Here is a 144,179-nt window from a genome sequence, read left to right on the forward strand (position 1 = left end):
TCTCCTAGTGGTAAAAACTGGCCGTAGGCAGCCACAGAAGCAATTTTTGCAAACCTCTGGCTAATTGAGCAAATATACTATTGACTGAGGACTGACAACTGGGGGGCCTAGCTACAGCTGGTGAAATGGTCAAACCTTTTTAGTTTCTCAAATATCTATTTTCCTGCCAGCAGGTTCCTCACCATTCAATCAAGGGCAATATGTCCTCAATCAACAATTTTCATTTTTTTGTGCAACACTGTCCTTTAAAGCTTTCTGCAGCTGCTTGGCAACTGAACTGCTGCCAATAGCCTCAGAGAGCCCTACCCCCTACTGAACATATCAGTAGACTCCCTGAGTTCATTCACTCATGAAAACGTGACATGATCAGAGATGTTCAGATAGGGCTATCAGAGGAAAGGTCTGCAAGATTCATTTGTGTCGGTGAGTGGGGCTTTTTTGGAAGTGAGGGAGGAGGGGATACAGCTAAGAAATAAGACTCATGACCATTGAATGGAGAAGTTTTTGTGTGCTGACATTGTCACAAGTTTAGATGTGGAGGTAAGGTGGCCCAAGAAGGCTTTGGGGAAATGGAATTTCTGATGAACCCTAAATAATGTGTAATTTAAATACAAAACAATGCAATCTCTCGTTGCACAGGATTTTCTTAGAGACTGTAGGAAAGGAAGGGGGCAAGAGCATGATCCAAATCCAACTGAAAGACTTTCAGTGGGCTTTATGTCTATCCCCAAATGAGTACCCCATAGTGAAAGTGGTTTTAAATATATAGCTGGGATTGTTTTGTCTGCCAAGCTAGAAGGTTGAATTTGGTTCCAGGTGATCCTAGCAATCAACTAACTAAAAGTTAACTTAAGATGTCATATAGCTAAGATCTGCTGCTACTCAGCCTGTGGCCAGCCCCCAGTAGATCTATTTCAGCATCCAGTCCCCAGCTGCAAATATTCACTCTCTTTCTATCTAGACACAGGCATCTAGAACCTATGGGTCTGAAATGCCCCCCAGTCTTTCATGAGAGATAAGCCTCAAGAAACATCAATTTAATCAGTGCAATGGACTCTAGGTGGCTTTGGAAACAAAAGATACCATCTGCACTTCACTGAGCCGAACTAGGGACTCCTGATTCATAGACTTATTGGTGCACTGAGCTGATGTGCTAGAAGGAGAGCCACTATTACTATTATTTATTGTTCGGATTGCAGATACATCCACAGTATCCTAGAAGACAACAGTGGCTGTAATGAGGAGCTTACGTTGTAGGGCAAGAGGAGTATGTATCTTCCTGTCCTCACCTACAATGGACGTGTACACACGGCTCGACCTGTGTGTTCAATTAAATGTAAAAGTTAATGGTTCCAGATTCTCTGCCTTAAAAGGTTCAGCTAACAGACACCAATAACAGATCATCTGTGCTTCCATGTTTATAATCCATTACAGACAATAATGGGTTTATCACAAAGAAAGGAGAGGGGAAAACCCTCAGTTAGGATGCACCTGAAACAAAAGTTAGGATTCACAGCAAATGGACTTAGAATTGTGTCTAGTGGGTTAGAATGGCACAAACAATTGCGATGGACAAACTTTAAAGGCCTACACCTGAATGTCTGGCTCCTTGGGATAAACGAAACGTTCTGAACCTTCTTTTAAAAAAAACACCAACACAATTTGGGACAAATTGATCTGACTGGCAATCTCTGCTCGAGGCGGGTATGGGACTGGAGTGTTCTCCAGCTGGCAGAACTATGTGGGAAAAGCTTGCATAGCACTTGGCCCTACTATATCTGGGTCTAGCTAGTGCCATTAGCCACTCATTTTCATGAGCACTAAAGTCACCCATAACATTATGAATTAAAAACCCAAAACAATGTAATAGCTCCAAATATCAGCAATTTATATCTGACCAGCAAGAGGAAAAAGATAATATATGCAAAACTTTAAAATGCTTAAACTCCACACTTTGGGTCCACTCCATGCAGAGCAGAGAATTCACATGCATAGCAGCATTTCACTATTCAGAGAAGTATCATGCAATATATATGTACAGAGCCTCAAATGTTATAGAGGCTAAAAAAGGGAAAAATAAAAGCTGAAGGTTTGCTCTGTAGTGGAGGTGCAATGCTGAAAGCTCACAGCATTTGGAACATGTTGAAGTCAGTGTGCGTCTCAATAGTCTTTATAATGAAGAAGAGATTTTTTTCCTTTCTTTTGCTTGCTTCAGTTATAGTACTAATTATTTAGTGGTCTTTCAAGCCTTTTGTAATCTCTACTCGAGAAAGCACTGAAAGATATTAATTCTTAGCCATGTGTCTCATAAATGAAGGCCATTCTGCTATATTTAATGACAAGGCTGAGGCAGCAAGATGTCATTTGCTTTTTTCTCGGTTTTTAAATTGCTTTCTAAATGAACTACAGCTGTGAGGGCCAGGTGCTGTGATCCCTTTAGAAAGATCAGGAAATGATGAAATCCAAAATTTCGAAGTGTGATGGATGTCAGCTCCCGATTTGGTGTGTGTGTGAGGTCACCCTCATGCACCTGGTGCTATCTCCACTGCAAAATCACTTTACTGTGGAAAAAAAAATAGATGCACATGTTGAGTGTGAATGTAACAATATGAGGGTTTATAATTCTCCCTTTGTTTTCTCCTCATCTAGATGAAAATGATAAATATACAGTGTGTGTGCTTCTTGGTGTAGGTGCTGCAGAGTATGAAAAGCAAGTTCTTGGTTAAAATATTAAAGTTGGCTGAGCAGCAAATTGAGCAGCCACCATACAGGAAATTCAACATTAGAAAAATAACAGCTCATTGACTAACTTTACTTAATTAGAAATTGTAGCTGCAAGGTCAAGAACTCTATTAGCTAAAATTTATTATACAAAACAGAGAGAGAAAGGTGCCTGAGCTGTACTACAGCAAGCAGTACCTTTGCCACCATTATTCCAGGCTATTTATCTGACCCTGTGGTAACTGGATGATATTTAGCAGACCTTTTAAAACTACATTACTGAATTATTATTGCCCTCACAAAATGTATGGCCGAATCCCAGAAATCAGCACAGCCTGAGTAAATGGGATGTATTCTCTGGGAAATTCATACAAAAGGCACAAGGGCTGATTGCCGGAATCCTCAGCTCTAACATTCAGTAGCCGACATGTAGTCAGGTTGCAGCTGCTCCTGCAGAAGATGAGGGGAACTGCAGAAATAGCTAACAACTCACCCCAATTTAAACTCTCCTTTGTGTATCCATATTATGTGTTGGCCCAATAGCCATCCTGACACTAACCGCAACATAGTGACATACTCTGATGGGCCACCAGGGAACTCCATTCCATGACATAAAAGGGGTGTGAAGACCACCTGCATAGATTTTCCATTCTGTAATCCCTATCCTCAAAAGCAGAAAAGGGCAACAAAAATGATTGGGGTATAGAAAGCTACCATATGAGGAAAAGATTAATAAGATTGGGACTTTTCAGTTTGGAAAAGAGACAACTAATGGAAGATATGATAGAGATCTATAAAATCATGACTTGTGTGGAGAAAGTAAGGAAGGAAGTGTTATTTACTCCTCATAACACAAGAATGAAGGGTCACCAAATGAAATTAATAGGCAGCAGATTTAAAACAAAACAAAAGGAAGCATTTTGTCACACAGTCAACCTGTGGAACTATTTGCCAGAGGTTGTTGTGAAGGACAATACTGTAACAGGGTTTTAAAAAGAACTAGATAAGTTCATTGAGGATAGGTCCATCAATGGCTATTAGCCAGGATGGGCAGGGATGGTGTCCTTAGCCTCTGTTTGCCAGAAGCTGGGAATGGGCAACAGGGGATGGATCACTTGATGATTGTCTGTTTTGTTCATTCCCTCTGAAGTGCTTGGCATTGGCCACTGTCGGAAGACAGGATACTGGGCTAGATGGACCATTGGTCTGACTCATTATGGCCAGAAATGTAGCCACTCTGAATTTGATCTCTATCCAGAGCTAATGTTTTGTTTACACAACCAGATATGACAGTGTGTGTTGCGTAGGGAGAGCATTAGGATTGTTAGTACCAGTGCACCTGACCTGCAAAAGCTGTACCTAAACTTTTCCAAAATTAGGGGTATTTGAACCTTGTGGTCTTGTTCAGGGTTAGACACTCAAAAAATGTGGTGCTTAGATTCAGTCCAGATAGGCAGGCAGGAGTTTACGTGCTACAAGGAGCTCAGCTCCAACATATGAAGTTCTGAAAACTGGGAAGGGAAACCTCATGAGAACAGGATTCCTCATCTCCACTTACAGTCACAGCAGAATATACTGTACCAGAAGAACAGCCTATTGCAGATATTTTGGCATGGATTCTGGGAAGAAATGGGAAGTAAAAATAATATTTAAAAAAAAAAAGAACATTAAAACCCCCTAAAGAGGATTTGGCTTGAACTTACTTCTAGAACTGGGCAATAGTTTGAGTAAGTCTCTTCTGATCTTGTTCACTTAGCCATTTAACTGCTGTAAATGTGGTCCCTACCCATGAATGATGCACCAACAGGAGGCTCTTGAACTACTGTGCTGACCAACAGCTGCCCCTAGGAAGAAAGGGACAATTAATTGTAGGTGTAAATGCTAACATTTAGACATATAAGAACCACATAGTCTTTAAGGACAGAAGGGACCATTGTGATTATCTAGCCTTCTGCACATTGCAGGCCACAGAACCTCACCCATCCATTCATGCAATAGGCCCATAACCTCTGGCTGAGTTACTGAAGTCCTCAAATCTAGATTTAAAGACTTCAAGGTACAGACACTCCATCATTTACTCAAGTTCAAATCAGCAAGTTACCTGTGCTCCATGCTGTAAAGGAAGGCAACACGCCCCACCCCCTCCACCCACACCCTGGATCTCTGCCAAACTGACCTGGGGAGAAATTCTTTCCCGATCCCAAATATGGCAACCAGTTAGACCCTGAGCATGTGGGCAAGACCCACCAGGCAGACACCTGGGAAAGAATTCTCTGGAGGAACTCAGAGCCTACCCTCTTTGGTGTCACATTTCCAGTAGTTCAAAATTTAACTTTATATATAAATCTCCAATTGGTTAACTCAGAGACTGCCTGATTGAGACTGCCAGTTGAGACCCCCGCAGTCTTAAAGCTTCCTGGTTCGACTGGGTGTGTGTGTGAAGTTTTCATTGAAGGGTCCTTTCTCAACTGAATACTTGCTTCTGCCATTGTTCTACCAGAACCTGTGTGCATTAACCCCAGGTCTTGCTGCAAAGGCTATTTTTTCCAAAGCTTTTTTCTGTGAATTTGAGATTAATTTGTTTTGTTGAATAGTGGAAGAGTCCCAGAGTTGGTGGAGTTGGGACGATTTCTGTTCCATTCCGCTGTGGTTCTTATACAAAATCCATCACTGTTTCTCTTCTGTGGGTTTCTTTTTTGTTTTGTTTTTATTTCTATTTTAGTCAAAATTTGTATCTTTATTAAATAATTCTTCTTCAGGCACTCAGACCTGTAGAGAGGTGTTCTTTTAAATAAAATCAATAAATACTTGATTTTGATACAGCAGTACCATTATCTAGCCTCAGAATCCTTTACAGCAATACACGCTAATGAGGATCACTTAACGTCCCTGTCCTCCAAATTGTGGCCAGTAGCTATCTCTGAGGTGAAACATGGCAACCACATGACAACAGAAGCAAATTTCACAGCAATGTCTATTGAAAGTCACTGAGGACTTCGAGTAGGCAAAATGTGAGCCAAAGAGTATATTTCCAGGATAGAGAGGAAATTGACTCTGCTCTTGTCTGACAGCACCTTCAATGACACAGAGCACCTCATTACCTGGTGGGACATTAGTTCAATTCTGACTCATAGGCAGGAGTTCTATTTGCTGAATCACTGTTCCCAGCACAATGACAGGAAGGTCTCCCATCCAAGTACTGGCCAGACCTATCAGACTAGGCATTGCAAAACATCTCTTTTACATAATCTAGGATCAATACAGGGTATGCCCAATTACCTCCCCATCCTATGCTGACAGCAGAGATAGTTGTGTACAAGTTCAGGTGTCAGCCCTATGCCACTATGGAATCACCTATATGCTGGGGTGATCTTCCCTAGGCCATTTAGATACCAGAGGTTCTGGTCTTCTAACTTAGGTCCAAATGCTCACCAAACGATGCAACAGAATGATTCCATTAAAATGTTATAATACAGGCAAAACCAAACCATCTTATAACACATTTGGGGCACAACTTGGCCCCAATACAATCATGATTATTACAGAGCTGACAGGACCTATATTTGTTATCCGTTGTGTTCCAACCTTCCCAAAATCTCCATGAGAAAAGCACATACACGGTACACAAATGGGCACTGAACTAACACCCTAGATCTAAACACTCCTGAATTGTAGGGCTGTTCAAAATCCAAACCATAATTTCCAAATGCCACTTTTAGAAATGAAGTGGCCCCTTGTCTGTACCTAGGGCTAAATTGAAACCCTAGCTCTGAACTTCAGGTGTTTGAAATCCAAATCAAAAGTTTGTATCTTGAGCCTACTTCGGATTTTCAGTGGGCTCCACTCACAGTTGTGGGAAATGCCTAACGAGCAAATAACATTTTATTAAACCTGCAGATACCATGTATGATGATAAACGTATGGAAAAACTAGCCTTCAGCCTGATTGGAGGAAAATGCAGTTGTAAACCCCTGGGACGTAACTGATTGTTCCAACACAGCTGCACCAAAGCTGCTTCATCCCTCCTCATGTTGCTGCTCTTTAATGGCATTTTTGTAGTTTAAATGACACATGATTTATAATGGTAGTAATTCCTTACAAATTACCTGTTTTTAATAGTTCCAGGTATTTATTGTGTGTCGTGTTTTTGTAATATTACATTCAGGCATAGTTCAGCATAACTAAGTTGAGGTGGGAAAGGGTGCAATCTCTTGTAGACAGGTTTGAATCTATGGTACCAGGGATCAGCTATTTGTTAATTTTATGCAGGCTGTCTAGTTTCTGCATCTCACAGTTTGGGCACAACAGGAGGGGTGGCACTGTTAACTGTTACTCTTTTCACTTACTTTTTTCCCCCAGCTGAACGTAAACATATCATTACACAGTTACACAACACTATATTTAGAGTTCATTTTTAACTATCTATTAGCTAGAAGACTACAGCTTTGCTGAAATACCTGAAACGAACCTGGAAGAACTGTACTGCCCACTAAATTTCAGATGGGAGTAGGTTGTGTCAACCCTATAATGTTTCTATCCATGGAATTTTATTTCTGAATCTTACTGCACTCATTTGATAAAACTGAAGCTGAACTAAAGGAAAATCCTTCATGTGTCATTTCCATGTTGACAATATTGGGAAATTTTTTCCACAGTACTTGACTGTAAGTTGTGCAGTAAGTGGGAACCCATTAGAGTCTGAAGTTCACTACCAGAAACGTCAAGGAGCAGTATCAGAAAAAATAATCTAGCTGTATAACACTTTATTATATCCTTCCGTAGTTTATGTAGTTTTGAAACTTTTCTGTGTGTACTGCATTTTTACACATATAATAACTGTCTCTACGAACAGACAGCAGTCTTTTGTTCTTAGAATTGCTGCAGTATGTTCAAAGGAGATCAATACAATTGTGCTGTCACCTGAAGACTTTATGTTCTTAATCACAGTCCAATTGGCAGAATTATGATCATGCAATGAAATAGATCTCCATATAGCTAAAAGAACCATATTACAGCAATCACCTTTAAGAAGTCAGCATCTACCAACATATCTGAGAATATCACAAATTTCCCCTGTCCTTTGAATAAAAGGTACTATTGTGTCTGCAATAACTGTATGATAATAGTTGGCAAATGTTGACTATTCAGTAGCTTCTGCTGTATTGCACTTTGCTGTTTATCATCAAGGAAATTTACATTTACAAAGTACATTATATGTTATTGTTGATTCCTTCTTAAGGTGCAAAGATATTCTACATAACACTTGACTCTAGTCAGCAAGTATATTAGTATAGGCACTAAATTAATCGCTCATGTAATTCCACTGAACCAAAAGAAATTATACTCTGGATGAATTAACTCTATATCTCTGAGATGCTTCTGTACAAGTATCAGACTTGAATTAGGTGAGAGGCAAACACCTGAGTATTTATGTCTTTCATTTGTTTAGGTGTATACATTTTGAATCTTCTGCTTATGAAAGTCAGAGGCTAATGGTGCTGGTAAGAACCAAATTGGGTTTAATGGGGCAGCTTCTGTACTAGTTTCTTCATACACCTCTGTTCTGCCAATATACGTCAGTTCTGACCTCTCATGTCCTCACAAAGGATGTCCAGTTGTCTAGTCTTGACTCCACTCAAGGAAGTGCTATATACACAGCAGTGGGTACATTGTCTATCACTGGTACTTACTTATATGCCTTACTATCACAGTGCCTCACCAGCTTTAATGTAGGGAATTGTTATTATCCTCATTTTACAGATAGGAAACTGAGGTCAAGAGGCCCAAATTTTTAAAGGTATTTATACATTGCTCCACTCAGCCTTGCAAGGCTTATGGTCCAGATTTTCAAAAGTATGTATGTGCTTACAGATGCAGATAGGTGCCTAGATGCTTTTGAAAATCCCAGAAGGTGCTTATCTGCTATTGAAACCAGTGGGTGTGAGGTGCCTATGTGCTTTTGAAAACCCTGCTAGACACCTAGCTGCATCTTTAGGTGCCTAAAAATCTTTGAAAATCTGGCCATAATGGCTAAGATGGCTAAGTCTCATTTTCCCAGCAGACAAACTCCCAAGCAACTAAGTCAATTTTGAAAATGGAACTCAGGCTCCTAAATCATTTTGGTGACTGAAAATTGTGCCCATAGTGATCTGCCCAAGGTCTCACAGGAAGCCTGTGGCACAGCAAGGAATTGCCTCCCAAATCTCAGCCGGGCAGCCTAATGTCTGGCCAACCTTCTTATTACCTCCAGCCCACCTTGAATCAAGTGCTAGTGGAAATCCACCGAGGAAGCTTGTTCGCATGAATTTCCAGTCAGATTTTGCACAGTTAGGGAGTTAGAATAGCTATCTTAATTTATCGGTGTAGAACCAAATCACAGAACCATGGGTCTCTACCTCTGCTCAAAATCCTTCTACTTCCACACTCAGTTGATGTCTGTCAGACTTTCTACAGTCCCACTGTGAAAGCTGTCTCCATAGCTTGTTGTTTCCCCACCAGAGATGGATATCCTTTCCCTTTGAATGTAGACTGCTACATCAGTGTTCCATGTGGATTACTGTAGTTTACATGAGCTGCATATTTCAGCTGTCATGCTGAACTTTTGAAAGTGCATTATAATAAACTGCTCAGTCAGAGCCATGCACTTTAAAAGTATGCCTGGGTGCATTCAAACTTCAGGTGAATTAGAATATCAGAGCTAGGGCACTTCCTTTAAGATCGGCCAATGTGAGGAAAGAACTGGGCTGGGGACAGTTCATTGGAGAGTAGGTGTATCATATATGTAAATATCAGGCCTGAAGCACACTGTGGTGTAGTAGGGGATGGCAGGCTGGGAAGAATGGAATGTGTCTGGGTCACTTCATCATGGAGCAGAGGAAACTAAAGCTAGAAGGGTAGGTCCTGGGTGTTGTATGAGGCCCTGGCCATACACAAGAAGCATCTGCAGTAGAGTGTCTCTGATTATATATGATAATGGACATAGTATTATATGAGTATATATTCTCAGTCTCTGAGTAAGGGTAGCAAGCTGCAGAGATGTAGAGGCATATGAATTAAGGTCTGAGTTCTGGTTTGGATTTTGTAAGTTTGGATTTCCTTCAGTGTCTCATTTCTATGGAACCTGACTCAAAACCTGGCTTTCTTTAGATTCACAGCTCTGGTTCTGACTGTCCTGAAGGCAGTGTGGGCTTTGGATTCCTGCAGAGCTTTAGCTTCTATAGGGACTCCTCTGTTTTTCATTGACATTCCTACAAGTACTGTCTCCAGAAACCTTCAAGAGTCCCCCATCAGCTGAAGCAGTTGTAAAGGCAATCAGAGTTACATGCCCACCAGAAAGTAGCAACATCAACCAACATGCAGAATTCAGTATTAAATGAGTTGTGAAAGATCCCTGCTGTAGACAACATATTGCAGGAGATGTGGCAACAGTACGACAATACATAATTCATCATTCAGCAGTGTAGCCATGTTGCTCTCCGAGAATAGTGCCAGTATGTGAAAAGACAAAAAACAAAACAAAAAGCTAGATTAAAAGCATAAGAGATTATAGATATACATAGTCTTGTCATGCTGTGTAAACTGTTGAAACTTGCACATTGGCGATGGCCTGTCTGATAATGGTATTCAGAAATAATATTAGGGGTGGTATGCAAATTCTACGGCCAATTTAGTCACTCAAGCAAGGCTAGAAATCTCCTGGTTAAGGCTGCAATGGGAGATAACTTGCCACAAGATGAGCTGATTGGAACTCTGCTAAGTATATGCTTCAGTGAGTTCTGGAGCAGGCAAAAGCTGTGCATGCATTCATAGGGAATACAAGCTGGGCAAGGCACTTGCCGAACACTGGAGATTTTTGGAATTTAAGAGCGGATTGGTCTCTTCTCCCACTTTTTCAAAAGTAGCTCCAGCAATCTGTGTTAAATGCCTAAAAGCCATGCACTGTGTTGTGGCACAGAGATGAGCAGAACACCACTGCTGCAAGACTGGCAGATGGCATCGTCCTCTGGCTGACTGCAGAGTTCAAAAAGAGTGAAATCTTCACCAATGGAAAAAATAAAACCAGTCTGCGCTAGAAGCCTTAAAAAATGGGGGGTGGGGGTGGGGATAGTTCCACAGGGTTTAATTAAAGGAAAGCGTTCCCACTAGCAGTGTGATATGTAATAAGCACTCAGGAACAGACTGGCTCAGCCCACTTTTTAGCTGAATAAGCAGGCAGCTCAATCTGAGTTTGCTCAGGCTTCCGTACAGCCTCCTCTGTTAACCATCTGAAGAGACCACAAAGAACCCATCTCAGGAGCTCAAGCCTATGCAGTACTCGGATAGCACCTTGGAGCAGATGTTATTCAGGGGTGGGCCTGAGCTTTAAAGTTCCAACCTGGATCGGATCAGCCACGCTGTTTAAGAGGTGTGTAGATCTGGGGTTTAATTATAGGCCATCTCTGCACCCCAGCCGGAAAGGGCTCACAGAGGTATGAGACCTGCATCTCTGAAATTGCATAACTCTGCCATAACTCTCTCGGATTGGGTCCTCTGTTCTTTGCTATAACTTGTGCACCAAGGAAGGGCCAAACCTAAGTTGTGCAAACAAAGCCCCAGAGATAGTTAAAGTGCAGAGAGATGGCTGGGTTGGGACACGAGCTGGAGAAATAGCTTACAAAAGCATTCACAGATGCTTCTTCCAATTTTAAAAAGAATTTGCTTCACGTATGTTCAGGTTCATTTTCTGTGAATACACTAGAAAACAAGTTTATTGTCCCTATTCTGGCGGAGTGAGTTTCACCCCAGTGCAGAGGACAACATGCAGCCTATGCGACAATTAAGTCCCCCTAAAGCCTTATTAGTGGGACCCTGGCATTCTGCATACCTTGTATATACAGTACATAATGAACACAGTAATGCAGTATATAATGACTTGAAATGTTTGTTCATATATATACATAATAGAAACAATCTTTTAATAATTTCTGGTCCCCCCTCCACCCCTCCCGCCCTTTTCTTCTGTATCTTTTTGTGAAGTGGTAAGTATTTGTTCATTTTTGAATGACTTTTTGTTCAGGAAATTAAGGGAAAATTCAGATTAATACACATTTAAAATCCAGAAGACCAACTTCACTTATCATTAAGTAGCAAGTGGCTCATCTGCCCCAAAATACCTCAGCTAGTTAGCTTGCATACTTGGTCGATCCATTCAGTTTACTACCTTGTATCTATCTGCCAAACCTAGCTGGGTTTCAGATGGCGCCTTTGCTCTCTCATTTAAAGATGAACTTTGATCTAAGCCCCACGCCATCCCCTTAACAGTTTTGAAAAAAAGAAGTGTTACAATGTATATTAAATCATGCTATATTAGTCTGAATTAGACATGAAGTGAAATGCCATCTCAAGAAATGTGCCAGAGAGTGTTTCCTTCATGTAACGACCCCCACAATGGGTTGGAATAGAACATTTCATCCACAGTCACAAACTCCCCACAGTGGAATCCTAGGAGAACAGAATGGTGCTTTTCACATTCAAGTTATTGCTAGCTGCCTTGGAAGTAAGAGTAGCACCATACTTTAGCAACTGTTGTAGAGCTGTACAAGGCCTGCTGGATGGGGATCGTGTGGCTGACATGAACTACATTCAGCAGGTTGCATTCACAAGGGCAAGGGCGGTGGATGAAACTTCCCACGGGGGAGGCTAGCTCCTTGTCCTGCCTCTTCCACCCACAGCCCCGCCCACACTCCACCCGTGTTCCATCCCAGGCCCCAGCCCACCCGCCGCTGACTCACCGCTCACCTCTTCATCCCCCGCTACGAAGTTCTCCCCTCGACTCACCTCCTCCCTGCCTGCCTGCCACTTGCCCACCTGTTGCTCGCCTCCTCACCGCCCCTGCCAGACCCCCTCTCTGCTTGCCACGAGACACCCCGCCCACACCTGCCCTGTAGTTGGCTCACAGCTCACTTCTTCACCCCACTCTCCCATGAGAGCCTCTCCCCTTTTCTCCTTAAAGCACTGATAACATTCCCCAAGGGAACTGAAGAGGCAACACCTATAGATCAATTGCCAGATGGATTCTCCTCTGTGTGGCAGGGAGTTCAATGTACACTGAATAGAGAGAGATGAAAAGCCAGGCAACCTGCGCCAAACTGAAGCCTAATCTCTCCTTTTGAAAAAGTGTTTGTCATTGACAGCCTGCATTAAGGCAGTAGTTTAATAACCTTCTTACACAGAATTCCCTGCCAGACTCGTTTACTTAAACCGGGTTTGAATAAAATGACTAGATCAAGAAATAAACTCACTGGCTATGTCAGCCCCTCCTTGAGCGTGGTTAGTCAAAAATACTTCAGAAAATAACTGACCGGTTGTTTGGAAACTTTTTAACTCCAATAACACATTTTTCTAATATATAAAACCCAGCTGATTGTGGCCAAAGGCTTCCTGGGCATTGGCAAATTCCTGTTAAATGGCTTCATTACCACTGTAATGGCCCTTTAACAGTTTCAGTGAGCTGCTACTAGGTCTCTGGAAGGCTTTTTCACTTCTGTAAAGTGGAGATTCCCCTCACCTCGCCTCACCTCCTCATTCCCCTGCCTGCCGCTGGCATCCTCTCTCATAGACACACAGCCCACACCCCGCGGGGATGGGGGGTGAGGAGGAGGGATGTGGCCGGCTGCTGAGGGAATTTCCGAAGTGGGGAAGGTGGTGAGGTAGGGGAGAGGAGGAAGACTCACCAGGCAGCAGCAGCTGGCCATGGGAGCCTCCAGAAAAGGTCAGAGGCGGGACGGGGCACACGGCCCAGGTGGCAGACGGCAGGGACAGCTGTGTTAGGTCAGGCACAGCCTCCCCTTGCCAATTATACCCGCTGCCCATGCACAAGGGTCACAGAGAGATCCAAGTGAGTGTAGAACCAAAACCTCCAGGAAGTCCCTTGTTACAGCACCTCCAAACCCTAAGGGTGGGATGGTCTTCTGCCTCCTTTTCTGAGGCCCAGATACAGGAAAGAATTCCTATTCAGGTAGAGCGCTTAAGCATGTATTTAAGTCTAATTGAAATCAACAGGACCTTTGTAAATGAGGAAAATTAAGTCTTTTCCTGAATTGAAGCCTGAATGTTCAAGGGGGTGCAAAGTGTCTTCTCCTCCCATAGCTGATCTTTGGCATGCCACTCCTTGTTTCCCCAGTTCTTCTAGGAGAGGGGCGGATTCTCTTCCTTTCCCTCCACCCAAAACCATACATAAAGGGCAACAGCAGGTGGGAGTCAGTCTCGTTTTACTACTAGTGGTGTTTGTACTCAGCAGCAAGCGTAGTATCCCATAAGTCTAGGATTTCAGGAGCTCACATACCCCTTATGGACCTGTAGCAGCCACCAGATAGGGATTTCGGAGTGCCTCTCCTACCACATGTTTGCAGTAATACTTGCTAATGAATCTCTGGGGTTTCTCTGGCTAAGCAGCTCTATGGATGATGATTATCATCATTATTTATTATTTGTATTCTAGTAGCATCTAGAGTTCTCAACTGAGGTTGAGCTCCCATTGTGCAAAAACAGAGCGAGAGCCAGTCCCTGTCCTGAAATACTTAGTATCTGGTTGGAAGGGGAAACAGAGGCCCAAAGACATGAAGTGATTTGCTCAAGCGCACATACCAGGTCAATCTCCTGAGTCCAGTCCTGTGACCTCTCCCCTGGACTACACTTGTCTCAGTTATATGGTGTAACCTATGCCTACTCAGTCTGAGAGCTGCTGACAGCAGGACTAGGTTGATCCTTCTGCTGCATCTGGTGCACAGGGCCTCCAGCCTCCATTAGAAATTGGATTTACTGAGAAGAGTGTAGGCTTAGAGAGGGAAAGACCCTACCTGACACCTCTTTGAAGATATCCAGGGGATGAAGCAGTTACCTGGCAACACCCTGAAGACCCAGGCTAAAGGGCAGGAGACTTGTTTTATTATTGCCTGAAAATCTACCAGGGACAAATAGAAAGAAGCATGGTTTATTGTGTCTCCTGAAGGAGGTGCTCCTCTGACAGTGCACCGTCTTCCCAATATTTCATCCTACTGTTCAGAGATCGGTAAGTGAAACCCACAGATCCAGACACAGAGCTCCAGCCATCAGCGTGATCTTAGCATAGGAAACAAGAAGGGCCTGATTTCACAACAGTAGCGTTTATACAGACTTTACACAGGTGTAAAGGACTGAACAAGATGCAACCCAGAGGAGAATCAGGTCTGTTACCATTTCCAAGGGGAAAATGTTATCATCATTAAAACCTCCACATTCTCCAATGGGGACTCCCTCTTTTGAGAAGCATCTCCTACTGGGAACATGGTGACAATCAGAATGTGTGGATGGGAACGTAATGCTGTTTCTTTTCTAAGATGTAGATTTTTCACCCATGTTCCCTTTGCTGCCAGTGAATAGCCACTTAGCAGGTGATGGCCCATTTGACCTTGACCTCCTTCAGTGAGGAACTGGTTTGGCTGCTCCCCAAGCTTAATATATGTCTTAGAAACACCACACAATGGAATCTTATAACTTTACACACAATGTCGCCGCACATATATTATCAGGACCTGTGAATTATACATTTTCAAATGATACCTCACAAGGCATACTTTGTACAAAGATTATTATAACAGTGAGCACATGGTGAATATGGGCGTACAGCCCGTCACAGTGTGGCCAGGTGGTGAACCACGAAGTGCAGGCCATGCAAAAGAATCTCAGCAATGTGCTCTCATCTTCAGTGAGCTGTCTCTTTTGTAGCCAGATGTCCCATTGACAGCGCAGAGGAGGAGCTGGCTCAGCTGCAGGTGGGTAAGGTGGAGACTTGTGACAGCCTTAGGACTGTCAGTAGAAGGCGGAGCAGGTCCCGCACAGTCTTAAATCAGTCAGTGATCCTCCCAAAACTCAAGAGACTCCACAGCCCTGGGCTGCATGCATTTCAAGGGCTGTAGGGGGACCATGAACAAGCCATGACTTTTACACGCTGTCCCAGGAACCAGCGTTCAGCCCTGGTGCTCTTTTTGCATTTTGACGGCTAGCTCTGCAATTAATAATGCCAGGAACATGGATGAAAAGTGGGAAAAGCACTGACATTGGGCTTCTTAGAGTCCAAAGACTGGTTCTGTCAATGGATCCATGAGCAGTGCCAACAGCAAACAGTATTTGACTTCTGTGACATAGCTACTTTTCCAACTGTCCTGGGACTTATCAGTTCTACACACATCCCTCTCTGTGCACCTGCACAGGATATGGGCACAAATCAAGGACAGGAATTCTTTCTGTTCCCTAAATATGCAGGTGTGTGCAATGACAAATGTCAGCTCTAAATTTACAGAAGTATTCATGATGCACACACACTCAGACAATCTGCCCTCTGCCAGCTGTCTGAAATGGTTTCCTTGCTGACAGAGGCATGGTAAGTACATTTTGTGGGCAGATCTGATGGAGGATTACTCTATAGCCCTCTCAAAAATGTATAAAATATTTGTTGTGTTGTATCCTACAAAACATAGCCATGAACCAGCTTTAATTGGGTGGGGGGGAGGGAATCTACTGAACCTAAATATGACTGAGGGAAAAGAGACACTTATTTTACTTATGCAGACATCAGATGGACAATGAAAAGAAAAGCAATGATTAGTGGCTCAGAATTGTGCAGGCAAGTTCTCATCAGTATTTACAGCACAGCGTAAACATGAGCTTTTCTCATCACCAAAGTAAAGTGAGCAACATGGAGAGACTACATCAGGTTTAAAAACAAATAGAAGCCCATAAAACAGCCCAAAATATAAGCCAACAAAGGAGAGCCACGACGAATTAGCAATCATCAGACACAATCAAACAGAAACCAGGACGCTCCCATATTATCCTCATCTGATTCCATGCGATTGCTTCTAAATGTACTTTTAGGGTTCGGGGTTTTGTTATGGCTCTAATCCCACAAAACAGAAACATCATCCTCCGTGATCTCTGACTAAGCACACACCAAAGAACTCTGAACTAAAGTTGTAAAAATAGATTTATTATATATTATATTTTATTATATTTATTATTATATTATATATTATTATAGTATATTATTTTATATATATTATTATTATATTATTATATTATAAATCAATACGTATTTAGATATAATTTTGAACACTGACTGAACATTTGTTTGTCATTGCATTTGTATTTTTGTTAATAAATGTGTCAAGATGTAAGTATAGGAATGGGAGTGGCCCCTTTATAAATAGGGTGCGGCACTTGATGGACAATGCTTTAGAAGTGGGCTGTGAGCAGAACGTATTGTGTTGGAGGGATCTGTCGGTGTGCAGCTCCAGAGCAGGAAAGACCCAACCTGTGTGAAGCTCCCTAAAATGATCACGACACTAACAATATTAAAGCGATCTTTCAGGATGACAAAGCATCATCATTGAGGATCTAAACACAGCAAAATGGTGATGTGCTGCCGATGTTTTAACATGTGGTTTCCCCACAAACCATTTTTCATTCAGGTGGTGATAACTGCACATGTGCCAGAGATGGGTTTGCTCTCAGAGTGGGGAGGGAAGATTTTTGGAATTTATGCCTTTATTTTCAATTTATTTTGGAATTTATGCCTTTATTATGACAAAAACACTTTATTAGAACCATAGGCAAGCTAAGAGGCAACACAGCTTGGCAGAATTTACTTTCTAAGTTCACATTTCAGGAAAAGATTTTACTTTGATCCTGAGAAATATCCAGTGATATTTATGTTTAGCCCGGTGTTCGACTGTATGATTTGAATTGGAGGATGAGGGTGAAGACCCTGGATACCGCAAAATGAAGATGTGACTGCAGCACAAGTAGGCATACCTGTGCTAGCTTTAATCTAGCTGGCCTGGGTAATAATGGTAGTGAGGACATAACAGCATTGGCTTTGGCACGAGCCAGGTGCCCCAGTACAAGCCCAGTTGGGATTCTGTGTAAATACTCGGGTTGCTGGCTTGCATTGGGGTTCCTGCCACTGTGTCTTCACTGCTACTGTTGCCTGTAGTAGCTAGATCAAAGCTAGCATAGATATGCCTACCCAAGCTGTGATCACACCTTCATTTGTGGTGTGGACGTACCCCAAGTCAGATCCTCCTCCAGAAATATTTTTGAAAATAGTTACCTTTGGTGCAGGCTGGTTCATTCTAAAGTCAAAAAAAAGTTCTTAAGAACCATTTGGAGCCCTAGAGTGGTAACTCATCTCTAGAAGCATTTATTTAGATGCATCTAGATGGGGTGATTGCTATCTGAGACAGGAAATCATCCCCATTTTGCTTTCCTTTTGGCAGAGGTATTTAACAAGGGGCTCCCAGCAGCCCCTGAAAGCCCTCCAGCATTTAATTCCAGGCAAAGTAATATGTTCTGCAGCATTCCATCCCATTTATAGCTTTCTACAGACATATCGGCATCATGCTGTAGCTCAAATTATGTAGCTGAAAAAGATAATTGGTAAATCAAATAGCAGCGTAAATCACTGCAGCTCTATCCTGATCTCTCATTCCAGCAGGTATGTTATCTTGAAATATTTTATTCTCCTTTTTACTCCTTAGATTCATACAACCCAGCTCCAACCTCGCTACATCACTAGCTTCTCCTCAGCTCAGGAGTTGCCTCCCTGCCTGTAGCTTTAATTCCCCTGTGTATTATTCCCCCTGCTACATGACTGAAAATTTGCCTTATTTTGATCCCTTTTCCAATGTGGTCCTCTGAGTGGTTTTCTCCCCCATGAGTTCTCTTTTAAGGGACCATGCTCACCTCAGACTTTTGGAGATCATTACATGCAGGGCTGTTAGCCCCTCAGCGTATGGAATTCCTTTTCAGGATCTCATGTGAGGATACATTCTGGACTGAATGGATCTCTGGCTGTGAATGATCAAAGCTGTTAGTTGCTGTTTATTTCTTCACCCCTTCATTTGGCTCCTGGGAGGATGTTTCAGCAGATTTTCTAGAGACAGAAAAAAACAAAATCCTATTAAACTAATGACCCTCGGTTGTATTGTCTACAAATGAATGCAGGCACAGACAATTGCCCAGTTTTCGACGATGGTTCTTTGCTCAACAATCTTCTATATGTTTCCTAATACAAAATATGTGTGCATAACATAATGAAGGATTGTGATTACCTTCTTTACTGATAATTATTGTGCTAAAGCTATGACACTCCACTAACTGCTTTCTGATTATTAAGGGTATAATCAAAGTCCATGTCCTGATTTTCTGGTATAGGACTTTGGTTGCCCTCCATCTATTCTTCTCATTCAATATTTCTCAGGAATTTCCTGTGAAGGACATAAAATCTTTTTGTTTTGTTTTTTTTTTTGTTTTACAAAACCAAAATTTGGAGCCAATTTTGACCTGATAACATATCATTAGTAAATCAAGTTTTCTATACAGAATCCACCTCTTCCATTAGGCAAAACATTATTGCAGTTCTGGTCAGATCTTGCTTGATCTGCATGTGCTATGCTCATCATATTAGCCACATGAAATCATTGTATATTTGGTACTGTACGATTATTAATCATCCTGATCCCCAAACTAAGGCTTATTAGGTTGTATTTGCAGGAGTTTCAGTAGGAATAATTCCTGAAGGGATGTCTTAACTGTTCACTGAGCTCTGGCATACTTCATTGAACATCCTTTAATTTTTCTTTATGTCTTTGTAGTCCTGCATTTATCATTATTTAATTTTTACATCCAGAGGCCTCAGTTATGTATTTTCCATATTGCCTCAGACAGACTGGGTTGGTCTCCAAATGACAAATATGCATTTTTCTTTTTATAGAAGGAGGTACATGAGTACAGTTTTTTAGCCCTCAGAGTTTGGCTTCAGTCCTATGACAGCCATTTCTCCATGGCTGAATGGACAGATGCCCCCTCTTTTAACATCAGTGTTGGCCATCTGCTGAGGCTAGCAAATGTCTGGGCCCTTCCAGTTTGCCTTCTCATTGGAGGAGAAGTCAGTGATGCAAAGTCTGGGGATAGTGTAAGTGTAAGATGTTTTATTTACACAAGTACACCAGCCCTGAAATGAGATGATCAAACAACATGCCGACAATCCTTTCTTCCAAGAATCTCAGCCCAGTTCCAATGCCCGATTCCCAGGGAGAAACTCTTGCCTCAAGAATGCACTCTAATCAGAGACCAAGTAAGAGAACAAACCCTCCTGCTGTTCTCACAGCACCATCTCTCCTGAAAGTTGCCTCTGCACAAGACTTTGCCTAATCCAAAGCTAAGAACACCAGGACATCTCTTCCTGAGAGTCAAAACATGCTGGCATGCTAAGAAAAACAATTTGGAAGACTATGTGTTACAGCACCACCTGGTGGTGCCTATTATAGTTTTGAAAGTATATTATTTAGTATATTTCAGCATTGCCTCTAACTGCAAACAATTAGATCCTCCATCTTTTGTCTTTTATGTAGCAATTATAATCACTCAGTGAATACTCCAAATAAACACTGGTATGTTTTCAAGCTCCACATTTACTGTTCTTTTGGCTTTTCAATAGCTGATTGTCTCGGTACAAAGAATTCACCTACAGTTCATAATGCACCAAGATTCATACAATATTTAAATATGTTACCTGAAGAATGTGGCCTCAGTTCTCCAAACCAATGGAGGAGTACTCAGTGAAAGTCTAGGGAAGTGAGAGCTAGGTGAAGAGGAGGCAAAGGTAACATTAAAATAATCAGATGTTCTCATTGACACTCTTGTAAATTTCCATCCAAGATGTGGCACAAAAAACAATCCAGATGGTTCTGATGAGCAACTTTCTCATGACCTTGGTCAGGCAGCAAAAATCTGTGTTCATGCTTCTAGATTCATAGATTACAAGACTAGAAGGGATGATTGTGACCATCTAGTCTGACCTCCTGTATAACATAGGTAACAGAACTTCCCCAAAATAATTTCTAGAGCACATCTTTTAGGAAAACATCCAATCTTGATTTAAAAATGGTCAGCGATGGAGAATCCACCACGACCTGTAGTGATTTGTTCCAATGGTTAGTTACACTCAGTATCAAAAATGTATGCCTCATTTCCAGTCTGAATTTGTCTAACTTCCACTTCCAGCTGGTGGAATGTGTCATGCCTTTCTCTGCTAGATTGAAGAGCCTATCATTAAATATTTGTTCCCCATGGAGATAGTTATAGACTATAATCAAGTCATCCCTTAATCTTGTCTTTGTTAAACTAAATAAATGGAGCTCTTTGTCTCTATGAGTATACGGTGTATCTTCTAACTCTTTAATCATTCTCATGATTCTTCTCTGAACCCTCTCCAATTTATGAACATCCTTTGTGAATTGAGGACACCAAAACTGTACATGGTATTCCAGCAGCAGTTACACCAGTGCCAAATACAGAGGTAAAATAAACTTTCTAATCCTACTCAATATTCCCATTTATGCCTCCCAGCATTGCGTTAATTCTTTTGGCCACAGCATCACGTTGGGAGCTTATTATCCATGATTATCCACCATGACTCCCAAATCTTTTTCAGAGTCACACCTTCCCAGGATAGAGTCCTGCATTTTGTAAGTACTACATTCTTTGCCTCTAGGTGTATCCATTTATATTTATTCATATTAAAATGCATATTGTTTGCTTTAGCCCAGTTTACCAAGAAACCCAGATGACTCTGAATCAGTGACCTGTCCTCTTCTTTATTTACCCTCCCTCAATTTTTGCATCATATGCAAATTTTATTGATGATTTTATGTTTTCATCCAGATAACTGATAAAAAAGTTAAAAAGAATAGTGCCAAGAACCTGTCTCTGTAGGCCCTCATTGGCAACATACCCTCTTGACGACAATTCCCCATTTATAGTTACATTTTGAGACCTATAAATTAGCCAATATTTAATGTGTGCCATGCTAATTTTATACTGCATGGTTTTTTTAAATCAAAATGTCATGTGGTACTAAATCAAATGCGTTACAGAAGTCTGCATATATTATGTCAATACTATTACCTTTATCAACCAAACTTGTACTCTCATCAAAAAAGATATCTAGTTAGTTTGATAGAATCTATTTTCCTAAACCCATATTGATTTGCATTAATTACATTATCCTCCTTTAATTCTTTATTAATTAAGACCTGTATCAGTCGCTCCATTATCTTGCCTGGAATTAATGTCAGGCTGACAGGCCTATAATTACCTAGATGTGACAGGTGTCACAGGTGTGGAGGTGCCCTGTTGGAGGCATCATGGTCCTGCCTCACCCCATCCCAGAAAACAGCAATAGAGAGGTTCTCCAAGCTGCCTAGAATAATTGTGTGGAACACAGCCAATGAGAGGGGCTGCAGGGAGCAGCCAATTGTAGCCAAGTAGGCTCATATAAAAGGAGCTGCGGGGTCAGAGTGAGTTCAGTCTGCTTGCAGGGACTGGGGAAGCAAGAGGTGTTCCTATCTGGCTGCAGGAGCTGAAAGGCTAGACAAAGTATCTGCTAGCAAGGCTGGCTGCAGGAGCTGCAAGGGACTTATCAGGTAGTTGCTGGGAATGACTCAGCAGGGAGTTGTGGTCAGTGAGTCCAAGATGGGAGGGTCAGTAGGAAGGCTGGGGTCACTGGGGACTCAAATAGAGGCAAGTAGTTCCTAGGGAAGAAGCCCTCAGGGCACTGCTCAGTTCCAGAGAAGGAGCCTTGCAACTTGGCCAGACCAAGCAAAGGTACATGCTAGGCCCTGTTGGACTGTTTAAAGACTGAGCCCAGGTAGGGCTGCAGGACATTTTAGATTGGTTGGTTGGCACATGTACAGAGTGTGACTTGGCCAGAGGGCTGAGTCACTGGAGACCAGCCTGACAAGCGCAGCAGTTGGCATGGGGCACCATGAGCAAAGGAAAATGAGAAAAACTGCAGGCGCTCATGAGAGGTGAGTGCACCCCATTACACCAGGGCAACCTGATTATCCTTTACAAAAAAATGGAATGGAAAGAGTATTATCTTTACCATCTGATAAGACTATGTCATCTGTTTTTTCTCCAAACAGAACAGAAATATTTATTGAACATTTTTGCCTTTTCTGTATTACTGTTAATAGTTCTATCATTTCCATCTGTTAATAGACCAATACCATAGCCAGGATTCTTTTTGTTTTCAAATATATTTTAAAAACCTCCTTATTTCCCTTAAATCTGCTGGCCATAGATTTCTCCTTGTGTCTCTTTCCTTCCTTTATCAGTTTCCACAATTCCTAACTTCTGGTTTACGTATCAGCTACCACTTTCTCCCCTTGGCTTATATATACATATTCTTAAATGATTCTCAATGATCATTCACAGTTTTCTAATTAAATTCTTCCTCTCAGATGAAGCCTTGGACAGCACTGATCACACTGCATTGATGAACACATTTTGTAGAAATGAATGGTTCATTTTATTCATATACTTAGCGTTTTGTGATGGGCATTAATTCCTTGTCACCGAAGTCTGTTATCTTCAGAAGTCACATCATCCCAGCCCTATTCCTCCTCTTTAAAATATCTACATGAAACTACTAAGAGAGATGAGATGTCACAGACTTAACTACCACAAAAGTACATCTCCCCCCAGGATAACCCAATGCCAAGAAGACACCAGCAGTTGGATGAAAGGTGGCTGGCCAGTAAACACACAAAAAGAAATGGGTTGGAGAGGAAAATCATTTTGAAGAACTTGCCAATAATCCTACCTTACAATCTCAGCATTCATGACCAACTTAAAGATTTCAGCTGCTCTTCAAGGGTAGCTGCAAGTATAGTTGAGCATATTGCCGTAATCCAGCCTGGATGAGACAAAGACATGGATAGCCATGGTGATGTGCACATCAATTAGTACTGTTGACTAACATAAAGCTTTCTTCAGAGGGATGAGAAAGTGGCATCCACTACTTTCCCAGCCTTTGCTGACCAGGGAGTGAAACTAGCATTGAGAAGCAAACTAGAGTCCCCTGCATGGCAGTGCAGAACACCAGCATTAAGCCAATTTCAAGTCCTTTTTTGAAGTCTGAGCTTCAGCTGTTTACCGTGAAATATAAGTTTTCACCGCTATGTTTCTGGGAATAGTGAAATCTGTACAAAGAAAGCACTTTTGTCAGCTATATTTAGCTTTCTTGTGAGACTTCATTATGCATTGCACTGTGTGATACATATCTCATGGAAACAGAGTAAAACACCATGCACGCTTTATGGAATCACATGCCTGGAAAATATGGAGTAAACAGCAAGTGTTGTGACCAGTGTTAAGTTTCACCAAAAGCTTGATTCAGCTGTGGGCAGGTGATCTAGCCAAAACTACTATTGTTTTGGTAAATACTCTAGTAAAACATGTAATAAAGTATAAAACCCAGGTCATTAGTCATTTATTGCAGACATTTTTCATATAGAAAAGTGAATGAAAGACTATGAGCATGGTTTAAGCATTATTGTTGATTCCTGCCAAATTAGGTTTTTAATCCAGGTATAAGGCTATTATTATTAAAGCAAAACATTCTTCCTCTCAGGTACAATACTGCTTTGTCTAACTTCAAATTATGCCTTGTACATACCAAATGACCAGTCAAATTTGTGCACCTCTGTTTTAACAGCCTCTCTTGGCACCATTCACTGTTTTTTGAGTAGTGAGTTAATATACTTTGATTGGAATGGAAGAAAAATATATACTCTATAGTATTGTGGTCTACTGCATGGTATTTTGAATACCATGAAAGTGTTGTGTAATGATAGCAGGCAGTGCTGTCATGAAATGCCACTCAGGTGTTGGGCCTTGAATGTATCGATTTCCTCTCTCAAAACAAAGGGGAAAATGTTTAACTGGAATATGTTAAAACACTCTCCCCCACTATTTACTTTTTGAGTTCACCATCAGCTATTTATAGGATGGATATCAGCAGTTGGCCTTATCATGCTTGCTATCATCACCTGAAGAAACTGCTGAGGAAAATTCTGCAGTTGGCCACCATTTTATATTTTAAACAGGATATTTATTTTATTTGATACAGCAGCATACTTTGTGAGAGACACAAATTGTCTAATAGAGATAGACAAACCAGTTCAGATAAATTAAGAAAGGTACCAAACTCAACTCAATCGCCAGCTCAAATCCAGTTCTGTCATCCATTGATCATATGCTTTGATACAATCCAACATGATCATCTTTGGAAGATACTGAAGACACAGATTCCAAAGCATCTCATTAAACTCATCACAAGTCTCTATCACCAACAATAGACAATGCTGCAAACAGCAGTAGGGGACAGTGAGTGGTTTTCCACTGAAAAGAGCGTGAGACAAGAGTGTATTTTTTCCTCTAGCCTCTAACATATACATAGAATTTATTACAAGACAAGCCTTGAAAGGTTTTGACAAAGTGGAAGGAGCTGGGATCTCCATTGGTCAACAGCTTTTAACTGACCTCAGATATGCTGATGACATAGTGCTTTTTGGTACAGCCACCAGTGCATTTTGGAGTATGTAAACACTGTTAGTGAGGAATACAGACTAGTCCTGAATGTGACAAAGGCAAAATGTATGTACACTGACAAAACTAACCAAAACAAGATGCAAGCAGACATCACAATTAATGGACAAGCTTTAGAGGCAGTAATGACTTTAATTCTCTGGGATCATGTATATCCTACAAGGAGGCTATTAAAAAAAAATCTGAAGACTAGGGATGACTTGCTAATATATGGTCTTCCTTAAGATACTGTAGAAATACCATGGCATCTCTAAATGTATGAAGTTGCAACTGGTAAAGCCAATTTTTTTTCTGTAATCGTTTAGGGATGTGTATCTTGGGAAGTGAATGCTGCTGACCAGAAGAAACATGAAGCTTTTGAAACGTGGTGCTGGTGAATATTCTTGGTATTTCCTGGACAGGAAAAAAAAAAACGAATGCCTATGTTAGAAATAAGAAGAAAAGGAGTACTTGTGGCACCTTAGAGACTAACAAGTTTATTTGAGCATAAGCTTCCATGAGCTACAGCTCATTTCAAATATTAGTGGAGAGAAGCAGATCCTGATGTCAGAATTCCACAAAGTTATGTACTTTGGTCACATTAGGTGTAGACATGGAAATAACATTGAGAAAGTTATTATGGAAGGAATGATGGAGGGTCATCATAGTAGTGGAAGATCAATGACAAGATGGACTTAGATTACAGGAGGTTCAGCTGCTGAGTTCTCAAAGTTAGCGATGGATTGTGAAGGCTTTTGAAAATTCTGTTATGCTGTCACTGACATTCAGACATGGATAAATGGTTTGACATTACCATACCCTTATCAGGTGACACACAGGAATTTTGGTAAGAGACTGAACGTCTTTCCATGATATGGACCAGGGTTACAAAAAGTTATACCTCTTTCACATGGCAGAGGTCAGTTTCAACTTAAAAAAATCAAATGCAGATAAAACATAATATCAACCAGAAAATAACATCTACAAACTCATGCAGCCAATTAATGACATACACCCACCACAGAAATAGCTAAGAAAGAAATCGGTACATGGGCCATCAATTAGTAACTACAACAGTGACTTTCTGATTCCACAGCTATTGTTCTCAAAACAGTTCATTCTGGAGTGGCCTGTTCAGCAACTCACATCAATCCACTGCACTACCTAAAATCTCAGATCTGGATGAGGCTGCGTATTTTGCATCATATTGCATGTGATTATGCTCCTAGAGAGATTTGAACTGCAATACTGCATCAGATGCGTGGTATATTTGGTTCAGTATCTTGTCTCTAGCAGTGACCAGAACCAGGTACTTCAGAGCTAGATGCAAGAAACCCCACAATAGGCAGATGTTGGGCAATTTCCCGCCCCCCCCCCCATTAGATTCGCTTATTCTAATTCCTAATAGTAGAGATTGGTTTAAACCCTGAAACATGAGGTTTTTTTAATCACATCCAGTACTTTTTTTTTTTTTTAACATTCACTATTTTAATACTCTGGATAGTCTTGATATTCATATAAATGTGCAGTTCCCACTGAATCTTGCTAAGTTCTTGGCTTTAATGACATCTTGTCTCAATGAGTTCTACAGTTTAATTACTCATTGTGTGAAAAAGTAGTTCCTTTTGTCAGTTTGCTACCTTTCAATGTCATGGAAAGTCCTTATTCCTGAGTTATGAGATGAGAACAGAAGCCCCATGTCTATTTTCCTTATCCCATTCATTATATTATATACTTTTATCATGAGCCTTCTTATTCATCTATTTTCTAACATGAGCAATCCCAGTTTTTTTAAGCTATCTTCATATGAGTTTTCCATGCATGCAATTCTTGTCACTCTTCTCTGAACCTCTCTGCAATATCTTTTTGTGAGAGAGAGTGACCACTAGTGCACGCAGTTTCCTAGATGAGGCCACTCCACTGATTTATGACTTTATATTTTCCCCATATTATTCTCCATCCCAATCCTTAGACTCCTCACATCATATCTGTTTTTTTGAGTGCAGCCACACATTAACTGAGTTCTTCTTTGAACTGTCCATAGTGATGCACAAGTTCCTTTCCTGAGCTGATATTGTTAATTTAGAACCCACTAAGGTGTATGAGTAGTCCAAATGTTTCCCTCCAATGTGCATTACATTACATTTATAAAAAACTGGACTTCATTGGCCATTGTTTTATCTATTCAGCTAGCTTGGTTGAGTCCCTCTGAATTTCCTCACAGTAATGTCTGGATTTGAGTAACCTAATTAATTTTGTATTATCTGCTAATTTTGCTATCAGCTCAACCTCATCTTTCCTCATAGTTAAGGCTAAGAGTTTGTCATGGATATTTTTAGTAAAAGTCAGGGATCAGTCACTGGCAATAATGAAAAATTCACGGAAGCCCGTGACCAGTCCCTAACATTTACTAAAAATATCCATGACAAAATGGGGAGCCTGGGCAGCTGCGGGTGGACTGAGAGCTCCAGGGGCCACCACCACCCATGGGGGCTCAGAGATCCAGGGTCCCCCTCTGCTGGTGGCTCAAAGCTGCAGGGTCATCGTTCTCCACACCCCACCTCCCATGGAGGTGGAGCGCTGTGGGGGTTCCCATGGCTGCCAGGAGCTGCGGGGGTCCCCACTACTGCCTATAGCAGCTGGGAGCCCTGGGGGTCCCTGCTAGTGCCTGCAACGGCCAGGAGCTCCAGGGATCCCCACTGACTTCCACGGTAGCCAGGAGCTGCGGGGTTCCCCCTGCCTCCTGCAGTGGCCAGAAGCTGTGGGGGGCTCCCGCTGCCCCCACAGCTCCCTGCCTTCACAGGCGGCAAGGGGCCCCGCTGCTCCCAGCCAACGCTGGCTGAAGTCACGGAGGTCTTTGGAACTCATGGATTCTGTGACCTCCATGACTAAATCGCAGCCTTGCTGATAGTTAATAAATGCATTCAGCAACACCAGACCTAAATACGGAACCTTGATGCATCCCATTGTTAACCTTTTCCATTTGTACTCTGTTTTCTTTTCTTAGCCAGTTTTTAATCCATGACAATACTTTGCCTCTCACCCATGTTGTCAAGGTTCCTTCCCCACTCTGAACTCTAGGGTAGAGATGTGGCGACCTGCATGAAAGACCCCCTAAGCTTATTCATACCAGCTTCGAATAAAAACTTACTCAAGGTACAAACTTTGCCTTGTCCTTGAACCCTATCCTGCCACCACCAAGCATGTTAAACAAAGAACAGGGAAAGAGCCCACTTGGCAACGTCTTCCCCCCCAAGCCCTCCACCCCCTTTCCTGGGGAAGGCTTGATAAAAATCCTCACCAATTTGCATAGGTGAACACAGACCCAAACCTTTGGATCTTAAGAACAATGAAAAAGCAATCAGGATCTTAAAAGAAGAATTTTAATTAAAGAAAAAGTAAAAATCACCTCTGTAAAATCAGGATGGTAAATACCTTTCAGGGTAATCAGATTCAAAACATAGAGAATCCCTCTAGGCAAAACCTTAAGTTACAAAAAGACACAAAAACAGGAATACATTCCATTCAGCATAGCTTATTTACCAGACATTTAAACAAAAGGAAATCTAATGCATTTCTAGCTAGATTACTTACTAATTCAACAGAAGTTCTGAAGAGCATTCCTGACCTGGTCCCGGCAAAAGCATCACACAGACAGACAGACCCTTTGTTCCCCCCACCTCCCGCTTTGAAAGTATCTTGTCTCCTCATTGGTCATTTTGGTCAGGTGCCAGAGAGGTTATTTTAGCTTCTTAATCCTTTACAGGTGAAAGGGTTTTGCCTCTGGCCAGGAGGGATTTTATAGTTCTGTATACAGAAAGGTGGTTACCCTTCCCTTTATATTTATGACATGTCTACTTAGTTTCTTTAAGTATTCTCTTGTGAGGGACCTTATCAAAGGCCTTTTGAAAATCTAAGTAAATTCTGTCCACCAGTTATTGTTTATCCACTACTTTATTGACATGTCCAAATAATTATATAAGATTAGTGAGACATGATTTCCTTTGCAGACATCAGGCTGGTGAGACCCTATCTTGTCATGATCTTCCTGGTGTTTTATTATTTTGCTTTTAATTATTGTTTCAAGCTTTTTACCAAGTACACTGAGAGGCAACATTTGCCAGATAAATTCTGTTATGGTTCCCAAACCACATCCAACCAGTTACAGAGTGGGAAAACACTTCACCTAAAGATTGTGGGCCAGATCCTCTCCAGTGATGTAGCCCACTTGTGATCTAACAGGGCAGAACGGTGGAGAGTTATTGGCTCTTCCCATCTGTAGATTCTGACTCTATGTTACTGTTACATCCATCACACACACACCCCTCCCCTGTAACCCAGTGCTTACCTTTAAACAAGTTTTGCTTAAGATTTTAGGAATTAAAAAGGTTCTTCTATTCAGTACTTTAAAAATCAGTTCCCTTCAATAATTTCAAAAGCTGGCCCCTTCTAGGTCTGTGCTTTCAGGAATGAACCCCCAGCAAGTGTAGGTATGAGGGCTCCCCAGCTCCTTTCACAAACATCTTTCATGAAGACAAAAAGTAAATTTATGTGATTTAAAGTGTATGGGTTTGTTTCTTCTGACTACATGTTTGTGTGGAGATTAGCCCCCTGAAGGAGCTTGGTTGGGAGTCTCTGGGGACTGCTACAATTATATCATTAATAATAGTGCAGCACTCAATGAATTAACCTTAATTTATGTCATAAAGCAAGGAGGTGCTTCTATACTCAGCAAAGGAGAAGAATTAGACATGGAATACTTTTTATTTTAAAACATAAAAATACAGTATTTTACGTAAAACAGAGTAAATAATATTTCTTCAAGTAATACTATTTTCACCTTCAAGATTCACACTTTTAATTTTCTAGTACTTTTCAAAACCATTATCTTTTAAAACAATTTCTCATATAACCCTGGCAACTGAAATACATTTATTCCTTTTAACACTTTGATTTGTTTGAGAATATTATTAAACTAAAAGCTTAAAAAGAACATGAAAACCCGTCAGGAACTGAAAAAGTAGCTGTTATCTAAAAAGGCATTCCACCCCCCCCTTCTTTAGTTTAAACTGCTCATACAAAACCTGTCTTAATTTTGAATTATTAACATGAGAGAGAAATATAATGAAATGTTTTGCTAATACTCCATTATCCTTATGACTTCAACTGCAGCTCAAAAATGCAATTAATTCTGCAACTTGCACGCTGTGGTGGGTGTCATTCAAGCTGCAGCAACTTATTGGGTAGTTAAAAGGATAAAATCAAGTAGTCATTCTACTAATCCCTTTACAAGAAAACTGCTTTCTGCATAAAAGTGGAACTTATGTGGTCATTAGCAGATGCTACATCAAGCAACCAAAAATATACACATTTAAATTCTTAAGCACAATCTATGAACACTACACAGATGGTTTCCAAGAAACTGTACCTAAATTGATTACGATAAAAATGATCTGCAGCAATTGTTTCTGTCAAAAGGGAGAGCAGAATTTGTCCCAATGTGTCTCTCTGCCCACTCATGCAGAGAACCCAGCTGCTGGGACAGATGTTGCTCTAAGCACTTTATTTTAGGGTCATTAAAATGGTTACAGGGGTGAGTCATTCATTGTTTTATAAATTGTGCTTACTAGCTGAGCTCAACAGACAACTTCTTTGTAGTTGATCAGAAAAAAAAGTTACATGTCAGATCCCATCTACCTACTGCTGGTTGTAAAAATTAGTAGCAAATAGTGGTGCACGTTCACAGGACGGGGTGAAAAAATCACTTCTCTCATTTCTTTTCAAAAAGCATCTTTACTTAGCCCTATTGATAATACTGGTGCCTGTACCTTAATGTACTTTGACTAGAAATACAAAACCTGCCTCAAAGGTTCTTGTCTTTGTTTTTTTATTTCATTAATCATTACAGAATTGGGCTTTTGAACATGACACGTTCCTGCACGATCTTCTCTACCAAGAATTACAAGCAGGAGTTGTCAGATAGGAAAGGTTTAAGATCAGTTGATTAGACCAGTGCAAAATGGGTTCAATCTACTTTCCCGCTGGTTTTGCAAATGCAGTTTTTTTGGCAGGTTAAGTGTACTCAGGCTTTATGCAGAAATATTTGGCTAAATCTTTTCTTTACTGGCAGGGTCTGTGGTTTTCCATGGCTCATCTAATTTAGGATTGACTTTGCTTTGTGTATGTGATGTATTGGTGTGGCAGCTAATATGTCGTTAAACAGAACTGTAAAAGGATGAAGAGCAGTGAAAAATATCAAGGTTAATAGATCCAGCTCCTTCTCAGACAATTTTGTTGACTTTTTGTAGCCCATGCTTCAAAAGTGCAAAGTATAGCACATTTCCATGTTATGTCCTTCTAATCCATAAAATCATGTCAACAATTTTATTTATCTGTAGTAAAAAAAAGTGGTAAGTAAACTTTGGCTACTAGATCCCGCTTGGGCAGAGCGACTGTCTAGATAATCTAATTGGTCTTCTAAACCTTTTTCTTAGATTGTCAAGTGAAATTTTCTCTTGTGCAACATCTAGCCCAAAAACTTGCTTAAATCCCAGTTACATCCACAAAATGTACAGGCCTTGTGTTCAGCCCTGTGAAGAGAGCTAATTTCACCCTGATGGTTTAACATGTTTGATTTCGCTATATCTGGACCAGCCAATCTTGGTTCCTCAAGAGTCAATACAATGGTGTTAAAACTAACCTGTTCTGACTATGCCAAAAATTACAGTTTACAAAAATAAAATAAAAAAACTTGCAAAATCAATGGAAAATTTCAAAAACTAAAAAATTGGTCCTTTTCAAAACCCAGGGGCATGGAACCACCTTCAGATTTACTGACTGGTCTGAAGGAGAACTAAGATGATCCTTGAAAAGTCTGACCATCCCTGAGAGATATGAGGATGAGAACCAGATAAACGGAGGGAAGAGCCAGAAAGGGTAATCACTAAAAATATAGTAACAAATTTCACTGCTTTCATAAGCAGGTAGAGTTTCAATTACTTTAGTATTTCAAAACAAACCTCAAAACACAAAAGGAAATTGAGCCAAAACAGTCATGTTTTACATGTATGCAATGTAGCTGTAGCTGTGTTGGTCCCAGGATATTAGAGAGACAAAGTAGGTCAGATAATATCTTTCATTGGACCAACTTCTGTTGGTGTGAGAGACAAACCTCTGTGTATTTCAAAGCTCTTCTTCAGGTCTGGAAAAGGTACTTCCAGCATCACAACTAAATGCAAAGTGAGGGAACAGATTGTTTAGCATAAGTAGTTAGCACATAAGGGATCATGCAAGGTTAACACTGCTGCAGTCATAGGACAAAAAGATGAGCTTAGTGGGTTATAGATTGTTGTAATAAACCATAAACCCAGTGTCTCTGTTCAGTCCAAGGTTTTTAGTGTTTAGCAGAGTAATTAATTTAAGCTCCCAGGCTTGTCTTTTGAAAGTGGTGTGCAGGTTTCCTTTGAGGAGGAGAACTGATAGGTCAGACATAGTATGATCACTTTATGAAAAGTGTCACCCACAGGGGATAGGGTGCTTTTGCCTTTTATCATTTGCCTGTGTGAGTTCATTCAAGAGCATAGCAAGGTTTTACATGGTTTTATATTGAATTCATACATTCTTTCAGGTTCCCATGACATTGGGCCAACTTTTGCTTTGCTGAGTCTTGAGCTTCAAACAAAACCCCAAGACAAGCAAGCTTTACAATATTCACAAATCTATGCAAGTTTTACACAGACAGATTAAACAACACGTGTATCTGGATTTTTTCATATAAAAGACATGTTTCTTATAATCTTACGAGGAAGAGATATTATTGTTATGTGGACAATTGTGTTAGGAACTATTGAAATTGGCAACTGTGCTGTACTACAGAACCTTTTTAAACAATGAGAGGTAGTATGGTCCAGTGGCTAGAATACTGGATTGATACTCAGAAGACATAGGGTCTAGTTCCAGCTCTGCCACTAATTTGCTGTCTTACTGTGTCTAGTCATTTTACCTCTGTTTTCCATCCTGTCTTTGTCTGTTTGTTCTATTTTGATTGTACACTCTTCAGAATAAAGACCACCTCTTACTGTTTCCGCACAGTAGTTTCTATAAAGGAGCCCCAACCTCAGTTGGGGCCTCTAGGAACTATTGTAACATGGAGTCCTGCTTTTTATTACAGAACACTATACTCAGTGTTCAGATGCGATTTTTAGTCTCTAATAGCAGCCTTGCTGTCACTTTTTCCACTTGTAAGACAAATGTATTTTTTAACATCTGTGGTTCCTGCATTGTTCACAGAAGAACACAAAGAGAAACATCCTGGTGATAAGCAAGCTAAAGAACTTAAAAGAATTTTTGGTACGGTACACACCAGGCATGAAAACATAAGGCTGTTCACAGCTATATGTCACTCTAAATTCCATTATGCTTACATTACATTCTGTTTGTTCCTCCTGCAAATGCACTGACAGATTTTTGTAGCCCCATGCATGGCTTTTTTTAGCATATGAAAGCTTTGTAGTTTATTTTAGCCTTGGAGATGCTTAAGAAAATCAAAATGTGCTTCCATGTACTGTGAAGGAGACTGAACAAACCAATTCCTCTGTTAGAGACAGTATAACAGAAATTGCTGAGGAAGTCACTTATATTGACACTGTTCGGATTGCAAAGATGATTGATGGCTTGATGTGTACACTAAAGAACCTGGAAGGGTACTTCATGAGGAAGTGGATATCAGCATATCTGTTTCAACTTCAGGATGACTGTTCTTTTTCTGTATTATTTTACTGTGGTAGCAACTAGAGGTCTCTCAGATGAGATGAGGGTCTCATGTACAGCAGCTAGCCCCTACTCAGGTTATGTCTACATTACAGACTGCTGCAGGCACAGCTCTACCAGTGAAGGATGTGACCCTAAACTGACAGAATGGAGCTGGGAGAAGCCCCAAGGGTAAATGCAGCTTATACTGGCAAAACTGCACTTTTACTGATATAGCTTGTTTAGTTTGGGAGTGGTGGAATAAGTAATACCATTAAAAGTATAGCTTTGCTGTATATCCCCCACCCCAGCACTGATTCTGGAGCAAGGAAAAGATAGCTCCTACTATTGGGGTGTAGGGGTTACCACAAAACATCAGCAAATCACCAAGCTATGGCTATTGTACTTTCAAGTTCTTGACTAAAGAGACTTGTGCGAGGGTAGGAATTTAAGGTTTGGGGGTATCTGATGGACATGGAGGAAGGAGTACTTTCTCTGGTCAAGCTGAAGCATATAGGCTTCTACTGCAATTGGCTCCTTATCATGTATACTTTACCACTGTATATGTTCTAACCAAAAAAACAGAGATGCTGGCCAGAGTTAGCTCGTGGAGCAGTAGACAAAAAGAATATTAATACATTTGGGCTGCCCGTTCATAGCAAACTGGAGGATCTGAAAGCACCTGTGACTGCGTAGGTGTGTTTTTCTACTCTTGTTGATTATCTTATCGAAAAGGTCTTTGATGGAAACCACATCCTCTCACTCAGAATCAGGAAGGGTTTATTAAAGTAGCTCAGAGCACACAATGAACCCCCCCAAATATCTCAAATAAGATTCTCTCTAGTCTTCTCTGTAACTGAGATGTAAACATGACCTTTGCAAACCAAAAGTACTTTCCAGATTGAAAGGGTGTTTCAGAGGCAAACTAAGAAGAACATACTGCACTGTGATTTTGCAGTGCCTTGCACATTGTGTGGTTATTTACACCTGTTATTATTAATCATATTTATTATGGCAGTGCCTAAGGGCCAGTTGAGAACACTGTACGAACACAGTAGTAGATGGTTCCTGCCCTGAGAAGCGTACAGTCTAAGTAGACAAGACTGACACAAGGAGGGGGAAAGAGTAGAACAAACAAGCAAAGTGAACAATGTGTTGGCAGCAGCTGCCATGTTAGTTCCACTGTTTTCTCAGGAAGAGGGTTCATTAGGAGGGGATTCGCTAACTGGAAAGACAAGGGAAGAGAAATGAGGGAGGCAGGGCAGGGAAGAGGGTAGGAAACACAGGTCTGGAGTGAAGCTGAGATGAAGAGACGGAGACAGAGGCAGGGGGAGGGAGAAGTTTGGAGCCAACAGCCAAATAGAGCAGAGAGAGTCTAGTCAAACATGAAGAAAGTACTCTGAATTTCAAAGGTCCCTGCTTTGGCTGCTTCTGCTCTGAGTGGCTGGAGTCTCTGGCTGGCTCCACTCCACAGTTCTCCCCCAAGGCTATATGACAAGGGCAGAGGGGAGGCACCACCTGGGTCCTAGTCCCTCAGTGTGTGTGTGTGTGTGGGGGGGGTCTCCCCTGCACACTCCTGGGTCCAGCTGGGCCCCATTTTACCCCTGCCCTCAGTGCAGCTGTCCCTCCCTGCTTCCGCTGCTTCTTTATCTACCAGCTGGAGTCTCTGGCTGCAAAGTAAATGCTACCATTCTGTGTTGGTAACATAACACCCACTTTTCACAGGTGTGAATGATCCACAACAGGCACAGCAGGAGACAATAACTTCAAAGAGCAATGCTAAGGACTGAAATTCTTGCTTGACCCAGAACAATCAAGGAAATTGAGAGTTAAGACTTCCACTCTGTCCTTCACCCATTTACTAAGTCTTAGTATTAAAGGAATCTGAAATAAGTACCATTATTTTATATATTTGCCACATCAGATTCAGAGTGAGTGAAGGATGGAGAAAATGAAATCAATGAAGTTTGGCTGACATAAAATCCATAACAAGGTGGAGAATCAAGACGTTTGGCTCTGTCTTTCCTTGCTTTTGTTTATTTCAATAGAACCTCAGTTAATTTTAGCCTGTTACAAAACCCAAGTTACCCACTCTATGTAATCAACCATGACAGCAACATATATAAACCATGCACTTTTCTTTGTATGTGGGACCTACAGTAACAGTAGCAATTGTTTTGTTTTTTTAATTATGTGGAAATTCATGGAAAGAAAGCAGAAGGATATTTACTAAAGGCCTAATCCACTTCCCACTAAAATGAATGGGTGTATTTCCATTGCCTCCACCGGGAGCTGGAGAAAACCATTATATTGCAACAAAATATTCAACTTTAAATGTTTGAAAAACCTAAAGTCTAAACTACTTAGTGGTGTCCATTGAAAGTTACTGAAACAGATGGAGGTCAGAGTGGCAAAGCATAATTCATTTCTGGAACTTAAGAACTAGTTGCTGATACACAGTGGAAAAAAAACACACAGTTCTCTAGTCTGACTTCAGTCACAGTTTCACTTAGCACATTCAATAATTCTACAAGTGTGAAAACATACTCCCATCTAGATCATGATGTCACACTGCCTGGAGTGGCTCACAACTGGGAGTGCCTACCTCAGGAGAGATGGCCAAAAACGGGTCAGACACCCCAAAGTGCTGGTATGTTCTATAATTAGATTTCACGAAGCCAGTGACAAATGTGAACTCCTGGATCACTCTAACAGTCTTACCATGGAGTCATAGACAGTCCCCTTAGGCTCTCCAGTCGATTTATTACCCAGGCAAGCTGGACTTATTGATACATTTTCATTTATTTACACACAAAATCACAAAATATTCGGGTTGCTTCCAGTCCCAAGAGACCAGTCACTTACCCCAGATCAATTGGTATCCTATATATTACAACAAAGTCAACGCCTGTAGCCAGTGCTTTAATAAATATGAAAAAAGAAATAGGAGAGTTATTTACAGATTAAAGCAAGCAAACATATACACAAAGGAGTTGCAATCTAAACCCTAAGAGTGACGAGTTGTAGTGACCTGTCAATTCAAAATGTCTTTCAAGGTGGATCCAGTTTAGTGTCTCTGGGCCGGTGACAGTTCAAACAGCAAAGATAGAAAAAAATTTCCTGTGTCTTTGTTTTATTTCCTTCATTCAGCCTCAAAGTACATAGGACCAACTTCCTTGCAGGTAGCATTTCCAAGGTGCAATAGAGCCATTCACCAGTCCTTTATATTGTAATGTTTCTTGGTGGCTCATCTAATTTTGATAGTTCTTCTGGATAGACGGGGTGGTTGGGTGGGGGGTGAAGCGGGAGGAGACACTCTTCCCATCTGAGTTCACAAGTTTAGAGCAAACAATTTCAAAGTTATAAAGCAAAACTTACATATTGCCTTATAGTGTGGAATATAGCCATTACAAATAAGATTAATGCATGCAGCAACTTACAAACACGCTATAGATCAGTGGTGGGCAACCTGCGGCCCATCAGGGTAATCCACTGGCGGGCCACGAGACAGTGTTTACATTGACCATCCGCAGGCACAGCTGCCCGCAGCTCTCAGTGGCCGCGGTTTGCCGTTCCCAGCCCATGGAAGCTGCGGGAAGCGGTGCGGGCCGCAGGTTGCCCACCACTGCTATAGATTCTAAACAGTAACTACATTTTTATAAGACTAATACCTATTTTGACCACCACTAACACATAAGTGAACTGCTCTCGTCTCCAGGTATGCATTTGTCAGTTCTTATTTAATGCCTGCAGCCTGGGCAAGAGCTGCCACCTGGCCTGCCAGCATCACACATGGGTAAAATGTTCAAAAGTGCTTAACTGATTTAGAAGCCTATATCTCCTTTTCTTAAAGGATTTAAATTTCTAAGTGTTCAAATCCCTTAAGAAAATGATTAATTAGGCATTGCAATGCTGAGCACAGCAACACCCTAATAGCTTTAAAAATCCAGGCTGCAGGCACTAACGTGCCTCGGTGTCACTGAAAATCTATAGGACTTAAATGCGTAAGCCACTTAAGTACTTTTAATAATCTTACCCTATATTTTAGCATTTAGAATGAGACAACCCAAATAAGTTGATCACTTTAACTAGTTTCAGGGGTTAAATGTTGCATAATTTTCTGAAGATGGCCAAATGTTTCAGAAATAGCTTTATATTTGAGAAGAGATGTTCTTAGTAAGTTACAAAATAATCAAGTAAAGCTTCAGGGACGTTTGTTGGAAGACAATTGGGAGTTGGTCCAGCAGGGGGAATGCCTGGTTATAATAATTAGACGACAGATTTTCACATTATCCAACGATAACAAGATGAGCTTGATCAAATTTAAGAACAAGATGGGGAAAGAAAGCCAGTAACCCAATGCATGTTAGGAGAAAATGAAGGCTGGGGAGAGCGTGTGTATTAGCTGTGGATATGTACTGTACATTAGAAACTCAGAGTACCAGTGACCAGCATCAGTTGCAACTAAAAAGTGTCAGGGAGAATAATTCAGCCGTCAGGGATAAAGTCATAACTCCATTGTTCTCAATTAAGTCTCTGTCACTGAGCTCATGGCTAATGGTGGCCCGTAATTTTATCTCTGAGCATCTATATGCACTAAGCTCTTCAGAGCTTTAAGGATGAGTGTACTCTTCACTGATAGTCTGGAGCAGTGCTTGAACTGGAAAAAAACACTGGACGAGATAGATGCTTCAGCTTTTTTCCATTCTTTGAACAGCACCAGGGTGTGGCATAAGCACTCATCATACTAACCCTGCCCCAACCAAGCTCTTCTAGAACCAGAAAAACTCAGCTCCTTGCTCCCAGCAAGAAGCCCATCTCCTCTCCCCACTCCTGCTCCCAGCTCTTAGATAGCACTTTTGGTCCATGGATCTCACAGAACTTTTAAATAAGAGTAGTTCAAGTATCATTATCCCTCTTATACACATGGGGCAACTAAAGCACAGACAGGCAATGACCCTTGCTTAAGGTCACCGATAAACTTAGAGCTCCTATCGTCTGGTCCTGTAACCTATCCGCTGGACGATGCTGCCTGCCTTTTCAGATGTACGGAAGAGATAAGTTGCTGATTGCAATGATGCACAATTTAATGGATTACATTGTTCTGCAACAAATTGGAAGGCAGTTAAATGGCATTATGTTCAGTAGTTTCTAATCCAATAGATCATATATGCAACCAGACTGGTACTAAATATGGATCATAAAACTGATCGTCAGTTGGTGTTAATTGATGTAGACAAAAGACCGACTCCAATTTGCACCTGCTGAAGATCTGATCCTTATTTTTTGTTTTATTCCAAAAGATCCATGAAAGCTGTTGTAGGCATATGTATGAACAGATTAATGGCATGGGCAAGTAGGTATTTGCATGTACAGTTTCCTAATGGAACAAGTTGGGCCTCAACTAATGGATCCAGATAAGTTATTGTATTCAGTAGGCATGTGATTATGTTAGAAGATTTCAATTTTGAAAAAAAAATCTCAGTATTTACCTATCCAAGTAGTAATTTCATCCCCTCCGCCCTGCCTTTTAGAACAGGGGCCAATCTTGGTCTCATTAAAATTAATGCCAACTCTCCAAATCATTTCAGTGGGACCATTACCAAGCCATGAGGCTAATTTTAAAGTTTTTGAAAAGTCTGTTATAGTTTTCTCTAATATTGAAGAGCCCACTCCTGCAACTTCTTCATAAGAGAAGATTACCAGCATGAGTCATTTTAGGGTACGTCTGCACAGTAGCTGGGAGGTTGCTTCCCAGCATGGATAGACAGACATGCGATAGCGCTGCTTAAGCTAGCATGGTAAAAATAGCAGTGTGGCCAGGGCCTGGGGTACAGACTCAGGTGTTTGTCTACACGTGCTGGGAAGCAGCCTGCCAGCTGCTGTGTAAACATATTGTAGCTGAATAAGGGGCTGGGTGAGCAGAAGCGGCTATGTTTCTGAAACTTTACTCAATAACTTTACTAGTATGATACTCTGGGCATGAGATGGCAGCTCAGTCCTAATGCCTATTATAGTTTGTTGGCCTTTCTTCTGAAACCTCCAAAAGTTCAAATTGTGATGTGTTGTTTTAAATCATAGGAACACCTGGGGAGTATGCCTATTGCCATTGAAGTCCATGGCAAAATTTTCATAGATTGCAGTGGTTGCAAGACTGGGTGACTGAGACCTCCAGTTTGTTACACATCATAATAGTTGTCAGATGGTAATCACTGTCAGATAATAACCTGAAGTAAATTTGAATTCTCCACAGTCGGTTTCCATTGCCCTGAGCCACCCTTCCTCCCTTCCTCTGTTGAGGATGCTGATAGCCGTACATTTAGAAAAATGCCTATTCTGCCTCCATGGTGATAAATACTTGAAGTTCCTTGCCTAAAATGTTATGTTTCTTGTCAGGTATTCTCTTTGTTTTGCCTATTCACATTTCAGCCACAGTAAAAATATGAAAAGGGTGATTAGCCAAGAACAGTGTACTTTTGGAGCTCTTTAGTACATGGTGAAATAGCCAATACAGCCATACAGAAAAGTCATGAAGATGGGTGATTCTGAGTTCACTCACACAGAATAAGCCAGGAGTAAATCTGCTGAAGTGATGGAGTTACACCAGTATAAAACGGGTCTGAGATCAGACCCAGACCCTATATATTATGCTGACCAACTTCCAACGATTTATTGTTAGTGGAAGGACTATTAAAACAATGTAATTCTTCAGAAAGTGAGTTATGGAACTGAGGCATTAGGTGTATACAGATGAATCACTTATTTTCAGTATAATGAGGAGGAAGATAAACCAGTATCACTTAGAAAACTGTCTATATGAATAAATAAAAGCTCAGGACACAAGTGGCATCAGTGGTCTATGGCATGTTCTTGACTATTGAACAGACAAACAGCCCAATCCAGCTGGAGTCACTGAAAAGACAAAAAGAACAGGAGTACTTGTGACACCTTAGAGACTAACAAATTTATCTGAGCATAAGCTTTCATGAGCTACAGCTCACTTCATCGGATGCAATGGAAGTTAGATCAGGCATTCCAACGTTGTAAAATACTCAGCATCTGACTTTTGTTAACATGGTCCAGGGCCATGTTTCAGCTTGTAAACATGACAACTGTCTCCTGCAATATATGCAATCATTGGTTTATGCAGAAACCAATATAAATAGTATTTATTTCTCTGATCATCTGACTGGCCTCACTGAATTCAATAGCCTTGAGGATTTATGGTTATATGCCTCATGTTGTGAGTTTTTTGAGTGACTTAGCTGGCAGAAACAAAAGCGGAGACTTGTAGTAACAAGTTTAAATGAAATATAATCACAATCAAGATGCCTTCACAGCAGGCCTCTCAATGGGGAAAAAATTTGAAAAGGGGACACACGAGCTCTGTGTGCAAAAATCACATTAATTCAATCCATGCACTGAAATTCAGATTACGTGGAATTTACAGATGAATTAAAACAAAAAATTAGCAGCACAGAAATCAAAATGTAAATAAAGTTTAGTAAAACCATCAGATTCAGGTTAGTAAAATGAATCTTACATGTATTGGATATTAAAGAGTTGGCAAGCTCAGCATTTCACATGTGGTTTTTTAGCAATTCTCCAAGGAATAGATAGCATTATCCCTTGCACTTAATCTGTTGTTCTATTTTAAGTAAAACATGCAATTTGCAACCTTGTTTTTTCTAATGTTCAACAACTTGTTTCCATGTATCAGTTAAAAATATAGCTGCATTGTTGACTAACTGGGAGATATAATATTCCCTGTTTACATTTCTTTCCAATAGGGTTCCATTAAAGCTTTGTGTGTGAGAAGGAAGTTTGCATAGGAGGAGGTACACATGACTGTCTGAAGTTTCTTGCCCTAATGCTTTCTTTCGGAGGTTTTGTTTAGAGTTTGAATTGATAGAATTTTGGGGAGGCCATGCCATTTGGCATTAGTCAGTTTGTCCTGTGGGGCATCAGAAGCCTCCCCTCTCAGCTGGATGACTGACATTTGGCGTTGAGGGAATGGACACCTGGTTTTCCATGGTGCTGGTATGCACGTCCAGCTGGAAAGAACTGTAGCAATGGATAGATGTCAAAAAGCAGCACAGATGAATTCCAAAGCAAGCTTATCATTTCACCAGTGGTCCACAAACACCATTCAGGTGGTCCACGGATAGTTCCCTCTAAGATGCGCACCTGGGAGGCCGCACACAAGAGAATGAAGGGCCACTAACCTAAGTAGTGGTGCTGCACAGGTGTGGCTCCACAAATTAGGTGCCTGGACCCTGGAGAAGATGCACATGTAAGGTGAGGTGGTGGCCTTGGGCAGAATAGAGGGTAGGTGGGGGGGCAGTGGGGTGAAAAGAGGGGGTGGGGGAAAGTTGGGACATACAGGACTGTGGTGGCCAGAGAAAGAAGTGACTTTCCCCTGCCCCAGGGCTGCGGCTGCTGGGGAGAGACCCCCACCCCCTCCTTCCCAGCCTCAGCTCTGTGGCTGCTGTGGTGGGGGAGAGAGGGAGAGACCCCCCTCCTTCCTAGCCCCAGCTTGGGGGCTGCTGTGGCGTGGGAGAGAGGGCACATCCATCGCATTAGAGAGGTAAGACGACTGATATTAAAATATAAGTTGTGTGCTTTTATTTGTAGAACAAAAAAAGTTAATTATTATAAAAGTTTTATTTTATATAGTGCTTTTATTCAAAGCGCTTTACAATAGTTAGCTAATGGTACAAACAACATTTGGAAAGATCATTAAGTGGTCCGCCAAGACCCTCAGCAATTTTCAAGTGGGCCACAAAAAAAAAAAAAGTTGAGAACCACTATTCTAGAAGACACACACAACAACTGTATGTGGTTTACAGTTCTTAAAAATCTCCATGAAAATGTATTTCATTAATACCACAACATGGGTCAAACTCAGCAAGCCCTATGCACCACTTAAGTCCCACTTAAGTGCTCAAAATAAGTGGGTCCATTATCCAGCCCATAATATGGGATTACAAAACATAAGTATGCCAGATAAATCTAACAGCCCTCTTTAATATAATTACCAATTGTATGTAGGCAAAGGGATAGATGCAGTGTATTTGGCTCTCAGTACGGCACTTGATCCAGTGCCACATAATAAACAAAGTAGTAACATAAATACCAACTAGATAAAAACGCTGAAGTATGGATTTGCAATTGATAAAAGAGAGCAATTATTAATAGTACTATTGAATGTACAGACTGGGGAGAAGTCTCCATCCGGATAAAAGGGTTAAACGCAATTTGTTTTTTAAATGATCCAGATGAAAGTGTAGTCTAAATTTTGCTATGATACCAAAACTGGAGGATAAGCAAAACGTACTAGAGAAAAGATTGAAAAGTCCAAGTAACCAGGAGACATGATAAAAGAGGGTTACATAAAACAAGATAAGTTTTGATAGAGATCTGCAGCAAGGGTATAATACCTTCTCCTAGCATGAAGAAACAGAGCAATGCAGGTACACACTGGAGGATAGATATCTGGAAATCAGTAAGTCTGAGAAAGTAGAAAGTAAACTAAGTAAAGTCTGATTTTTTTTCCCCAAAGGGCAGGAAGGATACACAGGATCTTTCATCCCAAATGTTTGATGCCTGACTCTTGATTGTAAAGTTTATGTGATATTGTAATTTTATACTGATATGGGACTTTTCTGAGTCTTCCACTATTTGAATATCTCCACTTCATATTCTAAGTATATCTTGTTAATATATGCACAAACACAACACCACATGGGATTTACAATGTGCATATACCACATTAATTCTTAGGAGTATATGAAGCCCTCTCACTCACACTGGTGTAAGTCCATTTACTTCAGTGGAGCTACTCTTGATTTATGTCATTATGGTAAGTCAGATCAGAATCAAAGTCTTAATGTCTAAACCCTCCTGCTCAGTATCTGACTCCAGTTCCTGAGAGTTGACTTCTGTTCCTGATATATCTGACACCTGTTGCTTCTTGATATAACTTGTTGCAGGGTAAAAAGGATTCCTTTTCTTATGCTGGAGTATATCAAGTGGGAAAATGGGGAGGACTGATACTGTACTATGATCTAGTGTTTCAATACTGTCTCATTTAGAAACATATGCAGAAATGATCATTAACCGATAAGAAACTGAATACACAATTATCAAGCGCATATGTCCATCTGTATGTTTTGAATGTGAATTTTGGCACACATTTAGCCCTGTAACTGTAAAATGGTGGATGGCCAAACATGTCTCTGGTTTTTTTATTGCAACAAAAGTTTACCAGAAGTAGTTCAGACTGAGCTTGTTTTGGAGACTTGAACAGGGCTTGATTTTCATATTATAGTGAATGATTTCATAGATGCCTATAGAACCAACACTACATCATGGTCTCTATCTTCTCACTATATCTATATATCTAAAATGAATCACTGCCCTCTCCTTAGTGGAGTATCAAAGTTGTTCAAGTGTGTGTGATGAAGTCACCCTCCAGTGGCTAAATACTTCTACACAAGCTACAGTAGTGACTAAATTGTGTGTAATTGTATCACTCTCTAGTGACTATGGCTTGTAGAAGACAAAAGCCTGAACACTGCTATCACCCTATATTAGTTATTATTAAAGATGGTCAAAAACTTGTAACAGTTTTCCATCTGAAAATGCTGTTTTGATAAAATCAAATTTTGTGACATTGTATCACCCATGACATTTTTGTTTTAAAAATTTGTAAAAACACCTATAAAATGTCAGAATGTCCTATTTTCACATTTTGAGAATGAAAAGTTTCAATCTTTCATTTCAAAATGAAGTGTCATTTTGAATTTTACTTTTTCAATTTAACCAAATTGGAAAAAAAATCAGAATTTCATTTTGTGAAAAAATATGGATTTTTGTCCCAATTTTCTATAATTTTTTTTCCAAAATCTCAATATTTTTCACTGTATGGAAAATCTATTTTCCAACCAGCTCTAATTATTAGTTATATGAACTAACAGTTACTAGAAGATTTCATTCATTTGGACTTTTGAAAACAAACTAGGAAATAAAGTGTTGACTGCTTGTTTTTAAAGTTTGTCAAACTGTTTTCAAGTGTATTACTCCATCTGAATTTTGTTTACATTCTAAATGGAGGTTCTGGTGTATCTTCAGTGCCACTTTTAAAAAAAATTGTATCAGTAGATCTGGAGGCGAAAAGATGATGCCTCAAATGATCATATAAGACTTATTTCAGTGTTTCCACACACAGCTAATACATGATTATCAGAATTATCTTTTGGATAGAAGGCATTAACTCAAATGATCGCCCTCCTTCCTCGGAACCCAAAGAGAGAAAATACTGGAGGACTGAATGACAGTCACTTTCCTACAGATTTTTCTCTATTCTTTCTTGCCACTTACAGAATTTTATATGTATTTTGCAGCCACATAGACAAATTATTATTATGTTATCCCCTGAGCTTGGAGGACCATTGGGCTAGGCATCATACTAGCACATAGCAAGGAACAGTCCTTTGCCTAAGGACAAGACGAAACAAGGATCTGAGAAAGGGAGTTGTGTGTGTGTGTGTGAGAGAGAGAGACAGAGAGAGAGAGAGAGACAGTGTGTGTGTGTGTGTGTATAAACTAATGAGGAACAGAAAGTTGAAGTGCATACTCCATAAGAATTTGACAAATATTGGGTCAAATTAATTGCAGGTGTAACTACATGGACTTCAAATGAGAAAGAATTCAAATGTATACTTGAGGTAGTTGAAGAAAATAATTTACCAATGAGAGATGAAATTTGATTCCCTATCTTATTTGTAAAGCAAGCTTTTTTTTATATACATATATCTGATTTACAGTCTTGCTTTCAAATTGGCATCTGGCTATCCCTAAGGTGAATTCAGCTTTCTAAATAAGCTTTTAAAAAATGCCTAAATTTGAGGTATAATGTGACATAACAATGTACTTTGATATTGCCAAAGTCTTGTTCAACAAATGTAGCGTTTTGAATGGTTACCCATTCCTCTTTAGAAGGCCTATGACAATTATCTAAAGATTATGCATGCTGATCTTCATAAATGATCTGGAGGATGGTGTGGATTGCACTCTCAGCAAATTTGCAGATGATACTAAACTGGGAGGAGTGGTAGATACGCTGGAGGGGAGGGATAGGATACAGAGGGACCTAGACAAATTGGAGGATTGGGCCAAAAGAAATCTGATGAGGTTCAATAAGGATAAGTGCAGGGTCCTGCACTTAGGATGGAAGAATCCAATGCACCGCTACAGACTAGGGACCGAATGGCTAGGCAGCAGTTCTGCGGAAAAGGACCTAGGGGTGACAGTGGACGAGAAGCTGGATATGAGTCAGCAGTGTGCCCTTGTTGCCAAGAAGGCCAATGGCATTTTGGGATGTATAAGTAGGGGCATAGCGAGCAGATCGAGGGACCTGATCGTTCCCCTCTATTCGACATTGGTGAGGCCTCATCTGGAGTACTGTGTCCAGTTCTGGGCCCCACACTACAAGAAGGATGTGGATAAATTGGAGAGAGTCCAGCGAAGGGCAACAAAAATGATTAGGGGTCTGGAACACATGAGTTATGAGGAGAGGCTGAGGGAGCTGGGATTGTTTAGCCTGCAGAAGAGAAGAATGAGGGGGGATTTGATAGCTGCTTTCAACTACCTGAAAGGGGGTTCCAAAGAGGATGGCTCTAGACTATTCTCAATGGTAGCAGATGACAGAACGAGGAGTAATGGTCTCAAGTTGCAGTGGGGGAGGTTTAGATTGGATATTAGGAAAAACTTTTTCACTAAGAGGGTGGTGAAACACTGGAATGCGTTACCTAGGGAGGTGGTAGAATCTCCTTCCTTAGAGGTTTTTAAGGTCAGGCTTGACAAAGCCCTGGCTGGGATGATTTAACTGGGAATTGGTCCTGCTTCGAGCAGGGGGTTGGACTAGATGACCTTCAGGGGTCCCTTCCAACCCTGATATTCTATGATTCTATGATTCTATGATTCTCTGTCTTCTATAATAGTTGGAGAGCTTTCAGGATGGGACAATTGAAAAGGAAGTATTTGCCTTCTTATAAACAGTTTTTGCCATTCCCCAACTGTCTTGTTATTTCTAATGATTACTCAGCACTACTTTCATTTGCCTATATATTCTTGTATTTGTATCAAACATGTGAATGGATGAGCCTTGTTGTATAAAAATAATGTTCAAGTTTGGAAGATGAAATGAAACCAAATGGTTCTTTTCCCACATTTTAATTACTTTGGGCCAACTCCTGCAGTCTCTCACACAGGGCTAGCTTGTATCATTTGGCCACAGCTCTCAATAGAGGTCAGTGCAGAGCTGCACCATCCTTCGGGGTACAAGGAGGATTGCACTTCAGGGAGACACAATTCTTCCCTAAATTCCCTAGTGTGCAGATGGGGGGAGTGCATCGGAAGCCCCATCCCTGAGAATGGAGCAAACTGCTTCCACCAGTATTCCCAGCCTACTCTGCATGCTGTGGTGGAGCTGTTGTCTCATCTCCTTCCTGACTTTTTTGGGTGATCAGCACCCCTAGGAGGGTTCAAGGAAGAAGCAGTCCCTGTACTCATCTTGAAGCAGCTGTAGCATGATCTTTAAAATGCCACGTATTTCTGATTAATTTTTTCCCTATTGTTGATGTCTGGTTGAATGACAAGTGTAAGAAGCTGAAAGAGAATAAAAAGGAAGGTGCAAATTTAAGAGCTGAGTACAATAGGATGACCAAAATGGAAAGTGTAGAGACACAGAAACAACTGGATAAATGAACAGTATAAAGAAGCAGAATATGCAAAGAGAAATGCAAACACAGTGGTTGTATCACAACATAAGAGAACTGAGTGGGACATATAAGCTGAAGATGTCAGCGGTGAAAAAGTGTGAGCAAATAATTGAGGATGAACAAGCAAAGTGTCAGCAATGGAAAGAATATTCTGAAGAGCTGTACAACATGCAGAACATGGTATATGCTTCCCAGTACAAATGAAGGAGAGCACAGAATAGAATTCTTAGAAGAAGAAATAAAGACCTTGAGAGAAAGTTTGAAAAAGGAAAAGGCAGCAGGAAGTGACAACATAACCACAGAGCTGTTGCAAGCAGGCAAAGAACACACAGCAAAGGCAATGCAAAAGCTATTCAACAAGATTTACAAGCAAAACCAAATGCCGAGCAAATGGGGGGAAGTGATAATAGTACCAACCTATAAAAAGGGAGATGAGTGAGTGCAAGAATTACAGCAGAATCAGCTTAGTGAGTGTTCTGGGAAAAGCATTCATCAAGACTTTGCAGAGCGCAATGAGGAATAGGCTGGATTTAGACCAGGATGAAGTGCAACGGATCAGCTAATGATGATAAGATAGCAGAGAAATAAATCAAACACAACCAACCCTGTTATAACAACTTCAAAGACTTTAAACAGACTTTTGACAGCATTTGGCAGAAAAGAGTTATGGCAAGTCTTGAGAATGTACGGCATCCCCGAGAAATTGATCAAGCTGATAGAAAACATCTACAGCAAGTCAATGAGTGCAGAGAGAACAGACAAGAATCTGATAGAATAGTTCAAGATGACTTCTGTAGTGAGAAAAGGATGTACGCTATCACCAGATTTGTTCAACTTGGTACTGGAAGCAGTAATGGCTTTAGCATTGAGAGATGAAATGGGAGGAGTCATGTTATGTGGGAGGACAGTGAATATAACCTTTGATTTGCAGAGGGTATTGACCTCAGTGCATTGGCCAAGGAAGATTTACAGAGAATAACTGACAAGGTGAATCAGGAATGCAGAAAATTAAGACTGAAAATCAGCATAGAAAAGACAAAAATTATGGCAATTGGAAGACAAGGAGGAAGAGGTAACAATCAAGGAAAGAGACGAACTAGAAAAGGGTGAAAAATGTATGAACTTTGGATAACTAGTATTAAAGAATGGGAATTGTGGAAATGAAGTAAAAAGAAGATTCACACCAGCCACCACTGATTCAGAAAACTCTTCAAGGTCAGGAAGGCTAAAGAGATTTTGATAAAATGTAAATTACGGTATGCAAGACAACTGCTGTATGTGTTGGAATGTTGGAATATGAGGAAAGCTGATGACCATAAGGTATTGACTGCAGAAACGAACTGACTGAGGGGAAAGTTTCAAAACTGCAGAAAATTTAAAGAAGTGATAAGAAAATGGCCAGGGCAAGAAATAACACTGCTACAAAAGATTCAAGAAAGATGCCTGCTATGGTTTGGACAAGTGTCAAGAATGGACCTTGAAAGGATACCATACATGGAGATACATTGCAGAGTGCAAGGAACTAGAAGTAGAAGAAGTATGAGGATGAATTGGATAGATACGGTGAAGAATGACACAGAACAAAAAGATTTAAAGATGAACAAAGCTGCAAAGCTGGTACAAGATAGAAAGTGGTGGAAAGACTTCATTTAGCCCCCTCATTGCTGCTGAGTCGACTGATGAAAAAGAAAGAAAGAAAGAAAGAGAATTTATCCAAACTACAGATGGGTCAGAACTGTGAACTATGGATCCCAAAACTGAGGTATCCAGAACTGAGGATTTGGTTTGGACTGGTTTATAATGCACAGTTAGCTGATTCTAGTTTGAAAATTGGGCTGCATGCCTAGAAAAAGATTTACAAATCTCATAAGATACATTGCATTTCAGGTGTAGCTGGATCAGATATATCATAAAAACACCTCTTCCCGTTGAACCTTGGTACTTCCACTTCTCATCCAGACTGCAATTAAGAACAAATATGATGACAATAATAAAATATTAATCTTTTGAGTGGATTAACAGAACTTTTATACCCACACTTCCCCACTCCAGATAAGTTGTGTTCAAGTCTGATCTGATCTTTGAAAAGAGTTTTAAGTGAGGTCTTTTTTTATCCAAACCACTCCTTCAGGTCTTTAGCCATTGGGCCAGACTCACCAGTCAAATCTGGAAGTTTTGTGCCACTTCAGCAAAGCAAATCAGCTACAAACCTGTCTCCTGCCAAACCAGGTTTATGGCTGCATAGCGAGAGTGGTTTAAAGCAGCTGGAATATACTGAAAAATGTGGCCTAACATCTATATATTGTTCTCATGTATTGATCATATTTTTCCTGCTTGGGCTTTAGAAAGAGAAGTCAGTATTTCAAGTAAAAAGACTTAAATCAGTTTCCTAAGAGTTTGGCCAAAGCACTTCTGAGGCCAATGCATAATTAAAAAAATAACAAACTGTGGAATGGTTCAGCAGGGCCCCTTTACAGTGTAAATATGATGTTGATTTGGGTACTGGCAACATTTAGAATTTTATATAACACATGATGTCAACTGATAGCCTATTAGCTAATTTGGTATATAGCTAAGTTGTGTTCCCATTTTTTCCCCCTCTAGATCTCTGTGGACTTTTGGTTCTCATTTTAAATTGTTTCTATACCTTTGCCATTTGCTGGATATTGCTCACCTTTGTCAATGGGACTTGATGGTGGATGGCTTTTTTAATGACTGTCTCTTTTATTCACCAACATTTCAACATTGCACATGTAATACATTTGCAGGCAGGGCTTCCTAACCCTCCGCACATCAATCGTGAAGTGGTGACGGTACTTCAAGGACAGAACTGCTGTGATGGGTAGTTTTTCCATATATCTCACCATCTTTAGTGGTAGGTCATTTCTCTAACTTTTTGGCCCTGTTCAAACAAATACATTTGTTTGGAGAAGTTTTTGATACACACAGACCTCTTTGATGGTGGAATCTTCTGTTCTCCTTAGAGGTCCTATTCATCTAACTAAAGCTGAAAAACAAGAGTTGTGTTTTTGCCATTTCAGCACAATTCAACTCACTATACAAGTCTAGGGCTTATATGTAATTTTCATATTTTGACCTAAATATAAAGTAAAAAAGACATATCCCTGTCTTGAGAAGCATGAGCATTAATGAGTGGGAAAAAGAGGAGACTAGACTGGCTGTTTAATGGCAATTTGGTATCTGAAACCTCCAGGTTCAAGTCTCAGGTTTGGTTTTTCACTCCTGAGATGCCAGCATAGTATTTGGAAGTGTTTTCTATCCTTTGATGGGGTTTTCACATGGTGCAGGCCAGAAACTGTTGCTTAATAGAAACATACCCCATTCCACAGAGTTTTCTAATATTTCATTCTACTTTTTTATTAGTATCTGAAGGAGAATTTGGAGTGAATTTTAAAAAAATTATTAGCGTCATTTTGTTGACCCTTCCTGCTTTGGGCTTTTCTACAGAAAGCTCTTCCTTCACAGATGCTAGCAGATTTAAAATAGGTCTCTGGGGCTGGGCTGAATGAGTTTTCAATCACATAATTTTGAGGATGGCATTTTAAAAAAAACATTATTCTTGTCACTTGTATGGGGTGTTTTATACTGTTCATGATATATGTGTTTTGTCATTTTTATTGTGGTAAGCCTGTTTCCCCAAAGTACCACATGGATCTAAACTCTCTATAGATTCAAGATGTGATCAAAAATTAGATCCAGAAAGCATAACTTGGTCATAATGGTCTTGGTCACAACTCTGCATCAGCAGGCCTTGTTCTCGGATATATTCTTGCTAATGATTCCTTGGTTTCTATAGGATTGGTTTTGATCACTAATTTCCATTTTGAGATGGTGGCTTGATGATTGATTGTATCCACACTTTCCACAGAAATGATCCAAAATTCTGTTTCTGATTAAAGTATGTAACTGTATCACAGCAATTTCTTCCGTATGCTGCTCTTATTTCATGTTATGGTTTAAATGAAAATTTATATGTTTAGAAGTTAGTATACTGGAAAAGTCATGTTGTTCTTGGATCTCCTGCTGGATCTGCAGGAGCTGGACTAAGGTTTCGGTGTACATTTGCTGGGTTTGGGAAACCTGATCCCTCACCTCTTCTCTGAAATAGCTCTTAGCGCACTTGGGATGAAATCCTGGACCCACAGAAATCTGGGAAAATCTCCTATTGACTTCAGTGGGATAGGATTTTACTCTTACTATATTTTTAGTGTTGTATTTATCTTGAGAATAATGTGTCTAATACTTTAGCATGTTGTTTAACTAATATGTTGCAGGAGAAGTTTGGATATAACAGCAGATTTCTAGTGGATTTAAATTCATAGCTCCGTTGACTTCAACTGGAAGATCTATCTGCCCCATAATGAATTATTTTTTTATTGTCTCAGTTTAAACAATAAGGTCAACATAACTGATTCAAAATGATATAACCAGTGGGGAACCAATACATTCAACATGAGGCTAACTGTTCTGAAACACTGCTAGTCAACCTACAAAACAAACACATCTGCCAGAATAGTATCTAGGACTTCTCAACTGAGGCACCTACATTGTAGCTCAGTGATACAGTAATTGTGTCATTTTCTTCCCAGTAGATACCAGAAGTATGAATAAACGAATACAGCTGAGAATAAGAATACAAGTCTGTCAGAAATATTATTATTATGTGTATGATCATAGTACTTAGGAGCCCTAATCATGGACACCATTGTGCTAGCCGCTGTACAAATACAGAACAAAAAGACAGTCCCTGCCCCAAAGATCTTACAATGTAAGTGTAAGACAACAGATTGAGGCAGGCAGGCAGACAAGAACAGTAAAAGAAAAAATGAGACCATATTGGTAATCTCAGCACACCAGCAGCCTAACTGTTGTCAAGTTTTTTGTAGGTATCACAACAAAGGAGAGTTATAAGGAGGGATCCGGAGGATCATGAGGTAGCTTTGCAGATGTTCATGGGAAGCTCCTCCTAAGTGTGAGAGGCAGCATGGCAGAAAGCACAAAAAGTGCATGTTTGAAATTTAACAAGTGGACAATAGTGAATGAGAGATGATAGGTATAGTGGAGATGGGCCATGAAGGGCCTAGAAAGAAAAGACAAGTAGATTATTTCTGAGGCAATAGAGAAGGGGGAGCCAGTGAAGGGATTCAAAGAGAGGGGTGGTTTGGTCAAAACAACAGGCTAAGAGAATGATTTTTGCAACAGCAATCTGAATGGACATGAGCAGGGCAAAACTGGATTTGTTAAGGCCAGAGAAAAGGATGTTGCAGTAATTGAGACAAAAGGGGACAAGAGCCTGGAGGAGAGTTTTAGCTGTGTGGATGGATAAAAAAGGCCACATTTTAGAGATGTTATGCAGAAAGAATCTGCAAGATTTAGTCATAGCTTGGATGTGAGGATCTAGCGAGAGGTCTAAGTTGAAGATAATGCCCAGGTTATGGGCCTGAGAGACAGTCAGGCTGGTGGTGTTGTCTACAGGGATCATGAAAGGAGGAAACAAAGCTGGAGGAGGGGGAAGATTAAGAAATCTATTTTAGCCAAATTGAGCTTGAGCTGATGGCTGGACATTCATGACATGTCAGAGAGATAGGCTAAGGTTTTAGTTTGGATGGAAAGAGAGAGGTTTGGGGTAGTGAGGTAGATCTTGAGAGTTGATGGTAGTTGAATTTGTGTTTGTGGATGAGATTTCCAAGTGATGAGGTAAAGAGGGAGAATCAGGGGGCCCAGGACAGAGCCCTGTGGAATCCCCACAGAAAGTATAAGTATACTCCAAAGGCCACGGCTGAAGGAGTGATTAGAGAGATAGGAGAACCAGGAGAGGACAGATTCATGGAATCTAAGACAGGACAATCTTGCAAGAATAAGAGCAGAGTTCACATTGCTGAAGGCCAATGGCAGGTCAAGGATGATAAGAATGTAGTACTGTTTCTGAGTTTTTGCTAAGAAGACATAATTAGAGAGTTTGTCTATAGCTGTTTCGGTGAAGTGAGAGGGGTAGAAGTTAGATTGGAGAGAGTCTAGGATGGAATTGAAGGAGAGAAATCACAGATGGTGACTGTAAACAACACATTCAGTGAGCTTAGAGATGGAAGGGAGACGTGGCAGTAATTTGAAAGGTAAGCGGGATCAAGGGTTTTTTTTAAGATGGGACAGTCTGACACATGCTTGTATTATGAGGGGAAGAGTCAGAGGAGAGTGCGAGGTTAAGGGGAAGAGTAAAGGGTAAGAGATGAGTGTGTGTGAGGTAGATTAGGAGATGGGATGTGGTTACAGGGGCAAGTGGAGGGTGTTACAGGAGGAAAGAAGATAAGAAACTTCAGCACCTCCTGACAGGAGAAGGAGAAGAAAATTTTAGGAGACGAGGGAAAGTGAGCAGAGGGAAAGGGAAGATGACATCTTATTTTGTCTATTTTCTTTTGGATGAAATTGGCAAGATCCTGTGCACAGATAGAAATTGAGGCGGGAGGTGGACGTGGGCTGAGGATTGATTTAAAAGGTGGCAAAATAACCTTAAAGAAGTTATGTGCACATTTCACTGATATGATATTCATTTAATTACAATTATTAATGCACCTACAGTGCATTATTTCATCTTGCTACACAGGTAATGAGAACTTTTTTCCTAAAAAGAAGAACAATCATCATTTCCTTTGGTACTCAATTTAATAACATTAATCATGGTGAACCCTTTTGGTATTAGTGTGAACATAATATAACCCTGAAGGAATTTCATTGTAATTAAGCTAATTTCATCCATATTTTTAACTTTCTATTCCCATTTCTTTTATACTTTTATTTCTGTTTTGCAAGTAAAATGCATTATGTTTTTTTTTTAACGAGATCAGTTGACTCCAATATATTTGGGACAAAACCTCATGTGAGGAGCCAGAGGGAGGAAGAATATTGTCTACTAAGTTACATTTACCATGAGGGACTTACTCAGCCTGACCACACTGACTATTTTTAGGTAGCACAGTGCTCTTCTCATCCTCAGAGAGACTTTGTTCTGATATCCAGATGACTCTAGCTACCAAAAAAATGACTCATCATTGTTTGGTCAGATTGTGAGATCATCGGCCCTGAGGAAATTGCACTGGAGCAGAATGCACTAAAGAGGGACCAACATCCACCAAAAAAAGTTGACCTGTTAGAGAATCCACATTGACCTTGGAGAACCATTTTGAGTGTGTGGACAACTGTATTCCAGGCACTGGGAAGAGACCTATTACTACTGAACCTGACTCTGAGGTAAGAAAGACTGGAGCAGTAATAAATTATAGTGTCATTACCTCACACTATGCCAGTGTGATTTTTAAGATAATTGAATGGAGTGCAAAATATAGGGTCAAATTATCAGCTGGTGTAAATTGATGTTGCTCCACTGGAGCCATAAAAGGTGAGTAAATTGAGTAGGACAGATGGTCTAAGTGGATAAGGCATTCAAGAGCTCTGAGTCCAATTTTCACCTCAGTCGCTGATTCCCTATGTGTGGGGCCCTACTAAATTCACGGCCATGAAAAACACATCCGGACTGTGAAATCTGGTCTCCCCCCATGAAGTCTAATCCTTTTTGTGTGCTTTTACTCTCTACCATACCGATTTCAGGGGGGAGACCAGCATTTTTCAAATTGGGGGTCCTGACGCAAAAGGAAGTTGCGGGGGGGGGGTCGCAAGGTTATTTTGGGGGGGGCACTGGATTGCCATCCTTACTTCTGTGCTGCCTTCAGAGTTGGGCAGCTGGAGAGGGGTGGCTGCTGTCTGAGGGCCCAGCTATGCAGGCAGCAGAGCAGAAGTAAAGGTGGCAATACCATACCATGCCGTCCTTACTTCTGCGCTGCTGCTGCTGGCGGCGGCTCTGCCTTCAGAGCTGGGCTCCTGGACAACAGCCACCGCTCTCCAGCTGCCCAGCTCTGAAGGCAGCTCCGTTGCCAGCAGCAGCGCAGAAATAAGGGTAGCAGTACCGCAACCCTCCCCCACAATAACCTTGCGATCCCTCCACAACCCCTTTTTGGGTCAGGACCCCTACAATTACCACACTCTGAAATTTCAAAATTTAAATAGCTGAAATTGTGAAAGTTAAGATTTTAAAAATCCTATGACTGTGAAATTCACCAAAACGGACCGTGAATTTGGTAGGTCCCTCTCTATATGATTTTTTAATTAAGGCAAATTACTTAATCTCTCTGTGCTTCAGCTCCCATCTGTCAATGGAGCTAGTGGAAGGAAAGAGGAGAGATAGTGACACAGGGAAGAAGTGTGGTGAAATCAAGTGAAGGAAATGGCAATGGACATGTCCACACTTTGAGCTATGGGTGTAATTCCTGCTATGTGTGTAGATACACACAATGTATGGGGAGTTGACAGCAGTCAGTGGTGATGGCAGGAACAGACAAGCAGCTAGTATAGACAAAACCATAGAGCCAACTGGGTGGACTAATTGATCAAGCTGTGTAGAACAATCAAAGAAACAAGAGCATTTAACCAATTTGTGCATGCCATTAGACATGGAGCAGGTTGTGCCTGGCAGCGAATTTACAGTGTACCTGTGCCTCTCTTGGCTCACAACTGGTTCACTCTCCAGCCTTTTTTCCCCGTCTTGCCCAGCATTTAACTCCTCCATTACAGGTAATCGAGATCTACAACTTGCAATCCTGTGAGAACATATTTCACCCATCAACTCCACAAATGCCTATACATGGGCAATCCCAGACACAGCTGTCCCTACCAATTAAACTAGCTTTTGGCCTTATGTGTCTAGAAATAAACTGATTTGTTGGGCAAGGGTCCTTATAAACAAGAAGAATCCTCACATTAATATAAAATTTCAATGGAGCGAACCTAAATGTCTCAAATGTGTTATAATAAAATATTGAGTTGCTTTTGAGTCAGTTAGCATTTTAGCTGCAGAATTATGGATAAATTGTAATTTGTAAAGTAAAGTTTTTGAACGGCCTGTGAACAGAGAAATGCAGTTATTCAGGAGAGAGACAAGAAAGCCCTGAATTAACAATTTGGTGCCCTTTTGGGACAGAGTTTTCTATGTGCCAGAGATGATAGAATGAAACTTTTTTGTAATCTAATTTCATGAAAAAATACTTGTGAATCAAAGCCTATCAAAAGACATCACAGCTTTGCTTCAGCAATGTCAGCTGAAATGGAAAAGTACCACTAATGGTAACAGAAATTTAAATGCTGAACCTTGACACCTAACTGAAGCTTCTAGAAACATCAACTAACAAGAAGTTCCTACTTTGAGACCTTTGCCATTCATCCATAATTATGAACTGAATTAAGAACATAATATTCCAGTATGCTGTGGTATGTAATACACCATTAAAACAAATCAATAGTAAATCTAAGAGTGGCCTCTTATTTTGGAGGCATTTCAGAAGTATTCTGAACTGCAACATCTTCTTAGTAGTTGTAAGTTTAGAGGTAGGAGTTATATAACTTGGTTGTAACCAGATTTTCATTAAATTTCAACCTGAAGAGAAAGAAAGAGTAGTAAAAATAACTCAGATCCCTTAGACATGAGATTAGACATGTTCTGGCTACATAAATAACATGGAAGGGGAAGACTAACTGGAAGAAAAATGGAAAATGTTTTTCCTGAAAAATTTTCATTGAAAACATTTTTCTGCATTTTTGTTGGAAAACTCATTGAAAACGTTTCCATCCAGCACTAATTATTAGGCTTAATGAAACATTTCCAACTCCTAAAGAAGATACAGCTTTTTAATTTATTTTACTTTACTTTAGTTTATTTTACAGTCACCTATGTAAGAGTGAACCAAAATAAATCCAGAAACTAGTAAGCCAAATCTGGTTTGGTAGTAATGCCTATGTGCTTAGGTAGGCAACAATGCCTTATAATTAATTTGTATTGTGGTAGCAACTTAGATCTCCAGTCATGTACTAGAACCCCATTGTGATAGGTTCTGTACAAATGCAGAATAAAGAAACTTACCCTACCCCAAAGAGCCTGCAGTCTAAGTAATAGTGAAGTATTGATATGAACCATTTAGCACTGAATCTGAAGTTGAAACTTTAATGTTGAAGCTCAATAAGTACAGAGAAATAATACAAAAGGGCATAAAAAAGTTAGACACTTGGACAGGAAACAACAAAATGAGATTTATCCTGGTAAAATTTAAGATAACATGCTTGTGATAAAATAATCCAATATATAAGCATTGTGAGGGAAGAGTCTCCCCCATTAGGGAAGAGGATAATGAGAAAGCAGTAAGTCCAGTAGAGACCTATTCATGATGGTGCACAGCAGAATTCCCATAGATTTGAGTTTGCCTGTGACGCAGTATGCCAGCCGTAAATCAATATGATTTTAGGCAGCATACCAAGAGCCATCTCTTCACAGGCCAAGGAAGAATTAATGTCTCTTTATGACTCCAGTGAAAATTGAGTAGAATACTGTGTTCCACCACTCTCAGGAACAGAAAGATGTTGTCAAAGTGGAGGGAATACAGAACATAGTAATAAAATTAAAGGCTAGAGGGAAAGATATATGAGGAAAAAATGAAAATAATTAATTATGCATAGCCTGGCCAAACAATGACCCGGGGGGGGGGAGCACGATAATCATCTTCATCTGTGTGAAATATGCAAAAACCAGAGGCAGAATAAGCCTTTATGGTGTTGTAATCAACAGTAATTGGAGTAAAACGAGCAAAGGAAAATATAGTCTGAGTATATGCATACAGTTCTGAATAGTGAATCCTGATGGAATGTGGAGTAGTCTCCTGAGGGAACTGGAGTAACCTCCAGGTGATTTAGAAAGAAAAAACCTTTCAAAAACAGCTGACATGGTGTATAAATAATGTATCCGACCTCATGATAGTTCCAGAAAATGAATAAGCTTTTTGTAGGAGGCAAAGCACTGAAGAATGTACCATGGGGAACAATTCTACTTTTGATGTACAGAGAGATGCATGGAATGAAAAAGGAGACTGTCTTTACCATTACTAATTTCTACGTTGCAGTATTATCAGCTGGAACGTAATATTTCAAATACAATAAGATTCATAGGTGAACCATTTAGCTGACTGAGAGGTTTAATTTATAAGTATTCTGGCTTCAGTGGGTGCAGGGTTTTTTCCATTCTTTTTTAGATAGAAAATCTGAAGGACACCAAAGCTTTTGTAATGTTAAAAATATTATACACACTCACACAACCTGCTATTGCTCAGGGAAGGGCTGGAGCAAAGGCCACATGAAGCTACTTTTACAATATCCCGATCTTGGGGCTGTGTTCTGTGCAGATCCAGGCCTCAGGGCTGCTCTACTTTGTACCAACTGCCAATGGCCTCTAAGGACTCTGCTCCCATAGAAAGGCTGGGAAGCTACTGGATCACCTCAGCTGTGGATTTCCAGAGTGCTCCTGTCTGGGGAAGTTCACAGCTGGCGTACCATAACAGGAGCTACCTCCTAAGCTACCCGTCTGCAACATCCCACGTATGGGACATGTATGAGGCAGGTGGCAGCATTGCCAGAGCAGCACTGCTATTCTTCAGCAGTCCCAACTTGGCAGACTGATAGCCAGACAGCAAAACTTCAGAGGAATCCTTAGGCTCCTTGGAAACACATTAAGGCTGAGCTGGCATAGCACAGGCCTTAAAAATTAGGGAGCTACAACCAGCTCCTTTTCATTCCTTGGCAGTGCCTGGTGGACAATGGGTGCCATTAAGAGTTATCCCCCTTCTATATCTCCAGCTGACTAGCTGTTTGATCTTGGACATGTCCCCTTCTCTAAAATGAGAGCTTAGTATTTCCTACCTCACAGGGATGATCCAAGGCCTAGTTAACTCAAGTCTGTGAGGCGCTGGTCGTGATAAAATGCTTACAAATAAAAGCAAAGTAAACTCTATGTATTTCATGTAACATTACAGGCATTGCACTGAAGTACATTCCCACACGTGGAGTATGTGTCTCAGCATATGTTGTACATTCTGAAGCAGTGAAGATGTGACATTCATTGCTCATGCTACGCATGATGTAATAGTACTTGCCCATCATAAAGTGAAAAGTCATAAACAAAATGTGTTCCATTCAGCAAAATATACACTTTTATCAGTTATTGAGCAGATTTTTCCAGTTAAACTCTGGTTCTATAATTTGCAACAGCAGGTACTTGACTATCTGCACATGTTTACTGGAAAGACTTGTGAAGTTATTACAAATGGTGGGAAATATTCTGCACATAACACGGCACTTCTCCATCAGGTAAATATGATCTAGAAAAAAGCAGCCTTTTGTCTAATAGCAACCAAAGAGCTGGTTAGGAAGAGGTATCTTGGGATTACATCATTAAATGGTAATCATGCTAGTGCAAAGCTGCAAGCATATAAAGTTAAATGTGGAGATTATTTTTTTCATTTGAAACAAAAATCACAGGATATTATAGATTTTTACGGAAGTGACTGCTCTCTCAGTCACTGAAAAAATAGAATGTCTTTGCACAGTTAAAACATTTAGTTAAGAAATATAAACTAGTAAATATATCTAACATTTTAGTTAACACAAGGCTGAAACAAAACACTAGAGTCTTCAAAAGGCTACAAAACACATTACATCACATACCCCTTAAAATGGATCATGTATTGCCTTTTTTTAGTGCAAACCAGTTTTTGATTAATTTACTAAGCAATAAATGAATACTTAAGACTTAAGCTTTGTGCTTTGAAACTCAGCTACTGAATGTCCTAACTAGCAAATTAACACCCATTATGTATTCTTAAAATGAAAACCCATAATTCCTTGTAGAGGCATCTTTGACCTGTCAAACTGAACATCCTTTCTGTGATGATGATTAGGTGGAAAATTCATTGTCCAGGTGCTGGGTTCTGCTAGCTAAAAAAAAATAAAGCAAATCACTAAGCTACTGCTGCTATTGTGATCTAATCATTGGTTTCCTATAGTAAATGACAAGCCTGCTTTCCTGTAAGTGGCATTCTTTCTTCCTTTGTGCCTCCACAAAGCTTTATTGTTCTCATGTGCTGACAATAGTAAGAACCTCATGCAACCCAGCTTGGACTGAATGATTCAGGATTCCATAAGCAATGGCATTTATATATCGTTTGCAATAAAATTAATAGAGCATATAGCAGCCTGAATCTCATGTCACTCCCATATTTATAGAAACATATTTTTGTTTATAACAAGTATATTGTTTCAGGTTTAGTGCAGTGGTTCTCAGACTGTGGGTCGGGATCCCAAAGTGGGTCACAGCCAGGTTTTAATGGAGTCTCCAGGGCTTAGACTTGCTGGGACCTAGGGTTGAAGCTCAAGCCCAAGTCCCACCGTCTGGGACCTAAACCGAAGCCCACGGGCTTCAGCCCTGGGTAGCAGGACTCAGATTAGAGGCCCCCTGCCTGGGGCTGAAGCCCTTGGACTTTAGCTTTGGCCCGCTACCCAAGGTGGTGGGCTCAGGCTTCGATCTCCCCTTCTTGTGGTCATGTAGTAATTTTTGTTGTCAGAAGGGGGGGGTCACAGAGCAATGAAGTTTGAGAACCCCTGGTTTAGTGGATGTAGAAAAATGGATTCAAATGCGAGAATCCAATATGGAATTAGATAATTTCAAATTATAGTAATGACTCCTTGCCCCCTAGGACTTTTTGGTTGTCACTGTGTGGCACATCATGGTCACTCAGAAATTCATGGTGGCAGCAGGACTAGAACTCTAAAAGATATGGTCTATGAATTATTTTCAAGAATTTCTATGTCTGTATTACACAGGAGGTCAGACGAGATGATCACAATGGTTCCTCCTGGCTTTGGAGCTATGAATTTATGAACTCAGATCCTTCTATCTCAAAAGCACAGATCCCTACCAAAAGGCAAATTTCAATTAGCTGTCAGCTGTAGAAGGTCTATGATTCACAGCTGAAGAGTTCTTATTCTATTCAGTTGAATGTGATAGTGCATATATATAATAGTGGTAGTGGTGCATATGCACAGTGTTAGTAGTGGTGTACGTAGACACAGAAAAACTAGACACAGTTAATTATATTAGTGTACTCTGTCACAGGGACCATCAGTCCTGAAACAGAGGTTCCACCGCCAGCACTAATTTGAACCCCTTTCACATCTGCAAATATTCTAGATATGGTGAAATATAAGCAAGTAAGATAGATAAGGAACCAGCCACAGCTAAAATGCAGTTTATCCAAATCTCTTAGGAAAGTATGACCTTTGAATTTCTAAGGATGAGTAAAAAAGAATAGTACAAGTATTCAGGGACAAAATCCCTCAGGCTAAGGCACAAAATGTGTTACACCTGGCAAGGGTCATAAAAGGTAATGAGAAGACGTTCTATAAATACATTAGGAGCAAGGGAAAGACAAAGGTAAGTGTAAGTCCTCTACTTTGAAGGGAAGGAGAACTGGAGGGATAGCTCAGTGGTTTGAGCTTTGGCCCCCTAAACCCAGGGTTGTGAGTTCAACCCTTAAGGGGGCCATTTAGGGATATGGGGCAAAAATTGGGGATTGGTCCTGCTTTGAGCAGGGGTTGGACTAGATGACCTTCTGAGGTCCCTTCTAACCCTGATATTCTATGATTCTAATAATGGACATCATGAAAGCTAAGGAGTTCAATACCTATTTTGCATCAGTCTTCATTAAAAAGGTAAATTCTGACCAAATACTTAACACAACTGATCTTACCAACAAGGGGAAAGGAACACAAATCAAAATAGGGAAAATGGGTTTAAAGAATATTTAGATAAGTAAGATGTATTCAAGTCAGTATGGCCTGATGAAATTCACCCTGGATATGTAATGAGCTAGCTGAAGTAATCTTGGAACTGTTAGCGAATATCTTTGAGAACTCATAGAGCATGAGTGAGGTCCCAGAAGACTGGAGAAGGGCAAGCATAGTACATATCTTTAAAAAGGGGAACAAAGAGAATCCAGGAAATTATAGACTAGTCAGCCTAAGTTGGATACCTGAAAGATACTGGAACAAATTATTAAACAATTGATTCGTAAGCACCTAGAGGATAATATGATTATAAGTAATAGCCAACATGGATTTGTCAAGAACAAATCATGCTAAACCAACCTGATTTTCTTCTTTGACAGGGTGCTGGACCTAGTGGATATGGGGAAGTAGTAGGCATGATAGATCTTGATTTTAGTAAGGCTTTTGAAACAGTCCCACACGACATGACTAGATGACCTCCTGAGGTCCCTTCCAACCCTGATATTCTATGATTCTGTGATTCTATGACATTCTCATAAGCAAACTAGGAAAAAGTGGTCTAGATGAAATTGCTATAAGACAGGTGTAAAACTGGTCAAAAAGACCATAATCAAAGCGTAGCTATAAATGGTCCACTGTCAAACTGAGGGGACATCTCTAGGGAAGTCCCACCAGGGTAAGTCCTGGATCCTGTACTATTTAATATTTTTCATTAATGATTTGGATAATGGAATGGAGAGTATGCTTATAAAATGTGCATATGACATCAAGCTGAGAGGGGTTGCAAGTACTCTGGAAGACAGGATTAGAATTCAAAATGACCTTGATGAATAGTAGAATTGTTCTGAAGTCAACAAGATGAAATTCAATAAAAGCAGGAAGGCATGGGAGGTAATTGTCCCACTCTACTTGAGATTGGGGACTCAGCTGGAGTATTATGTCCAGTTTGGGGATCTTTTAAGAAAGACATGGACAAATTGAAGAGAGTCCAGAGGTGAGCAACAAAAACAATAAAGAGTTTAGAAAACCTGACCTATGAGGAAAGGTTAAAAAGACTGGGCATGTTCAGACACTTACGTAAGTAACCTGGTTCTCAGAAATGCTGAGCAGCCACAAATCATACTGAATCCAACAGGGATTCACAATGAATTCACAACATGGATTTTAGGTACCTAACTTTAGGCACTGAATTCTGAACTTGTTGAGTTCAACCCCTACATCCCTTTCTTATCTCTGAAACTGGGAATAATAATTCTTATCTCTGGGGACTATATAAATAATTGAATACATGGTGACTCCTATGAGAAGAAAACTAACTTTCAGGAAACTTACTTCCCGATCATGTGCTAATGTGGTAAATAAATGGTGTTGAAAATACATTACTTAACATATAGCAAAATGTGACTGAGTGCAAGAAAGAATGTTGAAACCTCACTAAAAAGACCCCTTGACTGGACACTGAAAAACAGCCTGGCTCAAACCCACCCTTTCTAAATAATCTCAGGGTTCAACAGACACTTTTATGTTTTCATATTAAGGATTTAATATCATTGTATGCATAAAGATGTTTAGCGTTTAAAAAGAAGGAAACTTTCCAAGATTTCTGAGACGACGAACAAATAATATATCCAACTTCAGAATGATCCCATAAAATGAATAAGATTTGACATATAAGTGCTTATCATATCTTGAAAGTGTTTAGTGTTGGAGAACATTTTGGATGAGGCATTTTAATATATGGAACTCTAAGCCATTTTGTCATTCAAATAGATAGACACCAAATTCTCCCATCACCCAAGCCCATGCAACAACCTATGAAGTCAAAGGTGTAACCGAGTGGGGAATTTTGTTATGATCAATACTTCCAAAGTCAATGGGAATATTGGGTTCACAAGGAATTGCCCTACATTAGAAGCTGAGGCTAGATTACAAGTTTGCAAGGCTAATGAAAAATGTGCTTCCCAAATGAAAGTTTTACAAAATTGCAGTGCACCTAATAAAAAATCCAGAAGGCATGAAGATAGAATATTGTGTTAAACAGCAGAGACTTCATTTGTTTACAATAAATAATGGAGGCAATTGCAATCTAATGCAAACATGTCCAGTACAAGAGATACTGTGTCATCCTTACAATAAAACCAATAAGCAGCCATTTTGCAAAGATGTGTCTCACCCATATTACAATGGAGAAGAGTCAAGTGTTACAGGGACTTATTGAATCAGGAGGGATGTAACAAATGTGTCACATCTCCCTCTGGGAAGAAGGGGTGGAGTTTCCTAGGAAGCCCCAGGGGGAAGAAGGTTTCTTCATTTAAGCTATGTGATCATCTAACCTTAGCTATGAGTTGAACAGAACACGAGCCCGCACCCCAAACCCCTCCTGCATCCTGCACCCAGCCCCTTGCCCTGAGCCCCCTAACCCCCTGCCGGAGTCCCCTGCTGCATCCCTCCTGCAACCTAACCCCCTGCCTTGAGCCCCCTGCCGCACCCTTCCTGCATCCCAACCCCCTGCCCTGAGTCCCTTCCTGCACACCGCACCCCCTCCCACACTCCACACTCCCTCCCACACCCCAAACCTCTGCCCCAGCCCTACATTCATGGCCCTGCATGTAATTTCCTCACCCAGATGTGGCCCTCGGGCCAAAAAGTTTGCCTACCCCTGTTCTGAATCAACAGACTCTCATTTTGTGTTTTAAAGAAAGAGTTGTTATGTCCTTGTTGCTGAAAGGTAACATTCCAAATGTTAACCAAATGTAACCAATACAGTGTGGTCTTCCTGAGTCTGTACAGAGCCTGCCCCAGAAATGTGAACTTCCCAACCAACAACTGTTGTCACTGAGTGTTAAAACAAAAGCCTAACAAAACTTTAAATATTATCATTCACTATTTCCGTGCTTATCTCAGAAGAAGAATGAGAAAGAGGTTGGGAATGACTATGAGAGGTGGCTATTTGGGAGTTGATGCAGGGAAGTAAGTTCAGAGGGAAGAAATGAGAAGAGACCTAAAGACAAGGAAGAGAGAGAGAAACCAAAAAAAAAAAAAAAAAAAAAGGAGGAGGAGGAAGGAGGAAGAAAAACAAAGGGTAAATACTGGTCCTAAAGGGAAGCATATTTTCCTATTGAGTTGTACTGAACACAGCAATAAGGCACCAGACAAACAATAAATAATAATAACTAAAAGTTTAGCTACTACAGAAAGGCCAGATTCTATATCTGGTCTCTCTGCATTGATGTCATTGGTGGCACACTGTGTGGCATGGGGAATAGGTGACCCTACATTTTTACCATAGCCAGTGGCCTATAATTAAAGATAGAATTTCACCCTCTCCTGCCTTGTTTTAAGCAGTCTAAAGTCTCTGATCAAAACTATTTTTGTCAGTTCAGATACGTTGCAAGGCTTCAGCCATTTTCTCACCACAAAATTCATTCTAATCAGGGTATTGATCACCTCAGATGTTTATATATTGCCAAGCGCTGATAATAGGACCTCCCAACCACAGGACCATTATCACATTTGTATGTTATTTATGGTACAGCAATTTGTCTAGCTTTCACAATCAATTATACAACAGCTGGAGCAGTTACAGGGGTTACCTGCAAAGCCTCATGCGCAAAGTGAAGATTAGATAAACACTTCAGCATTGTTCAATTCCCAGTAGGCTTGTACTGTGGGCCAATTTGGGTCTCAACTGGCATCAGTCTGGCTCTTCCACCCACCTTGATGTGCCTTACCCTGCCTTCCTTTGCAGCCAGTTCTTCCAGTCTCCCTGTGACCCAGAGACTCCTTGATACCAAATGGCAGAGGGAACACAGGATGCATAGGATTTTACAGGGATTCGCTGAGTCAGATATCTGCATAATAGTTCACCAATGTATCACATGTGAGATCTCAACTGAAAGCCAGTTGCCTACTGGTCATCATAACCATTCCAAAATGAGTGGATGGATAATATTTATGGATTTATGTGTCTATACTGAAAATTATGCTCTTAAACTCTTGGAGTGAAGACAGATCACCAGGAGGTGACATACCTCACAGCTAATCCTTTCAGGCAAGAGGTAAGTGACACCTATCTCCCTGTCTGGCATTTGTTTATTGTATGGCTCACACTGTATGCCTTTTGCATACTGAGACAGCAGTCACAGACAAGGCTTTCTCATGCCAAGGGCAGGTGGCAGCGAGGTACCCCACAACCCTGGGCACCCCCAACAAGCCTCACATTCCCCCATTAGAAAGTAGCATGGATTGGGTAGTTTAGAGTACCTATATGCCCAGGGCAGAATGGATATGGAGGCAGAAAGTGGCAGGTTTCCTTATACTAAATAATTACTTTTTCATACTTCTTTGCTAGGTTTAGTTGACATGACTTAGCTACTTGACTATTTAAAGAATTTACTACATAGCAGCAGGTTTCAGAGTAGCAGCCGTGTTAGTCTGTATTCGCAAAAAGAAAAGGAGTACTTGTGGCACCTTAGAGACTAATGCTCAAATAAACTGGTTAGTCTCTAAGGTGCCACTAGTACTCCTTTTCTTTTTACATAGCAGCAGTATCCCGTGTCATCCTATTTAGAGAAAGCAGACAAGAAAACAACTCTATACATATTTTATTTTCTCTGTTTTTCACTCAATATCTAAAATTCAGGAATTAAAATCCTATTTTCACACTGTGACACATACTTAGACTCATGCTCCAAATGCTACTCCCACTGAAGTCAGTAGCGGGTATACCTGAAGGTAATTTCACACTTTCTGTGCCCTTTCTGTACTCTTGGGCATCTCTTGTAAGTGAAACTAAATCTCCTCTCACATACACGACTAGTGACCAGACTTACCCTCACAAAATTTTTCCTTGCTTCTGGCTAGAGGACTTGAGAAAATCTGAGAGAGTACTTTGTCCTAAATATATTAACCTTACCCATCATGAGGGGGTTTCTTAAACAGAATAAGCTTTTAATAGCAAATAGGTTACAAAAAGAAAACACACAACATGGAAGATATTAAACATTTAAGCACAGTATTCAGGATTCTGTCTTAGGGGTCTGGCAGAGCTCTTCCTCCTCCTCCATTAGATACAGAGAAATCCAGTTATTTAAATCACCCCTGATTCGTTCGGAGCAGATTGACAAACCTTTTTTTAATGTTAGTGAGCACCTACTCATGTGAGTACTAGATAAAAGTCACTGTGTAGAGTTTGTTTAGGTCTTGGCATTTGCAGAAGTGCACTGTGCATTTCTATTGCAATAGACATATTTTCTATTTCTTTTCCTTGCTTCTAAAGTTAGCATGCTATTTCTTACCTGGGTCCTTGTAGCTTTATATTTATGGTTTAATAGGTGGGAAATTTGAGAGATAAGTGTTCAGTTAACTCACAAAAGTGTGTTGGAGCTACATATTGAGGTGTTTGAGATGGCTGATAGCCATCTGTGAGATTAGTGATGCGAGCTAAAGGCTGTCTTAAGGATAAACATATGGAAAGGAGAAAGGAAAAGTGACTACAGATAAGGAGATCATCTAAATCCTGTTAAAGAAATCCACACAGCAGGATCCACTATAAATGGGAGAAAATGGCTTTTTTTCAGAGCTATTATTACTAGTGTAGGAGAAAGTCCCGAGTTGCAAAATCAAGGTCAAAGGTAAAGTAGGGATTCTGATGTCAAAGTGATTTGTAAGCATTCAGGAGACAAAATGAGTACAGCATTCATTGGAGAAAAAAGTAGGAAATTAAATATTTTGTTCCATTAGTCTATAACAAGAAATGCTGTTTACAAAACTGATTAGATTCTAATATAATAGTGTTTTCAAAAATCAATAGCGTAGATAGTGTATACCATTCAACTGATGCAATTATGTTTCTTTCCACTAGAGAATCCACAAGAAACTTGAATCATAAAAGCCTCAAAGTCTCTTTCTAGACATTCTAGTTTCCAAAGAGCTCTGACTATCTCTTGTGACTATCAAAGGATCATTTCCTCCCACGACTATGGGGTGGAACCATGCTATATGGAGTTCAGACTTTTAAGTTAAATCTTGATCTGCTTTCATCTTACATCTCTGCTAGAAACAACCTTCAGAAAAATCATCATTTGAAGTACCAGCCATTGTACATTGGAAATAAGTAGTGGGTATAACAGGAACTGAGTATAAAATTGATACACTGAATTCTGTTTATGTATGTAACTAGTACATTCAGAACTATATCCTACAAAATATATTTATGTCTGTTTCATTTAGGGTTTTCTATCACATTACCCAGTATATATGTGATTCCCAAGTAAACTAAATGTTAATGAGTTTTCTGCTTTTCTCTTATCCCCAGTTCTGGAAGCTCTGCTTGAAGAATTTTTTCTTTAAATAATCATGCTATTCTGATGGAAAGGTTTTGTCATAGAGGAGGGTTTTACTTTGTGCTGGCCTTTGGAAGCTGCATTACAGCTGATCAATGCAGCTCTAGAGAGGGGTTGTGGATGAAGACATAGTCACTAATGGGTCCTAACCATTGATGACTTTAAAATAACAATAGACATGGACTTGAAATCAGTGGTGGGACTGGAGTATAGGAATGATGTGCTCACAGTACCCCATAGGAAATCCATCAAGGAAGTGGGAAGATGCATTCAAACTGGAGCCACTGCACATCACATGTGTATACAGTTTCAGATACTGTAATCCAAACTAGGAGTAACAAATGTGTCACATCTCCCTCTGGGAAGAAGGTATGGAGTTTCCTAGGAAGCCCCAGGGGGAAGAAGGTTTCTTCATTTAAGCTACGTGATCATCTAACCTTAGCTATGAGTTGAACAGGACACGAAGACTTCACACTACTTAGGGGCAGGAGAGGAGGGGAAAGATGCTTTCAGGGTAAGAGAAGGACAGGGTCCCAGCTACTTTTGTCCCCTTTTGACCAGGCTCATGCTGGTCTTACCTAGGTTTAATTTGAGCTGTTTTCAGGCAGGACTGACTCTTGTAAGCCTAGTGACATAAGTGTGATGGTGCTGGTTGCATCTGTGGAAAGTGCGATATCACTTGGGTATCATTGGCATATTGATGGCTGCTGAGCTCACAGCATATCAACTTACCCCTCCATGTGGTCTCATGTAAATGCTGAGGAGCAAAGCCAAAATGGATTCTTCTGGAATCCAAGAGATTAGGGCTCCTGGAAATGTATACATTTTGAAATAATTGGCTCAACAATATTTTTTCCAAATTTTTATATATAGAATTTTACTCAGGTCCAAAAGAAGACACTGCCACAGTGAACAGAAGAAGGCCTGATGTTAAAACCCTGAACAGTACTCCAAAATGAGACAAAATTTCCTCTGGAGCCTTTTGTCATTTATTTTGCATGTTCTAAATTAACCAATTAAACATTTCAGAAATAAAAATTGTTTGTCCGGTAAGAGTAAAATATTTGAATAGCTGGGTTCCATAAATCCACCTATGTAATATAAGATACCAGTCCTGTTTTTACCTACCCTTTTAAAGGATTAACAGGGAACTGGCAAGATGAACAGTAATGTTGATATGAGCTTCCAGCTGGGGCTGATTACAGGCTACAGCCTAATGCAGTAATGTTTTGTGCTACTACAACAATTTAACTAGAGAGTGCTCACAATACATACCCCCCACCTTCTGCCTACTGAGCCCTGACAAAGAAACCATTTCATTTCGTTCTGATCTTGACCTTTGATCTGATAAATCTCAAAATGAATTCTCTAGCAGATACATGGGTCCTGTGCTGTTTCAATGTGGGTACATCTGTAAAATTCTTCTTCTGTATGTTGAATACTCACAGCCAAGTCTCTTACCTTGCCTCCCTCCTGAGCCTAATCCAGCAAACAAGATGAACTGCACTGAGCGGGCATGGGAACAGTTGTATCACATCAGATGCCATTTCCTGAACATAAAAAAAGAAGGGATAAAACAGACCGAGCTTTAAGAGCAACTATTGTGAAAAGTTATCTGGTTAACTATCTTCCCTACAGATTGTGCAATAAAATGTAATATGAAATGTCAGTAGCATATTCTGGGTTTTAGATAGTGAGCTGAAATGTATGGAAGTTGATTTTTTTTATCATGACAGAAAATCCTGGGAAAGGAAGTGTATTGTGAGATATGTCAACAGATACTACAGTCTGGGACAATGAGGATCAACTGTTCTTGTCTAGTTATTAATCTTCTTAGTGATAGTTTTACAGATTTTTGTTAGGTTGCTGACCCTGAAATGTTTCACTTCTGACCATTTCACATTTGGAAGCTTTGGATGCCAGCCAGCATGTCTCAGAAAGTTCAGGCCACTGTGTTTAGGTGCATGGAATGAATAGAGGAAACCAAAATATAAGCATCAATGGACACAATATCCTGTGTGGAAGTTGGAATTGTTGGGTAAGATGCAAACTTGGGGTCACATTTTGTCCAGCGACTATGCCAGAAGTCCAAGACAGAAGGCCCAGGGGTGAAAAGACAGCCCAAAGGGGGAAGCTGTGTTGGCAAAGAGCAAACAGAAATCTTCAACTCTATGGGGTGGGTAGGCAGGTGACCAGCAGAGCTCCAAAATTGTGCGGCACCTAGTGGGGAGTGGTTATCACCAAGTCAGACAGGTGAAGTGCTGATTCAGTGTCTCCCCTAGGTCATCCCATCTGGTGGGGCTCCAGCCACATAATAAAGCTGCCTCCTTTCCACCAAGGAAGAGACTGGTAGAATATCTCTCTATTCTCCTGACTTGGGGTAAGTAATTCTTGCTGGGACACATGGGGACCATGTAATCTACACCTTCCAGTGGCAAACTGGGTGAATTTGGTCCTTGCATAAAATTAGAAAATGGGAACCATAATATGTGACATATTTAAAATAATATCAAACACATGCAAAAAAGGTGGTAAATTCTCCATCACTTGCAGTCTCAATCAAAAAGAAAAGGAGTACTTGTGGCACCTTAGAGACTAACCAATTTATTTGAGCATAAGCTTTCGTGAGCCACAGCTCACTGCATCGGATGCATACTGTGGAAAGTGTATCTCAATCAAGATAATCTTTTAAAAAGATATACTGGATACAGGAATTGCTGGATAAAATTCTGTGGCCTAACGTTTTTTTGGAGGTCCAACTTGATCACCGTGGTTCCTTCTGGTCTTAAAAATATGAATCTATGAATAAACTGGTTGCGAGTGAGATGAAGCCCAAGGATTATTCACAGAAAGGATGGCAAGTGATTCTGACTTTCATCAAGTGTAGCCTTCTCATATGAAATGAGTGAGCCACAAGTTTCAGCCCTGGATTTTGAATCACAAAAAGTTCTGAGCTGTTCAGGTCTGTTTGGCACATTGCTGTGGCAAATCACATCCACATTTGGATTCTTGTATGTCTCTGCCTCTCCTCCCCCTCCCACCTCCAGCTTGTTTGGATCTAATATATATTATTTCACATGCCTCTGCATTTCCACTGATTGAAATGACAGTGTAAGTGCTGAAATCCAAGGAGAAGTACTGATCTTCCAGTATTTCTGGTAGGGCCAGTTCAGACAAGGAATGGTAGAAACAATGTGAAGTGTAATGTTTACTGCTCATGCCATGTTGGCTGGAGCATCAGCTACTTTACACCAAAGGAAAGCTTTGTGATCATAATTTGAGGCCCCAGGGAAATCAGGAGGTCTCTGCCATTAGCCCATCCTTAGCTGGGGAACCATCACAGATTCCTCCTCTTGTTAACATGAAACCTCCCTCCACCATACAACTAATTTCCTCCACATACCAGTCTGAACATTTCCCCTGGTATGAGAGAAAAGAGAGAGAAGACTGCACATGAAGTTGTGGGCCTTGGAGCTCAATGGTGCCATTAAATGACAGTTTAGAGGAAGCCAAGTTTTAACAAACTCTTTTGTGTTTGTATAGCACTGAGCGCAACAGGCCCTGTTTGGGATTTCTAGGCACTGCTTGAATACAAATAGCAGCAGCACTACAAGGCACACAAGACAGCTTTTTCTAACAAGGTTTTCAGGTCCATTTTGGAGACCTAAGGGGTTACATGTGGGTCAGAGAAGCATCTAAACATGTTGGTCTGTAGATGAACCTATGAACTTTTCTCAGATAAGCCCAGCACAAGAATTTTTATTTACTGGGAATACAGCTACAACTCGGGAAAGTTAGCTATGAACACTTCACAAGTCATTACAATCTTTATGTTCATTGCATGCGAACATTGGTATATTCTCAAGCAGTGCTGCTTGAGAACTTATTAGAGTTCATTTACTTTATATATTTGGATCTGTGATGATGACAATTCAGGTTTTAATGGTTCATATTTCATGGATAGGTCGATCAGTGGCTATTAGACAAGATGGTCAGGGATACAGCTGCATGATCTGAGTGTCTCTAGCCTCTGTTTGCCAGAAGTTGGGAGTGGATGACTGGGGATGGATCACTTGATGATTGTCTGTTCTTTTCACTCCCTCTGAAGCATCTGGCATTGGGCACTGACAAGATATTGGACTAGCTGGACCATTGGTCTGACCACATATGACTGTTCTTGTGATCATTTGTAAGGATGTTCATAGGAGCTGATTTGGGATAAAGAGAGAGGAGATGCAGAAAAGACAGGGAAGACAGCAGGTCATGAAATGTGTGTCACGTTCCATTGCGATGGGCAACTTTATAGATAAATAGTGAGGAGCACCCACTCCTCGCCAGCATGGACCCATTTAACAGGTTGCAAAGAAAAGGTCTCTTACCCATGCAATCTCTTTGAGAATCAGCTAAGCTGAGCTGTCCAAAGGATATTTTGGGCACCTCCAGTCTAAAATACCGCACAAATGTAGGCTTGAAAGGATTAGATGGGCTACTTGTGAACATTGCAGCAATGGGGCTGCCTGAGTTATGCTGCTGAATGTCTACGGGCATTTCAGTAAAACGTTCCTGCTCTGGAAGTTTAATGTAAACAATCAGTAAATGTTGCTTCCAGTTCTGTAGGGCTTTTCCTCCTCTGTCATTAAGGAATGCAGGTATCTTTAAATCTAGGATCCATCTGTGTAGACAAATATTGCTCTTTCTTGTGGAAAAACAGGAAGGAAAAGATTTAGAATGCCCTAAAACTCCCTAGACCTTCCAGCTCCTGCTTCACCTCCCTCCCGAAAGTGTTCCCACCTCCCTCTCAAGAGAATCAGCCACCTAATCAGGATCCCCTTTGTTTATAAAGACTATCTCATCCAATCATGGAACAGAATCGTTGACTGTGTGCCTTAGATGAAAAATCTCTGATCGTGAACCATAAACAATTTCAACAAACAGTTCAGGAACAATCTACAGGCTTCCTTTTATTTGCATACAACATTCATTAAACAATGTTGAACAGTGAACAAACGGGTAAAAATTGCTGCCTGTTCATGGATAATTAGGAAACAGACAAAAAAGCTAAATTAACAGAATTATTAACCTTTCCTTGCAAATTGTTAACACAGCTCAATTAGGAGAAAGAATGGCCTACTTGAATTGAAGGCCTAATAGTGAAAACTCCTGCTCTAGGTGCCCACTTCTAAAATGTCTGGCTATGTTTTTCATAAAAATGGAAGCCAAAAGTTAAGCTTCCAAATGCTTATGTGGTCTCATATTCAAGAATGCTGAACACCCAGTAATTTGCATTGACCTCAGTAACAGCTGCTGGTTGCTCAGCACTTTTGAAAACCAGACCACTGATTAAGGTGTCTACATATTAACATAAGCTCTGTTTTTGAAAGTGTTGACCTCTGCACATCCATGTTCCTATTTGTAAAAATGGGGAGTAATACTTACCTATATCACTAGCAAAAGCCTAGTGAATAAGGCACTAATGAGTTAGGTGGTCTAAGCTTTGTTCTCAGCTCTGCCATTCACCTGTTGGGTGATCTTAAACTAGTTGCTTCACCTCTCTTTCCACCTTTGCCTTGTTAATTTGGACTGAAAGCTTTGCAGGGTAGGGGCTGCCTCATGACTAAGGCTATGATTTAGTCACGAGTATTTTTAGTAAAGGTCTTGAACATGTCACAGGCAGTAAACAAAAATTCACTGCCCCATGACCTGTCCATGACTTATACTATAAATACCCCTCACTAAATCTTGAGAGAAGCGTGTGTGTGTGTGGGGAGGGGGGGAGGCAGGGACTGCTGTTGGGGGTTGAAGTTGCTCATGTTGTGGCGGTCCAGGGTCAGGGGCACAGCTGCCCAGGGGCTGCCAGCAGCAGCTGCTCCAGCCACCTGAGGGCTGCCAGCAGTAGCTGCTCTGGGCCCCTGGGGACAACTGTTCAGGTGGTCTTGGGGCCAGTTGCCTGGGGCCACTCCAGCAGCAGCAGGCGTAGCTCTCCCTGGGGCCACCTGAGCACCGGACCCAGAGCCAGCTAATTGGGTAGCCCTGGGGTCAGCCACACTGTCAGCTGCAGAATTCACGAAGGTCACGGAAAGTCACGGAATCCATGACTTCTGCGACTTGCATGACAGACATGGAGCACTACTCATGACATGTTTGTACAGCTCCCTAGCATACCGGGACTGAAATCACAGTTGGCGCTTCTACTTGCTATTGTAATACCAAGGTGAGCAACAGAATCATAGAAATGTGGGGCTGGAAGGGACCTCCAGAGGTCATCTAGTCCAATGGTTCTCAGCCTTTCCAGACTACTGTACCCCCTTCAGGAGTCTGAAGTCCAAGCCCTGCCGCCCATGGCATAAGCCCAAGCACCAGCACCACCTGGGGCTCAAGCATGTAACTTAGCTTTGCAGGGCAGTTGCCCTGCTTGCCACACCCTATGCTGGCCATGCACTTACGACACCCCTAAAACAATCCCGCAACCCCCTGGGGGTTGTGAGTTGATGTACCCCCGGAAGACCTCTGTGTACCTCCAGGAGTATACACACACTCCTGGTTGTGAACCACTGATCTAGTCCAGGCTCCTGCATTAAGGAAGAACCAAATATATCTAAACCATATGTCACAGGTGTTTCTCTAACTTGTTTTTAAAAACCTTCAATGATGGGGATTCCACAAACTCCCTTAGAAACCTATTCCAGTGCTTAAAAATCATATAGTTAGAAACTTTTTTCTATAATCTAACTTACATCTCGTTTGCTGCAGATTAAGTTGATTCATTTTTTAGTTATAATTTTTTATATTTATCAATAATTTTTTTCCCAAGAGAATATTATTTCCAACTGTGGTCAGCATTTATTAGGCCCATTACCATTAGCCTACGTGGAGGACTAGTATATTCGAAAAAGTGTCTTTTGGCAACTAAGCTGTAGTCTCAGGTCTATAGTTGCTTTTTTAACATTAGATACATTTGTATCCATTGGGTCAGAGAGAGTTGTGTATTCAAATCTCTATTCCAAACAACTTTCAAATGATCAATCTTTTGGACCAGAAAATCATAAAAGGATACTGCAGGCTGAGTAAATCTGGGAAATTTCCTCCAAAATAATAGAAGTTATGGAGCTCCCAATGTGTCCAGTCCAAAAACATTCATCAGTAAATGCTTTAAATGGAAATATTTCTATGTGCCAGAGCAGTACAAACCAAATTGTTGCTGAAGATCTATAAATGGCTTAAATTATCATTGTCAATTATCTGATTACTCCTACCTTCACTGTCCTCTTTATAACAGCCCTTAACATATCGGAAGATTGTTATCAGGTCCCCCCTCGGTCTTCTTTCTTTAAGACTAAACATGTCCCATTTTTAAAATCTTTTAAAATGTGCATTGTGAAGATTCATTTATTACTTTCTATAAAGCACCTATGACACTTGCATGAAAATTTCCATCTAGGTGAAAGCATTATTAAATATTAAGCAGCCATAAATGGTTTGCTTTCTTTTTTCCTGCTTTTTTAAAAATAGAAATCATTATGCAAGCTCCGCCAATAAGCACAGAGAAATCCAGACTGTTCTGTGTGGATATGCAGCATTTAGCTGTATTCAGAAAAGTAACTATGCAAAAGTGACAGCTGCTCATTCAACGGCAGAAGGATCTTTTGGTTAAGTTGTTGCTGTGGGACTCAGGAGACATGGGTTCAATCCCCAGCTTTGTCACAACCTGTGTAAATTTAGGTTTCAGAGTAACAGCCGTGTTAGTCTGTATTCGCAAAAAGAATTCCATTTATTCTTTTACGTAGAGACTGTCCAGTTTGACCAATGTAAATGGCAGCGGGGCATTGCTGGCACATGATGGCATATATCACATTGGTGGATGTGCAGGTGAACGAGCCTCTGATAGTGTGGCTGATGTGATTAGGCCCTGTGATGGTGTCCCCTGAATAGATATGTGGGCACAGTTGGCAACGGGCTTTGTTGCAAGGATAAGTTCCTGGGTTAGTGGTTCTGTTGTGTGGTATGTGGTTGTTGGTGAGTATTTGCTTCAGGTTGCGGGGCTGTCTGTAGGCAAGGACTGGCCTGTCTCCCAAGATTTGTGAGAGTGTTGGGTCATCCGATGGACACAAATCAGATGTCAAGAATTATAACATTCATAAACCAGTCGGAGAACACTTTAATCTCTCTGGTCACGCAATCACAGACATGAAGGTCGCTATCTTAAAACAAAAAAACTTCAAATCCAGACTCCAGCGAGAAACTGCTGAATTGGAATTCATTTGCAAATTGGATACTATTAATTTAGGCTTAAATAGAGATTGGGAGTGGCTAAGTCATTATGCAAGGTAGCCTATTTCCCCTTGTTTTTTCCTACCCCCCCCCCCCAGATGTTCTGGTTTAACTTGGATTTAAACTTGGAGAGTGGTCAGTTTGGATGAGCTATTACCAGCAGGAGAGTGAGTTTGTGTGTGTATGGGGGTGGGGGGTGTGTGTGAGAAAACCTGGATTTGTGCTGGAAATGGCCCACCTTGATTATCATGCACATTGTAGGGAGAGTGGTCACTTTGGATGAGCTATTACCAGCAGGATAGTGAGTTTGTGTGTGTGGTTTTTGGGAGGGGGGTGAGGGGGTGAGAGAACCTGGATTTGTGCAGGAAATGGCCCAACCTGATGATCACTTTAGATAAGCTATTACCAGCAGGACAGTGGGGTGGGAGGAGGTATTGGTTCATATTCTCTGTGTGTATATAAAGTCTGCTGCAGTTTCCACGGTATGCATCCGATGAAGTGAGCTGTAGCTCACGAAAGCTCATGCTCAAATAAATTGGTTAGTCTCTAAGGTGCCACAAGTACTCCTTTTCTTTTTGTGTAAATTTAGACATATCACTTTCTGTGTCTCCTTGTACTTTTTGTTTTATCAGTTTCACAGCTGTTAAGGCCAGAAGGGACCATTTTGACCACCTAGTCTGACCTCCGATAATACAGGTCATAGGACGTCACGGAATTAATTCCTTTACCACATCCACTCTTTCAGAAAAGCCTCCAATCTTGATTTCAAGATTTCCGGTGATGGAGAGTCCATCACCACCCTTGGAAGTTGTTCCAATGGTTAATTACCTTCACTGTTAAAAGTGTGCACATTTTTTTCTATCTTGAATTTGTCTAGCATCAACTTCCAGATTCTTGAAGGAAAGGACTATTTCCCACTATGTGGCTATATGGTGCCTAATATAATGGGGCCATAGAATTGGCTGAGACTTTAAGGAACTATTGGAATACTAAAATTGTAAAAATATTTTTTACTCAATGGATCTGTGGCCTTGTCTCTCCTTGATGTCAAATCTGTCTTGAGTCACTTTTCTGACAATCAGTGTTTTCTATTTACTTATTTCAGAGTCAATGCGGTTATGGAGAAGACAACTGGATTCTATTCTGTCTCATGAGTCATCCGTAAAAATGGCAGCTACGTGACTGTAAAATTTTTGTCATTAGTCAGAGTGTAAGAGACAAGAAACAATCACAATCTCACATTTCAGGTTGCACATGCCTTGCTTGAAGTTAGCAATTTCCTCTTTGGACCTGTAAACCAAGCAAACGTACAGAGAATACAAATAGAACTGACACCACAATATCTATTTTACAGAGTCAATTTTCTGTATAGAACATACAAACTAGACTAGTCAACTGTGCAGATGACCCAACTGGTTGAATATCCAAAGGCGCTTTATAATAGGAACCACAGTCTATTTAAATATTGATGTGAAATGAAGGACTACCTAAGGAGAAATGTTGAAAGACTGAGGCTCAGTGCCAGGGTAGTGTCAAAAGACTGCACAGCAGAAGTGCCACATGACTTGATCTCCCATTCCAGATATGTTTTGTTGGCATGCTGATGGCAGCACTGGGTGGTAAGATGAGACACTCCAAGGTTGAATTCTGTTGCTTTGGATAACTCTTGGTTTTTCTTTCTTGTTGTTGCCAAGAAAATATTTTCCAGATCCCTTACTCTGCTCAATAGTTGTTGGGTTTTTTTTTTTTTGCTTGTTTTGTTTGTTTTTTTGTTTAAAAATTCTAATCTCTAGTTCCATAGCTCAGGAATTAATATACTGGGCTGGTAAAATAGGGGGCTCTCTGGCCTGTGTTCTGCAGGAGCTCAGATTAGATTATCCAAGGGTCCATTCTGGCCTTAAAATATATGAATCTCTTAAAAAATGTTTACTAGAAGCTACTGTAAATGATTTTACATCTTCCTAGTGATACGGACACATGACATGATCTAGTGAAATGCTCATCACCTATGTGAAGTGCTGAGCAATTTCATCACCCCTAAAATCAGTGGAATTTGACAGCACACTGTATCTCAGTGGATTGGGCCCACATCTCATAAAAGTTATCCAGCTGGATACAGAGGGTGGTTAAACACCCTATTTACTATGCCTTTGATTTATAAACATCATGGTACACTTATGGTTTAGTCACAGTGCAGCCAATAGTCTGGCTTAGCCAGTATACTTCTTTTACTTGTGTACCTTCCCTGAAACTGTCCCTCACCTTCTATTCTCTGACAGCGATCAGGTAACTTGTCATTAGAAGCTAACTTTGGCTCTCTGAGAGCCTGATCTAATACCCATTGAAACCAAGGGGAGTCATCTCAGTGGGAGAGCATCTAAAAGTGCAGTGCAGGTTGTACTACACTGGCTCAATTCATATGGGAAAGTTATTCTGATTCTACAAGAATGTAATGACACAGTTGTGCAGTGCGGTACCTGAGGGCAATCCAAAATGCTATTGTGTGGAATGCATGGAACTATTTTGGGCAAAACCAGCTCAGAAAATCATGGCAGAAGCTGATTACATTTCATGTGGTATTGTAGTTTGGATAGGACCTTAGGGGGCCCATCAACAAAAAGTGGGGCTTTATTACAGAGTCCTCCATAAAAGGAGTTGTACTTTGAGAATGCCCAGAAGACAGAACTAGACATTTCTCTCTCAAAGCAACATGCAATGTATTTATTGCAATTTGTGTCCAACAAAATGTAGGGCAAAGCAATCACCAGAACACATACACTTTTCAGTGTTCCCTGCTGTTGGTTTCTACTGTTCATGGCATGAGCTATCAGAATGACTTTTGTCTGACCTTAACTCATGCTAACCATAAAAAAAGTAGAAAGACAGCAGAGATCCATAGTGCCTGAATTACTCTTTTGGTAAATGTATATTTGGGTTATTTTAGCTCTGTCAATTCACTGATCAGCAGAATAAATATAGAAATGAAAGGAAAAGAAAATCTTCTTTGTCCAGCACCACTAGTATTAAAGTGGCAGCTGTAGGGTAACTGCCCCTTCTCTCCCTTCCCTCCCCATCTAATGTATGTGCCACCTTTCTGTTGCTACTGCCTCACATGTTGAGAGGTCACCCTAGGCCTTTCCAGGTTGCAGCCTCAAGCAGGGCAGCCGTAACTTAGAACAGCTCCTTATGTTATCTAAATTACCCTGTGGGCTCTTTTGGCTCCCAACCAACTCAGAACCCCAGGGACACAAAGGAAGCTAGAAGTCACCTTTGCCCCTTGTGCTCCAAGAGCTACACAACCCCTCACCCCATAAGTTAGTCATTTTACAGATGCACCAGCTGATTAAAGGGGAGATTAAGGAATTTACAAAGGGTTACATGGCACGTTTAGTACAAGAAACAGGGTTAGAACTCATTAATTCCAGTTCCCAGCCTCTTTGTTCTAACCACTAACCATTCCTGCATATGTACAGTAGGTATCACCATGGACCTTTTTCATGAGAGCTAAGGTGCATTTCTTACCAATTTATGTTTGGTAGCATGTTTTATCTGACCCTGCAGGGCTCTGTGGCGCAGACTACACTAAGTACTTCCCAGAAATGAGATCATTTTTGACAAAGTCTTATAGAAAGATCTAATCTTTCTGTTTTATATATATATATATATTAAACCACTGAACTGAACTCAATAGAGAGTTATCTCCTGATTCTAGATTTCTGTCGAAAGATTATAATTTTTTATTAAATCTCCTAGATTGATAGAGTAATTTTTGTAGAAATGTATATGCTTCATCACTATTAAATTCTATAGATTTTTTTCCATAAGGAAGGCCTTTCAAGCTGCCTTCTTTGTTCATGTAATCCATATTTTCACAGCAACCACATCAGCATACGTGGAAATCCAATGAATATCTGACATTGTATGGAACATAGAAAACAGCTGTTCTAATACAGCTTTCCTAATGACAAACCTTTCCTCTGCAGCTAACATGCTTCATAATATCAAGGTCTGATGACCTTCTCCTCTTCCAGTTTCATCTGCAGTACTGAAAAGTGCTGAGCACCCTTAGGGCTCGACTGATTTCAGTAGGAGTTTGAAGTCAACGGGGAGTTGAGAGGATGCTCAGTACCTTGCAGGCTTGTGCCCGTGACACCAATGATTCACATTTATATTAGCATTTATTATATGTATTACACGGTAGTTCCTCATGGTCCCAGTCAGGGTCAGGGCTCCATTGCACTGTACAATTCAGTTCCTGCCCCCCTACAGTCTAAAGCCGTATCCTTCAATGACTTCTGCATATGTGGATCTCTGAACTGCAAGGAGCACCGTGGACTCCAGTGGAGTTCCACTCGGAGTCCCATGCGTAAAAATGCCATTGCAGAGTCAGGGCCTTCAAAAGCCACCACACTGACTTGTGAATCTTCTCCTTCATGCTAACAAAGGCTCCATCTATTTGTCAGAATTTCTCTGTGTGATGCCTCTTTTGGCAGCATGAAGAACTTTGTTTTGTGATCTTATGGTAACCAGTGTCCTTCAGCAGTGACATTTCCTAAGGAATTACTTATAATCATGAAGTTTCACAATAACAAATAAATTTCTATTATTGTATATTTAACAATAATCATATTAATTAGTAGATCAGAATAAGTAATATAGTAGCACATTGGAACTCCAATCAAAGATGAGAGTTCCACTGTGATAAGAGCTGTACATACAGATAAAGGTGATCCAGTCCCTACCTCAGATATCCTACAGCTAAGTGTCAGATTGTGACAAAATAGATGGACAAAACAGATGACAATACTTAAAAGTCTATTATTACATGCAAAAATGTTCTCATCATGGCAGAGTGCATAGATTATAATAAAACCACATTGCAAGCAAGAAGTACAAAAGCAAACATAATCAACCTTCCTGCTATACAAGCCATTTTAAGTAATGTGGTTGTGGCTGATAACCTATCGGGAAAAGAAACGCTTTTTCTTGTCAGCGCTGCAGCTTTTTACAACAGTTTCTCAACATAATACAGTGAAGCTCTTAATACAAAAACACTCGAAATAGTTTCAGATTCATGGCACAGCATCAAAATGCAGCTCTTTCCAGATATACTATTTCTCTGAAATGATCCCAGTCATTCAAAAATAGTTTCACTCAATTTAACTTCCTAGTGAACCTTCTAAATTACTGATATTAAGCACTTGGTTTCACAACAAACTTAATGAACAGTTCTCACAATCTCTAAGCAGGGCCACTGGAAATGCATGGGCCAGATGGAATCACAGATTACAACACTTTCCCATTGGCCTACAATTTTCTGGCACCTGGCGATTCATCGCCTGGATATGTATTATGGCTGATGCCACAACCCTTTTGCTTGAGAGCTGAATCTGAACTGAAAAAGCCAAATTTCAGAATATAAAGCTACCCAAAGGACGGATTCTAATTCCCCAGGCACAGTGGATCTGAGGAGGCCAGGATAGCCCAAAGCTTGGGGATTTAGGATCATTCCGTTGGGTAGCATTATCTTCTGAAGTTGGGTGTTTTGAAGAAGAAAGATGAAATCAGGACAGAATGTGAGAGGAGAGAGGAAAGGGAAATGAACCAGGCAGAGGGGGTCAGGAAGAAATTGAAAAAAAAGAAGTGTAAAAGAGGAATGAGTAACAGTAGCAGATTAAGTCCCTTTGCAATGTTCACAGTGAGGTTACAGAATCTGTAAGTTTCCATTATGCTAGAAATTTGTGTGATTAAATGGAGGGGTCCAGCTAAGCAACAGGATATTTCCTCTTCACTCTAAGCTGCAAGAGGTGACAGGAACAGTGTTTGAAACTGAACGGAGTCATTTGTGGAGACAATGGGGGAAATGCATTTTAACTTCATTTACATGATGTATCTAATTTTGAAATGGCCCACTAAAACCAGACATATCCAGAACATTTTCTAGCAATCAACAGCAAAATCTCTACATTGTCCTCTGTTTCTCAACTGCCCTAAGCAAAAGGATATTTCCACTTTAGCAGATTAAATTTTAGACCAAGTCATTTTGTATTTAAAAAATGAAGATTTTTCTTTGCAAAAGAGCTACAGAGAAGCCTAATATTTATAGATATTTATGTGATAAGTCACCTGTGTTACGAATTTTAATATCTAAGATCCCGACTCTGAAATGAGCTCTTTGTGCATGGACAGCTGCACCTTGTGGAGCAGTTTTAATTATTTCAATGGGATGCTGTGTGTACAGAGAACCACCTCTCAGAGGTCACTAGAGGATCAGGGACTAAGAATGAACACCACATTTTATGCAATGTAGTTGTAGCCATGCTGGTCCCAGGATATTAAAGAGACATGGTAGGTGAGGTAGTATCTTTTATTGGACAAACTGCTATTGGTGATAGAGACAAGCTTTCAAGCCACACAGAGAGCTCTTTTTCAGGTCTGGGAAGGTACTCTCAGTGTCACAGCTAAATGCAAGTTGGAACAGATTGTTTAGCATAAGTAAGTAGCACACATTCTAAGGGACCATTCAATTGTGATGACTACCTTAATGAGGACAACTTACAACTCGCTGACACCACCTACTACAAAGAACTCAAGGAAGCCCCTACACCACAATTTACCCAGGAACTTAAGGATATAATCAAATCCTTCCCCAAACAACTCCAAAAGAAACTCTACAAACTCATCTCCCACAAACCTAACCCAGGGATTTTCTATATACTTCCCAAGATACACAAATAAGGAAACCCAGGCAGACCCATCATATCTGGCAACAGCACTCTTACTGAAAGACCATCGGGACTCAGAGAAACCATCCTGAAACCACTCACCACACAAAGGGCCCGCTTCCTCCAGGACACAACTGACTTTCTCCACAAAATCCACAACATAAACAACCTTCCTCAGAACACTATCCTCGCCACCATGGTTGTCCCTTCCATATACACCAATATCCCGCACAATGACGGCATAGTTATCTGCCTCAAATATTTACAAGGCAATGGGCAACCCTCAGATATCCACCCCACACATATTGCCAAACTCATCCATTTCATCCTCATCCATAATAATTTTACATTGAACACCAAATACTTTGTCCAAACCACGGGAACAGCCATGTGTACTTGGATGGCTCCCCAATATGCCAACTTCTTTATGGGCCACCCTGAAGAAGAATTTCTGGAAAAATGCACCACAAAACTAATGACATACCTGAGGAGATACATCAATGATACTTTAATCCTCTAAACCAGAGGTCCCCAAACTGTGGCGCACATGGAGGAATGTCCAGGGGAGGCCCTGATTGACACTGGTGTAAATGAGATCAGAATCTGTTTTAAAGACTGACAGCAAGCTGACAACAAGCATGGAGTTCAGAAATAAAAAGAAAAGGAGTACTTGTGGCACCTTAGAGACTAACCAATTTATTTGAGCATAAGCTTTTGTGAGCTACAGCTAGCTCACGAAAGCTTATGCTCAAATAAATTGGTTAGTCTCTAAGGTGCCACAAGTACTCCTTTTCTTTTTGCGAATACAGACTAACACGGCTGTTACTCTGAAACCAGAAATAAAATAGTTGGTCCTTGTTTCTTTCCTTAATAGCTATGACACAGAGAAAAGAGCAGAAGTTCACAGAATCTGTCAGTAAGCCAATGTACAATTAGGGTGGGTATGTGCATAACCCGTAAACATTAGTAGCAGCCATTTTTATCAGGTGTAATGGCACACCCTTATTTTATATTTCTTGGAATCACAGACTTAGACAAATTATAGTTGTGGGTCAAATTCTGACACCCTGACTTGATGCTCAACAGTACCTTACTCCAGCTAAGTCAATCGCACAACTCATGGAGCAAAGTGCTACTCAACTGAATATAAACTGGGGCTTCCCATGGAGGAAGGAAGTATTCTGCATTAATTAGGGAACTGGAAACTGGTGCATTAAGAGCCACATACAACATAGCTATCCTTCTTTCAGAGATCAAGTGTCAGAGCATACAGTGAGTTGACTGTGACACTCGCTACTTCAACAAGCTGCAGAAAGACTCAAACCCATCTATTATTTTGAAATAGCAGATGCAACAAAAAACAACTAGAGAATACCCAGAGTACTTACTGCTTTCCATGTACTTTTTGGGTAAAGAACAGATTGCCTTTATTACTCCTGACCTTACATTTCTTTGTCAAACATATCAATCACTCCCCCTTAACCTTTAATAGGAAAGGCGAAAGTTGTTTATTGCAGCAATTCCTGTGCACCACAAGGACACCACCTCCATTCTAAACCAGTTACATTTGCATACATTTCACTGATTATCCAAAAAGATTGCTTCTTCCTTTAAAATATCTGTTCATTTTATTTTTTGTTCCCAAGGAGGTCATGCACTGCCAGAGAGGTTAAATTTAAAAGTCAGCAGTATTTGGCAGAGATTTATGTGGGAATGGATATGGGTCTGTGCAGCTCTCAGACTGATTAAATAAAGGATGTCATGGGAGTAGTATGATAGTATATGCATACTCCAGTAAATGAAAGTAATGCATTAGAATGCAGCTTTAGGGTTTAATTTAAAAACATAATTCAGACACAAGCAGAAGCCTTTAAAATATTGGCAGATGTCTTTATACTGCATTTCATATAGAGGACAAAGTGGATTAAAGATAAATGTAATCCAAATAGTGGCGCGGTTTCATTTATTTTCACTTGTGTTTTATGTCTTTTAAAGAAATTTAATTTGAAGAGGGTTGTTTTCCATTTTTCATATTTTTATGCAGACCTGCTTACAGAAGTGGGTGAAAACATCAGCACAAAGTGTTGTCCCTACTCTTAGGTTGCAACGGTAGGTAAGTCCCAGTCTTCTTTTCTCAGCCTAGATGCAACAAATATTGTTGTTAAAAAAGGGACATTTAAATAATTGTGAACTTTATTTTTTCCTCCTGATTTCCTTCCCTCTCAAGGTGATTAGGCTCAAGTAGTTATTTCTCACTTAGAATTCTTAACTTCTATTGCAGCCCATTGTTGAAGGGCAGAACGACTATTATTGCCTCTGCTCCACTTTTTATTTCCCCCCATGGTACTCTATCAAGTTGGTGCTTTTGTTGCATTGTTCTCTCCCACCTTCCCACACTGATTGAGAAGTTGCGGGGAGGGGGGGCGGGGGAGGAGGGAAACGGAGTTCATACATGGTTTTAGTGCATTAGCAAACTGAACAAAAGGTAGTGAAAAGTTAACCTTGCAGGAGGCTGTAGGTCCCGTGGCACAGTAATATCTTTGTAGGCCCTGATCCCACAATTGGATCCGTGTGGATGGACATCTACCACCATGCAAAGACCTACTGACTTCAGTGTCCGACCACACACCTCTGACTGGAAGACCTTATTTCTCAATAGGAGTCTCTCCTGACTAAAAGAAGAGGCTATTAAAAATAAAAGCTTGAAATTACTCAGTTAAAATAATGTACTGACTAAAAATACATCAAAACAATATTCACAGTGTTTCATTATTATAGTTGTGCTCTGATTTTTTATTCAACAGCTTCTGTATTAAGGTACTCATCCTACTCTCTTTGAAGTGATGACCAAGCTCTGATTCATGTCAATCAGAACAGGATAGGTCCCTATCAGAACCAGAATTTCACACCTATGAAATATACAATTGGCCGAATTTTAATGAGAGTATAGTACTAGGAGGGGGCTCCTGGGTCATTGAGTCTGTTCCCCAGCTATCAGAGGGAACCACATACTATTATCCTTTTGATACATTTATCAGGCTCCATCTTGAAACCATCCGGGTTGTTTTCCCCCACTGTTGCTACTGAAAGGCTGTTCCAGAACCTCATTTTTCTGATGGTTAGAAACCCTCTTCTAATTTCCTGACAAAATTTTCTCATGGTCAATTTATACTCATATTTTCAAGGTAATGAGCATTTGAAATGTTAATTTAAGTCAATGGCAGCTATAGGTGATTTTCCCTTTTAAAAATCAAGCCAATGGCTAACTCACCACTTAATCCCTTGGCACCAGCAGAATGATTCCCCACTGAGTGGAAAGTTTTCTAATCCTGCTTGATTTAAACAGTGGGGCAGATGATAAATTTCTCATGGTTTGCCCTGTTAAGTGTCAAGGCACAACCAATATCATCAAATTGGCATCCAAACGTCGATCAGAAAAATCCTGGATTGAACAGGAATGGGAATAGCTCCCCTGCAAAAAGTGACTCCTCCCAGAGAGGTTTTAAGAGAACCATAGTCCCAGCTCTATGAATTTTCCAACTGAACATCAAAGGTATGTCAAAGTGGCTACCTAGTTCACATTATGCAATACAACATGATCAACATCATTGCCTTGCAAGAAACCCATATCAAAAATGACACCCAACAATTACGCTGCTGGACTGCCAGCTACATCTTGTCCCATCTCTCCACCACCTGACTAAAACAGCATTCACTGCCATTCCCCTTTATTAGGCCACACTGACACCCTTGGAGACATGCCAATAAATCAGCACTTCTGATTAAGCACATCCTGTGTGAATGGAATATTTTCTTTTTCCAGCTAATGATGCTAATAAACCCAATGAGGCTAGAAGTAATAATAATACTTAGAAGGTGCAGTACATAAGGCATAATGCTATCAGAGGATCTCAGAACTTGTTATAAATATTAATTAGTCAAGGCTCAAAACTCTTCTGTGAGACAGGTTAGTATTATCATCCTGATTTTACAAACACAGAAGCAGAAACACAGGCCTAGGAGGCCAAACTAGCTTTAAAATCTATGTATCTGTGCTTTTAATGGCCTCCCCATCCATACAAGATTAAGGTGAGAAGAATGGATTCGATCAGGGGTATATATTGTGACAAAGTTCCTCCTCTACCTTGGCGGGTCTTGTGCTTATTGGCGGATTTGCTCACCTTGGAGCTTCACGGCAGCCCTCAGCTTGGCCGTTTTTCTGAACCCACAGTTCAGGTCGACTCCTCTTGTGTCTGACCAGGAGTTGGGAGGATTTGGGAGGAACCTGGGCCCGCCCTCTACTCTGGGTTCCAGCCCAGGGCCCTGTGGTATTCAGCTGTCTAGAGTGCCTCCTGGAACAGCTGTGCGACAGCTACAACTCCCTGAGCTACTTCCCCATGGCCTCCTCCCAACACCTTTTTTATCCTAACCATAGGACCTTCCTCCTGGTGTCTGATAATGCTTGTACTCCCCAGTCCTCCAACAGTGCGTGTTCTCACTCTCAGCTCCTAGTGCCTCTTGCTCCCAGCTCCTCACAGGCACACCACAAACTGAAGTGAGCTCCTTTTTAAAACCCAGGTGCCCTGATTAGCCTGCCTTAATTGATTCTAGCAGCTTCTTGATTGGCTAGAGGTGTTCTAATCAGCCTGTCTTAATTATCTCCAAAAGGTTCCTGATTGTTCTGGAACCTTCCCTGTTACCTTACCCAGGGAAAAGGGACCTACTTAGCCTGGGGCTTATGTGTCTGCCTTCTATTACTCTCCTACAGCCATCTGGCCCAACCCTGTCACAATATATATCCATATCTATATCTATCTATCTATCTATCCCCTAGCCTCCATTTCCAGCAGCCCACGGCATCCCCACCTGATCTGCTACCTCTCCTCTGCTTCCATGTTGGTCCCCAATCGAGAGGAGAGTAAGTGCCGTAGAGGTAGCTGACTCACCCCTTTTACATTACAGAAAGAATATCTATGTGGATTGGGTCCACCGTGTGTGAAGATATGAAACAGTCTCCCCCTAAGGACTTAGTAGAAGCACATGGCAACTGATTGAACTACGACCTGACGAAATTGTAGTGGGTATTCATATTTTAAGTATACTGTAGAATGCTTCAGACAAAATAGCTTCAATCTCTGCAAAGTTACCCCTAAAAGATTTCTCCACTATCCACCTAACATGTAGTCTTTGTGTACTTATGAAAAATGAAAAACAGATATTGAAAAGGATGTTGAAAAACTGGACATGGTACAGAGAAGAGCCACATATTTGAGGGCCAGAAAAAATGCCTTTCAGTAAAAGACATAAGAAGATCAACTTGTTTATTTTGTCATAAAGAAGATTGAGAGATGACTTGGTTATGGTATATAAGTATCATTATGGGTAGAACATTCCAGGTGTTAAAGGATGTTTTAATCTAACAAGAACCAATGGCTGCAGGTTAACGTCAGGTAAGTTCAAATTAGTAGTGTCAAGGTTCCTCCCCCACTCTGAACTCTAGGGTACAGATGTGGGGACCTGCATGAAAAACCTCCTAAACTTATCTTTACCAGCTTAGGTCAAAACTTCCCCAAGGTACAAAATATTACCCCTTGGACAGGCCGCTACCACCACCAAACTAATACTGGTTACTGGGGAAGAGCTGTTTGGACGCGTCCTTCCCCCCAAAATACTTCCCAAAACCCTGCACCCCACTTCCTGGACAAGGTTTGGTAAAAAGCCTCACCAATTTGCCTAGGTGACTACAGACCCAGACCCTTGGATCTTAAGAACAATGAACAATCCTCCCAACACTTGTACCCCCCCTTTCCTGGGAAATGTTGGATAAAAAGCCTCACCAATTTGCATAGGTGACCACAAACCCAAACCCTTGGATCTGAGAACAATGAAAAAGCATTCAGTGTTTTACAAGAAGACTTTTAATAAAAAATAGAAGTAAATAGAAATAAAGAAATCCCCCCTGTAAAATCAGGATGGTATATATCTTACAGGGTAATTAGATTCAAAAACATAGAGAACCCCTCTAGGCAAAACCTTAAGTTACAAAAAAGATACACAGACAGAAATAGTTATTCTATTCAGCACAATTCTTTTCTCAGCCATTTAAAGAAATCATAATCTAACACATACCTAGCTAGATTACTTACTAAAAGTTCTAAGACTCCATTCCTGTTCTGTCCCCGGCCAAGACGACTACAGACAGACACACAAACCCTTTGTTTCCCTCCCTCCTCCCAGCTTTTGAAAGTATCTTGTCTCCTCATTGGTCATTTTGGTCAGGTGCCAGCGAGGTTACCTTTAGCTTCTTAACCCTTTACAGGTGAGAGGAGCTTTCCCCTGGCCAGGAGGGATTTCAAAGGGGTTTACCCTTCCCTTTATATTTATGACACGCCCCCCAAATCTCAGCTAGGGTGAAACACTGGCTGGGATTTCTTCCTGGAGCTCTAGGAAAACAGAGTTAATAAGACACATGCATCTCTAAATATACTACCAAGTACATAAAGACTAACAATATTTTCCACATCTCAAGGACGATTTTAACCAGTTGATTCTGGGAAACTTTCACGGGAGAGTGCATCAGCCACTTTGTTAGAAGCTCCTGAGATGTGTTGGATGTCGAAATCAAAATCTTGGAGAGCTAAACTCCACCGAAGAAGTTTTCTGTTAGTTTCTTTGACGGTGTGAAGCCACTTTAGTGCAGCATGGTCGGTTTGCAGGTGGAAACGCCGTCCCCAAACATATGGGCGTAGCTTTTCCAGAGCGTAGACAATGGCATAACATTCTTTTTCAGTGACTGACCAGTTGCTTTCCCTCTCAGACAGTTTTTTGCTGAGAAACACTACAGGGTGGAATTCTTGATCAGGTCCTTTCTGCATTAAAACTGCTCCCACACCACGCTCGGAGGCATCTGTGGTTACTAGGAACGGTTTGTCAAAGTCTGGGGCCCTTAGTACAGGGTCAGACATGAGTGTCGCTTTAAGCTTGTTAAAGGCCTTCTGACACTTTCCGGTCCACTGAACAGCATTTGGCTGTTTCTTTTTGGTTAGGTCTGTCAGTGGGGCAGCGATTTGGCTGTAGTGCGGTACAAATCGTCTGTAATAACCGGCCAAGCCTAAGAAGGATTGAACCTGTTTCTTTGACTTTGGGACAGGCCACTTTTGGATAGCATCCACTTTGGCCTGTAGGGGGCTGATAGTTCCTTGACCCACCTGGTGTCCAAGGTAAGTCACTCTGTTTAGGCCTATTTGACACTTCTTAGCCTTAACAGTTAGTCCTGCCTCCCTTATGCGCTCAAGGACTTTTTGTAGATGTTCCAGGTGGTCTGCCCAGGAATCCGAAAATATGGCCACATCGTCAAGGTAGGCGACTGCATATTCTCCTAATCCCGCTAGGAGACCATCTACAAGTCTTTGGAAAGTGGCGGGTGCATTTCGCAGCCCGAAAGGGAGTACATTAAATTCATACAGCCCGAGATGTGTGATGAAGGCTGACCTTTCCTTGGCAGATTCATCTAGCGGTACCTGCCAGTACCCCTTGGTTAAGTCCAAGGTAGAGATGAACTGGGCCCTTCCCAGTTTCTCTAATAGTTCATCTGTGCGTGGCATGGGATAGTTGTCTGGGCGAGTTACAGCATTTAGCTTACGGTAGTCCACGCAAAAACATATTTCCCCATCTGGTTTGGGAACTAGAACCACTGGAGATGCCCATGCACTTTCAGAGGGGCGGATTACACCCATCTGTAACATATCCTGGATCTCCCGTTCTATAGCAGTTTTAGCTTGAGGAGACACCCGGTAAGGGTGGACCCTAATTGGGTGAGCATTACCTGTGTCAATGGAGTGGTATGCCCGTTCAGTCAGTCCTGGGGTGGCTGAGAACGTTGGCGCGTAGCTAGTGCACAGCTCCTGGATCTGCTGTCGCTGCATACGCCCAAGGGTCATGGAGAGGTTCACCTCTTCCACACCACCAGCACATTTCCCTTCATAATAGACACCTTCAGGCCACTCAGCGTCGTCTCCTCCCTGGGCTGTAAACTGACAAACCTTTAATTCTCTGGAATAAAAGGGCTTTAGAGAATTAATATGATACACCTTAGGCTTTTGGTTGGAGGTGGGGAATGCTATGAGATAATTAACAGCTCCCAGGCGCTCCTGGACCACGAATGGCCCTTCCCACGATGCTTCCATTTTATGGGCCTGGAGCGCCTTTAAGACCATGACCTGGTCTCCTACTTTGAAGGAACGCTCTCTGGCATGTTTATCATACCAGGCTTTTTGCTCTTTTTGAGCATCCTGTAAGTTTTCTCTAGCAAGGGCTAAAGAGGTTCGGAGGGTGTTTTGTAGGTTGGTTACAAAGTCCAGAATGTTAGTTCCTGGAGAAGGTGTAAATCCCTCCCATTGCTGCTTCACCAACTGCAATGGCCCCTTAACCTCACGGCCATATACAAGTTCAAATGGAGAAAACCCTAAACTGGGATGTGGTACAGCTCTGTAGGCAAAGAGCAACTGCTGCAATACTAGGTCCCAATCATTGGAGTGCTCATTTACGAATTTACGTATCATGGCCCCCAAAGTTCCATTAAACTTCTCCACCATGCCATTTGTTTGATGATGGTAAGGAGTGGCAACCAAGTGATTTACCCCATGAGCTTCCCAAAGGTTTTTCATAGTTCCTGCCAGGAAATTAGTCCCTGCATCTGTGAGGATGTCGGAGGGCCAACCTACCCTGGCAAAAATGTCTGCTAGTGCCTGGCACACACTTTTAGCCCTGGTGTTGCTTAGAGCTACTGCTTCCGGCCATCGGGTGGCAAAATCCATGAAAGTCAGTATGTACTGCTTTCCTCTGGGTGTCTTTTTCGGAAAAGGACCCAGAATATCCACAGCTACTCGCTGAAATGGAACTTCAATGATGGGGAATGGCTGGAGAGGAGCTTTGACCTGGTCTTGGGGTTTTCCCACTCTTTGGCACACCTCACAAGACTGGACATAGGTAGAAACATCCTTGCCCATTCCCTCCCAGTGGAATGACCCCCCCAAACGGTCTTTGGTCCTGTTCACCCCAGCATGGCCACTAGGGTGATCATGGGCTAAGCTCAAGAGCTTGGCCCGGTATTTAGTTGGAACTACCAACTGTCTCTGAGGATGCCAGTCTTCCTGGTGTCCCCCAGAAAGAGTTTCCTTGTATAAAAGTCCTCTTTCTACAACAAACCTGGATCGATTAGAAGAGCTGAGAGGCGGTGGGTTGCTCCGTGCCGCCGTCCAAGCTCTCTGGAGGCTTTCATCTGCTTCCTGTTCGGTCTGGAACTGTTCCCTTGATGCTGGAGACATCAGTTCCTCATGGGATTGTGGACCTAGGCTTGGTCCCTCTGGAAGCGATATAGGGGATGGAGCTGTTTCTGTTGACTGTGAACCGCTCTCCGCTGGTGTACTATGTTGGGATTCAGGCTCCGGCTGAGCCTCTTGTGTAGGGTTATCGGCTGCTGCCAGTTCAGGTTCGGTGGGGCCCTCTGGTGTTGAGGTTGCAAGTACTGGATTCAGTGCTGACACGGGGTCTGGTGTTGGTTGTTCGGCTGGTTCCGGTTCTGGGACTGGTTCCGTCTGGGTCTCTGGGACTGGATCCACTACTGCTGTTGCAGACATTGGCCTGGGGTCCAGGTCCATCACCTCTGACTGGGTCCTGATAGAAGTTTCCGGAACAGAGCTAGGCCTCACGGCTTGTTTAGCCTGGTTGCGGGTGACCATTCCCACCCTCTTGGCCTGCTTCACATGATTGGCCAAGTCTTCCCCCAACAGCATGGGGATGGGATAATCATCATAGACTGCAAAAGTCCACATTCCTGACCAGCCCTTGTACTGGACAGGCAACTTGGCTGTAGGCAAATTGAAAGAGTTGGACTTGAAGGGTTGAATCGTCACTTGGATCTCTGGGTTGATTAAATTGGGGTCCACTAAGGAAGCATGGATAGCTGACACTTGTGCTCCGGTGTCCCTCCACGCGGTGACCTTCTTCCCACCCACACTCACAGTTTCCCTCCGCTCCAAGGGTATCTGGGAGGTATCTGGGCCTGTGGACCTCTGGTGTGATTCCGGTGCAATGAACTGTAATCTGTTGGGGTTCTTGGGGCAGTTGGCCTTTACATGCCCCAGCTCGTTACACTTAAAACATCGTCCAGCTGACGGGTCACTGGGGCGAGGAGGGTTGCTGGAGAACGGGGTGGTGGGACGATAAGGGGTCTGGAGGGTTCTTTGGGAGGTAGGTGGGGCTTTGGGCGGCCCCCGGTAATAGGGTGTGGTCTGGGGTGGTCCCTTCTGGTCTCCGCTCCAACTGCGACCAGTTTTCTTCTTCTCTGCCACCTCCACCCATCTGGCTCCAATCTCTCCTGCCTCAATTACAGTTTTGGGTTTCCCATCTAGGATGTATCTTTCTATTTCCTCAGGAACACCCTCTAAGAATTGTTCCATTTGCATTAGGAAGGGCAAATTTACTGGAGATTCAACACTTGCTCCTGATATCCAGGCATCCCAATGTTTTACAATGTGGTAGGCATGTCGGGTAAATGACATGTCTGGTTTCCACCTTAGGGCTCTGAACCTCCGACGAGACTGCTCGGGTGTTATCCCCATTCTGACTCTCGCCTTGGATTTAAACAGTTCATACTTGTTCATGTGTTCTTTAGGCATTTCAGCTGCCACCTCAGCTAAGGGTCCACTGAGCTGCGGCCTCAGCTCTACCATGTATTGGTCAGTAGAGATGTTGTACCCAAGGCAGGCCCTTTCGAAGTTTTCTAAGAAGGCCTCAGTATCATCACCTGCCTTGTAGGTGGGGAACTTTCTGGGATGGGAAGTGGTACCTGGAGAAGGATTGCTAGGGTTTGTTGGTATATTCTGCTGGGCCTTTATCCTCTCCATCTCCTCCACATGCTTCCTCTCTTTTTCCCTCTCCTCCTCCACATGCTTCCTTGCCTCCATTTCCCTCTTGTGGGCAGCCTCTTGGTGTTGTTCTGCCTCCCTTTCTTGTTCCTTCTTCAGCTGCATGAGTTCTATCTGTCTTTCATGTTCCCTTTGTTTTTCCTCAGCCTGAAATTTGGCTAATTCCAGCTGTAGTCGAGCTGAGGATTTGGCCATTCTAACCTCTCTGTTTTTAACTAACTTTACACCCGAGGTTTAGAAATAAACAAACAAAACTTGGCTGTAAAATTTTGCTGTGCTGGAATAGAATACCTATTCTCTGATAGTGATTGTCAGCCTACAGAAAAAGACAATTCCCTTGTCTCTGCTCTGGGCCCAAATTAAAGCAAAAAACCTCCAACTACTTGGAAACCTGCTTACCCAGCCCAAAGAAGAAAAAAATTTCTTTTCAAACCTGTGCTCCTTGTAAAACAAAAAAAAAATCAAAATCCTAAAAAAAAAACCCTGCCACTTTTGTCTCCAGGCAAATGGGTAGAGCACACACCCCCTATTTACTTTTAGGAAGAAAAAAAAAAAACCTCTGGGTTGGAAGACTGTGAATTTCCCTGCAGGAGTTAAGTACCGTGCCTCCAGGCAAAGAAAACCTGCAATTCACAAGATAATCCCCTTTTGTCTCTGCTTGGCCACAAAGCAGAGAGAAACCAAGCTGCTTTCAGTTTCAAAGCTGCCTTCTGGACTTCCTAAAAATTCCTTTTTAAAATCTGTATTTCTAGTTCAAAAAATCTCAACTGGATCTCAAAATGATTTCAGGTTAATCCCACCACTGTGCCACCATGTCAAGGTTCCTCCCCCACTCTGAACTCTAGGGTACAGATGTGGGGACCTGCATGAAAAACCTCCTAAGCTTATCTTTACCAGCTTAGGTCAAAACTTCCCCAAGGTACAAAATATTACCCCTTGGACAGGCCGCTACCACCACCAAACTAATACTGGTTACTGGGGAAGAGCTGTTTGGACGCGTCCTTCCCCCCAAAATACTTCCCAAAACCCTGCACCCCACTTCCTGGACAAGGTTTGGTAAAAAGCCTCACCAATTTGCCTAGGTGACTACAGACCCAGACCCTTGGATCTTAAGAACAATGAACAATCCTCCCAACACTTGTACCCCCCCTTTCCTGGGAAATGTTGGATAAAAAGCCTCACCAATTTGCATAGGTGACCACAAACCCAAACCCTTGGATCTGAGAACAATGAAAAAGCATTCAGTGTTTTACAAGAAGACTTTTAATAAAAAATAGAAGTAAATAGAAATAAAGAAATCCCCCCTGTAAAATCAGGATGGTATATATCTTACAGGGTAATTAGATTCAAAAACATAGAGAACCCCTCTAGGCAAAACCTTAAGTTACAAAAAAGATACACAGACAGAAATAGTTATTCTATTCAGCACAATTCTTTTCTCAGCCATTTAAAGAAATCATAATCTAACACATACCTAGCTAGATTACTTACTAAAAGTTCTAAGACTCCATTCCTGTTCTGTCCCCGGCCAAGACGACTACAGACAGACACACAAACCCTTTGTTTCCCTCCCTCCTCCCAGCTTTTGAAAGTATCTTGTCTCCTCATTGGTCATTTTGGTCAGGTGCCAGCGAGGTTACCTTTAGCTTCTTAACCCTTTACAGGTGAGAGGAGCTTTCCCCTGGCCAGGAGGGATTTCAAAGGGGTTTACCCTTCCCTTTATATTTATGACAAGTAGTAAAGCATACATTTATAACACTACCAACGAAAGTGTCAGATTCTCCATCTGCTAATGTCTTCAAATTGAGACTGGATGCCTTTCTGCCTTGTCTTGTCTTTTGTCAAAACAAGTTATTGTGTTCAACTGAGGTGAGACCTGATGAAATTCTACAGCCTGTGTTACACAGGAGGTCAGACTACCTGAATTAACGGTCCCTTTTTGCCTTAAAAACCTAGGTCGACTCCTCTTGGTTTTTAACCTAGGTTTTTAAGGCAAAAAGGGACCGTTAATTCAGGTAGTCTGACCTCCTGTGTAACACAGGCTGTAGAATTTCATCAGGTCTCACCTCAGTTGAATTTATGAATCTAAATGACTATGTCACATTGGGTCAAAAACATGATTTTCAAAAAGTCCCAAGACATGGATATGTATTATATACCATAATAATGCCTTTGATGCCATGACAGTCTGCCGAGGGAAATGCCATTGGGTAAATAAACCATGTTTTAAACAATTCTCAAAATATGCACCTATCTAAGACAGATGAAATGCAGCTCAAGGACCTGGCAGGAACTTTGGTAAAATGAAAATTCCCTATAGGGCTCAGAAGGAGGGCATGCTGGAGTGAGAGATTTATGTCAACTGCAAAAGGGTACACTATCCTTTTCCCTAGTGCTAATGTAAGTTAACTGGCCAGTGCAAATGACCCTGTCATCTCTCCACTTCCTTTAAGGTATCTATCACCAATGAGAGTGCAAGACTGGTGCAGACCTTATGCTTAGGTATAAAAGTGACCTTGTGGGGGATGGGGGAAGGGACCTCCATACCAGTTTTGTCCTACATATGAGCTCTGTAGCTGGACCATGAGCTGAGTACAAAGGGTCTCCCTGCATTTGTCTTTGTTGAAAAATAATAAGCACGCCTTTAAAAGGTGTGGCACTGGGATTCAGAGAAAGGTGTGTCACACAGCATCAATAGCAAAGCATCACCAGAAGGAAGATGACCTTGGAATTTAGCACCACTGGGCACTGAATCTGAAGCTAAAGGGACTCTGAATGTTTTGGAATAAGCCCTTATTATATGCCAATTTAAATTCCACTGAATAATTCCACTGCCACAGCCAGGTCTGAGTCTCAGTTATTTCCAAGGCTAACGTCAACCAACAAGGCGAGACTTTGTTTCTCCATTGAAAACTATCAGGAAGCTGACAGGCCTCTTTCAGTGCTCATTGCCCTTTCCAGGTGCTGGTAATCTTCCCATTATTAGGAACGCTGAACACTGACAGCAGAGGTGACACATCGTGGGCGCACACAAGATCATGTGCTCCCCCCAGATTTCTCCCAGGATGGGAGTCAGGCTGAGCACGGCTGAGGGGGATGTGCCTGGGAAAGACACCAGGCATCTAGCGTTCCCACTGAGCCCAGCTAGGAGGCACCTGGAGCAGAGAAGAGACACGGGGCTGGCAGCAAAGCTCCATCAGAGGGGGTGTGGTGAAGCCTGCTGAGTCCTGTCCCTTCTGTCCCCACAGCTGCAGTTACCTGCTTGGCAGTAGGAGTCCAAAGCCCGCTCTGGCCCACGCTGTGCCCGCAGAGGGGAAGCAATGGGAGAAGTAAGAGGGGAAGGAGCTCTGAGGGGAGTGGGGGTAAGGTGGTACCAGCTTGGAGCAGGTATACGTGGTGCAGGGGGAATGATAAAGGTGCCAAAGGCAACATGTTGGGCAGTCACCTCCCCCACCCACCTTTAAATTGTGCCCTCTCACTATCATAGAATCATAGGACTGGAAGGGACCTCGAGAGGTCATCTAGTCCAGTCTCCTGCACTCATGGCAGGACTAAGTATTGTCTAGATCATTCCTGACAGGTGTTGTCTGATCTGCTCTTAAAAATCCCCAACGATGGAGATTCCATAACCTCCCTAGGCAATTTATTCCAGTGCTTAGCCACCCTGACAGGAAGTTTTTCCCAATGTCCAACCTAAACCTCCCTTGCTGCAATTTAAGCCCATTGCTTCTTGTCTTATCCTCAAAGGTTAAGGAGAAGATTTTTCCCCCCTCCTCCTTGTAACAACCTATCAAGAGTTGCGAGTTGTCTCTGACTGACAGCACATTTATAGAGCTACACGCAGGAGGCAGAGAACTTCCTTCCCATTTTGGTTATAAAAAAAAAAAAGAAGGGGGGAATTTAAAAACAACACGTTTTAGCTTGTTAATCTCTATAAAGGTTAAACTTCTGAAGTTGAGTTAATTGGAAAATGACAAGTCTCCCTAATCTACAACAGGATTCTCCCTCTTAACATTAAAATGGTTTTGGAAACTTTTGTTGTTTTTGTTTGTTTTATCTGACTAGTGCTAAAATAAAACTGTTTAAAGTTTTCAATGTGGATTTTTAAATGTGGAAGTCCTTAATATAAGAGCCATATGTCATTCTGAAATTATGGTAAACAAAGCCTATTAAGAAGGTAGATTTTGTGTGTGTGTGTGCGTGCATGAGAGAGGGAGAGAGTACCTGACAAACTGTGTGTGTGTGTGTGAGAGTGTACCTGGCTGACAAACCAATCAAAAAAGTCTGCAGTGTGACTGAATAGAAAACTAATGAAGCAAGACAGTTTGAAAACAGCTAAATGATGAAAACATGTCTTTTGTCCTGTAAAATTTAGATTTAAAAATCAAAATGGTAACAGGTATTGATTTTATGAAGGGGCAAAGGAAACAGTCATCAAATAAAAACTATACAAGATATTTTAAATGGTAGATTTTTACAGACTATTTAGGCTTTTTCATCCTTTCCAGAAGATGGGCAGGCAGGAGGATGAACAGACCAATACAGGCTACTTATTCTTGCAAGTAAACCAAACAAAAAGTTAATAACTATAACCTGCTATTGCTAAATTGTTTTACAAAATATGTTTTACATTTCAATCTCAGCTTTAAAAATTATTTACATTGATGCTTCCTGCTACATAACTATGAGTCAGATCTTTCCATGGGAGCCTTTCTATTGACTACAATGGGCCTTGGATCAGGTCCAACGGACCTTCCATTAAAGTAAATGGCAAAAGTCCAGATGATACAGACCCCAATTCTGCAAACATGCACATGGTTAATTTTCATCATCAGGGTGGGTTCTACTGACTTCAACGGAACTATTCCCAGACATAAAGTTAAGCACATGGGTAAGCCTTTGCAGGGTTGGTGCCTTACATGGGAGTGAGATTGTTCCCTATAATGGATTTCTTGTTTTCTATGTCTAGATTTTTCTGGGAGGAGCTCTGGGGAGATTGTACCTCAAGTAAGCATTAACTCTCCTGACGCCGTTTGGTGCACACAGGGAATGTACACCGTGCAACTTCCAGTGGCTACTCCCTACTCCCAGAACACCAGCCATATATGTCATTCTATTTAAGGTACTTATATGGTTCCCCAGGACTGTAATATCTGAGCACTTAGCAATGTTAATATATTTATTCTCAAAATATCTGTGATGGAGGGAAGTACTATTCCCCTCATTTTACAGATGGGGAACTGAGGCCGAGAACCTTAAAGGTATTTAGGCTTGTAACGTCTGTTGATTTTAATGGAAGTTAGAAGGCTAAATACCTTTGAGATTCTGGGCCTAAGTGACTTGCCCAAGGTCACACAAAAAAGCCATTGTGGAGCAGGGCAATAAACATAGGTCTCCTCAGTCCCAGACTACCATCATAATAAATGGACCCATTCTTCCTCCAATTGAGTAGGAAGTTGACAACTATGAGGAATAAGGTTAATGTGATTCCCACTTTTACTTCCATCAGGTAGCACAATTAGTAGTATCAATCAGTGGTCAATAATATATTTGAAGATATGGAAAACTGAGCTACCACATTTCTAAATTTAGAAATACTCATCCATTCTAGCTCTAGATGTACGATACCTCCTACAAACCTTTGCACATCCTTATCTCTGGATTCAGGGAAGAACTTACTGTGCAGAATAGATGGAGCAACCATTTAGCATAAGGTCAAAAATTCTGCCCCAGGCACACATAGAATCATAGAATCATAGAATATCAGGGTTGGAAGGGACCCCAGAAGGTCATCTAGTCCAACCCCCTGCTCGAAGCAGGACCAATTCCCAGTTAAATCATCCCAGCCAGGGCTTTGTCAAGCCTGACCTTAAAAACCTCTAAGGAAGGAGATTCTACCACCTCCCTAGGTAACGCATTCCAGTGTTTCACCACCCTCTTAGTGAAAACGTTTTTCCTAATATCCAATCTAAACCTCCCCCACTGCAACTTGAGACCATTACTCCTCGTTCTGTCATCTGCTACCATTGAGAACAGTCTAGAGCCATCCTCTTTGGAACCCCCTTTCAGGTAGTTGAAAGCAGCTATCAAATCCCCCCTCATTCTTCTCTTCTGCAGGCTAAACAATCCCAGCTCCCTCAGCCTCTCCTCATAACTCATGTGTTCCAGTCCCCTAATCATTTTTGTTGCCCTTCGCTGGACTCTCTCCAATTTATCCACATCCTTCTTGAAGTGTGGGGCCCAAAACTGGACACAGTACTCCAGATGAGGCCTCACCAATGTGGAATAGAGGGGAACGATCACGTCCCTCGATCTGCTCGCTATGCCCCTACTTATACATCCCAAAATGCCGTTGGCCTTCTTGGCAACAAGGGCACACTGCTGACTCATATCCAGCTTCTCGTCCACTGTCACCCCTAGGTCCTTTTCTGCAGAACTGCTGCCTAGCCATTCGGTCCCTAGTCTGTAGCTGTGCATTGGGTTCTTCCGTCCTAAGTGCAGGACCCTGCACTTATCCTTATTGAACCTCATCAGATTCCTTTTGGCCCAATCTTCCAATTGGTCTAGGTCCTTCTGTATCCTATCCCTCCCCTCCAGCGTATCTACCACTCCTCCCAGTTTAGTATCATCCGCAAATTTGCTGAGAGTGCAATCCACACCATCCTCCAGATCATTTATGAAGATATTGAATAAAACCGGCCCCAGGACCGACCCTTGGGGCACTCCACTTGATACCGGCTGCCAACTAGACATGGAGCCATTGATCACTACCCGTTGAGCCCGACAATTTAGCCAGCTTTCTACCCACCTTATAGTGCATTCATCCAGCCCATACTTCCTTAACTTGCTGACAAGAATACTATGGGAGACCGTGTCAAAAGCTTTGCTAAAGTCAAGAAACAATACATCCACTGCTTTCCCTTCATCCACAGAACCAGTAATCTCATCATAAAAGGCGATTAGATTAGTCAGGCATCACCTTCCCTTGGTGAATCCATGCTGGCTGTTCCTGATCACTTTCCTCTCATGCAAGTGCTTCAGGATTGATTCTTTGAGGACCTGCTCCATGATTTTTCCAGGGACTGAGGTGAGGCTGACTGGCCTGTAGTTCCCAGGATCTTCCTTCTTCCCTTTTTTAAAGATTGGCACTACATTAGCCTTTTTCCAGTCATCCGGGACTTCCCCGGTTCGCCACGAGTTTTCAAAGATAATGGCCAGTGGCTCTGCAATCACAGCCGCCAATTCCTTCAGCACTCTCGGATGCAACTCGTCCGGCCCCATGGACTTGTGCACGTCCAGCTTTTCTAAATAGTCCCTAACCGCCTCTATCTCCACAGAGGGCTGGCCATCTCTTCCCCATTTTGTGATGCCCAGCGCAGCAGTCTGGGAGCTGACCTTGTTAGTGAAAACAGAGGCAAAAAAAGCGTTGAGTACATTAGCTTTTTCCACATCCTCTGTCACTAGGTTGCCTCCCTCATTCAGTAAGGGGCCCACACATTCCTTGGCTTTCTTCTTGTTGCCAACATACCTGAAGAAACCCTGTATACATGCTTCCATTTTTTGAGTCTCCTTCCTCAGGTGGACAGTGCTTGCCTTTATGTGGAATAGCAGATAGTGGAATCAAAGCTGGATTTTGAAAATTTCAGATAACTGGGGGTCTGAGAGGCAATGTAGTCCTAAACAGCTTCAAAATTCCAAGGGGACCACAGCTAGGTCAGGAAAGGAAGGCTAGTCTTGTGATTATGGTACTTGCCAGGACTCAGAAGAGCTGACCCCATTTCCTTGTTCTGCCACAGATTTCCTGTGTGACTTTGGATGAATCTTTCAATCTCTCTGCACCTCTGGGTCCTGATCAGTATGCTCAGGATACACTATTCTTCATTTCTCCCTTTTGGTTTTAAATTCTTTGGGACTGTGACTAGCTCCTTGTGTATAAACCATGCCTAGCACAATGGTATCTCAATCTTGGCTGCCACCTCTGGGCATTCCTCTAATGCTAGCAATAAACAACAATAACAAAAGGTAAGCAGAAAATTAAATCCTCATTTTTGGTCATTGCATGAGGGATCCCCTGTATGCTTTTATCTACAGTAGCCATGTCTGAAAGAAAGAAAGCTTACCTCTGAAGAGTACGCAAATCTTCATCAAGATTTATTCACATTTAATTTCAAATGTACAGTATTTCAGTATGGTAATGCCTTTACAAAAGGATCCTGTGAACTACAAAAGGCTCCCTTTAGGGTATGTTTTAACAACATGTTGACAGAACAAGACACTCCACTGTAGATTGACAGAGAGTTAAACCAAGTATTAGAAAAGTAGGAGGGAGTCTACCCAGCAACAAACTAGCTGAACATAATATAATTTGGCATTAACCTAATAGAAAACTGTCTTCATAAATTAAACAACTTCCATTTCTCTCCCTCTAGGATAGGGAATTAAAAATAATTAGGTAGCACTTTAATGTGCAAGAACATCAATTACTCCAAGCTACAAGTGATATGCTACTTTACGTAGATAAGGAGTTAATCTACTTTATTAAGTAAATGTGTCACCTCTGCATAAGTGAACTATACAATTATAACCAATGTGAGTTGCAGAATTCACTCATTTAAGAGTTTTAGAGTTGCTGTGTACCAGATGTATTTAATGTCTGAAGTTTTATCTCTAGTTTGTACAGTGTATTATTCCTTCCATTTAAAATGTAACCGTAGCTATAAGACCAACAAAATCTAGGGATATACATTTTTAAAAGGAAGTAAATGTGGTAGGCAACATGATGAAGTATTTAGAGAAAGACGCTGGGAATCAGGACTCCAGATTCTGCCACTGATTTGATGTGTGGTCTTGTGCTAGCTATTTAGGGCAATTTTTTTCAAACTTAAGTGCCTAAGTTAGTTAGGCACCTAAATCCATATATAGACACCTAACTATATGCCCTGATTTGGCAGGGTACTGAGTACCTGCAGCTTCTACTGACATTTATTTAAGTGCTTAAATATGGATGTAGGTGTCTAACTTCAGATGGACATCTTAGGAGATACTAATCTCTCTGTGCTTCAGTTGCCATATCTGTAAAATGGAAAAAAATAACAACTACTCCACGGGGGTGTTATGGTTATACTAATCAATATCTGAAACAGACCTTGAAGATTCATACATTCATATATTTTAAGTCAAGAAGGGACCATTAGATCATCGAAGCTGACTCCCTGTATAACACAGGCCATAGAACTTCACCCAGTTACACCTCTACTGAGCCCAAAAACTTGTGTCTTGCTAAAGCATATCCTCCAGAAAGGTATCTAGACATGGTCTGAAGACACCAAGAGGTGGAAAATACACCACTTCCCTTGATCGTTTGTTTCAGTGGTTAATCAGCCTCACCACTAAATATGTTTGCCTTATTTCTAATTTGATTTTGTCTGGTTGCCAATGGCAGCCACTGGTTCTTGTTACCCCTTTCTCCATTAGATTATAAAGCCTTTTGACTCCCAGTTAAAGGCTTTCTCCTCGTGAAGGTACTCAGACACTGTAATCAAGTCACCTCTCAATTTTGTTTGGATCAAATAAAAAGATTGAGCTGTGTAAGTCTCTCTCATTGTAAGAAATTGTCTCCATCCCTTGGGGCATTTTCGGTGGCTATTTTCTGCACCCTCTCCAAATGTTCAATATCAAAATGTGGACACCAGAACTGTATACAGCATTCCAACACTGGTCTCACCAATGCCATATGCAGAGAGAAAATTGCCTTTCTACTCTTACTCACCACTCCCCTGTTTATATATCCAAGGATCACATGAGCTCTCTTGGCCACAACAATGCACTGTGAACTCATGTTCAGTTTCTTGTCCGGTATGATCCTTCAGTCCTTTTCAGAGTCACTGCTTTCCAGGAGAGGCCCCTTTTCTGTAGCTATAGTCTGCATAACTTTGCATTTGGCAGTCTTAAAATGCATTTTGTTAGAATGAGCCCAGGTTACCAAGCAGTCCTGATTGCTCTGTGTGGCTGCCCTGTCCTCACTATTTACCACTCTGTCAATCCTTGTGTTAACAGCAATGCTATACTTTACTTCCAGGCCATTGACAAAAATTGGGCCTAGTACTGATCCCTGAGGAGTCCTACTAGAAACATCTCTCTTCAGCAATGATTCCTCAGCTATTTGATGAAGTTTGCTATGCAAGTGTAAATAACTCTATAAAACAAAACAAAACTGAAACCATGTTTTCAAGAAAGAGCTTAATGTATAAGCATTATAGGTTTTTAAAGTTTGTTTTGAAAAAATCATTACTCCTGTAACCAGAATGACTTATTATTGTAAATTCTACAGAAGGTGTTTGTGTGTGGGTGTTCAGCAAAACCACACAGAGAGCTTTTTTTGCCTTAGTAGGTCACATTAAATACTACGTGCCAAGTTTCTTCAGGGAAAAAAAAACACGACAAAAATAAATGATTAAACCTCCAATATTTACTACATTCTAAAAGGCAATTAGGCTCCTACAAAATAAATAAGCAACATAACCAAAAAGGCACAGCTTTCCACTTTCAGCATCAGACATTTGTGAGATGCAGGGCTAAATGCAGTCCATTCTGTTATCTTGCAGCTGAGTTTTCTATAATGAAATATCCATTGATCCATTCCATTTTATTGGCTTTAGATGAGTTCTAACCAACATGCCAGTAGGAAGTCTCTTGTGGTATCTAATCTAATCATTGTATTGGCGAAAATATATACATACTTTCTAGTGTTTGTCCTTGATATTATCCATATGTTTGGAGTGCTGAACAACTGGGGTTGTAGAAAACATTTAGGAATCACATTCTTTTAATCAATCACTTTTGTATATGTTGCACCAGACAAATGAAAATCACTCATTTACATGTCAGTGGGAGTTACGTGTCTTAAAAATGATCTTCTAGACATTAGTGTAGGCTGCTGTTTGTTTCCTTTTGGAAAAAAAGAAACGATATACTTAAGAATGAAAGCAGAAAAGCCTGTGTAAGATCAACAAATTAAAAAAATAGTATGTTCCCAGTGTAGCAATATCTTTGATACCTAAGCTCAATTGGCACCTAACTGGTTTCTTTGGAGACTTAAGCGAGGTTGGAGAGCATGATATACTGTATAGGACAACAACATCTGTTTATCCTTGACAAATAAACTGTAATTTGAAGCACTTCGACAGAGATTCATGGAATGGGTACAAAACTTCATATTGTGCAGTTATTTAAGTTATAAGTCTCTCTTTTTTTTGAGGTTGGCAAAATGCTTTTTCATAAGTTGTTTTGGGAAAAGAAGACTATATTATTTAAGCTATAGTATAGAATGGCAAAATGTGGACAGACATGGCTTCAGAATGCTGCAGTTTCTGCCGGCAGCTCATGCTGCTAACGCTTTCGATTTAACATTGTATGAAAGGTGTCTAAATGTTTTAGGGGAGTGGCATCGTACCCTGATTTAGAGGCTGGCACTTGTGCAAATGGCGGCTGCTCACTTGATAAGTTGTGTGTCCTACAGTGAGCACATGATACCAGTGCTCTGGCACCTTCACTACTTACCTGAGAACCTCCAGATAGATTTTAAGTGGCTGATTTTGACATAGAAAGCAGTAACTGCTCTGGGGCCCTTCTGCCTGAGACAACACCTTTTTCCCCATGATATGCTGCCACAGTGCAGACAGTGATGTGAGATCCCTCTTGATATGACTGAGAGGGGGTGCTGGCAGTTCATTCTCCATTGGAGCCCTGGGACAGAAAAGCACTTCTGGTTCAAAATAGCCTGAATTTGTCAATTCTCAGGACGCTGCAGGATTTATTTGTTTCACCCAGGTCTGTGGGCAGACCTGGTTTGAAGTACCAGCCAATGTGTCAGGGTGTTAGTATTTGCATTTAGAGCTGCTGCTTGTAAGAAGGTGAAATTACTGAAGTGTATATTTCGTTTGTAACTGTAAAAAAAATTAGCAGGGCATTTAGCCTGCATGTGGGCAATTTTATTGTTCTAAACAGAGGGCAAATAAATTGATCATCATTAAGGCTATGATTTAGTCACAGGTATTTTTAGTAAAAGTCACAGACAGATCACAGGCAGTAAACAAAAATTCATGGCCCATGACTTGTCCATGACTTTTACTATATACCCTTGACTAAACCTGGGGGTGGGGCGCTACCTGGGGGCACCGCACGTGCTGGGGAAGGGTGGCCCAGGTGCTGGAGAGAGAAGGGGCGGGCGGCGGCCCTTGGCCCAGGAACCCTGCTGGTGCTGGGGGCAGGGGGTTGGCGGGCCCGGCAGGCTCCCTACCTGGCTCTGCACCTCCCCCACAGCAGCAGCAGAGTTTGGGTGTGGGAGGGGACAGGGGTTGGGGCACAGGATGGAGTGAGGCGGGCTCTGGGCGGCGCTTACCTGGGGGGGCTCCCCAGAAGAGGCGACATCCCCCTCACTCAGCTGTTAGGCAGAGGCGTGGACAGGCAGCTCTGCGCGTTGCCTCCACCCAGAGTGCTGGCTTTGCAGCTGCCATTGGCCAGAATCTGCGGCCAATGGGAGCTGCGGAGGTGGTGCCTGCAGGCAGAGCTGCCTGGCCATGCCTCTGCCAAGCAGCTGAGAGAGGGGGATGTTGGAGGAAACGGTGGCCTGAGACTGCCCCAGCAGTGGCAGATGCGACTGGAGCAGGGGCTGCTCGAGCTGCCCCTGAGCCAGGCGCACCAGCCACTGCAGAAGTCACAGAAAGTCATGGAATCCGTGACTTCCGTGACCTCCTTGACAAGCTCACAACCTTAATCATCATTCCTAGTATTGTTCATTGAGCCCATACCTTGTGTTAGTAAGGCAAATGTTTTGGTGAATCTTAAGCACATTTTGGGCATTGTTTAAAATCCCAAATGAGGCCCAATCAGATACATGTGGACAGACCCTGGCACTTGTGCTGAGCCTTGTTGACTTCAGGGGGATTCTGCACAGGTGCAGGGATTCTTCTGCACTGATCAGACTGCGGATTAGGGCCAAGATTGATGTGAGCCAAAGTAGTTTGCGGTTTCTTAACTCCATATTTACCAAATAGAAATGAGCTTCTTCAGGAATAGGTGGAAGAAAAGGGACTGAACAGTTTATACACTTATTGATAAAGAAGGAAAAGGATAGTGCATTTACACTTGTTTTCCAGAAAATCCTTTACCAGTGACAATGCCAGTTTATTTGTAACAAAGCTTCCAACCAGCCAGCACACAGCCTTTCAAGATATATTGCTCTTGAAAGGCACTGTGCTCCAGGCACTAGCCTGAGACTCAGGAGATGTGGGTTCTATTCTCTATTCTACTCCTGAGCTGCTGTGTGACCTTGGATATGTTACTATAATTCTCTGTGCCTTGGTTCCCACTGTTACAGGTGGGATAATAATATTTCATTTCTCCCAACTTTTATCTGTCTTTTCTATTTAGATCATATGCTCTTCAGGGCAGGGATTCTTTCTTGTTATGTGTTTGTACAGCACCTGGCACTATGGGGGACTAATCTTGGTTGGGTTCTCTAGGGCTACTGTAGTGCAAATTATTACTAAAAATGAAATAAAGCTTTCACTGCCCAGTAGCTACATCAGTGGTAAACAGTAAAGCAGTTTGAAAAATACCAATGACCTTTTACAGGGAAATGTATTTCTTTTAATTTTTTTCCAACATTTCCTGGATATATTTTTCAGTTTTTCAATGAAAACCACAAAACTAAACAGTTTTCACTTTAAAAAACCTGGTTTTCAGTAAAAGCATTTTGTTTTTTAAAACAATTTTATTGAACATCAGAAACTGTGGAAATGTTCATGTTGGTCAAACAGCCATTTTTTGGTCAAAAGTGTTGGTTAAAAGATTTTGAACTCTAGTAGAAAGCTGTTTAGACAACAATCATAATGTCAACAGGCCCATGTACAGACATGCAGCAAAGCACACACAAGTACTTGATGCAGCTTTGACTGAATGGCCGAAGTGCAGAGGCTTTTCAGTCTCAGACTACTCTCTGCTGGCCTGGAGGAGAAACAGAACAAAACCTTCATGGACCCAGTCCAATGAGCACTCAGTGGCAGGCAGCACTAATGGAGGAGTAGTCTGGTGACCTTCTGAGTGATCCGATCAAGATTTCAAACTCAGTGGCCAACACTATTTGACTGAGTAATGAAGTTGTTATTTGAATTTGACTCAAGTTCTGACTCAAAGTCTTATTAGCTGTGGCAGTGGTGTTTTAATTTATTTTAAAGCGAGGACAAAACCAAAATATGTAAAATCAAATAAGAATAAGACACGCTTAAAAAAAAAGAACGAACAAAAAGGAACTCTGGCACAATAAGAGAAAACAGAACACACAAGCTGCAGAGAAATATATCTAATCAGAAGCAATATTTCATTTTAATTTACTTGAAAGAATGAAGCCACCACCAAAACTTTAAAACCACATTTTCTTTGTCAGATACCAAATTTGAGAGTCTTTGATGACCCTGGACAAATGATCAGAATCTTTATCTTCCTCAGCTCCTATGAAAATATGCTGCAGGGAATACTCTTGAGCTGGCCTAGAATAGATGATCTATGTCTCGCCAATCTCTAATCACTATCATTCTATTATTTGATTTGTGACCATGTGCATCATATTTACTCGCTTAGATTTAGTATTTGCAGAGTTCGGACATACTGAAAAATGATGTTTATGACACTGATTTTTAAAGCTATCTTAAGACATACAGCACATACAGTAGTTTCAAATTAGCATAGCATGCATACATTGCTTTGTGTGCTTCCTGGAGGGGGTCCAATGATGACTGACTAACACATGGGATGTTTCCTTTTCACAGCATTAACACTAAGTCAACACCTGCAGTGATGTAAGCCCATGACTCACCTGCCTGAACGGAGGTCTCTTTAGGATCGTCGGTTGTGTGCAGAATACATCTGCAACGTCCAAATAAACGAGCCCTTCTGAAGTAAGTCAGCCCTACCGCTGTTTAGAATGCAGAGCCCTTGTGAAGGCTGAGGTGAAGCAGCTGGCTAGCAGCTTTTGTGAGTCATTTTAAAAAGCCACTCTCACAGCTGGAGAGAAAATAGCCCTGGCAGCACTGGCAGTCCATTATGAACTCTAAAAAGTCCTTCTCTGGGCGGAAGGAAAAGTTCACCCAGCTGTCAAGCATTTGAAATGTTAAAAGATAAATAAATAAATAAATAAAGCACACAACCCCTCACTTGCAATGGGTAGAATACAGAGGCCACCCCAGAGGAAATTAGAGTTCCTCTGAGGACTGAGAAAAGCGTGGGCTGATGAGTTCACTTGTAGAAATCAGGAAATCTTTTGGCAAATGGGGCTATCCAGCAGCTTTCTATAGTCCAAGAAAGATTGCCTGGTAAGGTCTTTTCTGATTTAAGCGCTCCTCTCCGAGCCACCTGAAAGAACTGTGTAGCTATAAAAGCACTTGACCTCTGTTAAGGTTGTTGCCCAGAAGTATTGATCTGAAAGGTTAATCTAGCAGAGAGAGGAAAATCTAAGCCTCAGAACAATCCATCCCAAATCTCATTGTTTGTCTCCATTTTACAAATGTAAAATGTGGTCAGTGAATGGTTTCTAAGGTAAATCAATGCAAAGCCATTAGATGCTGATACTGTATACTTGCTGTATTATAAAGGAAGACTGATTTGAAAGCATCTGTAGACTGGTGTGATAATACAGTTCAAGGAGAAAGATGTGGAGACACATTACTTGCATAGCTATGGTGCCTGCAGGGATTCTACCTGAACATGTTTCAGGGACCAAACAGACAGGAAATCATTAGAGATCACTTCCCAAACTGACCTCTCTGAACTTCTTTCTTTGAAGACTACCTTATTTACTGCCACACAAAATGCACTCACAAGTGTATTTTCATGGAACAATGGTGACATCTTGTGGCCAGTTTCACCAATACGAAAGGTATCATCCCTCTGGTAATCTTAAATAATTGAGCAGCTGTTCTAGATTTCAGAGGAAGCAGTCAAAATCAATTTTGGCCCTTTCCCATCCTGTCAGCACAGTTCTTTAGACATCTCACAAGGGTTTAAGCCAGTTGTACCTAAAAGAGTCCTGAAAAATCCCACCCTCCCTTAAAAGTAGTTGAAACTTTCCTGAAGAGGGCTATAGCTTTGTTGCTGGGGGAGGGGAGAAATCTTGCTCCTCCTCCCCTGCTCTGTAGAGACTAGAGGCAGTGTCAGTCCTAATTGTGGCTGGCTCTTGCCCCACGGTGTCAACATGTTTCCTTACATCCTTTCCCTCACACACATACACCACAGCCCTCCATAACCTTGACATAAGTGCAGCCTTCAAACCGTAACTCTTAGTATTGTAGATATATCTGAAAATGTAATAACAGTATTTAGAAAAGTATTAATGCACAGATCAAATTCAGGCCCTTCCATTTTAAACAACAGGAATGTGGTGGATGATCAGCTGACTATGAGTAACCAGTGTGAGACTTCAGCCAAAAGACCTATTGTGATGCTTATATATATAAACAGTGGAATCTTGAGTAGGAGTAGGGAGATTATATTACCTCTGTATTTAGCACTCATAAAACTGCTACTGGAATGCTCTGTCCAGTTCTGGGGTCCATTATTCAAGAAGGATGTTAGTAAATTGGAGTGGGTTCAGAGAAGAACCTTGTGAATAACTAAAGGATTGGAAAGCACCATAAAGAGAAAGACAGCAGGAACACAATCTAATTAGTTTATTAAAGAAGTTAAGGGGTAATTTGATCACATTCTATAAGTACTTATGTGGGAAACAAACATTTGATAATATTAGGTATTTAATCTAGTAGACAAAGGTATAACAAGATCCAATGGCTGGAAACTGAAGCTAGACATATTCAGACTAGAAATGAGGCACAGATTTTAAAGGGAGGGTAATTAACCACTGGAACAATTTACCAAGGGTTATGATGGATTCTTCATCCCTGGAAATCTTTAAATCAAGACTGGGTATTTTTCTAAAAGATATGATCTAGTTCAAACAGAAATTAAGTCAGGCAAATCCTATGGCATGTATTGTACACATCAGACCAGATTATCACAGTGGTCTCTTCTGGCCTTTTAATTTAAGAACTCATGAACACCACACCACAGTCAGAAATCTACCTTTATAGAAATCACATTGAAACTTCTTTTTCAGATTTGCAGTGACTGTCTTCCAAGGCAAAATTCTGAACTAAATGAATGTTATTCAAAGGCACAAGTACACAATTCTATCATTTTCTGCTGTATAAATCAGGTCTGTGAGAAATGGCCAGCACAGTGGAATAATGGATTCTCTGTTTTCTGATACTCTATACTTCAAAGGGAAAGGAGACTTCTAAAGGGCTTTTACAAACAGCAGGAGGGGTAGAAATAGCCATTGTAATCACTGAAAAGAAGAGAGAAGATGATGGACAGAAGGTGGACAAAACTAAAAGTTGGAGAGGTCATGAACAGGAGGCTTCACATGGGACAGGTAATCTAAAGAAGAAAAGAATGAATCTGAGACTATAGGCACCGACTCCGTGGGTGCTCCGGGGCTGGAGCACCCATGGAAAATAATAGTGGGTGTTCAGCGCCCATGGGCAGCCCCACAGATCAGCTCCTTTCCTTCCTCCTCCAGCCCTCCTGCTCGCCGGCATGCCCCGCGGATCAACTCCTTCCCATCCCTCCCAGTGTTTCCTGCCCACTGTGACCAGCTGTTCAGTGATGTGAGGAGATGCTGGAGAGGAGGGGGTGGAGCAGGGACAGGAAGAGGTGGGGAGGGGGTGGAATGGGGTGGGCAGGGGCAGGGTGGGGGTGGAAAGAGGTGGGGCATAGGCGGGGGTTTGGGGGAAGGGGTGGAGTGGGAGCAGACCTGGGGCAGAGTGGGGGTCAAGCACCCTCCGGGAATTCAGGAAGTCGGCACCTCTGGATGAGACCAAATTAAAAAAAGGAGGAGGGAAAAGAAGAAATATTTTAAAGCATAGGCGAAAAAACTGAATATCTGCCAAAGAAAGGAGTGGTAGATTGAGTGGGGGAGATGGAGGAATAGAGGAATAGTGAAAAGACAGCTGAGTTTTTTGTTTTTTATTTTGCATACAAACCATATTAGAGATGGTTGAATTCCAAAAGGACATAGTCACACACAAAAAATTCTGAATACTAAGGCTGCCAGTCAATCCAACTGCATTTGTGTTGTTTAGGATTTGCCAAGACACAAAACTTTGGAGTGTGGATGATTTGGCCACTACCTGCATTCACCACTGGGCATGTGTCTTTGACTCATCAATACTCTTTATAAATCTTTAGTCATCCAGTTAGGGAACAGAAACTAAACCATCTGAATTTAAATACCTAATAACAACATTGGCTCTGTTGGGAATGCTCCACAGATGGATGTCACAGGTGAATACAGGAATAGTTTTGAATACCAAAAATATGTTTGGAAAAACTCAGACAGGATCATAAATACATCACAGAGTCAAACCAGGCCCAAATTAATCAAATTTAGGACAACATCAAGGCTTTCCATCTCATTCTGTGTAAGGGGCAGCATGCAACTATATCACCCATCTGGTTTCCCCCTTACTACTGGGGATATAATACTATAGCATCCTCGATCAGCAGCAGATTACTTCACTCCCTGTGATGATTGAACTGTGCTGGCTAGGAAGTTGGGGGCAGTAAGGCTCTCTTGATTCCCCATCCTTGTCACTGCATTCCCCAGTGGTCTCCCGAAAGGGCTCTCAGTCTTTTCATGTATGCAGACCAGGCCTGATTTATCATGATTTTCAGTGTAGTACCTGGGACCAAGAAACTCATCCAGATTCTGCTAGCAAAACCTTCACAATGACTAGCAATAGCAGCACACTCTCCACACTTTAACCCCACCCCCCAAAAAACCACAACACACCCTAATCATCATGCTTGAGGTATAACAAAAGGACAGAAATGTCTCACAGAAAAAAGTTTACAAGGAAGTGCTTAGGGCGCCCCAGTTGTTAGGAGACATGTACAAAAATACAAAGAAGGAAAAGAATTATTGACACCCCCACACACCATTATGAAACACCGATCCTGAAATGATGATGCTGAGCATGAATTATGAACCAATGGAATAAACATTAAACAGTAATGTTAGTGATAAATGCTTGGCGGCAGTTGTATCTATAACTGTTCTAGATGATATTAAAAGAATATGGTACAGATCAGAACTAGTATAGTCATGTCCCTATGACTGCTTTTTAGCTTAAAACCACAATTCTGATATTATACTATGGCAGAAAATTCCTATCAAACCACTGCTTCACCCCAAGTATCCATTTCCTGTTGCTCTGGTACATTCTACCTCAGGAGAGAGTCCCTGCTATGTTTTCTACTTGCCCACATTATTGCATAGATAGTAGGGAAATAAAAATTGCCATACTGCATCACACCAGTGGTTCATCTAAGACATAAGAATAGCCATACTGGGTCAGACCAATGGTCCATCTAGCTCATTACCCTGTATTCTAACAGTGGCCAGTGTCAGATGCTTCAGAGGGAATGAACAGAACAGGACAATTTATTGAGTGATCCATCTCCTGTCATCCAGTCCCAGCTTCTGGCAGTCAGAGGTTTAGGGACACATGGGGCATGGGGTTGTGTCCCTGACCATCTTGGCTAATAGTGATTGATGGACCTATCCTCTATGAACTTATCTAATTCGTTTTTCAACCCAGTTATACTTTTGGCCTTCACATCATCCCCTGGCAATGAGCTATGTAGGTTGACTGTGTGTTGTGTGTGAAAAAGTACTTCCCTATATTTGTTTTAAAACTGCTGCCCATTAATTTCATTGGGTGACCCCTGGCTCTTATTCACAGCCATGAAAAACATGTCACGGCCCATGAAATCTGGCCTCCCCACATGAAATCTGGTCTTTTGTGTGTTTTTACCCTATACTATACAGATTTCACGGAAGGAGCCCAGCGTTTCTCAAACTGGGGGTCCTGACCCAAAAGAGAGTTGTAGAGGGGTCATGGTATTGCCACCCTTACTTCAGCTCTGCCTTCGGAGCTGGGAGGCCGGAGAGTGCCAGCTCTTGGAGGGTGCCCAGCTCTGAAGGCAGCACTCCAACAGCAGCAGTGCAGAAGTAAAGGTAGCAATACCATACTGTCAAGGTTCCTTCCCCACTCTGAGGTACAGATGTGGGGACCTGCTAACTTCCTAAGCTTACTTTTACCAGCTTAGGATAAAACTTCCCCAAGGTACAAACTATTTTACCCTTTGCCCTTGGACTTTCACTGCCACCGCCAAACTTTATCTGGGTTCCTGAGAAAACGTTGTTTGGAAACGTCTTTCCCCCCAAAATCCTCCCAACCCTTGCACCCCACTTCCTGGGGAAGGTTTGGTAAAAATCCTCACCAATTTGCATAGGTGACCACAGACCCAAACCCTGGGATCTTAGAACAATGAAAAAGCATTCAGTTTCCTTACAAGAAAACTTTTAATAGAAGTAAAAAAGAATCACCTCTGTAAAATCAGGATGGTAAATACCTTACAGGGTAATTAGATTCAAAACATAGAGAATCCCTCTAGGCAAAACCTTAAGTTACAAAAAAGACACACAGACAGGAATATTCATTCTATTCAGCACAGCTATTTTCTCAGCCATTTAAAGAAATCATAATCTAACACATACCTAGCTAGATTACTTACTAAATTCTAAGACTCCATTCCTGTTCTGTCCCCGGCAAAAGCATCACACAGACAGACACAGACCCTTTGTTTTTCTCCCTCCTCCCAGCTTTTGAAAGTATCCTGTCTCCTCATTGGTCATTTTGGTCAGGTGCTAGCGAGGTTACCTTTAGCTTTTTAACCCTTTACAGGTGAAAGGATTTTTCCTCTGGCCAGGAGGGATTTTAAAGGCGATTACCCTTCCCTTTATATTTATGACACATACCATGCCACCCTTACTTCTGCACTGCTGCCTTCAGATCTGGGTGGCTGCAGCGTGGTGGCTGCTGACTGAGGGCCCAGCTCTGCAGTCAGCAGCGCAGAAGTAAGGGTGGCAATACCATAGTGCATGCCATCCTTACTTCTGCACACTGCTAGCGGTCACTCTACCTTCAGAGCTGGGACCCTGGCCAGCACCTGGCGCTCTCCAGCTGCCTGGCTCTGAAGGCCATGCCGCCTCCAGAAGCAGCACAGAATTAAGGGTAGCAGTACCACAAACCTCCTCTACAATAACCTTGCAAATTCTTTTGGGGTCAGGACCCCTACAATTACACCACCGTGAAATTTCAGATTTAAATAGCTGAAATCATGAAATTTATGATTTTAAAAATCCTAGAACCGTGAAATTGACCAAAATGGACCATGAATTTGGTAGGGTCCTAGTTAAGTGAAGAGGTAAATAACACTTCCTTATTCACGTTCTCCACACCATTCATGATTGTATACACCTCTGTCACATCCTCCCTTAGTCATCTAAGCTGAACAGTCCCAATCTTTTTAATCTCTCCTCACATGGAAGCTGTTCCATTCACCTAATAACTTTTCTTGACTGTTTCTATCAGTTCTAATATTGTGACTCTGGCCATGGTATGAAGGTGAGCAAGACCTGCTCGCCTCATGTTTCCCCCTGCAAAGTGGGGAGGGAGCAAAGAGGGATAAGGAAGGGAAGGAGCCCCTTCCTCCTTTGAGCCAGAGTAGCTGGCTGGGTGCCCAGGAGAAAGAAAGTTACTCCATGAAATGGGTGAAGTAACTTCCCCCCAAGAGCAAGTTGGGAAATATGGGCAGAATTGTAACTCCGAGTCACAATTTACTCTCTGGTTACTCTGGCTACATGCTAAACCATACTCAGAAAAGATTGTGAAGTTTCAGCACAGCTTGTAGAGAATTCGCTCTCTATACAGTTGAATTAAACACTTTTTATTGTTATTTTTTGTATCTATTTGAAGTTGATATTTTTTTAAATCACATTTGGATACTTAAATATTATTATTCCAAACACTATAGAGGGGAAAGACATTGCCTGAACCTGCAAGGTGCTGAATGCCCCGGAATCTCACAGTAGTCAGTGAGAACTGAGGGCATTCAGCACCACATAAGACTGAACCTGACGAAAAAAGATGGAGTGAAAAAAGCAGACAGGAAAAAAGAGAGAGCAACATCTGACGGGAAGGACATAGGCAATAGAAGAAAAGAGAGAGAGATTGCTCTCCTAAAATGAGAAAGTGAGAGAGGGAAGGATTCCTATAGGCATTTGGAGAAGGGCTGAAAGAAAATCAAAAGTAAAACTCTTTCCCTGAAATATTCCCTCTACATGGGAAGATTGGCAAGGAGGACAAGAAGAAAAAATACTAAAGCCCCTGTATATACCATATAATTTTATGTTTATAGCGATTAGATTTCAGAAATGAAATAATCCAAAGAAAATACATTGCTAAAGTATGTCATATGGTTTAACAGCAACAGAAAGAACCTGAATGATTAAAAAAAACTTATATAACTGTTTTGTTTTATTCATTTACATAAATCACATTTACTGTAGGTGTTTTATTCAAAATAAAGTTTTAGGAAAATAAATTGAACAGATGAACCTAAGCAAACCTGGTGATTTTTTCATGAGTAGTGTTTGATGATAAAAGCATAAAAGCATAATGTGGTATCATTTCACCAAGGCACAATATGGATTATCCATATGGAGCAGAAGTTGATAATACTGCAAAGAAGCAAAAATAAACAGAACAGATGCACTTGTAAAATCAAGTCTGCACCCACCCTGACTACCTGCTTCTCAGTGTAGAAACTGCTACCAGAGTTTTACACTGGCTCTGTCCCATCCTGTGTCTGAAACAGGAGATAGTGCATATCTGGTTCAATGTGTGTTAGGCTTTACCCTTTGATGCACAAAGTATATGGATCTGCCATAAGCCCCAGCTCAGAGTCTGGCTCTCTAGCTGAAGCTGTGAAGATCTATGTTTTCAGCTCTGGAAGCCCCCATTACAATCCTCAGTGTGTTGGCTAAGATGGCAGACATCATGTAAGTGGGTCTTGCCTAGGAATCCAACTGATGTGGATCTCAGATTTTGGGATGCGCTTCCAGCAGAAATTTGTCTTACGTGCCCCTATCTGTGCCAGATCCACAGAAGATGTGAGTCTGCTACAGACCCTGGCTCTTTGACTCAGGATGAAAAGAATATTAGTTTCAGCTCTGCAGGCCCCTGATGTGTTGGCCAAGATGGTGGACATCACACTTTCTAACCACAAACACTTTTATATCTGAGCAAATGTATAGAATATGTGTGGGGGAGGGTATGGAGCAGAGAGAAATACCAAGCTAATATTGGTACATGCAAGGCAAGTTTTATTTTATAACTCCCTTTTAGCACCAGGGGTCTAATCCAATGCCTACTGACGTCTATGGAGAGATTCACATTCACTTCAGTGGGATTTGGATCAGGCCCTAATATATTGATTGTCTGGGCCGACGCAGGGATCTTTGGAGTATCTACATTCTGCCAGTAATGACTAGTCTTCATTTGCCCATTATGTCATTCAGCCCACTGCAAAGGGGCCACACAAGGTCCTCCACATACTTAAGCCTCAGTGTATCCTCTGCACATTATACCCATAAGCAGGTGGAGTGGGTCTGTTGGGGGCTGGTTTCAAATAGACAGGTGCAGAAGTGGCCATTGGTGGTCACAGGCAGGCCAGGATAAGGGTACTGGATTTTTGTGTAGGGAGATCCAGTGGGCAGGACTCTCATGCAGAGGGCAGATAGGGATTAAATTTCCATCCTCCTAGCTCAGTTCCCTACACAAATGCTGTTTACACTGGTTCTGTTTAGCAAAGGCTGAATAATGCCCTCTCCTGTTTACCTCTGCTTACCCTGGTTGGCACTGCTTTAAAGTTCTGATTTATTACAAGTGTGCTGTGCCTGGTTATGCCTTTAAAGTGTACACTGCATTACTTGAGTAGAAGTGACTGTAAGCTGCTGCAAGAGTAAATGCAAGAGTAAGTACTCAGAAATTACATGAAAAACTTTCGTATTTCTTTTTTAAAGCATGCATTGCCTATTCCAACAGTAAAGCCAGACAGATGTGAATCTGCAGCTTAGCAATAGCATTTTGGGGAGCAACCAACATTTTGAAATGTGAGCATATAGGCACAGGCTATTTTTGCCTATAGTAGAATTGATCATGTGGGCAACAGCTGGAAGATACCGTACATGGACTCTGATATAATAGAGTAGCCACCCATCTGCTGCATTCCCAGAGTGGAGGGGAATAAATAGCACACCACATCCTACACACTCCAGCTGTCCCCGGCATCCAGTGCTCTGCTACTCTTCTAAAAATAAATAAGACACTTTGCTCTTTTTCAACAAAAAAGTGCTAGTTTAAAAAAAAAAACAAAAAAAAATAGACATGTGGCAAAGTGAATTGTTAAAAACTACCTGGGAGCTTTTCAGAGCGAGAAAGAAAGTCACCCTTTATCGGAAGATTGCATTCCTTTCAAGCACTGTTGAATAGCTGGTCAAAATCTAGATCACACGCTGGTGAGTGTGTTTGTTTTGGAAGGTACTCTAGCCACTTATTCTGTATGTTAGTGCTATTTTGCTGATATGCAGTGGTAAGTATTATTGCATCCACACCATTGAGGCTGTAATTAATTCACCATGACTCAGTAATATAGACATAGCCTCTTTATGCAGTATATCCATCCTAACACAAACTGGCTAACTCTTCCTCCCCTGTAACTATTGCAGTGTATTTCAGGTGTTATGTAAAGACAAGGGACTGGTTCTTCAGCAAGCTGGATGGTTGATAAACTGAAATAGTCAGTGTGTTCCTCATGTATGGAGCAGAATGGAAAAGGGAAGAGAGACCAGGGTGAAGGATCCAAATGGTAGCGGCGGGAGATAAAAAATAGCATTGGGCATCAAAAATAGGCACTATAATAATTCATACCTCCCTCTCAGGGTTGATACATGAGCCCTGTATGCCCTTGCTACCTGGCAACTGCATAAGAGTTTTTGGGATTTGTATGTAGAGGCCAGGGGAAGAGTTGTGCCAGCTATTAACACCAAAAAATCCCCATTGGATGAGGGTGGTGCTGACCCAATCTGGTTACCCTCTACACTGAAGAATGAGTGAGAAGGGATTAGTCTGGCTCTGTGTCAATCCCTCCCTCCCCACCACCCACCTTAGACATAAGTGGAATGTTGGGGGCATGCCTGCGATGGGGAGGGCATGGCTGGAGTGTTGATGCAGCCTGGTAAACTCTGAATGAGATAATAGTTCCTGGGGAGCTGTTATGTTACCAGCCAGTGTAAATTAGAGCAGCCTCTGGGAGTTATGGGTGAGCAAAGGTAACATGCAGCTACTTTCATACCTCTCCTTTGAATCCTGTGCCAAGTCCAGCATATTTGGATGCAAAGGTCAGGCCCATAAGGTTTCAGGGTATGTTTCTGTTCTCTAGCTGGATGAGTGTAAGATATAGGCAGCTTTCTGGAGCATTTTGATATTTCCTTTACACTTATTTTGTTTCAGTGAAAATTCCTTCCAGAAACCTGATTTGGAAAGTGAACTGAAAAAAAAAAAAGAGGGGTGGGGGGGACGGACAGTCTAAGTGAATTTATTTAAAAAGTGTTTAATGACTAGTTGTCATAAATATAAAGGGAAGGGTAACCACCTTTCTGTATACAGTGCTATAAAATCCCTCCAGGCCAGAGGCAAAACCCTTTCACCTGTAAAGGGTTAAGAAGCTAAGATAACCTCGCTGGCACTTGACCCACAATGACCAATGAGGGGACAAGATACTTTCAAATCTGGAGGAGGGGGAACAAAGGGTTGATCTGTCTGTGTGATGCTTTTGCCGGGAACAGATCAGGAATGCAGCCTTACAACTCCTGTTAAGTTAGTAAGTAATCTAGCTAGAAATGTGTTAGATTTCCTTTTGTTTAATGACTGGTAAAATAAGCTGTGCTGGATGGAATGTATATTCCTGTTTTTGTGTCTTTTTGTAACTTAAGGTTTTGCCTAGAGGGATTTTCTGTGTTTTGAATCTGATTACCCTGTAAGGTATTTACCATCCTGATATTACAGAGGTGATTCTTTTACCTTTTCTTTAATTAAAATTCTTCTTTTAAGAACCTGATTGATTTTTTTCATTATTCTTAAGATCCAAGGGTTTGGGTCTGTGTTCACATGTACAAATTGGTGTGGATTCTTATCAAGCCTTCCCAGGAAAGGGGGTATAGGGCTTGGGGGGATATTTTGGGGGAAGATGTCTCCAAGTGGGCTCTTTCCCTGTTCTTTTTTTAAAACGCTTGGTGGTGGCAGCATATGGTTCAAGGACAGGCAAAGTTTGTATCTTGGGGAAGTTTTTAACCTAAGCTGGTAAGAATAAGCTTAAGGGGTCTTTCATGCAGGTCCCCAGATCTGTACACTAGAGTTCAGAGTGGGGAAGGAACCTTGACACCAGTCATAGTAATATTCTTGCTGTATTTACTCAGATTTAGTTTAGATACAAGACCTTACTGTCCAATAGTTATTTTGATTCTCCATGATAAATCCAGATCAGAACCAAGGATCAGTCATGAGCATATGTGACTCCGCCACAAATAAATCAGAATTACAGCTACTTAAGCTTTCTACTTATTTCTGATCTGACTGGGCCCTTCATTCATGATCTTCCACGATAAATTCAAATCAGACCCTGATTCACATGTGTTTCAAGTCTAAAACTCTTAGTGAACAGGGGAGGGGAAGAACATTCTTTAACATACATCAGGGCAGACATGCCAAATCTGCGGAAAAAAACACAGAAATGTGGCTTGGTTTTGGCTTAATTGGCTTGTGACTTGCTTGTTGGCTAGTTTTTTGGATGTCTGCTTGTAGCTTGTTGCTGCTTTTTTTTTTATCAGCTCCCAGCAAGCAGGAGCAGGGGGGGAGAGAGTCGGGGGTGTACAGCGGACCCACCACAGTCCAAGACTGCATACTGGAGGGATCTAGTCAGATAGAGTGTTTGGGTTCTTAGGGATTGGCTTGTTTTGGCCCTGTTTTGAAAGGGGATTAGCTTCATTTTTGGCTTATTGTGAAAGTCAGGGTGCTTATTTACAGTGTGAAAGTTGGCAACTGTGACAGCAGGATGCTATATAGATGTAAAGCAACATGGACTTTAGCAATAGATTGGCATGATGATGCCATGGAACATAGTATGATATAATTCAAGACATTATGTAATTTACAGGAAAATATATTTCTCTACTGGGAAAACAGTGACTAAATTATTGACAGATGTTAAGAGGATTCTGTCTTGTACAAACAGGTTATTATTGGCATTATCTAAACCTAGTCACATGCCACCCTTCATATGTGAACCCCCTTGCTGGAGTTAATAGTGTGTTTTCTCAGAGGGGAAAATGTGAGGACAATTAAGGGGCCTCACCAGTGGCTATGTTTTCTTTTCACCCTTGAACCTTTCTTACTAGGTCATTCACCATTAGCTCCAGTTCCATTTAACATCAGACATATAAAAATATCAAATCATATGAACCTTGTACATTTCCTGTCTTCAAGGATTTCTTCTTGCAGCAAAGATATTTGCCATCTGGTGAACCTCCATACGCATGAAATTATAATTAAATTGCCCCTAGTCCCATGCATTCTGTTTGTCAGAATGTTCTCTAAAACAGCTATTGAGTGGGATATAAAATTGGATTTTATAAAATGATTGGTTTGTTTGTTTTCCACTCCTTCACTAAAAATTAACACAATGAAAGACAGTGTAATAAGGTTTTAAGTTCAAGTGAAGAATGTTACACCTGTAAATAATTAATTCATAAGTATTAAATTACTTCATGATATAAACGTAGCACTTTATTTTTCCATTTTCACCTCCCTCCAAGTTTCCTTAACTCCACAGAAACACTTTTTGGCACTTTCCCAGGAGGTAGCATAGACCTGGGTAACAGGCTCTTTGTAGAGCTGACAAATCAAAGGCAGTGAAGAGTTCAGGAAGAGCCTAAGCCTTGATGAAGACCTAAAGATTTTCTGGTTTCAGAGTAACAGCCGTGTTAGTCTGTATTCGCAAAAAGAAAAGGAGTACTTGTGGCACCTTAGAGACTAACCAATTTATTTGAGCATAAGCTTTCGTGAGCTACAGCTCACTTCCATCACTTCTCCTGATATAAACTTACAGATCTCTATGCCACAATCATTGTGTCATCTCAGCTGTAACATCTGAGTAAATAATTCACAATAAATAATATCACAGAGTATTGTTTTTGTTCTCTAACTGGATGAGTGTAATTCTTATAAACTATTTTAGAGGATAGCTTAATGGAGATACTTTAAGTCTTTCCCAGAGAGCTAGCATGAAAAAGCAGGTTTAGGGAATTTTAGGCAAATTTGACACATTTGCCTTTCAGGACCACAACAATTTTTCCTGCTGTAGCTTTCCCAGTAAAACTGGACAACTGTAACATTTACTGGGCGCAGAGTTTTGTTTTCTGACATTCACACACAGTAACTGTTTTTGTGGGCATGGTCCTAGCTGTAATTGGCCTAGCTGTAATTGGCCTAGCTGTAATTGACAGAGTTATTGTCTCTGTAGCAGGGCTCTGAAGAAGGGCTGTGAGAGCCTGGTTCCCTTGCTATGGTAAGTATTGTCTTCTATAAAATGTACTAACAGCCTTTATGGATCATCACCACACACTGAAGAGATATGGTTATAGCAGCAGCAGATGGAGACATTTTTCTGCCAAACAGACTTCTGAGCCCCAGGTAATGCAAGGGACCAGCCCTAACACCGACACCAGCATAGCTTCCTCATTACAGCCAGGCACTTCTGAGAGTCTTAAACCAAAACCAGCTGCCACAGAGAAATATAATAGTTTGCTGATTTTGACTGGGACAAGAAGATGCCCATTACATCCAGAGGAAGTACAGGTTGTCCATAGGCAAAAGAGCATCACTGAACATGCTAAGACAATGGCAAGCTCCCTTCAGCCAGCCTCTCTTTTGAGCACCCAGTGTGGCCTCTGCCCATATGAAGTCAAATCAATAGTGTCAGAGGAAGTCAGTATCAGAGCTGGGATTAGGATGCTGGTTACTCTCAGTTCTGTAATGAGGTCACTACAACTGACATCTCACAAGCGAGCATCCTACTCCCAGCTGTGACACTCACCTCCTCTGTGCCCTTGGTCATGGCATGTGGATTTTTCTATCTTAGTTTTCCCATCTGTAAAACGAGGATACTAATATTTACCTTCTGTCTCATAGGGGCATCGTCACGATTAATCTTTTAAAGAGTGTAAAGCTCCAAGTTCTGTGCCTGCAGTGAATATAAAATTCCTCAAATCCTCCAAGGTATTTAAATACCGAACTCCCACTGATTTCAACTGGAGTTCGGTATTTAAATACCTTAGAGGGTATGGGCCTCAGTGACACAGACCCTCTGCTTCTTTGAAAAACCTTTTTTCAGAACAGGTAATAATGCACAGGACCCCCCACATAAGCAGCTGGTTTAGCTTCTTCTTCCATACGGGAATCGAAAAGAAATGCAAAACTTCGTGTTCACAGTCATTTGTTAGCTGTTCTTGTAACTGCACTATAAATATTAAGACCTCTGACACAACCTGAAAAAAAAACTGTCCTTGCCATGTTTTCCTCACTTCCATTAATGCATCTACTGCATTGTTACTGGGTTTGTTGGGATAAATTAGCAATACATTTTCAGGCACATTTGGCAAGCTTAGACAAAAATAGGTTTCATATGTACTGAATAAACATCTTCTGCATGAATATCTCCTACACTTCAGCTGCTTCAATACAGTAGAGGTTTATTGGCTTACTGCAAGTTACATTGGAATGATTGCTTCATATATTTTGATATGCTACATTACATCCTGTATCTTTTCTACATCTATAGCCCAAAGACTTATTGGAATCAATGCGTCTCAGATTCATAAAATTTACATGACTTTAAAAAAAAAAAGATTATTGTACAAAAATCCATCAACCTTGAGAAACTGCAGAGATGGGTGTTTTCTGTGCTGGAATACACTTTAGTTTTGTAATGCTATTCCTATGTATTTTCAGTCAGAGTATAAATGTATAAATCTGGCAATTTTTAATAAAGAGGCATGAAACAGTTTTCAAACTGAGAATTAAAAAAAAACAAATAAAATAAAACTGGATGGTTGGTAAAAAATGAGAGTAATATTCTTCAGACCTGGTGGGAAAGGGTTTCAGATGAATAACCTCTGATTTACAAAAGACTGTCCTACTTAGTCCACAAAAGCCAGGGAAGTTTTCTCCCATGAGTTTTGCCTTATGAGCAGAAGATATCTAAAGCAAAGTGCTTCTAAACAGTGTTTTTACATATGATTGTTGAGTGCGGCAGACTGAGACAGATTGGGAGCAGAACTGACAAGGAAATATTGTCACTAAGTCAAGGCTAAAACAGAATTGAAAAGCCACTGGGATATCTGTTGTTCTCTAGCAAATGAAATAGAGGATTATTCCTAAAACCCAGTCTCCTCCCTTGCTCTGAATGAATATTTGACTTTTGCATATAAGGAAAGGAGAAACAATGGGTTAGTTATTTATAAATATATAAAAATGTGCTCATTTAGTTCTCTGGGTGAATGTTCATTTGTTATAGAAATATCAATTAATACGTGGGACTCAATGTCCAAAAATAAGACTGTCCCATATCTGCCCCACCAAAGTAAAGCTTCTCTCAACCTATCTATTCATTCTGTCCCTACACTGAAGCAGCTTTGGAGAATGTGTCAGGCTTGCTGTGTGACCTAAAGCTCAATACATTTGAGATTTGGAAAACCAATGGGAGAAAATCAATTCCACAGCTGATGATCCCTTCCCTGTTAAGCCAGTTTACCCATACAATGTTGCAAACAAATGTTGTTGAAAAGTTTTCTCTACAAAATTAAAGAACACTGACCCTGGAGCCAGTGGAGTGAACTAGATGTTTGCATCAGAAGAAGCAACTGTCAATTTAAAATAAAAAATGAAAGGAGGCCTAATTTGTTGCATCACAGCATTTTCAGGCTCTAGTGTAATGTAAGGCCCTGAGAGAAGTATGGATGATCAACTACTGTAAGTGTCTAATTAAATTTTTCCACTCAATTTGAGTAATAATCATGTACAAGCAGGTGGCAAGATGTGACTACTGCTTACCTTCTCTTTCTCTTTTCTCCCACCTCTGTTTTCTTTGTCCAACTGTTGTATACACTCTTTGGGGCAGGGACTGTCACTTTACTTTATGTCCACACCCTGTCTAGCAGAATAGAGCCCCGATCGGAGCATCTAAGTGATACATTAGTAGTAATAAGTAATAAAACCATTGAACAGGGCTACACATGAAATGTCTTTTTGGGGCTACTGCAATTCTGTCCTCTTGCAAGAAGATAGATCACTGCATTCCATGGGCCCGATTCTGCAGGGAAGCGGACCGTTTTGTTTTTTGTGTGTGACAAAATATTTTTTGTAGAAAAATACCAATTTGCCTACACTGAAACTTTTTGCAGGAGGGGGTCAGTTTTGATGAATTTCTCAATTCATTTTTTTTCTTAGAAAAACAGACGTTTTCAAATAGTCAAAATAGGATGTTCTGACATCTGCAGAATAATAAATTCTGGTTTTCCCATTTGAAAAGAATTTCTGTTTTGAAATTTAAGCTAATTCGAATTAAAAAGAAATAAACAGATTAAAAATGGTCAAAATAGAAAAGCATTCAGATTGACCCAAACTGAATTTTTTGGGGGGATTTCCAGTTTGCAAAGTCTGCTATTTTGATTGTTCAGCCCAATTCAGGACAGGAATTGTGTTTTAATCTCAAAAATGTTCATGGGACAAAATACTACTTCCCACCCACTCTATTCTCCATTGACTTACACTTTGTGTAGTCACCTGCCCCTGTGCAAAGTAAATGTCAAGTGCTACCTGATTAGAATGGTATTTTTGTACCCAAGTCTCACAGGTGTAAGTGACTATATAAAGTGTAAGGTAGTGGAGAGTCATGCCCTATGATTCCAGTAAGCAATATAATTTCCCATGTTGCATGAGCCCATAATATAAAAGGAATATGGCTCAAATGCTGAAACAACAGCTTCACTCCTGATTTATTGTCAGCTAATGAATTCCCAGGGGAGCCACAACTCATAGGAAAAGAGCAAGATTTTTTTTTAAAAATTATAATCTTGAAGGGGAGACAAGAAAAACTCTGTTATGATTAACGTCCGGTCTCAGAGCAAATGGCATCTATGGAACATAGGCATGGAATACAGGAAAGCAAGATCAATTGAACTGTGCCCACTTGAGGAAAGAGCAAAACTTTGTTGCTGAGGTAGACTTTACTGAAAAGATATTCCATGACCAGGGAGCGCTGTTTTCTCTATTAACTGATCTGAGGTCATTCCATTGTTAACATAACATTTTTCAAGTTAATTGCACAATTAATGGGAAAACGCACCAACAATTAAATATAGCACGGTTTAAAAATAGATGGACACCTAAAATGTTCTAAAAGTCACTACTAAAATTAGTATTAAGGGTAGCCTTGTAAATAACATCTATCCCAAATGCAAAACCCAAAATACTCTTAAAAGAGGTTAGAAAAGGGACAAGAAATCTTCAAATAAAAGCAGATTTTCCATAAAATTAGTCACATTTATCCAGTCATTTGTAAAGACTGAGGGCATATCTACATTACAAGGACTTTATCATCATAGACATAGCCTGCACTGACAGAAGAGGGTTTTCCATCCGAGTAGGAATACCACCTCCCTGAGTGACGGTAGGTAAGTGGACAGAAGCATTCTGTACTGGGCATTAGGGTAGCACAGCTACATTGCTTAGGGATTTGGATCAAGCCTAAGACTTGGTCTTCACTTAAAAGCCATCACCAGAGCTATGTTAGTGAGGGGTGTGAAAAACACACACCTGGTACAAAGCTATGCTGGCAGAACCCAGTGTAGATGCAGCTGTGTTGACAGAGGAGTGCTTCTGTTGATGTAGCTAACATTATTTTGGGGAGGTGGTGTTCACACACTGATGGAAAAACTCTATCTGTTGGTGCAAACTGCATCTACACTATGGGGCTATGCTGGCATAGCTGTGCTGACATAGGCTTTGTAGTGTAGACGTAGAAGTAAACTAGAAGAACAAGCAAAATATTCAACCAGTGTGTCTGCCCGCATTTAGCTTCTGTCAACGAGACATCATTTCCTTGCCAAATGTGCTGTGCTTGCAGTCTAACTAGTTCTCCCAGGGTTGGTATATAATAAAGTACAAACTCAATGGAGAATTTATTTTTCTGCTGAAATTCAAACTAGAACAAGCAGATACTACAGTGAGATAAGAAATGCTCCTGCTATGTTGTGCAGCTGCACGGTGTTTCTGCCGTATTCAGTGTGGGAAATATTCCCTGGCTTTCGAAGTATAAGCAGTGTGCCGGCAAAGCTTTTGCATGTATCTTTGTGTCTTCAGCTATCCAAAAAGTAGCTACACGTAAGTGGATGTTGAAGAAAAGGACCCATGGAGACCGTGGAATTAATGGCAAGTTGGATACAGGTAAGAAACAGTGTTGGTGTTACAGTCGCTCATGCTGTGAATTCCTTAAAGTGGCTGGAGTCTTGAGCAAAATAACGCGGATGGAATTTTCCATTTACAAAGTGCCTTGGCAACATCTGAACCTTGAGTTTATTCTTCCCTGCTTTTGGAGGCTAACGGTGCACTTTTTGTTTAAACAGCATCAATAACCATAAAGGAAGAGAGAGATGCCCTTGTAACTTGGTTTAGCAAATGATCTTACAGAACCAATAACATGGAACGCTGAGCCCTAATAGTTTCTTTTTAATTTTAATTATGTTGCTGTTTCTCTTGTATCACTGGGATCTGGTCTAAACACAAAGTGTTTCTTACTTATATCTATTTATCTTAGGCATTTATATGGCCCCAACTATTGTAGTATCTGAGCATCTCACAATCTTTTTAATGTTAAGTGGAGAAGTACTGTTATCCGAATTTTACGGATAGGAAACTAAAACAGAGAGAGACTAAAGGGCCAGATTTTTAAAGTTGTTTAGGCACCTAAAGATGCAGATAGGTGACACAGGATTTTCAAAAGTAACCAAGTGTTCAGGAGTTAGGTGGTTAACCTGCTTTGGCATTTCTGAAAATTCCACTTAGCTGCATCTTTTGGTCCCTAAACGCCTTTAAAAATCTGGCCTTAAGTGACTTGCCCTTGGTCAGACAGGAAGTTTGTGAACCATAATTGTGGGTGCCTCAGATTGTTACTTTCATGGAAGGGAAGACATCAAAAACATGACAAGAGGAATCAAAAACAAAGGAATGTGGGAATTTAGCTGTGATAAACAAATGCATGCCGAATGTTGCACATAATGAGTGAGAACAATACCCTTCAAAGCACTGTTGTATGGTACCAGAAGTCAGTGACTTGAGAGAATTGCTTTCTAAAAGGATAAAATGTACTGCATAATATTCCATTACAGTTTTAAACTGCTATTTTTCTGCTCTGTTTACAATGCAGACTTTCCCTTGAAATTGTAACTGAATGCTGTACATGCTTATAGTTACACCATGCTTAACAGAGGCCAACTATTTCTGCAAAGTGAATGAAACAGATTATGAACCCAGTTCAGTACTGGGAAGCACTGGTGTGGTGTGAGACGGTGAAGTTGCTGAGTGTGAGAGATGCAGATGTCCAATGAAATGATATAGACAGAAGTGACGGATTTAAGAGAAAGATGAGTCTGAAGGAAGAACTGATGCTGAGGACTAGACTATTGAAAAAAACCACAACAGAAAATGAGGGGAAATAGTAGGATGGACTGAAAAAAAAGGAAATATTAACAATTAGAAGTTATATAGGGCCAAGAGTTTCAGAAGTGATCAGTTATTTTTGATGCCTCCATTTATGGCTGTCCAACCCAAGGCAACTTAAAGGGGCCTGATTTCCAGAAAGTACTGACGATTCACACTGAAAACCTGGCCTCTAAGATGCTCCTTCCCATAGGCTAAGTGGCAATTTTAGTGAGAAGGGCAGGAGGAGGAGAATCGAGGCACGTCTCTTTCCCACCCTGATTTCTTTCATTCAGCATGAGAAATACATCATTCCCCTACAAAGTTTACTAAGCTATTATGCACTGACCCACTAGAACCCTGGCAGTCTCTTGATGGAGTGCATTATACATTCTAGTGTGCACGCATAGAGTACATTTTAAAACCGCTATAACTTTGACAAATTACAACCGATCTTCACCAGACCATCAAATGGAATGGAACATCTGTGATGTAGGAATTCTCACAGCCAAATTTCAAGTCTCTACCACCTACTGCTGAGGAACTAGAACCTCTCAAAATATCTAACAACATTTTACCAGACGAAAATTGCATTATAGGAATGTTATAACTGTCCCCAAATCCAGTGATAGAAACCCAGGACATTCAGAGATGAGATTAAATTTAAAAGCAATCCAAACACATTGAGGTATGGCAATGAACAGTTAGGGCACCCAGACAACCTTAACTTTGTCCTGTAGCAACACCATGCAATAACCATATAGTTATGATTAAGGAATTGTAATGGTCCCAGTTTCAACTGATTTTTAAAGACACATTAGATTTTTTCCCTTTCATGGTGTCAATCCAAAACAGAGTTAAGGTTGTTTGTGTGACGTAACCATGCAATAGTATCACAATCTGACCGAAGGGTTCTGATTCTGCCAGCCCCTCTTAAATACTCCTACCGATTGTAATGCGGCTATTTGTGAATCAGGGTGGTACTCAGCATGAATAAGAGAGGTGGAATCTGGCCAAAGGATTCAGGTAGAGAATGGAGAGATGAAGGTTAAACAATTCAAAATTATGTGTCCTCATAGTGCAAGCAAATTTTATACATTCTGAACTCTTCAGATAAAGATTGAGGTAGGGTAAGAAGTAAGAAAGAGGGAAGACAGAAATGAACATCAACTATAGAAAACAAGGTAAAAGAATTGTGTTCTTGAGAAAGAGGAGAGTGAGAATATTTGGGTAAACAAATAGCAATTCTTTGTCCACTCATCAGATTACAGATCCTAGGACCAAAGTCAGTTTCTGTACAGAATTCCCATCAATTTCCGTTGGAGCTCCATGCACAGAACAGAAGAGTGCTATATACTCAAACTTGGGTTTCTTTGATTTATTCTCTAGGAAAACATACTTTCTTGAAGACCCACAAAAAGCTGCAATATAAAAGAATCAAGAATAAATTTTTACAGCAGCGTCTCACTTTGTGTGTGTGTAAATGTATTTTGTGCAAGCAAAGTTTAACATTGTAAGAAAAGGTGACTGCCATTTAGTTAATTTCCCTCAACAACAACAAAGCAAACCTAAAACTAAAATATACTCCTTAAGCAGCAAGCACTTTTTCCTAATTGAGCTGCTGCTTATGCCTCAAGCAAGATGCTTATAGTCTGAACATTTTTATGATAGCAAAAAAAAAAAAAAAAAAAACCCAACACAATGCCAGAGACTCCAACAGCTGTGAGTCAAAACTAAATATCACATGGGTGTGATTGCCATGGAAACTAACTCATAAGCACAGGACAAATTAGAAAGGAGTGTGAAACATTTCCTCCTTGTCCACTCTCCCAATTTATTTATTAACCCGAGGGTGTTTGATGGTTACTTGCTCTGACTAAAATTAGACAATGGAGCTCTAGGTCCAAATTATATTTTTGATAAGCATTTGATCTCCATTCAGCATTAATGGGATTGCACTGAGAGCAGAATCAAACAGACCATGTTCTTGTCTTTGTGTTAAAAAGGTTAAAAAGAAGTGCCACCAAAATCCAAATTTAGTATAGAAATGAGTTAATGTGCTACTTACGGGATCAGGCCAATCAACCACCACCAAAAAAAAAGTAGTGAGTAGCAAATGGTTAGAAACCTAGTCAAGATGCCAAATCCCATCAGACGCTTTATGGGAGGTGTTGCATGAACACCCATTCTGCATTTTGCAATATCTTAGTGAAGGGCCACAGCATCCATTGTACTCTGAGATGAAGGGTGCATCACCCTACCTTGTGCACATGGCTACTTCTTAGACGCTGAAACCTTTATATTTTGTAAGACCAAGGTGAAGAAATTTGTTGGCAGCAAATTAATGTCATTGATAGTGACAACAAAATCCCCCCATACAGGTTATTTATGCCCAGATGAATAATGCAGGCAGGGTACAAAGTGTTAGGGTGAAGGATATGTGCTAAAATGCCCACTAACTACTAAGCTCCATACTGGAAAACATCTCTATGGCTCTCTATGGAGAGACCTGCACAGGGGCCACTGGATTTTGTGTGATCCAGAAAAAGTAGTCATGGTTGTATCCATGCTGACTATGGCTTTTCTGGGATACAGCTTATTATGTCAAGAGGGACTCACGGAAATTCCTGAAGGAATGTTACCAAACAGATTAACATTTAATAGGCTGTAGCACCTGGTGGAGAGGAACTGAGCATCCACATTTACCATTATAAAGAGGCTGACTGACCACTGTGATAGAGCCCCCCCCCCATTTTCTACAGCAAGAGGCAAGGGCTTAGGTTGTTAGCTGTGTGTCTTAGTTCTCCCTAAAACCTCAGGAGAGGAACAATTTGCCAACCTGTCTGAAACTAAAAGCCAAAATGTTGAGTTCATTGATAAACACAGAATTTTAAATAGATTTTGGCACAGTATAGTGTGTGCTGTGATACCTAGGCACAAGGGCAGGACTTAACATGAGAATGGTAGTGTGGATTTTAATTCTAAATTCCTTGTTTGTGCTGTATTTAGCTCTTTACAATTAATTAGAGTTTTAATATTTGATTTCCTCACTTGTTTGATTTTAACATGTTTATTTTAAAAGCACGGAGATCATCACAAAAATTAATCAACAGAACACAAAATTGCCAAGTAGTGCCTACCTCAAAAAAGTGCAACAGTAACTCCAGTGTGCAAGCCAGAATGGCATTCTATCAATAGTGGCAACAGGACAATTGAAGGCAGGCACATACATATGTGTGTCAACGCAGCTGAAGCAGCATCGTTTTAAAAGCATGTGTAGGAGATCGGGGAACAATTATACAATGTAGCAAGAGTCAGACCAAATGGCATGGTCTATAAAGGTTCAATCTTACTGAGAGAGGAATAAAAAAAATCCAACAGCCTTCTCAGCATGGGAAACCTCAATTGGATCAGTAAGACAGGCAGGGAGCCAATGAAAAGAGTAAATATGCTCTTGATATGTGTATCTAAACTGGACAGGTTGTGGTTCCAGATGGCCAAAAAAAAAAAATTGCATCCAGTCTGAACATTTTAAAAGTTTAATTTTATTAAAATGTCCTTACAGGGCCTGCCTGTGCAAGAAATGGAGTGGATGCCATTCTGTGCAGCTGCAGGTGGGAATGTGTTCATTGCTTTAGTTTTTATTTTGAGTTTAGTTTTTTCTGGTTTCAAGCCGCAGCATGGTCCCTAGGCAGCCTTTCAGGTGGCAAGTCCAACAGGATGTCTGAAAACAAGGCTGGAGCATCCCGGGGGGCCTGTTTAACTGAGGATGCACAGACGGCTGGGAAAGTTCTGTTCCCATGTCAGTCACCAGTATGCAGAGTGCCAGCTTGGAGGCCAGCCTGCCAGAATTTCAAACTGCCACCACGAAAGATATGAACTTTGTACATGAGCCGAGTAGGCAGCCGGCAGAGGAGTATGCAGCGTGCAACAAAAAGCGTTTTCATTACAAACATGGAAATTACAGGTTTAAAGAATTTAACTTGCAAAATAAAGGCTGTATTTTAAAAATCGTATGTAAGATAATCTTGCCTTGATTCCCATGCTCCATTAGGACTGTGCTACTAGCTCTCAGACCTAGCACCACGGCCTTACTGGGTTTGCCTAGGACAGAGAGTTGATCAGAGCCCGAGTTGGACGTATACCTGTGATGGTCCCCAGCTGAAACTTCTCCTCCCATACTCTCAAAATGGCTCTGCTTGTGAGGGCTACCCAATGCACTACCCCTAAATAGTGCCTCCATTTGTAACCCCCACTCCTGAAACAAGCTTTGCTCAATGCTAATTTTAGGCTAATTAGGCTAATATATTGCAGCTCTTAATAATGCTCTGTAAATCATTTGGGGTGAAGAAAAATAGCTTAGATCAGTGGTTTTCAAACTGTGGGTCACGACCCAGTACTGGGTTGTGGAATGTAAGGCACTGGGTTGCGGCGGCTCCAGTTAGCACTGCTGACCGGGCCGTTAAAAGTCCTGTTGGCGGTGCTGCCTGGCTAAGGCAGGCTAGTCCCTACCTGTTCTGACACTGCGCTGTGCCCTGGAAGCAGTCAGCAGCAGGTCCAGCTCCTAGGTGGGGGGGCCACGGGATTCCACGTGCTGCTTCCGCCCCAAGCACCAGCTCCATACTCCCATTGTCAGGGAACTGGCCAGTGGGAGCTGAGGGGGTGGTGTCTGCGGCCAGAGCCACACAGAGCCTCTTGCATGCCTCTGCCTAGGAGCCAGACCTGCTGCTGGCTGCTTCCAGGTTCCAGAGTGGTCTACAGTGCCAAGACAGGCAGGAAGCCTGCCTTAGCACCCCCACTGTGCCGCTGACCAGGAGTCACCCGAGGTAAGCCCACGCCCCAACCACACACCCTAATCCCCTGCCCCAGCCCTGAGCCCCCCCAAACCCCTCATTCCTGGCCCCAGCCCAGAGCCTGCACCCCCAGCCCAGAGACCTGCCCCCCTCCCATACCCCAACCCCTTGCCCCAGCCCAGAGCCTCAGCCCACACCCTGAACCACTCATTTCTGGCCCCACCCCACAGCCCTCACCCCAAACCTCTGCCCCAGCCCTGAGTCACTCCCACACCCCAAACCCCACATCCCCAGCTCCGTTGGGTTGCGGGCATCAACAATTTTTCTTCAACTGGGTCGCCAGAAAAAAAGTTTTAAAACCACTGGCTTAGATTACGTAAAAAATAGCTCTGAATATACACCCCATCACCTCTTCTGGGGCAGGTCTGATAGTTTGTCTTTTGGGCTTTGTTGTCAGTATGTTGAAATGCTCTGAATTCTGAAGCTTCAATGCATTCCACATTGGGTGTCACTAACAGGGAAGACACAGAACTCAGTAGTTTTAAAAATACTGAGGCAAAGAAGACTAAGCACAAAGACTGACAGGTGCCCCAACAAATCTGCTGCTGTTGAGTGCTGCCTGGGGAGCACTTCAGAATTTTATTTTCAAGACCTTTCACAATTTTGCTGTCACAGGGGAAGAGGAAGTATGTGGAACTTTAAACCTCCAGATCCAAAAGTCTGGGAATGGTGGAGTGAGCGCACAAAGACACCCACAAAGATTTTTCCTGTCTGTAGAAGAGCTTGGAGCCTTCCTTTGAAGAGATTGCCACTACGTGCTGTGGAAGAAGACTGATGGTAGAGGGGTTGAGGCAACAAGGAAGGATAGCCTATGGGAGTTTAGCTTTCTTTGAGGTCATTCATAAAGGGTTTCTCTGACTTTTTATCAGTCTCACCTAGAATAGTCACTAGGGATTATAACTGAATACATGCATATTTCTTGTAAGAGCACCAGGGACAGTCTTCAGTGCAAATGAGAAAGAAATCAGGAAGCTGTCACCTTATGAGCAATGTTGGTAAATATGTGGTCACTCACAATGCCCCTTTCAGTGTATGATGCACTCAGCCATGTTTGGTATGCTGATGTGAAATGGTAATAGATGGTTGACCCACATCACATTCTGTTAATTAAATGTGCACCATGAATCCCTTACCATAACCTGCCTGGGTACAAGTTAACCTCTAAATTACTCAGTAGATCATTACAACATGGAAGTCTGTATACATTAGGGTTGCAGAGAGGTTGTTTTTTTATTTTTCAGTAATGAATACCATAGATAGTAAGATAAAGTGCAATGACACTGAACAATATATTAAATTAGGGAACAGTTAGCATCGATCAGTTCAGGTCTGTTGCCAAGGGAAATCTTGGTGTATCTCATTTTAAATTCTATTGAGCAAATGAATGTGTAATTTCCTTATCATGAACACCGGCTGATCTAAAGGAGCTTCAAGAGGTAAGGAGGAGTGCTAATGGATCTTGGAATTGGATCCTAGCCATGGCAATGAGCCAGGAACTGAGCAACACCCGTAATGGATGATCTATGTATGTAGAAGGAAGAATGGTATATTGGCATTGGTCATAGGCCCCTCTTTATGCTGCATTTCCTGTAATAACCATTCTTGTCTTTATAGTGGCCCTGCCCATTTCTGGCTACATTCAGGACCCTTTCTGACAACAACAGTACTGTTTAATGGCATTCCTTCAGCATTTTTAAAATCGGTTCCATTTTTGGTTTCATAGTTTTTAATGGAACCCAAAATTCATTTTGAGCAGTTCAGAAATAGTTCAGACCAAACTATGTGGCAGCAGCAATCACAGCTGTAATCTATGACCACAATTTTATGTACATGCACACAGACACACCACCTGCCTACTAAATGCTACTTCTGCTTACAGCTTACTCAGTCACACTTCAGTGCAGGAAAGCAGGGAAAAGAAGGTATTACTAACTTCCCTGACTAGTTACAAAAATGGAAGACAGTTCTGTTTCTTTTTGTATCAATAATAAAAAACAAAACGAGGGGGACTGTATTTTGTGTTTGTCTCAGTTAGCTAGATATTGTTACCTAGCTAGCATTTGTTCAATAGGGCTGGGTTACATGACTGAAAACAATAATTTGTCTTCCAAGCTTGTTGACTCTAACAGCCCAACTTGCCATTCGTGCTTGATATGAACTGTTCAAAACAGAATAGCTGCCATGCAACTGATGGAGCTTAATGCTTATGCCAAATGGATATGTTCACAGGAACCATGAAACAGCATCTATGATTTTTATAAAGGCTGATTTACCTAGTACATTTGCTCAATATTGCTGTAGATGGTTTTCCCATTAGTCAGGTGACAGGGTTTGATGGTGCAAACCACAGGTTTTTGGTCTGTGTTAGATGCCTTTCCAGGTGTTTCCATTGTAGAGTGGGCTTCACTTCCGTACCCAATAGAAAATGCATGGGTCTTGCCCGAGCCCAGCAGATCCCTGCAATCCATCATGAAACTCAAGGGATTCCCTGGATATACAGAGCCTTCTCTATGGAGTGAAGCCTACAAATGGGAAACCAAGAATTGCTGGGAAGGAGACTGCCACTCGAAAAAGGGGGAGAAATCATGATAAAAGAGAGAAGAGAAAGACCAAGAGAGAACAGTGAAAGGCAGAGAGACACAAAAAGATGGGAACAAAGGAGAGAAAGAGAATGAGAAATGGGTGAGGAAGAAAAACAAAGGGAAGAAATAGTTTGCTTCTAAAGATGACCTTAATCATATTTTCCTCAAAATGTTACTGAATGCAACAGTTAGCTTTACTAACTGCGTTCATTGCTTCGTAAGAATCACACCCTATCCTCCATGAAAAATTCCCACTGACATAAATGAGATTTCTACTGTGCATTGAGAGTGGTTTATGGCTCTAACATCAAAGTCCTGGCCCACGTACCCTAATGAAAAATTAAATTTGTCCCTCTTCATACAGTTAACCCTTGCTTTTACATTTTTTTTTATGTTACGTTGCAGATGCCACATGTAAAACACAAAGGACGTGGCTACCCTTTCATTTACATGACTGTTACACTAGTATAACAATTTATTTCAGTGGAGTTACTCCTAATACACACTGGTGTAACAAAGAAGGATCCAGTCTATAATTTCTCCACTAACTCACAATAGCTGCTCTTTTTGACATCTCCTTTAAACATAGCTTACAGTAATAAGTCACTCCAGTATTGTCATTTCCATGCAGATAAGCCAAAGTGCACAAAGGAATCTCCCCACAACCAAAAATAGTCAGTAATATTTTCTTTATCTACTAGTATTGCCACTTGCTCTTATAGTTGCCCTGTCCACTCATTCCCTGCATCCATCTTCCTTTATCTGCTACTTCCTCCAAGAATTATTCCCTAAACTGTCTCTTCTGGACCTTCTTTTCTGCTGTCTCATCTTCCAGTTCTGGCAGGAGTTTTGTTTCATTAATAAACCATTCATACTCATTTATCTTCCTGACTACCTCCTTCCTCCAGCTCACGTTCTCTAACCCTCAGCTGTTGTAAAGATTGCTTACTGTTACACATCTACATTGTACCAAATTAAATTCTCTATAGGCCTCTGATTGTTCTCAGTGAATAAAAGTTACAGTTCTGGCAACATACTGTCTGGCTGATTGCAGTGAAACACACTTTGTTTTTCAGTCAAAGGATCCCAAATGATAGAAGATAAACTTGTAACATGGCAAGAAAAACATATACTGCTAACGCAGGGAATAGGATACTGCTGAAAGTAAACACACAACAGTTGGTGGAAGTGTAGGCCAACTGACAGGTTGCCAACTCAGGGAAAAAGAGGAACCCGCTTGAGACTTGGTAGCATGGGCGTGGGTAACGGTTCATACAGGTCTTTTCTCTGGTTATGATTTGCATGGGTTTGTACTCCAGGAGTTTCTCCCTGAGTTTTAGCTTCACATGGCTTCAATACAAAATCATAAATCAACCTGTATTGGTTCAAAACTGGGCCAGGTTCAATATAAAGGTTGTGCCAAGTTTAAAAAACTGCAGGTGAACTTCAAGTTTATAACAAAACCTGGAACCAGGAGAAAATCAGGCGGTTTGGGACTTCATAACAAAAGTTCCATCAACTCAAGAAACACCCTAGTGTAGAAACAACTCACTAGAAAAATATTTTGTGATGAATGAGCCATCCCTCCCATTCCCATTGACTGAACCCAGTCAAATATTCCTCACCATTCACAAATGTTTCCACTAACATTTACTACAAAAATATTTTCCTCATGACTAGATGGCAAAATATATACTAACTTCCATATCACTCTTTTATTGGAGGGAAGAGTTTGTAGACCTACAATTGTCCTAACGGGTTGAAAGTTGGACACCGAATTTCATAAATGGATGTTGGCTTTGAGAACACAGTCCTTCCCCTTGTTACTCTGGTGTTAAGCACTGTACAGCAACATTTCATGTACCTACCTTGTGCATCTGTTGAATGTACTGGTGTCCAGTTTTATGTCACCTATCTCCATTCACCACAGTCATTGCCACAAACAAATCAGCAATATAAGGTGAAGTTCTATTTGGGGAAGTTGCAGTCAGAACAGTGTAATATGCTGTATCAGAGATTGGTCAGGTTTCTGGAGAGCAATGCACTGTATATTATTGTGCTGTTTACAGTGTTACATAAAAAAACCTCCAACTTTGTTATATTATGTAATTTTATTGGTTTCCATATTTCAATCATTCATCATAGTTTGCCAGACAGTCATTGATGCATAGTCATTAAGATGTGCATACATGTGATTTCTTAATTGTGAAAGGTCACAGGTCTTAGCCCTGGTCTACACTAAGGGGTTCGGTCAAATTTAACCGCATTAGGTCAATTTATAAATGAATGCGTCTATACAACCAACCCCGTTCCATCGACCAAAAGGGCTCTTAAAATTGACTTCTGTACTCCTCCCCGGCGAGGGGAGTAGTCCTAAAATCAACCTTGCTGGGTTGAATTTGGAGTAGTGCAGGCGCAATTCAACGGTATTGGCCTCCGGGAGCTATCCCAGAGTGCTCCAATGTGACCGCTCTGGACAGCACTTTCAACTCCAATGCACTAGCCAGGTACACAGGAAAAGCCCCGGGAAATTTTGAATTTCATTTCCTGTTCGGTGAGCTCAGCAGCACAGGTGACCATGCAGTCCCCCCAGAATCACAAACGAGCTCCAGCATGGACCGAAAGGGAGACACTGGATCTGATTGCTTTATGGGGAGAAGCATCTGTGCAGGCCGAACTCCGATCAAAAATAAGAAATGTAAATATATATGCCAAAATCGCATAGGGCATGGTGAAGACAGGCTACAACAGGGACACACAGCAGTGCTGCGTGAAAGTTAAGGAGCTCAGGAAAGCCTACCAAAAGACAAAGGAGGCAAACGGTCACTCTGGGTCAGAGCCCCATACATGCCGCTTCTATGATCAGCTGCCTGGCATTCTAGGGGGGGACCCGACCACTACCCTACCACTGTCCGTGGACACCTGCAAGGGGGCAGTCTCATGCAACAGGGAGGAGGATTTTGTGGATGAGGAGGAGGAGAAGAATGCGCAGCAGGCAAGTGGTGAATCCGTTCTCCCCAGCAGCCAGGACCTTTTCATCACTCTGGAGCCCATACCCTCCCAAGGCAGGATCCCCGACCCTGAAGCCAGAGAAGGCATCTCTGGTGAGTGCACATTTGTAACTACAGGGTTTAAAAGCAATAGTGTTTAATATTTGATTTGACCTGAAGAATTGGGAGGCATTCACAGCCAGTACAGCTTCTGGAAAAGTCTGTTAACGTGTCTGGGGATGGAGCGGGAATCCTCCAGGGACATTTCCATGAAGCTCTCCTGGAGGTACTCTGAAAGCCTTTGCAGAAGGTTTCTGGGGAGGGCTGCCTCATTTCATCCACGGTAGGACACTTTACCACGCCAAGCCAGTAGCACGTAGAAGAACAGCAACAGCATTTCTGCCTTTACTGGTCAGCAGCATATACAATAAACAATAAATCCAAGAGATAGCACAGGAATGAGAAAGGGGTCTGCCAAAAAGAAATGCCTAAGTCAAGTACAGATGCCACAATGTAGTCCTGACATGGTCACCACCAACCCAGTTTCATCATCTCAACTTGGAACTTTTGCTACTTGCAGACCAGTGGCATCTGCCGCACAGAAAGGTAGTCTTTTATGGACAAATTGACTTGGAAAAGCAGGAAGCAATATTGCTTGTGTCTAAAAGGATTTTCATATAATCACAAAACAAATTTCAGCTGCTGGCCGCAAATCCATTTTCCAAAAACTTTCCTATCAACAAAACTTTGCTTACATAAATTTTCATGGAAAGCAAATACAAAAGATGTATTTATATGGAGAATTAAAATTTGGTTTCTAATTTGACTTTATTTTCATGAACAATTTCTAACTCTAATAACAATTACATCCAAACTGCATTAAAGAATTTGTAAGTTTACAGAGTCAAGCACTCAAAAATTAGGAAAAGACAAAATGTAAGTGTATTTCACCTGACAGGGAAAATTTTAGCCCAAATGGTGTAAGTCTGGCAAAGTTATAAACAACTGAAAACAAAGTCTGACAACAGAAAGCATTGTGCAATCTTAACTATATGACTCATTATCTTTTCCGCCTGTAATATTCTCTAACTACACCATTATTAACAAAAAAATTCACATACATTTTCATCAAAGGAGGAAAAGTTAGAGAAAATTTTTTCTCTGTAACATATTCAATTTGAGCACCCCTTATGATAACTTACATTTCTGATCCCATTGAGATGACGGCAAGGAAGGTTACTTATCTTATAGTAACTGGAGTTCTTTGAGATGTGTGGTCCCTTTAGGTATTCACAGTAGGGGTGCATATGTTCTTTGTGTGCCCAGGACCGGAAATAGCAGTGTCCGCTGCTGACTGTACTTCTTGGTGGGACTGAGAAGCCAGTCATCTAAGAAGGGAAATCTGTGATAGTGGCATCTGCTGAAGTGGACTGCTACCACTGCTATGACTTTTATGATAGTTGGGCAGCAGATAGCCTGAAGAGGAGTACCTTGAACAGGAAGTGGTGCATGCCCACTGTAAAGCCCAGAAATCTCCTGTGGGGGATGGATGGATGTCAATGTGAAAATATGTGTCCTTCAGATCAAGAACCACAAACCAGTTGTGTTCATTTAGTGGGCTGTGCAACCATCCTGAATCTCACATGACAGATGAAGATATTCAGCTGTCTGAGGTCCAGTATTCCATTGGATTCCATTTCCTTCTTCTTGGATTCCATTTCCTATTTGATAACCCCTTGTGAGAGAGGTCCCTGAAGAATGGTGGGGAAGGGGGTTTGCGAGGTGGGGCTGACTGGAACTCAATGGTATAGCCTGAGGAAATAATTTCAAGAAGCCATCTGTCTGAGGTAAAGGTCTGCCATCATGGAAGGAAACAGGCAAGGCAACTGTCAAATGGGGAGGAAGGCAGTGATAGGAGAACTGGTTGAGAGCTCTTGAGTGATCAATCAAAATGCCTTTTTGAGGGGGTGATGGATCTCTAAGGAAGATGGTGATGGAGCCATGCTGCTGTCTTGTTGCAATCTTTGGTTTTTATCTGGTGGCTGTTGGTGGTAAAATGCCTGTGGTGGTGGCCAGTATTTCTGCTGTTGTGGTCTTGAGAATTTCTGCCCTGATAGTGGAGTATAAATGAGCAGACAGCAATGCGAGAATCTTCTGGTGAGAGAAGTGCCTCATCTATCTTCCCCCTCCCCCCCCGCCATCCCCCCTAGTTCCTCAGACGTTCTTGTTAAACCCTGGATTTGTGCTGGAAATGGCCCACCTTGATTATCATACACATTGTAAGGAGAGTGATCACTTTAGATAAGCTATTACCAGCTTACTCTAAGGAGAGTGGGTTTGTGGGGGGAGAGAAAACCTTTTGTAGTGGTAAACACCCATTTTTTCATGGTTTGTATGTATAAGAACATCTTCTGTATTTTCCACAGTATGCATCCAATGAAGTGCGCTGTAGCTCACGAAAGCTTATGCTCAAATAAATTGGTTAGTCTCTAAGGTGCCACAAGTACTCCTGATAGCTGAAGAGGGTGCTCTCTTTGAAGGGGAAGTCCTCCATGGTTGCTTACATCTCCTTAGGGAACCCAGATGTCTGGAATCATCAGTATAGTCTCATGACCCCGAGGTTGTTAGTGTTCAGGATGCCATGTCCACTGCATCAAGTGATCCTATAATAATGACCTGGCCACTAGCTTCCTCTCACTAAGCATGGCCTGAAATCGAGGCTTACTCTCGGGGGTATATTGTCAGCAAACTCTATTAGCCAGTTGTAATTGCGGAAATCATACTTTTATGTGGGGGCTTGGTAGTTTGCAATTCTGAAGAAGAAGCTTGCCAAAGAGAAGTTATTTCATCCCAATAGGTCCAGCCTCTTGGCCTCTTTATCTAATGAGGTGGATTTTGGATGATGGAGTGTAATATGTTCACTGACCACCTAGACTATCAACAAGTTGGGGGTGGTGCAGGAAAATAAGGACTCTCTCTCTTCAGGGGAGACAAAATCTCTCTTTTTGGCTCTCTTTGGGGTAGAATCATAGGTGGCCAGGGTCTGCCAAATGTCCTTAGCCGGATCCAAAATGGCCTTATTCATGGCCACCTTGGCAGGAGCCACAGATTGAAGAATATATAGCAACCTGTATGTTGGGGTCTGCACTTCCTCCAATGGAATTTGGTGGGTGTTGACTATCCTCCTGGGCAGCTCTTAGTATTGCCAGTAATCATCAGACAGAGTAGTGGAGACTGGCAATCTGTCTCATCTGGAGATGAGGACAAAGCTGTAAGGGGTTCCAGTAGGACCAGCTGGTTCAGCTGCATCTCTTGATATTCTGCTGGAGCTTCCTCTCTAAATGTTGGAAGGCAAGATTGGTACCTGAAATAAGCCAATTCTGGGGCTCAGTGGTAAGGATCGCATGCCCCCCAGTGTGGTCATGTTGAGTCCTAAGGTAGGGAGGTGGACTGTATGGTGGTGACAGTGTTCCTTCAGTGTAAATATGAGTCCTGGGTATGGAAGGGTCTCCATGAAACCCTGGAAGGACTATCAGGGCTAAGATATCATGGGGAGGCTCTTTTAGAAACTGGTGGAGCTGTCTCTTGTTCCTTCTCTGAGTAGGATTCCTCTGACCCAAGAGGTGGGGCTGCGGTGTCATCTACATGATGGTGGCACAACTGGGAGTTGGGTCAGGGAGAGTATCCTGATGTCATAGCTCTGCTGGAGCTGGGGATCGGGGAGTGGTGAGTGGATGGTGTTTCAGTATCCTGCAGTAACACCAGTTCTATGAGGAGTAGGGACTCCAGATCTGAGTAGATTTCCAGATCCGCTAGAAGGGTGTATCTCAGTTTTGCTAGGGGAGAGCTGTCTGGAGTCTTCAATATTGGAACCATCGATGCAGGCTGAGGTATGCAGTGTGGCACTGCTCACAGCAACAGACGCTCCTGGTACCACTGGTCCCTGTCTGACCTCTCCATGAGCTCAGAGTGAAACCTGTATAGGGCATGGATCATCATCGAAACCTCAGGGGTCATGTTTCTGCTTAGGTAGAGTCTTTTGGCCTGGCAGGGCATTCCGCCCATTCAGCACTACTTGGCAGTTCCAGGCAATGAGCTGGAAAAAGGGAGGACCCCAGATCTGATCTAGGCTTCATGATTAGTTCCATAAGGTGTCAGCAGAGTCAGAACTTTTGAGCCTGCCTGGTGTGAGGGAGAAACAAGTTTCAAATCGCACACCTGGATG

At 41.4% G+C, this 144,179-nt stretch overlaps 1 long non-coding RNA gene across 1 annotated transcript; it reads right to left on the bottom strand.

The window, feature by feature from the left end:
* Positions 1–4,448: 4,448 nt before the first annotated feature.
* Positions 4,449–109,777, bottom strand: LOC311518566. The gene is made up of 5 exons (XR_014711025.1): positions 109,573–109,777; positions 70,238–70,326; positions 23,405–23,497; positions 18,481–18,670; positions 4,449–4,565 (listed from the first exon to the last, which is right to left on the bottom strand). It is a non-coding gene; the product is annotated as an uncharacterized lncRNA (long non-coding RNA).
* Between the last annotated feature and the right edge of the window lie 34,402 nt (positions 109,778–144,179).

This window comes from Lepidochelys olivacea, assembly GCF_965140295.1.
Source record: "Lepidochelys olivacea isolate rLepOli2 genome assembly, chromosome: 3".
Taxonomy (NCBI): domain Eukaryota; kingdom Metazoa; phylum Chordata; order Testudines; family Cheloniidae; genus Lepidochelys; species Lepidochelys olivacea.